The sequence below is a fragment of the Rhopilema esculentum genome, chromosome 16 (genome assembly GCF_057945365.1).
Source record: "Rhopilema esculentum isolate cy_ngs chromosome 16, ASM5794536v1, whole genome shotgun sequence".
Taxonomy (NCBI): domain Eukaryota; kingdom Metazoa; phylum Cnidaria; class Scyphozoa; order Rhizostomeae; family Rhizostomatidae; genus Rhopilema; species Rhopilema esculentum.
The window spans coordinates 14330994-14437297 of record NC_142830.1 but is presented as its reverse complement, the minus strand read 5'-3'; the positions used below and the strand labels follow the sequence as shown (position 1 = coordinate 14437297).

The 106304-nt window shown below is 36.0% G+C and overlaps 3 protein-coding genes and 2 long non-coding RNA genes across 10 annotated transcripts; 3 read left to right on the top strand and 2 right to left on the bottom strand.

Annotated features, from left to right (window-relative positions):
• The first annotated feature begins 3216 nt into the window (after positions 1-3216).
• Positions 3217-35282, top strand: LOC135682580 (serine/threonine-protein kinase Nek10). The gene is made up of 40 exons (XM_065197540.2): positions 3217-3336; positions 3540-3640; positions 4747-4807; positions 5365-5468; positions 6053-6113; positions 7474-7511; positions 8843-8927; positions 9247-9288; positions 9589-9667; positions 9819-9886; positions 10350-10429; positions 10820-10906; positions 11555-11644; positions 12467-12506; positions 12841-12932; positions 13384-13462; positions 13700-13742; positions 15718-15779; positions 16586-16672; positions 17119-17141; positions 17782-17823; positions 18980-19082; positions 19614-19742; positions 20187-20228; positions 20536-20631; positions 21194-21239; positions 21562-21786; positions 23724-23802; positions 24153-24282; positions 26136-26206; positions 26701-26743; positions 27131-27237; positions 27529-28074; positions 28366-28424; positions 29160-29266; positions 30599-30709; positions 31077-31170; positions 31608-31654; positions 32736-32794; positions 33720-35282. The coding sequence occupies exons 2-40, from the start codon at positions 3594-3596 to the stop codon at positions 33763-33765; spliced, it is 3450 nt and encodes a 1149-aa protein (XP_065053612.2). The 5' UTR covers positions 3217-3336; positions 3540-3593; the 3' UTR covers positions 33766-35282.
• LOC135682582 (RNA-binding motif, single-stranded-interacting protein 2) lies at positions 34822-65119 on the bottom strand. 3 transcript variants are annotated; one of them, XM_065197545.2, is made up of 21 exons: positions 64940-65119; positions 62677-62991; positions 56013-56084; positions 54399-54578; positions 52030-52244; positions 50047-50105; positions 49668-49759; positions 48785-48847; positions 48277-48371; positions 46719-46780; positions 45822-45887; positions 45691-45713; positions 45029-45069; positions 44658-44718; positions 44086-44124; positions 43893-43946; positions 43037-43147; positions 39919-40014; positions 38949-39091; positions 38384-38414; positions 34822-37657 (listed from the first exon to the last, which is right to left on the bottom strand). In XM_065197545.2, exons 1-20 carry the CDS (start codon positions 64940-64942, stop codon positions 38408-38410), a joined length of 1797 nt encoding a protein of 598 aa, XP_065053617.1. In that variant the 5' UTR covers positions 64943-65119; the 3' UTR covers positions 34822-37657; positions 38384-38407. The 3 variants fall into 3 exon arrangements, with proteins under 3 accessions (XP_065053617.1, XP_065053615.1, XP_065053616.1); XM_065197543.2 differs by lacking the exon at positions 64940-65119 and adding an exon at positions 63803-64004; XM_065197544.2 differs by lacking the exon at positions 64940-65119 and adding an exon at positions 63803-64004 and having other exon boundaries at positions 52030-52220.
• A 165-nt stretch (positions 65120-65284) lies between these two features.
• LOC135682586 (uncharacterized) lies at positions 65285-69130 on the top strand. Its single transcript, XR_010515709.2, has 3 exons — positions 65285-66088; positions 68223-68299; positions 68718-69130. It is a non-coding gene; the product is annotated as an uncharacterized LOC135682586 (long non-coding RNA).
• A 9487-nt stretch (positions 69131-78617) lies between these two features.
• LOC135682585 (uncharacterized) lies at positions 78618-100883 on the bottom strand. 4 transcript variants are annotated; one of them, XR_016144734.1, is made up of 5 exons: positions 94675-94806; positions 90479-91535; positions 88815-88977; positions 81405-81573; positions 78618-79108 (listed from the first exon to the last, which is right to left on the bottom strand). It is a non-coding gene; the product is annotated as an uncharacterized LOC135682585 (long non-coding RNA). The 4 variants fall into 4 exon arrangements; XR_016144733.1 differs by lacking the exon at positions 78618-79108 and having other exon boundaries at positions 79974-81573; XR_016144732.1 differs by lacking the exons at positions 78618-79108; positions 81405-81573; positions 94675-94806 and adding an exon at positions 100746-100883 and having other exon boundaries at positions 83078-88977; positions 90479-90700; positions 91483-91535.
• On the top strand, positions 94762-101665 carry LOC135682581 (chitooligosaccharidolytic beta-N-acetylglucosaminidase). Its single transcript, XM_065197542.2, has 4 exons — positions 94762-95032; positions 97804-97840; positions 98728-100306; positions 100846-101665. Exons 1-4 carry the CDS (start codon positions 94762-94764, stop codon positions 101047-101049), a joined length of 2091 nt encoding a protein of 696 aa, XP_065053614.2. The 3' UTR covers positions 101050-101665.
• Positions 101666-106304: the final 4639 nt, after the last annotated feature.

The following is a 106304-nucleotide window of genomic DNA, read 5'->3' as shown; positions in this document are numbered from 1 at the left end:
AACTTAACTAGAGAATAAATTTATAGAAGCATTTATAGGCAGCCAGTATTCACTAGCTACCCACTAGAAAGGATGATATTTCTTCACATTGTTAATTTAGAAAAACAATTGCAAGTTTCTGACCTGGGGCGCATTTTAAAGCCTTAACTAAGTCTTTTCTGACATAGTTTCCAGAAACTTCTTTAATGATCAGTTCTTCTAACTAAGATCTCGGACATTTTTCTTCGGACAACTATTACCATAAAAAAGGGATATAAATTGGGAGGATATAAAACAACAAGGTGACCTTTTCTCCTGTTATATCGAGATTTGAAACAATTGAAGTAGTTTGATGTGGATATTTTAATTAGATATTTTGCCAAAATAAATCCCAAATCGACAAGCTCTTGACGGTTTTTCTGGAATTCCCACATAGAGGATAATCTAAAAATATATTTTCATTAAGAAACTACTCATTTTATGCCAGCAAATGTACAAGGCAAGGCAATCTCTGGAAGGATTGGGGCAGAGCCCCCCTCCTGTCCTGATCGATCACTTCCTATGAGAATGGAAACCTCCTTTTATCTCTATCTTCATTATTATTCAGAACAAATTTACCAATATTAGCAGGCACGTAAATAATAGGGGGGCGTGGGGGGCGTAACGCCCCCCCAAAGTTTGGAAAATCCAGTTACAGTTGGAAAACTTAACGGTTGACTTGGAATTTTTTCTTAGGACCAAACTTGTGAATTTTATATTTTAAGAAGTTTTTTATTTTAAATGTAAAAATTCTAAACATTGAAATTCACAGGCTGAAGCTGACCCATCCACTAATCGTTTTCTATTGCGAAGACCATCTCTACTGGATCCAAATTGCACAATTGCCTCGTTTGCTTTTTTTCTGACGGGAGTTGAAACAAATTACAAACAGGCAAGGTGAATTTCCGGATAAGAAATTTGAGACTTTATAGTTTGGAATAATAATTCCTGTATTGATCAGAAAATATTAGAGTGGGAGTTTTTTAAGAAACTACGAGTAGTTAATTCAATAAAAGATTAATAATCTTTCAGTGCTAAAAATTCTCAACGCTTCTTATAAGAACGAGTTTATGCTAAACTCCCCCTGTTATTTGTTAACGTCCTTGACTCAAGCAAGAACAAAACTGCTGTAAAGCAAGAACACATTGCAAAACTGCAGTAGAAGTATTTGATCAAAGAAGAGTGTTTCATCTTTCGAATTAGGCATATGCACAAGTTTGTTCTCAAATCATCATTTCAATTGTAAAGAATGAAAAGGCATTTGGCCCTCTGAAAATTGTTAGTAGTTTTCTTCGATCAAGAACAAAAGTTAAAGGCTCAAGTTCTTGGTGCTTCTATATTGTGAAAAAATGTATTTTAGATAAAATTGATCAATTGATCTGAAAGAATACTACTAATCATTAAGTATATCTAATACTGGTTTTGCTTAAATGTTGCTTAAATCTTACTGTAAGTTTAAATGTCTGTTTCATGTTAATCAAAATTTAGAGATTTAGGCTTTTATGCTTTAGGCTAATTATTGAGTAAAGTTTTGGTAATTATAAAGAAAATAGAACTATGGTGTTCGGGCTATTTACAAATACAATTTGGTAGGTATAGTAGATTTACTGGTCAAATGAAAAATTTCTTACTTAGATTGGAATTTTCATCCTTCCACGCCCCCCCAAAATTAGCAACTTGTTTTCGTCCCTGAATATTAGATACATACAGTGCTTGTCAGTATGGCTGTAATTGACGAATTTTACAAAGTTTACGGAATAGGTGTTGATACCTGGGAAATGAGCCATTTTGTTGGATAAACTAACATTTGCAATTTCAGGAGAATGGTTCGGACAGGCGGGTCTGGTCAAGGAGATCTTAAGATTCATTTGTTTATCAAAAACTGTTCTCTCCATCTATGCACACCCTGCAGTATAATTGATACATCTTTGGTTTTGATTTATGTTTTGTATAGATCTTTTTACCTTCAATTTTATCCGTCAATAGCTGATGTTTTAAACTTTCTTGCTGCCCAAGTGTCTTAAAGACTCAAGTTGTCTTTTTCTAATTGTTTCTATCAATGTTATGTTTTGTTACTTTTTGCAAAATTTGAGGTAAAAGAGACAGGGAAAGGCAAGTAACAACATTCATGGATAATTTGAAGCTGCTGACCAATGAGACGCTGGAACTTTAATTCAAAAAGCTGATGACAGGGAAAACTGGAAGTCACTGATCGTCAATATCTGTGATCAGATACGCCATAACAATTTAAAGTGAAATAGATCTTTGCAATTAGAAAATTGGTTTTATACTTGTCAAATGTATTCCCCAAACTTATACCATATTGCATAAGTGAAGATGACATTAAGAACAGGGAATCGCAAACGTAGATTTCGTAAGAGTAGAAAAAGTTTTCCACATGTCCTGGATAATCTTTTGATAGTTTACTAACACTAATCTTTCAAGAAAGATTTTCTTTTATCTCTACGATGATTTACAAAAGAAGAGAGCCGCAGAAGACGTAGGGGTTTGGAGGCTGCAGCCCTTTAATTATGAGCGTCGCAAATGGGGGTATGGGTAGGGCACTGTACCCCCCAAAACTTTGTCTGCATTTGCCAGGTAAAAGAAGACTTTTTTCTCACCCTGTAGTGTAGTATAATTGTAACCATTTTGCAACAATTGTAACGTATTTGCATTCAAAGTATGGCACTCAAGTATGAATTTTGAAATAGAAAAATATGAAAGCAGCATATAAGATCATTTGTCTTATGACAACACCCTCAAAGAGTGAGCCACTCTTTTTGTTGGCAAAAATAATTTCTGTATCGCTAGGAAAATACACAGTGGGGGTCAGGGGGAGGCAAAGTTTGTCGCATTACAGGCTCTATTCTTGAAGTTCTTTCCGAATAAAATTCAGGCAACAGTCACACTAAGCCCCCGGCCCCCACCACCTTACCAAAGACCGAGATACAACTTTTTGTTTGGGGGCAGTCCTGATCAGCGTAACAAAACAATATTATACAAAACAAAAGTATTTCACTTATGCTACCTAAATTTTCTGGGGGGCCAAGGCCCCCAGTCCCCCAGATATCTCAGTCCCCAGATATCCCAGTCCCCAATACCATTTAGCATTGCGAAATGCGAGCAGAAGAAAGGCATTTCGTTCAGGAAGGTAACAGAAAAAAGCATTGGGTGTTGCTGCTGCTGCTATTTTGCTCAATCTGTCTCTCTGGTCCGCAAAATACACGCTCGATATGCAACCGGGCAACTGATTTCGCGTGGAAGAAGTAACCATTTGTAAACATGGCGATGTTCCTCTTTGTCTCTCATAATTTGCAGGTGATCACAAAGATTCATATCTCAGTAATCGTTAAATAGATCTTTGCTTCATTTTGCATCGGAATTTCTTGTTAGCTTCCATCGTTTTTGGTAAATGGTACCCATTTTTGGATAATCTCTTCTTCGATTGAAAAGCAAGTTCATTCAAACAAGTGAAATGTTCGTTGAACATCTTTGAAAGGATTTTTTCTGTCAAACTTCAGGTTTAAAATGGTGTTTGGTTCAAAGTTAGTGTCGAATAATGCTGTCAAGTAAACATGTCAAGAGAAGAAAGAAGTGATGCCAAGCGCAAGAATAGAGACAGGTAAAATTTGGTTAGTGTTTATTTTGAACCAATGCAACTGCAGCACCTCAACAGAATATTGAATACGACTGAAGGTATGGTACTGTATTGAATACAATGACAAAACATGTCACCTTTTGGGTAGGTGGATCCTGGATTACCATTATTCCCAATAAACGATGTAGATTGAGTTGCTTCCAATGAAGAGGATTCTTCAATATTTGCATTTTTTTTATTAATCTTTTGCAGCATGAGAAATTTTATTAAATGTTCTGCACTTCCTACTTCAAACTTATTCATTGATGCAATGATCAATCCTTTTTTGAATGAAATTCAGTCCTTTTTATTGTACCAAATAAGCATTGAAAATTGAGCTTTTTTATTGGTAGGGTCATGGTTTAAAATGATACTTTTTTGTCTCAATTATTTAGTTCCAGACAATGTTTTTCATTGTTTCCAAGCCCTTGATATATTTTGTGGCACCAATGCACTAATGTACCTCTCAGAAGCTGATCCTGTGTCAAACCATACATGCTTATTGGTTTCATATGAGTGACTTTTGCAAAGCGGTACACAAGTTCATTAGTGCCTATTTTGCAAATACTGAGAAAGTGTGTAAACTTGTAAGATCAGGGGAACTTAGATGTGTCCAAGGCCTACAAAAGAGCTTTGTTCAATAGTGTGCAGTTATGCTGATATATCTACCGATGGAAAAAATATTGTTGCCACTTTGACTCTATCAGAGCATTCAACTGCTAAAACCAGCTAAAAAACGCATGGAGTATCACAGAGTTTCATACTCATCAAGTATGCCACTGCATACCAGATCAATCTTCCTATTATTTAAAGTCCAAATAATCATCCAGTTTAAGCAAATGAATCATTGACTAGGTAGTCAACAAAAAATGTCTTTTTTAAGATTCTTTCCCTTAATGTCCAAAAGAAGCCCCCCTATTGAAATCATAAAAAAGGAGACAATTTGAATTTTTTGGAGATAATTCATGTTTTAAAGTCTTAGGCCCTTGCTATTCATGTTAATTTTCAGATTTGTGTATAGGCTAATAAATGTTTTATTGTAGAACACAACATCATTCATTAATTGACATCAAACTTATTAATTCTTCTAGGGAGTCCCATGAGTTGCAAAGGCTGCTATCCGTTCTTAGCACCCCACTACATAAACAACAGGTAATTCTTCTTATAACAAAGTGTTTGCTAATAACAGGTATTGCTGCTTTTGTGTTAAGAATTATTCTGATCTGAAAATCAGAGGAAACCCAATCAATCAAATAATGTTAATTTAGTTTTTAGTTTTTGGTACTGCAAAATTTGAAGGCGATAGAAAAAAAGGAAACATCACATACTGAAAAACTTTTTGTCTGACAATCTTCATAGTATAAAAATCAGATGCTGACCAAAAGTAAATTGCAAATATTCTGACGTTTATACTATGAAGAGAGTATGGAATTACTTCAGTATGCGATGTTCCTGCTATTGTGTGCCTTCTTTCATATTGGGACATCTAAATTTTTAAAGTGCCTTGTTGTTAAAAGTTTCTTCTTTTTTAATATCAGATTGCTAGTTTCAATTCAGGTGTAAATTTTAAAATATGTTGTCCTGAATTATGATAAAAAGGATTATTTTTCATTTTGTAGGTAATTAGTTGCAACTAATTGATAATTACCTTGATTGATAGTGATAGTGATAATTGATCTCGTGTAAACACATAGTTATTTATCTTCTAGTTACCGTCTTTGCCTAAGAAATTAGATGAAAAGGCACCAACTTCAAGCCCCAAATCCAAGACCAAAAGTGGAGACAAGGAAGTTGATTTGCTCCAGCACTTTTGGTATTGATGTTTATACATATATATCTTACAATTAATGAAGATGGGTTATTCATTCAATCACTCCATTTCTATTTGTACCTAAGACCTTGTTCATTCTGATATGTTCTCGAATGTGTCCCACAACCATCTTTTTTGCTGTAGATGTATGGCAGAAGCATTGCAATTTTTTAGATAGAGAACTAAATGGATAGATTTAGAAGCCCGATTCAGATTTCTTTGTTTTGTATTTCTGCTTGATTACTTGAAATTTTCTAGCCAAAAGAATTTCCTGATCATTAAGTTTGATAAATTGGGTTAATTGAAAATTATGATTTTATGAAATATCTGATGATTCTGTCAAACAGTCTCATTTGCTGTAAAACAAGTATATTAGATGTCACAATCCTGTTCCCATTTAAAAAGAACATAAATCCAAACCCTAATCATCTATAAATCTGTACACATATTTTATCAAAGCAAGGCTCTTAGCTATAGCCTTCATCAAATACAATTGGTTTATAAAAAGGTCTTGTTACATGTTTTCTAATTATCTTGTTTTTTGTCAAAGCCTGTTTCCTAACATATAATGGACAAATCCTTTTCAGTTCAAGGTTTAAAAATGAGAGAAACTTCAGCTCTGGTGTTCATGTACCCTTATTCAAACAGGTAATTGTGAAGCTAATGGTCTTTCTTTGATCCACTATTGCTAAAAAATGGAACATCTCAAAATTGCTAGTGACAAAGCAAATACCCTCGAGGACTAAGTCTGTCTAGAGACTAATGCAAAGAATACAGTTCATGTGTTTGGTATTTAGTATTTGGATATGAAAATACTACTATAATCATCATTGAAATACATTGCTGAGCATCTTTTCAGCTTTTGTCCGTCTTTGACAACAGGTCATTCACAACAAAAAATTAAGTCGCCAAACTTTGACAATGGAAAAGTTAAGATGGAACCTTTTATTTTCTTGATGATTAAGTATAGTTCTACGCGCGACCCTTCTGTTCAGGTTATTAACAATTTGATTTGACGAGGCTCGAAGAACATAGATCAGATGTCGGCGAGTCTCCTCTTATTTGATTTTCAACACATAAACAAGTTTTTGATTGGAGAGAGACGGATATAAGTATTAGGGGTACTTGACTTGCTGAAAGCCAAAAGCAGGACTGTTCATTGTATGATTCTAAATTCATTTAAAGAATTACTCCCGCCATTCCTGATATAAAGATCAATGTTGTAAAATTTCCTGTGCATAGTATTGGTTTGCTGCATTTCTAAAGCTAATCATACTTTTGGAATTTACAAATCATGCAATTATGACAAAGGGCAAAGTATGGCGAAAAATGTTTTGAAGAGCAGAAAGAAAGATTTTTGGGAAAAGACCCGATTAGATTTAGATTTGTTTACGTTAAGGAACAAGTATTGTGTCACGTGATGAATACATGCGTGCCACGATCCTGAAATGACTTTTCTTTGTGTTTTCAAATCTAAAGAAAATTCGTCATATTGTATTTCGCCATGTATATGGAAGCGTAATGACTGCAAAAGAACAAAAAATTCAGTGCATCTTGTGCCCATTGAGATACAGTGGAATCTTTTCTAAATTTTTCACATAAAATTTAGACTGCATATACACTCATATTTATATTAGAATCTGTCTATAAAAAGGCGACCCGATCGAAAAATCGAGTGCTATAGTACTACTTACTGATCACCCTCAAAGTTAAGAAACCACGGGAAAATCCTACTTTTAAAAGTTAGATTGAAATGATCCTTTTGGAAGATTAGGCACCTATTTCTTGTTTCATTGAGCTGATATACTTTATTGCTTCAAACATATGTTAGATTGACTTACGGGTCAGATTTGTCGACAATTTGTGGACATGAAATTGTCTTGTTTTCTATTGTGTTGTCACAAAGGTTTGAAGGAAGCAATCGCATTTGCCTTGCCAAAACTTTGTTACAAAAATTAATTGTTTTGTGAAAAACTCGACATGAACATTTTTACTTTTGTTCTTTAAGATATTCGAGAAAATTGTCAAGCAGAGGCTATGTAGCTTGTGAGTATCTTTTTTAGATTTCCATAATCCCTCGAATTGGCCCCCTCATATAAGCTCTCTTCTCTCGTTTAAGCCCCTTCTCTCGTATAAGTCCCCTTCTCTCGTATAAGCCCCCTTATTTCGTATAAGCCCCCCTTTCTCATAAAGCCTTAAACATTGAAGTAAAAATTGTTAATATCCCCCACCATAGAATTAGCCCCCGCCCTATCGTATTAATGCCTCTTTTTGCGTATTAATGTAACTGAAAGTTACACCATTGCACCCCGTGTTAATAAAACGTTCTGTGGTGAATGAAAAATGAAAAATCAAGGAGAAAGTGATAAAGATATCATCGAAGAAAATGAACACATCAACCTTTGAGATTAAATTATCTTATTTTGCTTTCATGCATGCTTTGGTTTGATGGAAAAGCTACAAAACAAGCTATTTGTATCGCAACATGGAGGTGATTTTTATAAGATCCCCTTCGTCACAAGCCTCCTTTGAATAACTCGAGGACTAATTTGAGGATTCAAGGTGTCTATATAACAATCACTTTAATGTTTTGCTGTGCTTACGTATATGCACTTTGCCCAATTAGCGGAATATAATGTATAGAACAGGACGAATTTAAGTTGCACTTTAGGTCTCTTACTTAATGCGATCATCTAGCAATTCCAACATTTTTTTAAGTATCTAGAACTGTATAACAGAACGGTCAACAGTAATCTTCATTTATCTACGGGCTCACATATTTTTAATGAATCAACTTTCATAGGCAAGGCATTTTTCTAGAAGAATCTTGAGTCACTTCTTGATAGTGACGACAAAAAAATTTCCTTGCAAGTCATAATTCAGAGTACAAATCTTGATTGTGGTATAGGGGTTTCAAATTATCAGTGTTTGATCTCGGGCTTGTCAGAAAGACAGGAGTCTGATTTTTCAGTTAATTTCTGTTTCCCATGGTTAGTTGCCATCACGATTAGTTATCGCTACCGTTAGATTTCAATATTTTAAAAATTTTTAAATTTATGCAAGACCTTCAAAAACCTGTCAATGGTACTTTTGCGATTTGTTATTGTCTTGGACAAAATTGTCGAGGTAAGGTTGTACTTTCGAAAATTAAAGATAATAATTGTAACAAAAATAGCCTTATCCCCCTACCATTCCCTCAAATCAATGTTGCAGTTGTAATCACAACATCAATTCAAGCAGCTTTAACAATAAATTGAGGTGCTGAGAGTGGGTTTTAAGGTTATAAATCTGAGGGAGACTTGCTTTTTATCCAGGGGAAGTCGTTGCGAACTGTCTGACAGTTTTCGTTTTTGCTGAAATGAAATTTTTTGTTTCAGAGAATGGAATAACCGAGCTTCAGAAGACAAGCTTCTGCGGATCCTATCATGTCTCCGGATATTTATCCGCGATCCGTCGTATCAGGTATCCTTTATATTTCAGAAATGAATATAACAATTCTTGTTGCTAAACTCTGAAAGTATTTTTCGTCCTCAGAGTATAAAAACATTAGATAACAATCAATCATGGAAGGAGCATTGGTCACAGAATCATTTTGAGCTAACTTTTTGACGACGCATCGCTACTGAAAGTTTTGTTACTTTGTAATTGTTGCAGTGATCGTGTTATTTTTGAAGCAATTAACAATTATGCAGTTTTTGAAATAAGTTATTTCCTTGTTGTTTGAGTTTGCTTTAGTTTTTAAATCACCTTTGTTGCTCATGGCGTTGTGAATCTGTTTCAGAAAGCGTTCATTGAGATGCAGGGTCTCAAGCATTTTACCCAGGTAACTTTTTTATATTAGGTAATGCTTTTAAGTACATGCTTTTTCTCGGGTCTTGTGTATTACAGTATTAATGTAGTATTCTTCTTCTGTAGTATACAAATATACTTGAAATGAATTGACATTTTAATGTAAGTCACTTGATAACCTTATATCATATATAATAACATTCAATTGATGAATCTCATAATTTATTCCCTTAGTTGACAATCATGAATCCTTTTCTGAATGAGCATTTTCATCGGCTGAATATACCAGTTTCTAATCCCTTTTCAACTGTGATCCAACTTTTGTTTTCTGCAGAAATTAAAAGCCACATCAGAACAATATCTTGAATATGGCGAAAGAGAATTCACTCTTGGAATCTTGAAAGAAATGACAAGTGAGTATGCAATTAAAAATAAACTGCCAAAGGATTATATGAAATAATTGTCAAACCTTTGAAATAAAAGCTTTGAGTGGCAGAGCATCCATTTTAACAATTGTGAATGGAGGACAACCTCATTTAAATCGTGTTTCTTCCATACGAACAGACATATGCCAGAAAATTGTCGCCGATTCTGACCACAGGGATTGGATCGTTGCATGCGGATTACATGAGGTACTTCATCTGTTTCTTTGTTATCTTGTCAATCATTTGTTCTTTGCTTCTTACAGGAAGTCGATGATTCATTTGTCGAAACGGATTAAAAGCCTTTGTTATTGTGTCCTTTATTTTCGTTGTCATCTTCATTTTAGCCTTCTTTGTTGTCGTCGTTATTGTTGTTGTATCGCTCGCCCTGGAAGTTTTGGTTGTCTTTGTTTACACGATCTTCATAGCTGTGCTTGTCTCCAACTTTGTGATTGTTGTCGCTAGTTTTGTCATAGCACGAAATCAGATTTAATTTTTCACATGCTATTAAAATTTTACATTTAGTATGAAATATGATATTTTGATATAAGAAGATTTATCTGTGTTTTTTGTCTTTTGGAAAACAATATTGATAACAGCTTGTTGTACTTGCTAAATTGTTGTAGTTTCAAATGCAACAATTTTATCCAATTGCCATTTTTCTTTTCAACAGGTTCTTATAATGCTGCTGTCTTGCACCGATGTTTCTATTCTGCATTCGACGTTGTACGCTCTCATTGGATTGGGACAAAGGTACTTGTTGTCATTCGTTACTTCTATACTTCAATACCAAATCACTGGAAGGCGATACTTTTTTCGGGATTATTTTTTCGGTTATCGTTTTTTGATAGCCTCTGCCTTCTTTTTATGGCCTAACCCAAACTTGTTGCGTGCATACTGAATGGAAGTAGGCACATTGAATAACAGCCGAGGACAAAAGTTTTGAATTGGATTGTGTGCTGAGAGTAATACTGTATCGGTATTATTGGCTGTGCTAATGGATCTCCCCTATTTGAAGTGCTTCTTCGGCGCCTAGTGGTATTTGAGTGCATCAGCCCTTGTCTTATTTTGATCTAATTGATGTAATTTTACTTGCTGTATTGTGTATCCGGAGTAAGCAAATTTTGCGATTTGATATTTTAGCGAACGCCCAAGAGCTGTTATTGGAGAGTTAAACTGTGTTGATGTTCTAATCAGGATAGTCCAGGACTATGACATCGTTACAAAACAGTAAGTGATATTTGATCTGATAATTTTTCGCATAGTCTCTGCAAATTTGTCATGTTTAGCTACAATCTCTACCGAAAGTCATTGGAATGCCCATTGCTTAAGTGTTTTGAAAGAACAAACTGTTTCTGGTAAAAATGCCAACATCCCACTCCTCTTCGCCAAAACAATATTGGATGTAGAGTTAAATTTGATTGGCATCTGAAATGGATCCGATCGAGCCTCTTAACACTGCACAAAACAACATTGTTCTGGTGAGTGGGATGCAGTTTAAAATATTCAAGCATTTGCTTTAATGTACCAAGACTTTTGACAGGCACTCCACCCTAAGTTGTTATAGTTTTGAATTTGGCTCTTCATGATTCTCTCAGAATTCAGAGATCAGAAGTTACTTTCTACAAGAGTTTGCTGATACTTAGGCTTCTGTAAATTGTATGATAATAGTAAGAATTTGGTTTCGTCAAGATTGTCTCTTCCAAGGATTTGAGATTGGATTAAGGGTCATGATTTTTCATCTTCTGCTCCTTAAATTAGATTGCTAGTGAAAAAGTCATATCATTGACATTTTCTGTAAATTGTGATTTTTAACGAGTTAACAAATTAGAAATTTAAATATCATATAAATCAATAAATGTTTTTTTTACAAAAAAGGCTGGCTATAAATCTGCTGAGAACATTATGTGCTGATGTGCATGTCAGAGAACAAGTAAAAGTATTCGATGGGGTTCCTGCACTTTTGAGGTATATAAATCTATCTTAGTTTTTCAAAGGTGAACTTGCGCTAGAATTTGCACTGCACTAGAATTTTTATCAATCTGACCCAATAACCCCGTTTACAAGCACCGCCCAAGTAACTGCACAGGGCTGTGTCAAAGTTAGCAAATTTCGAAAGGATGTAATGGGCAATGCGATATTTTTGTGGTTTGGCCATTTATTTTCGAAAATGGCGATGAGGGAAGTTTGAAAGAGCTACTAGCAATAATTGATGAATAACTTTATTGAGCATATCGTATTTCTTTACACGTATTTCTTTCTTTTTTTATTTTTTTGTATCTTTTTTAAATCTTATTTCCTTAAATTTGCCAGTTCAGAGCACATAGTGCTTCTCTCAATGGCACACGGGCTATGAAATGTGCAAATTTTCTACTCAAAACTCAAAATGGCCTAAATTTCGGTTAATTGCACATGCACCTGTATCCGGGGTAATAGAGTATGTACTGTTTTCAAAATCGTGTTTATTCAGTTAATTTCCAGATATCTGTGTGATAAACAAGGCAGTAGAGAGACCTGCTTTGCTGTATCTAAAAGTAATTGACCTAGTTTCTCCGTGTTTGTTACAACTCAATAATCAGGAAATTATTAAAACTCATTGAGACTCAAAGCCTTTGTTTTGCTGAACCCAGTCTTCTGAGGTTAATTGTTTAGGCAAGGAAAGTTATGGTAAAAACAATAAGAATGATTTATAAGTTTGAGTGTGAAATAAAAATTTTACCTATAAGGACACGAATCGTCTCCATTCTGTCAAATGCATTTTTAAAATTATATTTCTGCCTTTATTTGCAGTTTACTGGACTCTGAAAATATAAAGCTACTTCTAAACGTGGTATGATTCTCCTTTCCATTCATACTTTCTCAGCAACACACTTGCCATAAAACGTTCACTCTGCCACACTGAGATTTATTGAGAAACAATTTCAAAGTTATAAATGCTCTCGGTTCTTATAAAGGTCAAAGTTATGAATTACGATTATTTACAAGTTGCACATTTACAAATAAACAAAAACTAATTACCTAGAAAGCTAGCTTTTAAATCATTTCACGGGCTACGCTCGAAATGTCGTTACTTTAAATTTGCTTACTTTCTTCTTTCAAGTTATTTCTTCTTTGTTTAGAAATACTTTTATTTAGAAATCTTCTATTCAAATGTTTTATTCTAGGTATGGATTTTAGTGCAGCTGTCTACGGATCAAGATACTCGTGATGAAATTCGACATCTTGGAGGAATTCCATTGCTTCTCTCTCTATTGCAGTAAGTCGTTAGATCTTATGTATCGAAGTTTTAATTGACCAGTAAACTGACCAATAATTGAGGCTTTGAAGTGAAAACACATCTAGCTTGGTTGCCTGTGAACCTCTTTTTGTAGGGTACAGTCAAGGAAACTCTGATGCAAACCAGCATTTTTGGTTTGTCTTCGTTTCGGAAGCATGTTTACGTAAAATAAAATTAAAACTCTTACTTGAGCTTGTTAGTAAAATGACATTTCAAAGACACGATTCGGCCATGAAAAGTCGTTCATGCATTTTAGCAGGATCTTCTGCTAAAATTAATTGGCAAGTCCCCTGTTTGCTTTTTCTTACTTTTTCAGTTGAAATTTCTAGTAATTTTTATTGTTTTATTGAAACATGAAAGTCTTTCATTTTCGAGTTTTTTGCTTTTTTCTCATGTATTTTGTATTTTTCTTAACTTCAATGTCTTTAAGGGAAAAGAATTATGTGATGGACAGAAATACATCAAATCTTAAGAGTGCTGACTTGACGCGAACACCTGTTTTGCCTCTGGTACATTGAATTTCACTTTCTTTTGAAATTATATACCCCAATTAATAATGATTTTGTCTTAATTGTTTGTAAATTACTTTACATAATAACTGTCTCATTTCTTTTAGAAACAATTAATTACCTAGAAAGTTTCAAAAAAGGGAAGCGTTTGTTGATGTGAATTATCAATGGCTGAAGAATTACAGGAAACTGGAAATTCTCAAGTTTTGATCTTTTTTTATTCCTATTTTCTTCTAGACTGAAGATGCCTCTTTGGAACAGCGCTTGTTCTTAAAATCAGGTTTGGTTTAATACTTTGTACTAAGCAAGATTATTTGAAGCCCAGTTTGTCAGATTAATAACAGTACATTTGACCCATTATTGCTTGTCATCGTTATCATTATATCGTTGGCATAAAATTTCATAAGAACCAATTTATCTTCCAAAGTCTTAATTTCAAATGGAATTTCGGCGTTCTTTATAGGCCCATTATTTGCACCAATGATAATGTGTTAATGGGCAATTTTAATAGGTTTTTAAATCAAGGTTTAATGTTAATCTCCATCACGCCAAGCTTCCATGTTTTGCTAGTTTAATAGTGTTTCCAAGTATTTTAAACCTTTCCATTCGTTAAATCAAAGACTTTGGTAAAATGAAGGAGGACACCTCTTTCCATTCAATTTGACAGTCATTTATTAAAGTGTCGAGACGTTCATTTAATCTGTCCAAGTCAATTCGATCCATCATTTGCATGTCACAAACTAGCATTTTGTTTCCTTATCCTCTTGAAATTGTTAGATTATTTTCAATCTACAAAGTATTGTCTCGTTGGAAAATTTTGTTTCTCATATATTATTTCTGATTCCTTAAAATTTTTGGTTTTAAACCCGAAATAAATCAGAGCTTTTCGATTTGTTTAATACGATCTTAAAATTTTATTTGCATTGATTACTCAATGTTTATCCTCTCAAGAGATAAAAGATATTTTGTAAGAATTAATAATCCAGAACCAATATTTTTTTCTTTAGACTTGAATAGACTTGAAAAGTGTAAAAATGTTAATTGCTTTCCACCTTGCTGCTCCACTTATTTCTTCTTTTAAGACCTTGTTATCATCTTAGAGAAAGCACAAATTTTCCAAACAAATTTTGCTATTACTTTACGTTGCTTATACACGAACAATCTCCCCACCAAAACAAAACTAAAATACACAAGCATACGAAAAGTATATCAATGCAATTTAAAAAAACCAATGTGAAGATGATCTTCGAGGGAGTAGTGTTTTAGTTTAATTCAGCTCCTCAAATATACTTTGAGGTGTTTTAAATTGTTGCAATGTAGAGAGCTCCCTGGTGGTGGTAGGGTTGTCATTCCAAGCATTTAGTCCCAAATAGTGAACTCTTTTTTCGAGTGCTCAAGATTGTACATCGGAAATGAAATATCCACGCAGTTTCTTGTTCTACAACTTGAGCACCGATGTATATCCAAAAGGTTTAAGGGCAGATTTTATTCATCATCTTGTTTGGTGTTCCAAATACGAAGAGTTGCTCTCTGCACAAAGTGTTTGTCAAAGATTTTAATGAATTCAAATCATGATTGTGCTTATCCTCTGCTTAAAATATTTCAAGATTTCTGTAGAATTGTTAAATTCCGTTCTATAATTAGATATATCACGACTACTCGGTCAACTCAGTGAAAATTGAACGTGTTGCTATCGAAACACGCTTGAAAGTAGACAACAGGACTTGTGTATTTTGTATCTTGTAAGCAAAAGTCTTAAGAAAAAAAAAGAAAATCAAGAAAAATTTCAAGAGACAGTATATAATCTAAGATCTGTTCTTCCCATGCTTCTTGCTTTTTCTAGATAAAGCATGTCAGAATTGAGTGTTCGTCGAATATGATTAGAAAATTTTTACGAAAGAAAGGGATTATTATGTTTCCACGTATTTAGAAATACTTTCTATTTCCACATTTGACGACGGATATATATTAGTTATATCCTGTCGTGAGTTGCATGAGATAAACATCTAAGTCTTTCAGTAACTGAATCAAGGTCTGTGATGATAATGTATTTAGGGAATTGCGCATGCGCATCAACTGTCTTAACGAGGGTCGTTTAAGTCCTTTGAATTTCTACGGGTGGCTTTTCCAACAGAGTATGAATGAATCAGAAAGCATTTTGCCAGTGAATGCACAGACGAATCTAGTTAAATTTAATTGAAGTGAACTTCAAGTCGTCTTATTTGCTTTGATTCTCATCACCCTTCTTTTTTTAGCTGTTTGTGCAGCAATTACTGAACTGGTGCTGAACGACTCAAATGCACAACATATCGTTGCAGTAAGCGTCAAATTATACTAGCATATAACTAATATTGTTGCTCAAACGGTCTCTTTATTGATAATTTTACCACTATTTTGTTTATTTCATACAATAGAAGTTTTGGTCTTGAGTGATTTTGGCCCCTGGCTAATGTATGCTAGCTTTTAAATTATGCCCTGAATCTAAATCCCCATGTAATTGTGACAAGAATGGGACGAGCTGTGGTCGGTACCGACTTGAGCTGTGATGCAGACCTCTTTGAAAGGAATTCATCAGAGAGTTCTATTGCAGTCAAAAACATACATTTTTATTGTTTTTAGTCTTAGCAAAATGACATTTAACGGTTTGCATCACCCTAAGTATTATTTGTTCTTTCCTGCAATCTTATAAAATAATTTAATCTTTTATGATCCTTCTTGCAATTCAATTAATTAATTTGACAGTTGAAGTATGTATCCACATAAAAGAAACTGAATTTGGGATTGCATCCGAAATATTTGAGTTTCCTGTTTGTTTTATATAAAACAAGTTTGTTTTTCGTCCAGATCCCTAGTGCTTACCACTTTTTAAGATTTTCATAACATTGTCTTCCCGAGAAATTGCAAAAGAACTGTTGGTGTTCTTATGAAATTACTAAGAATTTTAAAAAACAATGGATTATTATTGAAAAGAGCTGTTCCAATTTTAAAAAGCATGCCACCCTTCTTTCTTAAGTGATATTCAGTTTTGTCTATGAGGCAAATATATTTTTACGCTTTATTCATTAAGTTTTTCTCGTTAAACAACCCAGCTTCTGTATTGAAAGTTTTTTTGGAAACTTTTAGGCAAACGGAGTCCATCTCTTGGGCAAAATGATCTTTCCGATTCACACAAAAACTGCCGAGGACTCCATAGCTGCTGCAAATTTGCAGGTGAGCTGGTAACCTAGTTTTATTTGAACATAAAATCTGATATAATAGACGAAAATCCCATCTATATTATGATTTAATGTGTATTCATCTATCGAAATCATTTCTTTGAGTATCCTCTGTCTAATTTTATCAGCCCTAGTGTCAACCAAAAATCTTGATTGTATAAAGTGGTTTTCAACCCATCAACTCGAAAGCATAATCTTTTCATTGGTTTTCTGTGGCTAATTTCTGAATATTTTTAATGTAAAATTTTTTTTTCAAATGACAGGCAATAAGTATTTCCAATAACATCGTGACCGGGAATTATTTCAATGTTTTGCCTTGTAAGTTGCTGATCCGAAATCTTGCTTGAACTGCAGGGTAAAGTTTTTCGAAATTATTCACTGTAAATAAAACATTTCCGTAATTTTAGTTAAGATTGTTTACATGATTTTATTTTCTTGCAGAAAAATGCCTTTCGAGCTTTGAGGTAAGTCCTAAGCATGGAATTCCGTCCCTAGAGGATTGAATTGCATTCAATCTGTATCAAAATTTTGATATTGAGATATTCTCAGTCAAATATCAAAATGCATGTGTTTTGGAATCAGTCATTTCCTGCCTTTTTCATAATCAAGCGTCGATTGTCTGTGTACTGTCTGCAAAATAAGATGAGGAAATAAATGAACAGTTTTCTTATGAAAAACAATTTTTCTTTGAATGAAAATCTGTTGATGTTGAAATAGATTGAATAATGTTGAGAATGTATTGGCAGATTCAAATTGAGATATGAATGTCGAGTGTAATTTGCTTGTTAAATGTGAAAATTTATTTTTTTATTACCCAAGCTTTCGGCATTAGGTTACAAACTAAAAGTGACGATGTAAAAAATGAATCCAAAAGTTGCATTGTTTATGTGACACTAATATTTAAACATGGGTTCCATGGAAATACACATATATATTTGAGGAGCACTGCAGTTGTTCCAGCGAATATTCAAGCTATTAAGGTGACATTAACATTTTCGCTCGATAAGCTGGGAATATGCATCTATTAGCGATTTTAGAAGTCATTGGAAATTTTGATGTTTGATGTCGTTGCATTTTAATTAAACACAAACATTTTATGTCTAGGTTTTTGTTCAGTATGGAGCGGAACAGACAGTTGTTCAAAAGGTACTGAAACATCTTTTAACCCCATTTTATTTTTTCAAACTCTGTCGATGACATTTCTTCATTTATGTCTTTGCCCCCTATTTCTTCATTTCAACCGATTATGAACTCGACGTTTCTTCTTATAATATGTTGCAATTTTTTTGAATTTTCTTAACTTGCAATGTCCATTTGAAAAAAACTAAACTGATGTTGCTCTTCTGGAAGACACTTTAATACACCAAATTCATCTTACAGCCTCGTTTTGAAAATGTCTTCAATTTTTTGGTACAAAATATTTGACCCCAGATTCGGATTGAAAGCAAGAATTTTAGTTTACTTGGAAGTTTTAATTATGTAATTGATAATATTGCTCCCGATATTGATTTTCATACCCAATTTACCAATTTATATATTTTGCAAGGGATTTGACCGTGATTGGCGAAAGGGGGCGGGGATAAAGTTTCCCCCGGAACGATTTTCAAGCTTCATTTCTCCGTAAAATTTAAAACACAGGCACAAATAGTTTGAACAATTGCATCTGGCCGAAAAGTATGGTGATAAAGTTTAAAATTTTTTCTGCTATCACTCGAATTTTAACCGCTGATTTACTATTTTGATCGGTTGTAGTTGACAGGATTCTTTAAATTCCTGGTTATTTAAGCTAAAAGGTTTTCTATTTCTATTCAGATTGCTTTTTCAAGTAAGTAAAATATTTTCCAAAAGACAATACACATCTGATCCACCAACAGTTAATCAGAATAATAATTTGATTTTATTCATCTGAAGAAATTGCAAACTTTCAAATCTGTTGCCTCCCAAGTGTATTCAGATTTTAGTTCTCTATCCTCTCAGAGGAATTGGTATGCGAGCGTGACCCTCATTTCGATCTCCCATGAGGCTGTCAGTAACGAAAACTTTATCTTTAGTGTTGGTTAACTGAGTACTCCGAGGTTTTTAGACGATAATCCAAGGAAATAAAAAAACTCAACATATCTGCTATTTCTAAAAGTTGGGTCCTTAGAGACATGCCTACTTAAGTATTTGAAAGATAATGATCCTATGTTTTGCCGTTGATAACTAAGAGAACTACCTAATTACAAAATGCTCTTTTCGAGGACATTTATATTTAACATTGAGTTTTTAGAAACTAAAATTACTCGTTCCTTTGTTATTCTAGACTGCTCCCACCAATTTTATTCGAGTCATTCATCGACGTAGGACACTACAAAAGAGATTTAGATGCATATACATCGATTGTAGAGAATTTCAACAGCCTACCCGTGAGTTCACTTCTGTGCTGGCTCACAATCTTTTCTGAAGACTCTTTGTCAATTTTCTTTATTTACAATACTTCATCTAAATGGTAAACATGTTTGATGTGATTTGTTTGTTGAATATTCGGGCATGAGTATAATATGTGTAACAAGATAATTAAGCGTGTATTAGAAAATTTGATCAATATTGTACAATTTCTCTTTCAATATTGAAAATAAATTGCCACTAGAACTTCAGATGAAGCAAAGATGAACTTGAGAAAAATAGACTTTATTGAAATTCGAGGTTTTTTCTCACTTTCAAGAGGATCTTTTTCTGCTTTAACAGATAGAATTACCCTTAAAGGGAGCCATAAATTATATAAATTGATTATAAATACTATGAAGAATAAACTAAATTTATCGAACTGACACTTGCAGGCTGACAATCATTTGCTAAATACTAGGAGTTTGAAGTTAAAATTTTGTTTCATTGATTTCGCCTTTCTCCATCATCATACTTTTCGGCTATGGTTACCATCAGAATTTATTTGCTAGGAATCAGATCTGGAAGAAGTGAGGGAGAAATTTGATGGTATCAATCAAAACAGAGCTGCGACCACTTTTATCAGACAGTATGCCGTTTTTGAGCATTTAGGAAGCGGTGCATTCGGAAGCGTTTATAAGGCAAGCTCTTTCATAACTTTGATTCAATTTTACTTGCTTTTTTTGAAATTCTTTTTAATAATATTTTTATACTACTTTTAGAGTTTATACTCTTGACCATTTCGTTGGTACAAGTTTTCTGGGAAAGTTCAGCCTGTTTTTAGTAATTTTATTTAATTTTCAGGTGTATTTTTTACATAAATCTATAGATGGTACTTTAATATGATTTTGATAATATTGCCACAAAAAATGTTCGTTATTGTATTTCATAAATCCTATTATCCAGTGGCCGGATGCTAGATTAGTAACATTAAAATGATTTAATATTCTATCAACATGGAAGTTGTTTATGATTTAAGATCATTTGGCAATGATAGCACCTACAGAATTATTTATTTATTTTTAAAACAATTTCGCATTTTAAGTATTTCTTTGTTACTGATATAGTTTTGTATCAATCTTTAGGTGAAGAAGCAAGGAAACCAAACCTTTCTTGCTCTAAAAGAGGTGATTTATTTTATTCATATTTTTCTCTACGATTTCTTGCAGATACTAGTTTTGTTTACATTTTATCTCAAAAAAATTTTTTTTTTAAAAATAAGTTGTCGTTCAATGTCAAAGCAAACCAATTTCGGTGCATTTTTTTATTTTAAATACTCTTGTACACAATTGACAACGCAAACATTAGGTGTTTAAAGAGTTAAATAAAGAACTGCCTTAGTTCTGATTTAGTCAATCAAGTACAAAGACTTTGATATTTTAGTTAAATTTTCTGCTGATTTTAGTCTTAAGGAAGTCTTTTTTTGCTTTTAAGATATCAACTGTCAGTCCAGCTTTTGGCAAAACAAACAAGGAACGCGAAAAGAGTGTAGGCGAAATTTTGAACGAATGTGTCATCGTAAAAGAGCAGGTAAATACATATCCGTTGGTCTGTTTTCTTGTAGCATTAACCTGAGAGATAAATATGAGGCCTTTGTGTATTTGATGCTTTCGCATGGTCTTCTAATCAACGATTGCAGTCGCAATGCATTGAATTTTTCAGGATACCTTTGTTCTTTTTCGATGTAAGTAGCGGTGGTAGCGCCACCCGCTAGGCCATGGGGAAATAAGAAATTTAGGCCATGCCATTGAAAGAAAATGTTTTTTTTCCAAAAGAAATGCTATTTTGTCAATATAGAAAGCTTTAACTAATTTTTTTTACGAAAAGGCAATTTCAAGATCATAAAATTACATCATAAAAGATACTTTAAAAAAATGTTAACCTCCCACCCCTCTTCCCCAACATTTTCTCTTCGACTTTAGACACGACTACTGGGGGATTGATGCACGCACAACCTAAAGTTAAATAGATCAAAGATATTTAAAATTTCACCTCGCCTGTTTGTATTGTTTGTTTTCCATACACAGTTTTTTTAGAAATTTTTGACTGTTAAATCGGTGCAGTGAAGTTTACATGTTTCTCTTTTGTCCAGCTAAGACATCCAAATGTTGTGAGATACTACAAAGCTTTCAAGGAAGGCAAGTTTACTGAATACATTTTTTTATTTTGAGCTTTTAGTATGGAATGTTGTGTTTTTTCCCACTGCGTGTTTTTACTTGATTAAGTTGAAATTTCGTCGGTATTCTGTGAATATCTGTGTCGGATGAATAAACTGTAATTGATGGCTTTCAATTCATAAAAATATTTTTAGCAGATTTTCAGGCTGAATGCGTTCTGGAAGAAAAAATTAAACTTTGTAAAATTTTGTAGAAAATTAGATATTTTTACCAGTATTTACTCAAGAAATATCTACAGTTGATGCTAAATTCAGCTACCTTATATCTTTTCATTTTCAAACAGATGACAAGTTGTACATAATTATGGAGTTGATCGACGGAGCTCCACTAGGGGAGCACTTCAATTCTTTGAAGGAAAAAGGAGAACGTTTCTCTGAAGATAGAATTTGGAATATATTCACTCAAATTGTTCTTGGTTTGCGCTACATCCACAAGGAAAAGCGTATCATTCACAGAGACCTTACTCCAAATAACATTATGCTTGGCGAAAGTGACAAAGTTACAATAAGTATGTCCTGTTTACTATCTATTACAAACATTTGTAGCTTGAAAAACTATTACCATAAGTCCTCGATAAAGCCCCATCTTAAAATAACCCCCCCATTCGAATATGCCCCTAACCAAAAATTTTTGCTGAAATAAGCCTGCAAAGTCGAATAAGCCCCCATAGGGGCTGTTTATCGATTTCAAGAAAAACAATTTATGTCGTTATTTTTATCACTTATCAAAGTTATCACTCAACTCATTGATCAATTTTACAAAACAAAGCTGGTTTCACTATTTTCAATTTCTTGTCCAATTTTATATACTATCGGAGTAAAACTTGTTCGGAGGAATTTGCGTTTATACTGTGCCGCACAAATTTTGTCCACTTTGCCCTCCCGTTTATACTGTGCCGGATAACTGCAGTCACATGACCTAAATCATGCACAGAACGCCCAAAATGCAGTCTTCCCTGGGTAACAAAATAGTAACAAAATTCCCGCCAACGTAAAAAGACTTCATTCTCTCTTCTGAATCATCTGCTTCTCTTTTCATTCATTTCATTTCATTTCATTTCATTTCAAATGTTTAAGGAGTGTAGCCCTCCAGCAATGCTGATTAGACCAAATCCAAAGATATTGTCAATACGAATTAGGCCTAGTTTGTTTTAATAGTTTGTTCTTGAAACAAAATGACACTGAACTAGCAACAAAAGTAGGGAAAGCTGATAAGGATGCCAATTTTACGTGGACTGGCAAGATACTGCACTTTTAACACGAGTATTCATCGACAACAAGGCAGCCAAAATTGCGAAAGGTCTTGATTGGGAGACAGTGAAAACTGAATTGGATGAAGTAGCCAATCGCTTGCGAGCAAGATACGATGTGGATAAAATTTATCCGGATAAAAGCGTTTACACTGTACCACATAGTTACCGCACTAATTTAATACACTTTCCTAGGTGAACTAATTTTGTTCGGGTAGTCACTCTCAAATTCGTGCGGATAACGCGGGTCTAGTGTAAACGCGACACCTATCTGAACTAATTTTGATGCGGATAAAACGAACTCCTTCTGTCTACACAATGGCGGCTTTTTCGTTTGTATGTAGATCGATTCCAAAACTGCTAGATGGAAGGACAATCAGACTCTGAAAATTATCTGTAGCATAACTTCATTATAGAGTTTTGCACAAATCTAAAAAATGTTGACCGATGGCAGAATCACTTGTTTCAACAGTGTTTCTAGACCTACAAGATCGAGGAGGCTGTTCTCTTTGAGGGGCAGTTTTGTTTCTTTATGTTGGAAGGAACATGTTGTTTTATCCTATCCCCCAATCTTTGGGTTGTGCGTCCTACGTAGCCAGAATCACACTGGCACGCAAATTTATTAACAACGGAACTTTTTTGATTGGTACATATACTATGGTAGGAACGCAATCCTTTTGAATAGGTGGAAGGGCTCTTCTAGTGCTGTCGACAATACAAGGATTGACAGCAAAGAAACATTTTGTTAGGGCTCGCCTTTTTCTTTAGGCACGCGGCACAGATGGTCAACTATACCGTTCTTGTGCTTGTGTTTGATTGGCCTACTTCGCCAAAAAACTCTTCACAGGCTCTTTCCAATTGTAATGTTGAAGGGGCTGTTTGAACATGAATAGCAAGGATGAGTTTTATTAAATGAGCAAAAAATGTGACAAATGCTTTAACAATATTGTTTGTAATGTTTCTGAAATGGTTTCATGAAATGAACAACAGCCATTGTTCTTATCTTTTTATCATTTATTCCCAGTACACGTTTCTGTATATTTTTGCTATTCCTTTGGGGATTTTTTAAATACGTGCGACCCCGACTGCATAATGAAAAGCACTGCCAATTGAAAGTTTGTCTTTCCTTTAAATTACCCCCGGCTGGTGGGGTAGTGTTTATTCTCAACTGTTATCGAAGTGTTTTAATTTTTCAGCTGATTTTGGATTGTCACGACAAAAACAGCCAGACACCAGCAAAATGACGTCCGTAGTTGGAACAATATTGTATTCCTGGTATGTTTTGGAATTTATCTTCCTGTTTCACGACACTTAGTTTACCGTACCCTTTACTGAATGATTTCATAGTGAGACCTCCAATCAAGAATCCAAAACGAGACCAGGGGTACTGCCATTTATAGAGAGCTGTCCGTTGCGTTGATGCAATCCAAGGGGATGAAGTTCTAGACATAGGGACAGCCCCGGGGTATCATTTTCTTTTGAAGCAGAAACATTTTAAGTTAGATGTTGTTTTATCGATTACCAAAGTTCCAAAGTTCATACCAATTTACTTGATGCTTTTTTCTGTGCAAACTTACAATTGAAATAATCTGCTAGAAAATCAAATATGATATTATCTGTTGCAGCCCAGAGATCATCCAGAACCATCCTTATGGTGAGAAGGCTGACATCTGGGCCGTGGGGTGTATTTTGTACCAAATGTCAACTCTCCAACCACCCTTCTTCTCCTCAAATATGCTCACATTGGCAACAAAGGTATTTATGGAATTTTTTTTCTTTATTTGACCCTAGTTCAAATTTTAAATGCTATTTCCAGTAACATATTATTTGCCTTTTCTAGCATAACCATGCAGCATGGGTAATGGGTAGATTTTAATTTATGAGTTTTGGGTCTCGTACAATGGAGCCGGGAAGGGTAGGCAAGGGGACTGGGCAGTCGCCTCACTAATGTTTACAAATAGTATCCTCGTAGTTCGTCTAAATTTGACGAGAACTGACGCAATCAGTAGCGGCGCCACGGGGGGGGGGGGGACTGGGGGGACACGTCCCCCCCAGTTCTCAGCAGAATCGATTTTGTATTTCGTCTAAAATCGATGAGAAAATGTTGGGGGAGGGGTAATATTTTGACACCGTACTTTTTGTGATGTAATCCTATGATTTTCAAACTGCTAATTTTCAAACAAAAGTTTGTCATAGACGTTCCCTTTGGATGAAATTGGCGTTCCCTGTTGGTAAAAGGGCGTTTTCTGGTGGTTAAAAAGGCGTGGCTTAAATTTTTTTGGTTTGACCCCCCCAGAGCTTAGTGGCTGGCGCCGCCATTGGACGCAATCATTGGGCGCCATGATTGTTATGTCTAATTAACCAGATATCTCAAGGCCATTCTATATTGAAAAGCTGGTCAAACGTTCCACTCACATTTCATCAAAAAGATGGAACTAATATGTTACTATAGATAAGAAATGATGCTAGTATAATTTTGCTATCTTAAAGTTATTTTCTACCTTGTGCATTGAATCCCCCCCAAAAAAGGTATTCCGGTGCCATTGGTCAAGTACCATTTAGTCTTGTGACAAAAATGGATTCCAGAGGTTGCACGCAACGGGCGTCCTATTTATGTATTGCAATCCAGGAATTCTGTAAAGGAGACTTGCTGGCGATCGAGGAGCTGTGGTTAACCAAGTTTAGTCAAGAATTTTTTTAATGCTCAAATCGTGACTTACTGCTTAAAATGCTCCCCTTTCATTTAGATGAATAGCGCCGTAGCAAACATAGAATAGTTTATTTGCTAACTGTATTATCATAGGATATAGTTTGCCTGTCAAAAATGACAGAGGTTTTTCTTTTCAAAAAAGGTTTTTCTTAAAGGTTTAAAGGTTGTGTAACTAAGCCATCACCAAAATGAAACAAAGTTCATTGTAAACCATTCTCCATTCAAACCATACGGAAGATTAATAACACTTAGTCGCATCTTCTGAATGCATTCCTGAAACATCGAGGATATTCATCAGCCTCGAGTTAAGTCTTTTGAAAAACTGTAGCAATTTCAAATTGTGATGTAACAATGAGTAAATTTGAAATACATTCATGTCTGTCTTGGCTATAATCATAAAACCTTTGCAATCATTTGATAAGTTTGTATCACTTAAAATTTAAAAGTCTAACGAAATCAAACAAGACAAGTTGAGAGGAGCTTTTTAGCAATTGTCTATGATATTGTAAACTTTTAATTTGATCTCGCTAATTTGTCAAGGACGTTAACCTTTTAGTTAAATAAATGATTGGGTTTTAAGAGGCCTTCATCTTTAGATTTAAAAGCCTTTAAAAAGCCAGTAGTGAAAATTATCTAGAAATTCTTCATAATCAAACTTCTCTAACATTTCCAATCTCGATTTGAAGTTTGGCATTTCACTGAATATTTGCCAACAGCCAATTTGGAAAGTGCCTGTCTGTGAAATGAAATGTAAATTTTGAAAGAAACTCAAAATCAAGGAAGCTCAGAATTGCTTGTTCGCTATATATGTGCTGTGTTGGAATCAGCGAAATAGGCCAACTGCTTCAGATTATCTTTTATGAATATTTTATTATTGCTAATTTGGTTTTATTTGCAGATTGTTAATGCTGAATATGACCCATTGCCGGATGATTTTTATTCAGAAAAGGTTGAGAAAACTATAAAAAGGTAACATAAAGTCTTACTTCAGCTTGGTTTAAAGAAAACAAATCTATGCATGCCATCTAGCGAGAATAAAGACTTTTCTAGCCTCTGAAAATTTCTTCTTGTCTACCCAATTTATCTCAGCAAGACATGCATTTTCAATGAACATAAAAACAAACGTAAATTTTTCGCGCTCGGATTTGCATTCATAAATCAAAACAGTTCTCATGACCACTTTTGTCTTTTTTTCTTCTCTCCTTATTTGCCTCTTATTTCTGTATCTTTTGTACGGATTGGTCAAAACAAGGAACCAATCAAATACGCAGTTCTCCCTTTCACTTAACATTTCATTCGCATCCGGATATATGTTTCTTCTTATCTTCTTCGGACATTGCCAGACCTTTATATTCTGAGAATTGTCGGACGAAGGTACCCTAGTGTACTACTCTAGTGTTCTATGTTTTCGGTTCTCCGTGCTATCCTCAATTGTTCACATTATGTGCCTCATTCTCTTGCAGCTGCTTAACTGCAGAACCAGAAAGAAGACCTGACATTACTGGGGTAAGAAATCTAGATTCTTTTACCTTAATTCAACCATAAATTTGCAAATGATCAAATCAACACTTGGCATTTTATCTTCCGCCTTACGCACACTCCAATGACTACACATTTAATATCAGAAGCGCGTTGATTAAAAAGGTTTTGACTGCTAGAGAAGAGATAGTTTTCAGCAAGCGAAAAAAATTTATAAATAAAGTTCTCTAAGTTTTTCTCTGCAATTTCATTTCAATTTCAAACTTAGATAATTTCAAATAGGGCAATTTTGAGTATGTCGAAACATTTTCCTACATATTGCCGAAATCCTTAGGGTTTCAAGATTGATATTATTCAAAGCTTTAAATTGCTTTAATTGTTCCCTAAATTTTTAAAGATATACGATTTATCCAGGTTGCGGGTATAATAAGTGACGTATTAATTGGCCTTGTTGACAAATTGAAGCTTCATACCACTACACTGGAGAAGAAGCTGGAAAAGGAAAGAAAACGAACACAACGGTACGGGCATTTCTTTGAAAAACAGAAACTTTTAATTATTTGTTTTGGTTTTGAAATTGGTTTTTTATTTGATTTTTATGATGTATATTTTCAGTGTAATAACAATGTAACACATGATCACAGTTCACATGTAATGATGGTTAAGAATTATTTAGACTTTCCGTGTCATGAGCAGTAACTTTGTGTATCGTTGTTTCCCATCAAATTTCCGTTTTTGTCAAGGGTGAAATTTTTGTAGTTTTTATTCTTCACTTACTTATTTGGAAATTAGAAGGCAATTTTCTGTTTTAGGCACTACTTTGAAGCGCATCGTAACATGCAGAACTTCCACCGGTTGTTCCTGGCACAGCAAGAAATGACAGACAAAATGTCGTCTTTATCTTCAAACAGTGGCGGCCCGGCTTCGCTGAATTCAAGCAAACAGGACAGCGACTTCGATAATGATGAACTGGATGAAAAATACTTTAAATTGTTTCCAGTCGAACCAAACTCGAAATCATCGGCAATAGATGCGAGGTTTGGGTCAGAAATTCTGGGAAGTAGCGAGACGGACCAGAGAAATCCCGAGGGGGAATGGGCTAAACCGGGGGGCGGAAAATTTGGGTCACTTCGTCGGAATTCTAGAGAACTGAGCCCGTTACCGATAAGGAAAAAGACGGGGGATATTTTGAATAAAGATGACTGTTTAGAGAAAGATGACGTTTTTGTGAAACCAAAGCCTCCTGGTGCTGGAAGAAAGGTAGCAAGGCGACTGTTGCCGCTTGATCACGGCCAGAGGCTGCAAGGAGACGACAAGAAGAATGCTGGTGCCGAGTCAGTGAAGCGAACACAGAGCTGGTAATGCCTAAACTCTATTACCGCGCGTACCGTATTTACTCGAGTGAGCGCCGCCGCCGTACGAGCGCCGCAGTTCTCATGCAAATCTCAAATTTTAAATGCGCAAGTTTTTTTTCCCTTCGGAAAGCTGTATGAAGTATCTTTATAACGTGTAAACAACCATTAGCGTATTGTATTTATTTTGCGAGTTCTTAAGGCGATTATCTAAGTTTATAAATTGTTTACATTAACATACACACGCACACCTAAAGGTCGCCTTGATTTCAGTTTGTTTAATTTTATTCTTTGCAGCTCATCAATTGAATCGCATCAGAGATTGGGAGGCGCTGCAAACAGTTTGTGGAGACCAAGTTTGTCCATTTGATATTCTAAGCTCTGATTAACTGTGTTAAATGACCTTATCTTTGCTAGTAATCACAGGGATTTTTCGTATTTGCTTGCACTGGTATCATGGTGAAAATCAACCCAACAAGGTCAACTTGTAAACGGATATTTTGAATCCGCAAATTTTTCTAGGCTCGTGTCCATACGCATTCGAAGAATAGGCCCTTGCATCTTCGACTTTTTGAATTCGCTCTCTCGTCTAGAAGTTTTTTAACTTACTAAAAATGAGAAAAGTTTTTTTTGATGTGGACCCTCGTATTCGAATGAATTTAATCCGATGACGTAAAATTGAGTAGTATACTTGACTACGCATGCTCTAAATGAAATATTCAGAAAGAAGATGTGAAACTACAGTGAAGTTGGGTGCGTTTGGATGGCCGAATTCGATTTGACAACCCAATGCATGGAGGCAAAATGATTTAAATCTACAAAGACGTTTGCGAGTTCAAAAATTTCCGTATACTTGTGTGGATGGGGCCTAACTTAGTTTTCTGTGTGTCGATTTCAAGTTCGACAAACCCATATGCATGCATACTTTCATTTCCTTATGTAAGAGTTTTGGATACGTCATACTTTTGAGGAAGATGGAAGAGGTAACAAGTCTTATGGGAAGACACTGGGCTATGAAACCTTAATGAAAAAAAGCTTATAACTTGGTATCAAATTTGCTACGACTAGCTGATTGTTAATTTCTTTTGTAGATTCTGCCACTGCTACACTCAGCATTTCTCCACGGAAAGTTCGTCAAATAAACGACCCTATTTTACAGTTTTTAAATCAATTGCACAAAATCGTATACATCACACAGGTAACTTAATATTTCCATAGTTTTGCCATTATTTACGTATGTTAAACATTTTTTACAAATATTGTATAGTTCTGTTGTATCTTCTTTTGCTATATTCGAATTTACAGTCTCAGTCTTCTCATTTCATAATGAGCTTTTATGAAATATCTTTCATAGAACTCTACATTGCCAACAAGCTCATCTAGTAAAGGCAGTCTGGCAAAAAGGGGTTTCCAGACACAGATCTCAAAATACATCATTCAGTTCTTCTTGAGCAGAGTTCAACAATGTTGATTTTTTGATTCAATGCCGAATTTTGTATTGTTGATTTTCTCACGGGCATCATCGGTTTTTATCTTGCATTTTATTCAAATGGTTCAGATAACTGACCGGTAACAAAAGAAAGCCACATTAAAACACACTTAGTTTAAATCTTTTTTGGCTTGTATGGTTCAACTGCTCATAAACAATCCACTTGAAATAAATGTAATTGTGGAAATACCAAAGATTACATTCATTTGAGCCTTGCAAATATTGCTGGTATTTTAGAAGTGCCACGTGGGTCACTTATTCCTCTAAGATGACGTAGAATCAAAATAAATATTCGATAGAATTAAAGATCTGAGCAGAGATTTTTTTGTACAAAAATCGTTCATTTGCGTCGTAAATCTTGCAACCTATTTATGCTTTATCACATAAAAGTGGAAATTGTTTAACTTCTTCTGTAAATAGTTTTTAATTCTGTATAGAAGTGATATCATTTTGTTCTTTATTTCGGTTATCTCTTTTTCATGGGAAAAATATGAAGGTTTTTTTTCAATATCTAACATACCGCTCACTGCAAATTGGTTGCCTGTGGGGACATGTTCCTTTCCCACGCTTTTGATTAGATGTTATCTCAAGTAAACGCTTAAGTTTGAAATATAAAAATTGTTTTCAAGCTCATGAGATAACGTGAGTTACCGGGAGTTTCATGAGATAATTGTTTTCACACGCGTTTCCATTTTGAGATAATTTCTGATCCATCTCAGAGCATAGGGATACCTTTAAACTCATAGTGAAATCCAAGCTTTAGAGGTGCTCTCTGTGACTTTGACTTTAACTTACCAGCTCAATGAAGAGCCTTTTAATAACTCAACTTCAATTCTTTAGTGTTTATATTGCAGATATATTTGACCATTCTTTCTTTCAAGTTCGGTATTTCATTGTCACTGATATTTCACAGATAGTATCGAGTTGAATAACTAAGGCCAGTTTTTTGCCATCAACCAAGCTTTTTCTTGCATTATCCTCTTGTACTCTTTTTTTTCTCCTTTTCTTCTTAAAGAAATCACGCTTATATTTTCATTTCAGCTTCCACCACCACTGACACCAAATCCGCAGAGAAGAGTTATAGAGCAATTTAAAAGGTCACTTTTTTCGCCTCAGAGCAACTCGACCGACTTGAAAAATGAAATCAAGAAAGTGAGCTCTTTTTCCATCTTAGCGCTAATTTAATGCTATTTTTTTATTATTATGAAAAATCCAGGAGCCAGTTTGTGCACGTTTGTGCACTAGAGCCAAGACTAGTGTATCTGCTTCTTGACATTGGGAGCCGAGGCTTGTTAGTATGAATACACTACGTGAGAATTGAAGCCGAGGCTGGTAATTATGCTACCTGATAATTGAAGCCGAGGCTGGTATATATGCTACGTGAGAATTGAAGCCGAGGCTAGTATATATGCTACGTGGGAACTGTAACCGAGGCTTGTACATTTTGCTTTGTAATATCGTTGTAATTACATACATTTTTTTGGTATGATGCCATCCTTCTTTGATTTTATTTTCCTAGATTTTGGAAGGCTCTAAGGAGCTGCTGGATCTAGATCTTGTTCCTGGCTTGAAAGAAATAACGCGATCAGCATCTACACTGGATGCCTCCTCAGGTATGTATCAAGGTATATAGTGAACAATCTATCAAATGAGTATTTAAAGGAGATGTCAATTTTAAACTGGAAGAAAGGAGACTAGCCTTGGCATTATCGTTCTGATTGTAACCGTTTTCTATCAACAAAAATAGCAAAATATTTTCTTCTTTTAAAGTCGAAACTTACACGTTAATTTGACTTGGCCCTATCGTTTTTAGGTGTTGGATTTCGTAACTTCATTAGCAACAAAACAGACTTCTACTACCCAGGGCCTCAAACCATCTTTTACCTTGTATATTTTACCTTTTCAATTTCCAGTTCCTATTCAACATATCATCTTTCGGCGTGATGGTATAAACCTACTACCAGGAAACGATATTTATCACTATAAGTTCCATGTTTTTCTTTAATCTATTTTTGCTTTATCTCAGTTGATTTTCATTTGCTTTTTGCAGATTCAGAGGTTTTTAACGAAGGTGGAATCTCTTATGAGCATTTACAAGTAAGGGAAACTCACTTTGTGTCTACCTTCGCCTCTACTTTATATTCACATCACATAATATTGCTGCTTTTATTGTGATATCAGATTTTGCTTCATCTAACTAAAAAGATTTCGTTTACAAGAGCCGGAAGCTTTCTTCAAGAACATTTCCTTTTACTCAGGTCAACCTCTTTTCAATTTTGTTGAGAAAGAAGCAGTTTGAAGCAAAATTTCTATATTAAACTTAGAAAATTATTATGCATATGGTTTTTTTATTCAAGCTAGAGTGAAACGTTTTTGAGTGAGCTACGAGTAGGCAATGTTGCATTTGTAATTAATAATGTTTGCACAGATATTTTGGGAAACAGATGTAAATTCAATTCTTCTCCTGCAACTGTAGTATTCAATTCTGTAATGACGTGGCATCTTAAGTACTCTATTAAATATTTTTCTTATCTCTTTGAAATCGCAAAAATCTCTTCATTAAATTAATTAAATTACCAGTCTATATCGATAAGAGTATTGCGTACGCTAGTCAGAACATTTTTGACATTTGAATCATTTTTTGATATTATACTTTTGTTTCAGAAATGAAAATATCATTATTCAACTTAATTTATATCAATTTTGACGTCTCTGAAAATTGTGTTAAAATATTTGTCCTAATTTGTTGTTCTTTGCTCTTTGAAACGTTTTAATTAGAAGATTAGAGTATCCTTTACTTCTTTATGGTTGAAATTACAAGAATCTTTTACACTTTACACCGTATTACGAGCGTGATGTTTGATATATTATGTCTAGCCTTTGGAATTGCACAAAATTAAAACGATCTTCGTTCGAAAATCAAGTAAAGACAATTGGACAATTGGGGCTTACCGAGGGGAGTGGGAAAAAGGTTTCTGATGGGATTAACGCTACCTAGATTTTTCCAAAATTTTGTAACTGTTTTAAGCCGTTTCTTTGACTTTTTGCTTTCTCCCTTGATCGTTACGTTGTTTTTCACGAAATCCTCAATTATTGTATTAACGAATCCCTGCGTTTGAAGATGTTAAACCAGGGAATATAGTTTCTTTATATTAACAAGTTCTTTATTTATTTCAAGTCGCTGATTGAAGGAGTACTTCTGGAGTCCGGATATTATGAGATACCACAGAATTCAAGGTAAGCATGCGCCCGTGAAATTCCAAGGCAACTTTTCTTTGGTCAGAAGATCGAGGCACCACAACTATAGCCTTTGATCGTTGCCTTTTCTAACTTTTTTATCGTTGCATTGGGGTTTGGCGCAGGCTGCCAGTCTGAAAAACATGGTAGATACAAGATGTAAGTGCATTATGATTGGGTTTTTAAATGATTTCACTTGAGTTGTTTTCACGAAGAGAAATATGTTTTCCATAGCCACTTGTTTGTAAACCCAAGCGCAAACCCTGTGTGAAACAAACTGCATCAATATTTGTTGATAAATTACAATTGAATTAAAGTTCTAGGTGAATATCTACTATAGGGCATCATTTAGATAGGATTCCGATAATAATTTACAAAACATTAAGAATAGATTTCAAATATGCCAGTTGATGGCCATTCTACAATTTGGCTGTGTATCGTGTCTCGAGTTGCGTTTCGCTTTTCCCAAAGCGTGGCAAATGAGAAAAAAAGCTCTCTCTTCTTGTACACTCTTTTTTTTATAAGAACCAGTAAATTTGAGTTCAGGCTGATTGTTTTTAATTTTTTCAAAAATCTGAGGCTAGATTGCTCTTAATTTGTTCTTAAATTAAGAGGGTGTAAGCAGTGCGATTTCTAGCTTTTCGTTTTGGGGAGGTGTTCAGGCCTCTTTTGCCAACAAAGTGCGTAGAGACAAACTTAATTTGCCGCCATGTTTTAATATTCACCGAAAAAGCACCCACACATAGCTAAAAATCCTCGTTTCTGAGATAAAACGTTGCTCAAAATTTCATTTTACAGTAGCTCAGCCTCAGCTTGTTCTTAATTTGTTCTTAAATTTTGACCCATTTTGAGGCTCGTGTTCTTATAAAATTGTTCTTATAAAAGAAAAAGAGTGTATGTCATTTGAACTTTCTTTCTACTGCAGGTCGCTCCAGCAAGCTCCACTTGGCCCAATTGACATTGCCAGGTAACGGGCGTGGTATGAACCGCTCCATACCAGCCTCTGCTGCCATTCCAATGCAAGCACTGCCGATTTAACGATGCCTCTCCAAGCACGCGGCCGAGCCTCTATAGAATCACAGCTAAAGCATTTATGGAATTACTGGATGGCAGGCACTAGCTACAGCAGGGGGAATGTATTTTATCGGAAACATTTACCTCAATTCGCAAAATATTTCTTGAAGTAGAGTCAACAATGACATTTTTCATTTCTGATATATCCTTTGCTATCATACAAACGTGAAAAATATCTTAAAACTTGTTGCTTGTTGCTGTTAAAACTTGTCTGTTGGACCCTAAGACCTGTGATTACGACTGATAAACATACTTTTTCGCCTTGCATTGAGAAAGATCCCTTCAATTTTGCACGATGAAGATATTTAAGCTGCATTCTACTTTTTAGTTTTTTTATTGAAATTCTAAATCTGTAAGATATCTATTTCTGTAAGAGGTTACGCATGAATTTAAGGCTTAAAAATTTGCTATGAATGTAATATCTGAAACTCTTAGAGACACCGTGATTGAAAATGCAATTTAAATTTTTCTTCGTGACAAATATTTGCTTTTCTATTTTGATTTCTTCTGCCACGCCAAAAATCGCAGTTATTTGCGTCTATCGTCGTTTGAATTTGGATGGTTCTTCTTTAGGTGAATTTTCAGATGCTCATTCTCAGCTCTGTTTAACTAAGCTAGAAACTAGAAATGTGATTATGTTTAAATTAAGTTATATTGTATTTATGAAAATTAATTGATGTAGGATTTATGGGCAAACAAACTTGATTGATTGTGGATACTGAAAAATATGATCAATTGCAAAATTTGATAAAACGAAGTTGGACCCTTTTAGACTATTTTAGAAATAATCAGATGAAAAATTTCCCTTGCTAGGATATTTCCGTAGGATGAAAGACCATTCACCTTGCCTACTGTTAGCTAACAATTGTTTAGTTCCTTAGTAAGCAGGCGAGTTTCCGTGGACAAACAACAGATGACTTTAAAGTGGAAAAGACAGAGAAACAAAACGACAATTTCCAAAAAACAATCTAATAATAATCTACTAAAATCGATAAAGCTATCGCTACTTAAAATACACAAAAATCAAAAGAAACAAACAAATGCACCGGACACAAATAAGCAAATTTCCTAAAACCTAGCTAAAGACTACTTCTATGAAACAAAAAAGGTAAATTGGCTGAAAACAGAAAACTCCTTTGAAATTGGCACCTATAGGCTATCTCCCTGTGATGAATTTGCATTTGCCATCTACAAATCTTATGAAATAATTTCAAAAAATCAAAGCAGTGTATGCTGCGTTGCTATATGGTACAAGGTGATCAAAATGAGACGTTAAAAAAATTATTCTGTAACCGGGAAAAAACTGCGATGAATAATGTTATACTTTCTCAAGCAACTGAATAATAAATTAAGAACTTTTTTCCAGGAAAAGTTCTGGTTGATTAAACTATTTTCCAGACAAACAAATCTCAACGGAGAGTGGGGTGGGTTACCTAAAAGCCAAACGTTTCCTGGCAAAAACAATACAGGAAATCTAACATAAGGTATTCGGATGGAACTTTCTTAGAAATGTTAAGGACAAGTTGCTCTGCTATAATTTCATGGGTTAGAAATAATGTTTCAGGCAGTAAATTATTTCTTGGCTGGTTACAACTTAAGCATAAAATGCAAATTCATTTTAAGATTTTGAAAAAAAATATCGAGAAAAGTAATATGTTGTGGAGCATAACATTCTAAGCCCAACATGGGCAAAAACCTTTGTAGTTTAAGCCATCTTCACTTTTAAAAGTTCATCCTCTACCAGGATACATTAAACGGGAAGGTACTATTCAAGTTATTGTTTCTAAATAGTATATTTGCAGTTGAAAAGCAACTTTTAAAATATCACCTTTTGACAAAGATTGAAGATAATTGGTGTGTTGGATGACCTCTTAATGTGAATTGGCTTTTGGTAGAAAACATCGAGCGCGCAGAACAATCTGCTCAAATTATAATTAACAGGCAAGAATTTTAAATACTATTGCTGTATATGTGTATCAGAGAAAAAGCAAGAAACTTTCATTCGGTGATATTTAGGAAACTGCTGTTTTTTAAAACCCAATCCATTGATAATATTTGGCAATCTGCATACGGCAAAACAATATTCTATTGTGTCGAAAGCTACTTGCTTTTTCCCCCTAGGAGCACCAAGTCCACCAGAAGAATGGATCTGCTTCTATACTGGAAAGGTTTCTAGAACTGCTGGCTTGTAGAGCCGTTTTATGGATTGATTTTAGATACCCCAAATCCTCCCTAGAATGGTTGTAATATTTGTTTGAGAAAAACGATTCATCTTATGAAAGACTTGATGCCCAATTATATCCATGCTTTTATTTAAGGCACATGTGTGTTATTGTGATGGGCGGCGTTAGCTTACTATAAAAATATAATTTTGATAGCTGTTCATCAGTTTTGATAGCTGTAAGAAATTACGCCAGCGTTGTAAAGTGAGCAATGCTTGGAAAATCTGGTCTTTGAAACAGTTGTTTAACCAAAATCTTTAGTTTGTAGCATGAAAGCAAATTTGAGCCACATCCAAAAACATACATGTGCTGTGTGAATATCCATTGAAAGGGCTGCATCATAAAAACGATTTTTTGTTAAAAATAAACTAACAAGTCGTGAGTCAGTTCCTTAAAAGAACTACCAAATTTTCCCATATACAACTGGTCTTGACAGATAAATAAACGCTGCAAATCTATATACTTCGTCACAAACAGTTGAAATTGCATTGGTTTTATAAATAGGCCGTCCAATTTATAGGCCATCCAACTTATAGGCCAAAACCACATACAGAAACAGTGCTTAGGGTTGATATTAACAGGAGAAATTATGGTTTAGTCAATGAAATCCACCGTTACATACTCTACCAGGTTTACTCATAGTAAGTAAATTCGGTATTCCATGCAATACTTAAACTTTGAGGACTTCACAGGATTTCAGGGCTATAAAACTATACAAGGAAAATGCATATAAGGACATGATTAACAAAAACCCTGACAGGACATTAGCAGAGAGAATGATAAATAACGTGGATTGGAAAAAACAAAAATGAAGGAAATCATATGATGATTTGTTACCAAATCTCACTGAACTTTGTGTTATTCAAAGATAAAGCTATACGTAAAAAGCTTTAGACAAGTAAAAATAAGTCTCCAATTTCTGAATAAAAGTCAACAGAAAAAAAATTTTATAATCTAATCTAACGAAGTAGTCTTGGTTTTACCCTAAAAAGCTGCAAATTCTTATTAAAAGAAAAAGCTAAGCTAAAAACAAAAAGAACATATCTATTTAAAAAATGTCAATAAACATTACCAATGTCCAAGCTAAAACAGGTCATCTTAGTTAGAGAAACTATCGAAAAAACAAATTACCATTAAACTGACGAAATAATCAACTAATTTCTTTAGTCTGAAGAAATCAAGTAGGAATTCAGATGGAACATTTTACTGCTTTAAACGGCATTATTTCAACAACATTTTGCCGAACATAATAAAAACATTTGTCTACAATTCTAAGTACAATTTTCGACAATTACTTCAAATACTAACGTTTAAAATCAAATGAATTTATTCTCAAATCAACATGCAAAAATATTTCGAAGTTAAAATTTGACCGCTTTGTTAAACCGAATGGATTTTAAAAACATCTTGTCTGCTATCTACTTCCGAAAAGATAGTTTTCTTTGAAAATCCACTCAATAGATTTTTAGTTTTAAAAACATTTCTCTTTCACTAGATTTCCATACCCTTGTGATCATAGGAATCCATGCATTTAGCACAAAGAACAAAACATGAACTTCACCCATCACTGAAATTAAGAGAACAAATGTCACTATCAGGCTATCGTTTAAAGATAACATAACATGATAAAAAAGCCGATTTTCGACTCGAAAAGAGAGGTAGCGATTGGCTTCCATCAAATGATATCATTCAATACGTTTTAGGAATCAGGAGTTTCATAAAAAGTATGCCAAAAAGTGATTCGGAGTAGCATTTTGTTGCCTGTCTCAACTGGATGATATGCTGACCCTAATCTGATCAAAAATTCCACAGCACATGACTAGTTGCTAATTCCATACTTGATACCTTCGAATTGCATTGTATTGTATCTTTTTCTACCTAGCATCCGAAATTAGTTTTTAGGAAACTGAGAAGTTTGTGCTTATCGAGCAGTGTCCTGGCCCTTCCTCTCGATGTGACCACACCTCGTGATTCCTGGAAATACAGAGAGCTGGCGACTCTTCTCACTCTGGTTGAACGTTTGGTCAGGCCAGGGCTCTTGGGTTTGTAGTCAGCGCCTCTAACAACTGAGTCATCTTCGCATTCAATTAGCGCACCCCCACCCCCCCCCCCCCCCCCCCGCCCTCCATTGAGTGTCCCGGGCAAATTATTGAAGATTGCAATAATTAAAATTGTAATTACATTTATTGCAGAAAACCCTTTAAGACAACAAACAGTTCAATGAACTTCAGGTGTAAGTCAATTAAGTTGCTTCATTAAAGTTCGTTTGAAAACAAGAAACGTAAAATCTTACCCTTTAAAAAACACATTCAAATTCTTATTTCCTGAAATGAGAATTGAGAGTCTCAAGACACTGTATGCGGCAAGGCAGGTAGGGCCTAACTGATATCAAACAGAGACATAGTTATATTATTTTATTCAAAAAGCTTGTTTAGAAAAACTTAGTCAACGTCTAAGACTCTGATAGAAGGAATAGATCAAAATTTTCAATGACAAGGGAAAGCCAAGCAAAATTTTCAAAGCAAAAAGTAAAAATCATTAGGAGATTTCTGCGTCAAAGCGATAGCATATTGCTGTCCAAACATCATAACATTATGATTTTGTTAGGGTTCCTTAAGTATAGACCATAAGAGGCCTAAGTGCTATTTTTGCCCTGAATTTTTAAAATAAAACACTTTCAGAAAATGTTGCCTTCTTGCATCAAATAATTTATGACTTTCCCCTGAAAGTGAAGGACAAGGGCAAGCATCATTTTTAAATCTCAGTCAACCCCTTATTAAATATCAAATACTTCCATGCTGATATCACAAATAAGTCTGAGAGAGAAGTCGCTTTGATAGAATGAATTGAATTGCTACCTTGCATACGCTGCATAGACCACGCGATGTTGGTCATCGACGATAGCCTCGCCTGGATGCTGTAATTGTTGAGATGACCCTGCGTGCATACGAGACACGGAGGCATCATGGGACTCAGGACTGCCTACTATGAAATGAGACTCCTGAAACAAAAGCGTTGTATTATAAACACTGTTTGGTTAACCGGGGAAATACTTTTAAACATACTATGGCAATAAACACTGCTTTAATTAAGTATAAAATAGACTCAAAAAATGAATTTCGTTACAGTGTAAACAATGTCTCAAAGTTTTGGTGTAAAGTCAGGAAAAAAGCGAGATCAGAGGGAAAAAAGCGACAAAAATCGGTGGAGAAAATTTGAATGTTTGAGTTGGAGAGACAATTTTTGTACATTGATTAATTTTTCACAAAATTTCGGTTGTCAGTCCAAACAGATTAAACTTGGGAGTCCAATGAGAATTCGGGAGTCCCAGTGCAAAAGGAAAGTTCACCACAATACGACAACAAAGAGGAAAGCTGATTGCAACTCGGAGAAGAGTAGTGGCAAAACTGCCTTGAAATCTGCAAAAGTTTCTGAGACTCGATAGTCGTAAATGTTTTCAATATAGAGCTTAAGCATTTTCTTAAATTATCTTTAATAGACATCGTTGCATTTGAACGCAAATGTTTTTTTGCATGGATTGGGAAATTTCGCCCAGAACTCACATGAAGTTGGGCAAATATTTTTGAAAACCAGATCTGTTTTCAATCAGCATTTTAGAAAGCAAATAATGAAATTCAAAATCTGCGAGAATTCATCATATTTGAACAAAAATCACACTTCTGGCGAATTTCGAGTCTGTTTATATTCCTTAATTTATTCTTGAACTTTAGCAGTTTAGAGCTGCATTTTTTTTAAAAACTTCATTCTTATATAAAGCTATGTACCTGCATTAGAATCAGGAGAATGAAAATAAACAAAACTGTTTACCTCGACTTGTCCATGATGCGAAGGAGCCTGGGGTTGGGAGACATGCCACGAACTCTGAGGAGCGTACCCCGCGACGGTTGGAACCGCAGTCAAGTACTACAAAAGAAGGTATGCTTCGTCAGGATATGTATTTGCAGTCAGCAATCATGAAGAAAGTTGGATGAGTAGTATTGGGGGGAGAGACCGGGGGAGAGGGATTAGGGTGGTCTAACGGGTTAGCATGAAAGAATGGGAATCAGAATTCGGCGAACCAGCTTCCATGGCCAATTCATCACACATGCAAATATGTCATATGACACAGGTATGTGATTTCTCTGTGACTGTAAGGATCAGGTGACTTGAGATAAGCTCAGGAGAATCTTAGAAATACGTCTAAACACATAGATTAGATTAATCATACACTCTTTAAAGCAATCAAACAGTCGAATTCCTGAATTTCATTTGATATGGTCTTTGGTCATGTTAGATAGCAGAGGGTCGGGTAGAATGGGACCCTGCGGAGCAGCAGCCTTGATGCAAGCAGTAATTGCTTTTCAAAAGGTTGATCATGCAGAATACTTGTGTATGTAAGCATAGATTGGTTGCTTTTATCGATCTTAAGGTTCTTTATATGCAGGAAAGCAATCAATTGAAACGAAATTGCTTGACAGCATTTAGTAGTTAGATGGAATTTGTTAATCAACTGTCGTTACTTCATCGCGAAATCTTGCAAAAATGGACATTCAGTATTTGAAAAATGTAATATATGCTGAACATGGTTCTAATTCGGAACATAATCCCAGGGATCTTCGTTCCATTGCTTTGCTGAATCTCCTTAATGACAATGAAATCTACTCCAGCTATTCGTGTTATTTCATATAGGGCCACATGATGGCGCGTTTATCTAATATCCGAAATGGAATTAGATAACTAAAAATTATTGAAAGCAACGTATGACAATTGCGGTCTGGATCAGGAAAGACAAAGCCAGCCAATGAAATGTGCGAGAGCCAGTCTAGATTACGAAAGTATTTTTCTTTATCGAAATATACTTCGCAGCTTCAGGAGGCGACAATTTTGATCGTCTTGGAGGAAAAATTGGCTAGTCTAGATAAAAAAGGGGGCAAGAATGGGGTTTCTCAAGACCGGTTTCGCCCTCATGGTACAAGTTCGGCGAAAGCAACTCAACGAATCAGTGAATGGGTGAACGTGGCCAGTCGCTCAGTTGAATACTAAATTGAGCTACTAGACGAACGTTCATGTAGCGAAGAAGGAAGTAGCGCGCATGCTTATAAATGCGTTTGCTCAGTCGCGCGACAAGAGGGAATCAAGTGGAAATCCGGCTTGACAACGAGATTCTACAAGGCGCAGTCCAGGGTTGACTCTGTGGATAAACACAAATTACCATTGATGAAGGTTGTACAGAACGGCTAACAGAAAAATATAAAATGAGACTGAACGCATTTGGGAGGCTTTTTTGGAGTTAAATGTTATTACCGATCTTCTTAGCCAAGAAAAAATACTATTTAAGCAGAAAACAATAACTTGGCGATATGATTGAAAATTGCCGACAATGGGGCCCCTACCCCCTCATACTTCAGTGGTGGACTTTAGCACCCCTACCGCATCTGACCTAACATATGTCCATCCCTAAATCCCTCAATTCGGATATCTTGGAAAGCATATTACAAAAACCAATACGCTTTAAGGTAGTTAGCAGATCTGAAATGCTTTTTGGGCCTTATTCTGCGACAAAAATAGAGTTAGCAAGTGTGACGTCACAAAAACTATTTTTAGAATTTTCGAATTTTGACCACATAACATGAAAGAACACTATAAAATACTCCCATATATGCAATATCCGTTAAATTTGTCAAAAATTGGGTTAGCTATGGACAATAGAAGATTTTAAATTCGCCAACGGATTACTGCTAGTATGGCTCGAGACCAAATTACAGGTTTGATGGGGCCAGACCTTGTGCTCATCTGGTCATATCTCAGCCAATTCGTAATACCTTTAACTGATTTTGCAGATTTAGAGGTATTTCATAATGCTCTTTCAGGTTATGAGGAAAAAATTCAAAAATTCTAAAAATAGATTTTTGTGACGTCATCACTTGACAACTCTATTGGCTATGAATCTTCGTGACCGGATAAACTCTTTTTAATTATTAGTCTTTGTAAGGCCTTTGTGTATTTGACATAATTGCACAACCCTTTGGTCGCATCAATTCAAATTATGACAATATCAGGGCGTGGGTTTTTAAAGAGCAACACTTTCTTCAATCTGCTGTCCCTCAATTGAGTAAAACCATTCATGTTAATTTGGGTTTCCATTCATTCTTACAATTCGTTCTGTATTGTTGCTACAAGCAAATTGAGAACGTTCAAAACCTGCCAGAAAATGGTTGAAAAAAACGAGTGAGATATCGCGTGACTCGAGTCAAAAGCAGCTTGATTGCGTGACCTAAACTGAGTTTTCTCAAGCACTGTAGAGTAAAGTAAAGGTTAAGCTAAGTCAGTCGCTCTGTGATTATGCGATGCATCGTAAACAAAGCCACGGAGACAGCATAATTCTGCTGCTTGCGCTGAACATGAATGGCAACCATTTAAAATTGATGGGGTGTACACAGATCAGTAGTAATGCTACAAAACAGTTTAATACTTTGTAATCAAAGGGCATGACAACAAAGAGGTCAAAAAGAAAATATCTGTCACATGCTACCTGAAAGGGAAAATCTCAAATAAAAGGCAGCTGCCAAGAGGCCTGTCAATGTTACCAACATCTTTTCAAAGAAACTTAAGTCCTAATTACTTTTCCACCACGAGACACTCGTTTTTTACAGCCTAATTACCAATTGTACCTTTACAACACGACCAACAATACACTCAAGTGCTAGTCGACCGTCCGGCAAACATTTTTCATTTCAATTCATTAACAGTCAACCAACTTGACAGCAAAATCGAACAAAAAATCATTGATTCTAGTTCAGATTCTTACAGGTTCAATTAATTAAAAGGAAGCAAAACATTTAGAAACAATGAACTGTCTTATGCACCTTTATCCCGTATATCAAGTTGAGTGGCATGCGACTGCATTAGATACCAGAAAACGAAAAGCAAACAGAAAAACACTCACCCCTCCGCTAGGTAATTGCATCTGGGCCATCTGGCTGGTTAAATGAGGCATTACATTTTGTTGGAAATGAGTTATGGCCGGAGGATCAACAGAAGTTGGGCTCATTGGTACCTGAAAGATGGGATGTAAACAAATACTTTAAGCAACAATAAATGCAGGAATCTTTAACAAAGTTCCAGTTGCTTGTGTCATACAAATGCCGCTCTACTGAATAGGTTATGGGACACTTGTTTGGCTTCTGAATCAGCTTGAATTTTAGGAATCAGTTTTACTGTTCGCCATTTGATAAAGCAACGAATTTCTTTATGAGCTAAATACAAAATAATTTACTTTAATTTGGTAAGTCTAGGACATAAAGTTTACCAAATTAAGATGCGCTTGCACTTTTTACCGCTCTAAGAAAAAGACTCTTAGCAAATGGCTTTGAGCAAATTTCTTTTAGCAAATGGCCCTTAGCAAATGGCTCTTATACAATGACGTAAAAGGGAATAAACGCGATAAAAATGATTGGATAAATACGAATGAATGAATCAAGTAAAATCAATTAATTGCCCGTTGGTTATCTGAGCTGAGCAAATTGCTAGCTACGGACCTAATCTAGAGTGATGTTATGATCAAGCCAGTTTACTTGGCCCTCTTCAAAACCAATAAATCTCAAGAGATTATTAATAGTCTTTTGAGATACTTCATGTCTCCCATGGGATTAATGTAATTCAAAAGCTAAGTGCTTGGATATAACTTGTGTTTGTAATCAAGGTCTGTTTGGAGGCCTGTTTGGCTAAAGGATCAGTTTTAAAGTCGGGAAGCATCAACTTCAGCAAACAATCAAAAGACAAAATAAAAGAGGACAACTCACGGCAACAGCATAAGGCTGCGATTGGACCCAGCCAACACCGCCTGTCACTGGTTGCTAAAAACAAACAGGGGAAATGCATGAAATAAACGCAATCGGCATTGTGTACATGTAAAGGGAGATGTCAAAACATTTAACAAGGCCATGTTAAATACAACTCGCAAATGAAATTTAAAAACCATCATATTATAATTACCTGATAATGGCTTCCACTTGATCCTTGAGTATATGAAATCTAAAAGGCAAAATGGGAAGAATTGAGACATTATAAATAATTGCTGTGTTTATTTGTATTTAGTTGGAAAAGGCACGCCCGGAATGTGGAAGTTCACGTCGGGAGAAGCCAATGGGAGAAGCTCACACATGGTTGCTGTGAATAGCTTAAACCGGGGTTAGGATATTAATTCGAATTCAGAAGTTTAGTACTGCCGACATTTTGTATTAAGGGTGTGTGTATGATACTATGTAATGAAAATGTTCCATGTGAAACATTTTTCAACCTAGCAAGGCATTACAAAAAGATGGGGGATTGATTTTCATGTAGTTTTTTAGTTAAAGAGTTTTAGAACTTGTCCAGAAAATTCCAAATAGGTCGTTTTCTCATTTAAACTTGACGAACGTGCTTGAAAACATTTGAATTCTAAGTGAGAAAAATACTACTTTTTAAGAAATCACAGTCTATAGGGAAAATTTTTAAAGGGAAAATTGGCAAGGTCTGAAAAGTTAGGAAAATCCATAAAAATTCGGCATAATGGAGAAGTCACATACCATTCCTTGGCCTGGCATCACAGCGGTCACTCTCGTATTCCCAGGGGTACTGATTGGACTTCTGTGAACAAAATCAATCAACTGCTTAGTTTTAAACGTGAAAGGGATTTGGTTTACCGAAATCTACGTAAAATTCTAACGGTTGTCGTTATTCTCAGGCATTGAAAAGTGATACCTATCAAAAAAATGACAATTTAGATTGATGTAAGCTGTTTAATATTATGTTTTCAAGGTAGTGCACCAAGGGAAGGTTAATACCCTTGAGATTCGTGGAACCGGAATATGCAAGGCTTTCATGGCATTGAATGTTATTAGGCTGGCATTCTTAAGCAAGGATAATGCATCTGCGAGTATACTGAAAAGTTACTTACGTAGAATGTGTCACATCATAAGTGGTCAAGTAGCCACCGGCCTAAGAAAAGGGAAAGGCAAGATTAGCAAAGGCCAAACACACAAAATCATTGCAGACTAATTTCCAGTACAAGCAGAAGCTTTATACGGCAAAGAAACAGCAAGAGACAGGCAAACCATCATACGATATTCCGTTTTCTGTCGATAAACATTGGATATTTAGAATAAAATACTTTCTTAAATCAAGAAAACTGGCTAAACTCACAGCACTTTTACACAAGATCGATAATTGTTGGTCCAGTCAGGTTTTATGTCAATTACTTATACGCTAATCTCAATAAAATTTCAGATGTTAAGTGAAATTTATAAATTTGATTGGTTCAACTTTAAGAATGAAAAGCATATTTAAAATTGAAACTCCGTAAAGCAGAGCGGACAAAATAGTATCGAAAAAAATCATCTGAAATATATTCATATGCCTTGTTATAAATAAAACAAATAAAAAATATATGTGATAACCGGGATATTCATTAAAGTTAGGGCTTAAATTTTAAAGCAATGAATTCCGAAACTAACATTAAATAAATGAAAAGTGCATGAGAATAAAAAAAAATATTTGAATGTTTAAAAAAATGGTGGTTATAATGCTTTAACAAAAATTAATGTTTTTCCACAAATTTACCTCATTATCCCGCCAGACTTTCTCTACAAAAGATGAATTAAAACTATGTTACAAATGAGAAACACCAAAAAGATTTTTCGATAACAAAACAATCGGGAATAATACGAAAAGAAATTTAGTCCATTAAATACCTTGATGTTGCGGCCTTTTCTTTGGACCACCATCTGCAAATTTTACCAACAATGGTTCTGTGCTTCCTAACAAATTGATAATCAAAGAGAATTAGCTTCCATTTACAAAAATATGAACCAAATAAAAAAATTGGTCAATTTATGACAACAGGATAACTATCATTTCATTAAAAAAACAGCCTCGTGTGCAAGAATTTTGATGAAATTTGTCAAAATGAAAAACAAAAGGTTGACATGCTTAATATCAGGAAGCGTATCCAAAGGCTTCTTGTTTTCACTTCTTCAGGCTTCACTCTGATATTGTTTTTCTCACACTGACTCTGTTTATTGTTTATCTCACAGATCTATCCGCACCCATCTGCAGGTTTATAACTCTCTTATTCTCTGCAAATCTGAAGTTTAGGATCTTAATCTAAAATTATTTACATTTAGATTTCCAAATAACTAAAATCCCATTATTGGTGTAGACTTCGCAAATCAAAATAACTTGCAGTGAAACTACATTCGCAAAGAGTTGAATTACCAAAAATAAAAATAAAATTAAATGATTTAAACGCACATAACACTTCGGCACGGCTAAAAGGCATTGACAAACTGTCTTAGCTCATCAAGTTCACAATTACAAACAAGGTTACTTGCATCCGCTTAAAAAAACATTAAAAGTATCCTTTTCGGAAATAATTAATTCATTATTCACGAAAGGTATTCTCTTCGAGAAAACAATGAGTATTGATGTAATTCTGTGCTCTTGGACCATAGACTTCGCCGTCTTTTCTCTAATTCCTAGTGGGAGCGAAGTATTATATTCTTTCGATAGCGTATCTAAGATCAACCCAGATTAATCATGTAAAATGCAACACACGCCAATATTCGAACATCTTTAAGATAAGACCCTACCTTGCAAACTCTGTCCGCATAATTTAGCGATTATGTTTTCGCAAATTTCTTGGCTTTCCATCCTGTAAATAAAAGGAAAATAGAATAAATGTTTGCGAATTTTGTCAGGACGACGAGTTCGCAACAACAAAGCATTTTTACTTTTATAGTTAATTAAAAAATTATATTCATGTACCGCAAATCCTCGAATAAACCGCCCAAACGCCCGAATAAGCCACCCCCTCTCGAATAAGCCCCCACCTAAAAAGTCATTTTTGCAAATAAGCCCCCCCCCTCGAATAAGCCCCCATGGGCGCTTATTCGAGGTAAGCATAATTGCAGAATAATATCTTATTTCAAGAAAGCCCCCACAGGACAATAGCTTTACAGTATCACTTCCTTCGACTGGAGACCAAAAAGCAAATAAGCGACTTTTGTGATGATAAAAAATTACAATATTTGTTAGATCTTCACGTAGCACTTTATAACTCTTTTAATGATCTCAGTTGCTGTAACTAGAAGCTCAAAATGCTCATGTTATGTTTTGTCCATTCAATTGGTCAACAAGAATTTCCGTAATTTTCTTGCTCTTTGCCATGGCTCTCGCACTTTGAAATAAGCCCCCTTCGAATAGGCCCCCCTCGAATAAGCCCCCACTCAAAATTCATTTTTGCAAATAGCCCCCCCCCCCGGATTTACGATATCTTATTTGCCATTTTTTTAAAATCACGAAAGAAAGGCCCAGAAAGTGTACTCGAGGCTCGCCACCCAGGTGATTCTCTTTTTGTAATTACATAAGAGCATAGCGTGATTGGATAGAACATTCGGAATGCAACCACAAGATAACGAGCTAGACAGTGGCAATAATTTGATACAGACCAGCCAATTAAAATAGCTCCTGATCACTAGGGTTCCCACAGAAACGATACTTTAGTTGCTAGCTAACAAGTGACGTGTGACATTGCAAGGAAACCTTATGTCAACTTAAATAATTGGCAAATTTTAAAATAAAAGGTAAACTTTGTAATGTTTATAATCGCAGTTGTCATAAAAATTCAGAAAATGACAATAAAGCTGTCCCGCAAACACGGCTGGGTGTGACATCATGTGACAAGTTTTAATAGTTTCAAATGATTGTTCATATACAATCTTTAATTAAAATCCAAACTGAATCCTAAATGCGTCCAGGTAGTTAAATAGTACTCAAATAAAGCCACATTATCCACCTTTTATGGTTTAGACTTCAAAAAGCAAAAGCCCTGCAAAGTACTTTCACAGCCAAGTTATTTTTAGCTTAAGAGTCTCAGCCTTACTTACACCGATACTTTAAGTCAGGGGTCTGGAAGTCAGGCTAATAGCTTAACCAACTGGAAAATAACCAGCAGAAAACTAGTTAATCGAAAGAGCGTCGACTGTCGCACAAGAAACGTAGGGGTTAGCGATGCGGAGTCAAGGGAGGTACGCCCATTTTCTAAAAAGGCGCACATTGTTTTACTGGGTATAAGAGCACTTGGCTCCAGTTCCAGCCTGGCGTTACTTTCTTTACCAGTCTTTACCACGGAAATCTTTATCTACTCACCTAGCAAACCCAACACCTTTACTGTAACCATTTCCATCTTTCAATATCCTGGTCGATATTACACGGCCATACATCGATAGCATTTGCTGTAATTGCTACACAGAAAAATTATATGATTTAGTCCCAACTTAGTCATTCAAACCTGATCGTTAAAAACCATCGAATGCAAGGTTTAGAAAAGGGAAATGTCGCCGAGGCGCACTGTGAAATTTCTTTCAAATTTTCTTCGTATACAATTAAACATAAATAGCTGTTTCATAAGGTTTGTATACGCTTGGTACGCTGGTTATTATTTCCAAAGCTTGTTTATCATTGCATGGACCACTAACGCTTACAAAACCTAGGTTTGCTAGATCAGCCAATAAAGGCAACGAGTTTGTGGTATTTTGTGCCCCTGTGTAATTTTAACATTGAAAATAATATATTCGTTGATGCAAGTTTACGATACAAATGTTATGACATTTCTTCATGTTAAATAAATGAGAAAAAAGTAATGAATTCAACTTACACTTTCATCAATATTCTTTGGTAAATTTGAGAGGTATAAATTTGTAGGGTCTTGCTCTTGTTGCTAAAAAATGAGTTTAAACAAATTTCACACTTGCATTGTTCGTATTTTTTCTCTAAGACGATATCATAAACGCAAATCTTACAAATGTTTCGTCAAGAAAGCAAGATAGATTTACTATCCTCAGATTGAATCGAATAACTATCATCAGATTTACTATCATCAAAATGAATTAAAAAAAACAGGGAAAAAACATGAACAGAGTGTTTCCTAATAACACGTCTCAACGAGAATACTTGCAAGAAGGTAGCTACTTGAGTGATTAACTTGTGGTAAGAAATAAGCTGACCAAGCAAGGCACTCCTATGCTACCAAGGCGTACACATGTGGGTTTTTTGCGGATAACCATTTTGTTCCAAAGTGTATTAAATTAGGTACAATGCGTTTAGTGTAATTGGCAAGAAATTTTGAGACTAGAACTCTGGACTACTATAGTTTCTAATATTGTCTAGGAGGAGATCTTTACAAACCAAGAAGTTGCTGGACTCAAACATTTTGCACAACGAAAGATAAGCAGCAGAATACAACAACAGCAACAGACACAACATCAACAACAACAACAACAACAGAAACAATATGTTTAAAAGTCCTTGCTGATTCACATATTTGTGACCCAAAACAAACTACATCCAGCTGACTAAATGCACATTCTCGGTACAGTGAAGGTAGTCACTTACGACAGACATTTTTTGCTGATTTGCACAAATATGTTCCCTTCTCTCGTTGCAAAAACCCCAAATTACAACCAATCTCAGAAAAACGATCTGTTAATTCTCTATGAAATTACGAGACTGGAAGTTAAGCGGATCAACTACTCACTCACCCTCGCCATTTGGGCTTGGATTCCTTTACTCTGAAGTGCAGCTACAGCCCGCTGAGCTGAAATCGGGCTATCAAAATCAACAAAACCATAACCTGAAATAAAAATAGAGTTGGAAACATTTGGAAATGAAAGATGAAAACTTGGGGTATTGGGCTTTTAAACGATTCAATCACATTATACAAAAAGACAAGATGGAATTGCACACACAGAGAGGAAAGAAATTGAAAGATAACAAGGCTGGTAGTAGTTGCTGGAAGATACATACATGGTTTACCGTCGAAGTACCAACTGTCCCATGTACCATAACATGTACCTCTTTAACGGTAGGCAACCTCTATCTATTTCAATCATTGCTTCAAATTTTCAGAATTTTTCTTACCTTTACATTTATTTGTATCTTTATCTAAAATTGCCTTGGTGGAAATTATAGCACCGTATCTAGAAAAGATGAAAAACCATTAAAATAATATAGCAAGGAAAATGAAACGCTGTGAGCTAAGCATGGCCAAGCATGGCAGAAATAACATAGTGCAGGGATACCGGAGAGGAGGGCGCGGGGTTCAACCGCCCTTGTTGCCTTGTGATAGGAGGGGCAAGGGGGGACAAAGAGGGATAACCACCTCGGATTTGCTACGAGGTAGGGATAACCACCTCGGATTTGCTACGAGGCAGGGATAACCACCTTGGATTTGTTACGAGGCAGGGATAACCACTTCGGATTTACTACGAGGCAGGGATAACCACCTTGGATTTGCTACGAGGTAGGGATAACCACCATAGATTTGCTACGAGGCAGGGATAACCACTATAGATTTGCTACGAGGCAGGGATAACCACCTTGGATTTACTACGAGGCAGGGATAACCACCTTGGATCTACTACGAGGCAGGGATAACCACATTGGATCTACTACGAGGCAGGGATAACCACTTTAGATTTACTACGAGGCAGGGATAACCACCTTGGATTTACTACGAGGCAGGGATAACCACCATAGATTTGCTACGAGGCAGGGATAACCACCATAGATTTGCTACGAGGCAGGGATAACCACCTTGGATTTGCTACGAGGCAGGGATAACCACTTTGGATTTACTACGAGGCAGGGATAACCACATTGGATTTGCTACGAGGCAGGGATAACCACCTTGGATCTACTACGAGGCAGGGATAACCACCTTGGATTTACTACGAGGCAGGGATAACCACCTTGGATTTACTAAGAGGCAGGGATAACCACCTTGGATCTACTACGAGGCAGAGATAACCACATTGGATCTACTACGAGGCAGGGATAACCACATTGGATTTACTAAGAGGCAGGGATAACCACCTTGGATCTACTACGAGGCAGGGATAACCACATTGGATTTACGTTTAGATAACGACAATAAAGTAACAATGTTAAATTGAACTGGGCGGGGACACAGTTGATGAAGACAGCGTCATACTGGCGTTAATCACATGCTAGCAAAAATAGAGCAGAAGAAATTGTGCCAGGTGCTTCTATGTATCTGTTTTAGAGAAAAACCGGGGTTTGGCAGAGATAAAGCGCTATTTTTGTGATCTTTAAATAACTTGGGAAGCATTTCACAAATTGCTCGGTTTAATTGATCTAAACGATGGTGAAAAAGCTCACTTTAAGTTAAAAAAAGTACACTTTTTCGCACCTAAATAAGAAAAACCAATGCATTAAATAACCATGAAAGAGTTTGCGAACAAAGGCGCTTTAAAGAAACAATAAACAATAATTGAAGAATGAATGAATGAATGAATGAATGAAGAAAACCAATCGAAGCCGGTAAGCAAACATGATAGTATGAACTTAAAAAAGTAAATTGAAAATGATAGGTTTTGGCAAAAAATTCAAAACTTTAGATGATTTAGCTGCCAAAAAAGGAAGTATAAACCTTAGATGTGATATTTATTGATCTATTGCTTTACTTTATGAAAGTTTGAAATGCATCAACAATACCACTGTTTTTCTATTCTATTACAGTTTGTTCGTTTTTATCATTTTGAAAATCACCTCTGTTGCCAAAAGCCTTGAACACTTTTGCCAAATTTGAGTACAGGAACAGACTAAAAATAGGGCGTTTAAATCAACGGCGATTTGAGAGACAAAATTTATTGAATGAAAGAATTTGGGGTTATCTTCATGCTTGACATGGTATTCATCTTCACTGATAAAATTCATTCGTGTTATATAACTGTCTGAAATATTTCGCGACTTTTTGTACCAGTCATAGGTTCGGCCTTACTTTAGAGATTATATTAAAAAAAGACAATAGAAGCAACCAATGGAGATTACAAAAAAAAAGAATCAAATCTTAACCAAAATTGTAAAAGTATGAGTACTCACATTCTACACATATTCACAAGGTCATCGTCAGTAGTTGAAGATGGCAAACCTCGTATGTACAAATTAGTTTTGCTTAGTTTTTCACCGGGCTGCGGGGACTGCATGCTGGAATAGCTTGAAGACGAATGCGAAGGAGGAGAAACCATCTGGCTATCAGCGCCTCTAGAACTATTTCCCATTGGTACATACGTCTGCAAGCGATGGAAATTGGACGTCTTAGAAAAGGAAAATTTCAGCACAAAGTTAAACCCTTTCGTAGATACTTAAATTTGACTGTCAAAATGCGGTTACATCTGATGAATACAACACAAACTCATTTAACGGTTTCCTACCAATACTTTATTAACTCATTGTGATTTCCACTTTATATTTTTATTTAACAATTAAACTCGGGCTTTTTCATCAAAATAATTAATTAAGATTCGATTACAGCAAATACAGTATTTCATTTCACCCATGGTTCGAAGAGAATTTTTACGGTTGCCGCATTGTTTACCCATATGATGGGAATTTTAGAAGGAGAATTGGCTTTTAGAATAACAACCACAAGTACAGTGCAAATCATTCATATTCATCGGAGAGACGCTAAAAGAAGTTATAATTTGCGAGAAAGACCGACTGAAAGACAGAACTGTCAAATACCAAGCCACTATAAACAGTGCCTTTTAACTAGGGGACGATTGCCCCGCCAACCCCTTTTACTTTCCATTGTTTCAAACAATAGTATATTGTCCTCCTCTTTATATAAACAAAGGCTTGCCCCGCAGCTAACTTCCCTTGTATAACTTGCAATGTTATTTGGCTTGTTGATTCTTTGGAATTCCATTAACCATCATCCGAAAAACTGTTATTCGTAATTTTATACGCCTAGATTTGTGCAAAATGACACTGATAATGTAGTTTGTCAATATTGATCTGCTCAAACTAATGGTCCCAAAGCTCTGAAATCTGAATTTGATATGATATGATCGCCTTGATTGAATGAACCCGTTCAGACATAGAACGTAGCATTCCTGGTGTTATGGCTTTTATCGTTTCGGTTTCGTTGTTTCTTTGAGAGTGAATCGTTATAAATTATTCAATTTGGATAAAGATAAAAACAACGACGGAATCCGGAAGACATTTGATATTAAAAGTGCGGTCGAAATAAGTTTTCTGTACTTTGTATCAACGCGAACATCACCAAGAATCGATTAAGTTGTACCTTATAACATCGCTTTGTTCGTTCCATTGCGTTAGTCCGCAAAGTACATTCGTCACATTTTGAGTTAAATTAACACTGGGACTTTTAGGTTTTGGGGCCGTAGAAATTCGCTATCGCGTTTTTAGTTTCGTTGTTGAATGGTGGAGAAAGATTTGCGCAATGCCTAGAAAATTTGGAACATCTGGTGACCATGCAAAAATTATAAGGTGACAATTGTAAGGTGTAGGGTGACAATCGTTACCAAATTCGTATAACAAAATGTTCTATTTCAAGAAACTTTGGCTTTTTATGTTTCAAACAGCCAGCAAATCACTGTTCTTCATCGGCAACTGCATGTGTTTACATCAGGCACCGCGCAGTCATTGGGCTGGTAGGGGTTATTGCCCCCCACTTTTGGCAATAATAGGTTAGAAACTTTATGGAAAGGTTAGCCCAACACAACTTTGGCTAATTTACTCTAACGAATCCTAAGTAGTAGCAGATCTTCTTGACTATAAACTCTTTTTGTTCATTTTCAAGCTTTTTAGAAGGGGCGTTTCCCGGCTTTCTAGAGGGCGTGGCCCCAAAACTATTCGGTCACTCTCTTTTTACCTCACCCAGTACCTCAACCCCCCCCCCCCCACAGTGCCTGGTTAATACAATTCCCCCCCTTACACACAGTGCCTGGTTAATACAAGAGTTCTTGCAGAAAAAACTGAAGGAACTTAAAAAAGAGACCAGTATCCAGATCATAGAGGAAGGCCTGTTGATTGATTGACCAAAAAACTCTGATGAGGCTATTGAGGCCGGAAATTGCGAGGCACTTGTGGTTTCCGCAAAACACCATACTAACCAAAGAACGATGTGCTAAAAGGTGCGCAGAAACTAAATAATTCTTGCTAGCTTTCTAACGAAGGGATTTTATGGAGATAAAAACGGGATCATACGGTCTTCAATCGTTTTCAACCCACCCTTAACCTCTCCTTCTGAATATCAAACTTTCTCATCGAAAACAAACGCAGGGTACTCACTATGAGAGGCGTTAGGGGTAAAATCTCCCTTGGAAAAAAGCTTCATTTCGAAAACGAGGGAATTTTTGCCTTCTTAGGCTACTTCCTCGGGTAGATAGCTAGCTACGGCTTGAGCAGAAGGGCTTTATCACATACGGCAAATAATTGACACTTACCGGGGTATAAGGTGAAATTAAAGCCAGTGGAGCAGGCATTCTTCCCTGGGTCGGATAATGATATCCACCAAACTGGGCCCAACTCTGCGGAACATTTGATGGTGGCCAAACTATAGGTGTCTGAATTAAGCTAGTCCGCATTGTCCTTCCATATGGATTTTTTGGGGAAGTACTTCTAGTCTGGAAAAAAGTTTAGATAGTACATTAAATAGTAACAAAAATACATCCTGTCAGAAATAAAATGGAGCTGCTGGTATACCGCCATTTCTGTCTCGGCCTTTGCAATTCTTTTAGTCATTATTTTGTTCAGTTTATTAAGTACTAATTTTATATGTAATTGAAGATTATTCAAACATTATTCATAACGACATCCTTCGCAAATGATACAATAACATAATGACATAACGAATCAGTTTCTCAAGTATATATCCTGTTCTGACACAGCCAGAAAACATCCCACGAATAAGAAGTTTCAATGGTGGGTCTCCAAATTTGAAGTTCAATTAGATTCATGGAAGCGAGGAATTCGATCAAATCTGCTAAACATCTAAACGCTACGATCAATAATGGTTCATTTGAAAAAGTACAATGGCCGTGTTGGTAGAACAAGTTCTTTGACACACCGACCTGGGAAAAACCATTGAGAAACGGCCACAACCACAAAATAAAAATCAACTGATGTCCATTTTAAGAATTCATTGAATGTCTTGCTCTTTGTTTTGAGGCAAAAAAATGCTTTCAAAGTAGCTAGAAAAGACTTTGAGCCGAGATATGCATTCCGGAAATATGGCCCTTCTATCCAGATCGATTTAATATTTCTAATTCTCTGGTAGACCACTTTGGATTATGAAAAACGAAGAATGTTTCACATCCCGTGTGCAATTTGTTGATTAAAATTTACGAATTCTCTAACAAGCAGCCATTTTTACTTTATGCCTGTACAAATAACCAAGAAATGTTTTTCGCATTTTTAGGTCTCAAAACTAAAATCAAATGGGATACTTTAATTAGGAGCCAGGAAATAATCTCGGTTATCCAATACTGTCAAAATGACAAACTGCCATGGAACGAAAATGGATGAAATACAGGCATATTTTGAAAATGTGTAATTGCAGTTTGAAAATGAGTTAGGACAACTGAGAAATAATCCATTTGAAGAATTACAAAACATCGGACTCCGAAGACAGCTTTTGTGAAAATGAGAAATCCCAGAGGATACAAGCTTCAATCCCTTAACGAGAAAGTAGGGTACCATTGGGAATCGGAACAGATGACAGAAGATAAAATAATAAATAGATAAAGCAAATAGATATACCTGCAGACATTATCTTAATTTCTTAACAATTCAGGGTCCTTTGCTCTTAAAAATTTGTTTTCTTTGACCGTGTCCCTCCCCCTAAACCCCCGAAAACCATCACTGGCACACAACAAACTGATGCTTTTCCTGCCTACTTTACTGGAGAAATGTCCTGTCCTTCCATTGAAGAGAAAGGGGCCACAGATTTTGAAAATTATTTCGCTTGCCAATCTTTTCAAAAAGTTATCAAAAAGTCATCGTTTATTCGAGAGAAATGACAGAGGAAAAATTTGCTGGAAAAGGTTTGAAATACTCACTTGTCTCCGATCATCTGACCTTTTTTCACGATGAATAACTTTCTTCGGTTGCTGTTGATGTGAACTTTGTTTCTAAAAAAGAAATTATTTGGTCGTCATAATCAATGTTTGTACGACTTGTGTTTACCACGGCGGATTTCAACATGTAAATATTACTGATTGAGTGTACCCCTATTAAGTAACAGACAAACATCTGGATTCCAGAAGGCGATGAAAAATTCCAGAGCAGGTCATTTTGAATCAATGACCTAAACAACAGAATAATAGAGTACAAAAGAATTTTTTGGTAGTTGTCAGTGGCGTCGCGTGACCATTCTCGCTGGGAGGGTGTAAGAGATGCAAAACCATATTTTACCGACAGAAATTCTTTTGTTACATTAATATTTTGTTAAATTTATTGCAACATGTACACACCCACCCCCAATCCCCCCCTCCCCCCCCCACGCACGCTACGCCTCTGGTAGTTGTCATTTAATATTGGAAAAAATCGAGCGCGAAACTTGAAACCCCTATCAGTACTTTGATGTCCAATTTACTGAGTGTCTATTTGTCTCATTTGATGTTTTATTGATCTTTGAAAACGAATGTTAAAAAGCATTTTTCCAAACAGAAAAATAAAAACGGGAAGAAACTTTGTTTTTTAAAAGGAAAAATCGAGCAATTTAATGTTAGCAGGTAAAATTTGAGTAACATCCTAATTCAGTGTCAAAATCAATGGCTTTTAAATTTCAAAGATAAGCATGTCAGACTTAAGTAGCAATCTCGATCACAGCAAAGATGATGCCACGATATCAATAATCTGTTTTATCCCTTATATTATAACTTTGAATGACTTAGACCCAGACTCCTTATCCAACGCTCACTTCTTAATAAACTCGGGCCCAGATCCCAAGCAGCAATCGGAAAAAAGCAGGTGCAAAAACGTATTCTGAATTAAAAAGAGGGAGCAACCCTTCACCGAGCAATAACGATATTAAATTTGAGCATTTTGGCTTACCATAGATGAATAATCGATTTAGGTTTGCTAAATTGGGAAGAATCCGGGCTTTGAAATAGCTCGTGTTGTCGAATATTTGTGAATTAAAGAACGCAACTTGACAAACCGTTTGCATTTTACAACGGTGCAACTTGACAAACCACAATGAACTTTCGTATGTGAAGTCTCTACAAATACTTTGAGGACATATTTCACTGGTAATTAAAATTGCCTACATAATTAAATATGATGAACGTAAAGAAGATCCTATAACGCTTGATCTCCGCATGTTCACTCTCATCTACTTTGGGCAGAATTAAGGAAGTGGAGAAATGAGGAACAACACATCCACATTCATGACAAACCATCATGTGATTCTGTTAAACCGGCTTATCAATTATTTCTTACCATATTGGCGACCTTTATTGTTTCGCAAGGTTAGTAAAGTCATTCCTTGCGAAGCTTCTCTGGCCAGCTACATATCAAAGAAATTCTTTTAACTATGGATAAAATGCCTAGAATTCGAAGGCCGAATAGAAAACTGCTTCTCCAGGCCACAACAAAAGAAGTTACGGTGCATATTTAGGGCAGGACCTTTGACTTTGGCACGACCGCAGTGAGAGTCAGACAAGATAGCGACACAAAGATGTGGCAAAAGGAAGGTTAGAATTATCCAAGGTTCGTGACAAGAATTCAACTCTTATTGAGTGCTGGCATTTAACTAAAGCGAGGCTACAGAAGCATATGAACCACTACATACGAGGTTCCGTACCAAACTCAAGAACTGTTGCTCTTAGCAGCTAGTGAAAATTACAAATGCATTTTGACTAGGCCATTGAAAGGGAAGCATTTGAAGTTTACTACGTTCAGAACTGCGCTTGCCATTCAAAGGATGGCAACCAGATAGTGTGTCGTTGAAAAGCACCAAGATCATAGATAGATGAACTTTAGGCCCTGGGTTTATTAAAATTCCAACTTTCTGTCTTGATGCACGCTTTCTTCTAACAGAAAAGATTTTCCCCTGAGCACCCTAGACATCTTATTCTAACCATGCCCCTCAAATGACACCATCTGAAACAATAACGAGCAAATGCAATAAAATGACAAATTTCATTTGCCCAGCTCTTCTCCAGGAGCTGAGAAGTTAGAGACGATAACTTTTTTGCTTGGGAAATCCAAACCTTTGCAGTGAAATCTAATCTGACTACATTATCAACTAACAGTACAGGCCAGTGTAGAACGAAGAAAACTGATACCGGTGAACGGTTTGGTGGTTGGTAAGTTTATTCCCGGGTCGTAATATGGTTTATGGACAACTGTAAACTGAGCAGTTGTTTATGAAACGAAACCATGCTACAACCGTGTGCATATCCAATATCTTTCAATCAACAAGATGGTGATACGCAGACACGCGGGAATCAACGATATGACATGCAGACCCTCGGGCAGTGATGCTGTGTAATGTTCGTGTGGTTCAACCATCTTTCAAAGAATTTAAACAAGTTGCAAAACAAAGAATCCCAAACCAATAATTTGCTGAAAAGATCAGCCGAAGGAACCTAGTGGCAACAACAATCAAAATTTCTTTTTCCGTAATAATGTAAATCATGTTTTGTGATAGGCATAATAGGGGGATGGGTTTCAATCGGCCATCACTAACAGAAAGATGAAATGCAAAAATTACCAACATCTTTTCTAAAATTTTGGCAGGAATTAAAAGTTTATTATGCTTCACCCATCTCAAAGTGTTTTCACGCTACTGCAGTTCACGAAGCTATTGAAGAGAATCATAAAAAGCAGTATTCCAACAAAGGAGGCTTGTGGAATACAACACATAGCAAGAAACGTCAGCTAAAGAGAGGAGTTTTCTGTCGACGGGGGAATTTGCATTGTACACTGAAACTAAGCACAAAAGGGGTTACCAACAAGATCAGGCACGTCACTTCAATAAACCATTTTCGGTTCTTCTTATTGCTCTGTCGTGGTCAGGTCGGTCACGCCCAAAACTTTATGGTATCGACTGGTGGTCTGGAAGCGAATTCCAAATTCTGCTTGTGCAGTAAGGCAGTCCATGATACCTTGTATTGAATACTAATGACTGTTGTGTACACTGCATATGTTGTAGTCAAAGGTGGTGGTTGGCAAAATTGATGTGTATCCAATTGTTGAAGAACATGCGAATAAAGATGAGCACCGGCATTTTGAATACTGCAAGTTTGATGCCTTGACTGATAAACTGAGCGAAACCAAGGATGTGTATTCTAGTATCAACATATCAACAAGACTTGTTTTGAAACTGTACAGTGCAGGCAGTAGTCATTGCCAGTAGAGAAAATTGAAATTGAAAAGTTAGGCGGACAGTGTAAAATGAAGCGACTACAAAAGTGTTGGTCTCAATTTCGTACAAAAATATGCGGTGTTCAGCCTCCACCAAATTAAACATTTACCAAGATTAATGGGAATGAAATTCTTAAGCAAATTCTGCAGAAAGAAAGGCTGGCAAAACTATTTGAAATACGCAAAAGTCAACCACAACACAGTTTAAAAAACATTTTCAACAGAGCCAGGACTTGATACCAGTTACAAGGAAATATAAAATTTATTTTTACAATTTCGCAAGAAATAAATCAGAAAAACGCAATGTCGAAAGCACCATCAATTATAAACCAACAGAAAAATTCTTGAACATGGCATCCAAGATGTTAGTAGCCATGGCTATTTCGCTGAAAAATATTATCAAAAAGCTTGTTTATCTGCGTTTATAAAGAACTAAGAAAAGGTCTTAGTATTAACTAAAGAGTCTAAACATTTTGGGGCCTGTTTTTCGAATGTTTTTCAAGTATACACAGTTGTATCATTTGGTTTGATAAAAATAGGTTTGATATAATACCCTATTGTTTTAAGTAGCAAGTCAGTTTTTTGACAATTCTATCAATTGATGCACAAATTTCCCATCTAGTTTCTAGTAAAAGATCAAAAAAGTAGTTTTGAGTAGCGCCAGCACTTCTATGTTATCGTGTAGTCTTTAGTAAACAACAAAAACAATGTAAACAGAAATAATCTCAAACAAAGCTTTGGTAACGGATGCTTTTAAGCTGGATACAACATTGCAAATATTTGAGCAAAAACATGCTCGATGTGGATGCAGTAAGGAATGAAATAAGCTACACACAGAAGCACAGGCCTGCATTGTTGCAAAGATCATGTTGTGGTTATGCATTCGCCATGTCACAAAAGAACTGCCTTTCTTCCACAAACCTCAAATTACCTCCTTCTTTATGGAACATGAATCACAGCATGTTCTTTAACAAGAACGATCATGCAAAGAATGAGAATTGAACAAACCGGTCCAAAAAAATACTAGCTGGTTTTTCTAATGGTGGCACGCAAGGGCATTCTCAACAGGTCATACCATACTTCAGAGGGTACTAATGATCCTTACAGACGGGAAAGTCCATCTGATGGATTATGGGTCAGAGTTGGGGGTACACTCTTTCTTTTATAAGAACCAGTAAATTTAAGTTCAGGCTGACTGTTCTTAATTTTTTCGAAAATCTGAGGCTAGATTGCTCTTAATTTGTTCTGAATTAATAGGGTGTAAGCAGTGCGAGTGCTAGCTTTTTCGCTCTGTACAGGCCTCATTTGCCAACGAAGTGAGTGAGACAGCCTTAATTTGCTGACAAATTTGAATATTCACCGAAAAAGCACCCACACATCGCTAAAAATCCTCGATTTGAGAAAAACGTTGTTCAAAATTGCAATTTGCAGAAGCTCAGCCTCAGCTTGTTCTTAATTTGTTCTAACTTAATGAGTGTATACATCATTAATGAACTTTATTATGATACTTGGTTACTACAGATCATTAGAAATCAACGTTCTTCTCTTTGACCTTCACTGCCATCATAAAGGTCTTCTCTCAAACGAACGAGAAACCTGAGCAGATAGGCGATGCAAGTTAACTAAAATGTGCTTACAAATGGGTTCATTTCAAACAGTCATTAGGATTTCAATTAGCTCCCACTCCCTGGAAAAGAGCATCTTAAAACAAATTAAAATACATGAATTTTTCTTACAGATTTTACACTGTTTCTTGTCGATATGCTGATAATAAATATCTTGTTTACTTGCAATTTATAATATTCAAACACCGTTTATTTTGAAAAACTTTGACCCTTAATCAAATAGGGATTTTGCACTGAGAGGAGTAAGGGGGATGAAACGCAGAGGATGTCCAGTGTTTTTATGTAAAAAAAGTCCAATGTTTCGATGCCACAGCAAAGAACTTTAGTTAAAATTTCAAATACTACATAGGAGCTTGGGCTGAAAAGTATAAAGCTCTATTTAAAGTGTCTTCCTAAAATCTGTTGATGGATTAAATAAATGCTATGTTTAGAGTTAGATTTATGAAGCTTATATTAAAATCAATTTAATGTTATGAATTAATTAAGGCTCAGAGTCAATTAATGATCAGTCTCCAGGATGTAAGACTATCTAACCTAGAATTCCGTACTAGGTATAAACCATGTCGTTAAGTCATCCAACACTGTGCTGTTGGTTTGAAATCCAACTTCCTTAGGTAACAAGCATCCGGTATGGTTCATCCATTTTGCCAATTTGTGCAAAAAGAGCCACACCTTTCAAAACAGTGAAAAGACATATGGACTTCTGCAGGGAAATAAAATCGGTTCGAGAAGGCGTCTTTGGCCTAACCAGTAATGCTAGGTTGGTGTGTGGGGACATAGAGGAACTGAACCCTTGAAAAGAAAATACTGTCTATTTGGGCAATAAATATTGTCTCTGTAAACACTCGGGTATCCTTGTTTTCCTTTCATACTAATACATCCCTGCCAGTGTAGTTAACTGGGAGCAAGCGAAGTTCAGGTGCAAAGCAGTTAACATTTAATATTGACAATGCCGGAAAATGTGGTGCGTGTTTTACACTTGAGTTACTTAAAACGCTTGCTTGAACATACTGAGGGTGTGGCTGGGATTAGGGGGTTCTGAGTGGCGAGGAAGTGCAATTAAATCGGGCGAAGGGTAAAGTTTTTAAGGAGATTTTGATAGGGGTGCGCATTACCTTAAAAAACTGTATATGTTCAAAGCAAAAGATTATATGAATTGGGTAATTATAAGACCTGACATTTTGGAAAAGGCAATTTCTATTGCAGTGACTTAGAGAAACGGCTTAGAGCATAAGAGCACACATAGTTGGAGTCGAATTTTCCAAGTTAAAGTTGAATTGATACCAAAGCCACTGTCAAAGTTGTCTTTATCAACTGAGTACGGTTAATGCAAAAGGCCTTTTCAAAGATGAAGGGCTAAATATTAAATCTTGTAGACTTTCCTAACAAATGTTCCTTTTGGGATTTGGCTGCCGCATATTAAAATTGCGATTCAATTACCGAGGAGCCGTGCGGGCCTCACGGTGGCTGTTGCTTGCTTCAATTTGTCGACGGATTAATCCTGTCTTGTTTACATGTTGAAAAACCTCGCATAAAAGAAGGAAACGGGACATGACATTCAAGCACTGTCAACACTGCCGGTTTTCATTTCTCCAGGTCGGCCACACACCCCCCTAAGAGGAATTTCACGAGGCTGCTAAACAAAGATCTACTGTTACAAATAACAAATGGACAGCCAGGCTAACAGTTCCAGCTCAAACATAAAATTAATTTGCGAGGAAAATACCTTTCTGTTTTCATAATCTGCATCTCCTATGTCGTCACTCTCAACTTCAAGGTCATGAACGGGACTATCTTGTCCATTTGCCACCCTACCGTCAACTTCTATTGATTGACTGCTGCTCATACTTTCCTCTTCGATGACCAGGACTGGAGACGTAGCTTTGCCGGTGCTCAAAATGATGTTCTTATCAGCGTCCTTGTCTGTCCCATTGACTGAAATGCTTTTCGAGTTCAAGTGTGGCAACGGGCTTTTCGTTTTTATGTTATCGAGTGTCTTTTTATCGTCCACTTTCCTATCACCATCACTTCTTTCGCTCACCTACGGAGGCCAATTTGAGAACTGCAGGAAATTGGACACAGGCAAAGAGACAGCACAAGTCTGTGTAGCATTATTAACAGACAATTTTGAAGCTGGCCACAACAAAGCCCTAGTATTTTGAGGCTTTTTTACCTAAATTAATGGCCAAAAGGCTGCATGCCAGATTTATCATTTGTACAAAGCATATGTTGGAATACTCCTTGCAAGTTAGGGGAGCGGGTTTTCTTCCCTTCCGTGCTTGGGATCAGGCGATACGGTGTATTTACAAAGGTCGATTGCGGTTAAAACAAATATTTTATTCCAGCTGCTCACTGGCTTTTCAAAGGCGCCTGAGCTGTGAGCAACTACCAAAATGAAAAATAAAAGCTCAAATAGAGGGTATCTAGCTAGAATCTTCGTCGCAAGCTAGAAGCAAGTGATTTAGAAAGTTGTATGCTGGTCCTGAATTAATGCCATTAATCTTGTTACTGCGTAAAAGCAGAGTGACGACCGTAGAGATAGGACGACTCACGCGAAGCCGAGGGCGACGGCTCACAATCTAGGATTGATTCTTTTGAATGAACTTACAATTCATGAATAATACACGAACATCAACGGTGGCAGGTTATCATTTGTAAGCACTTATTCATGAAATCGTACAAAATCCTGATCAAAAGAAACAGGAAACTTTCACATTTTGACAGGCCGTTCATTTAAAAACATTAAAAAACACAACTGTTTAGACAGTGAACTGAATTTAACGGTCTTGCCCTCCCAGGGGGCTGATTAACCCTATTATCGTAACGAAACAAGGCATGCAATTAATACAAACCATTTGATTTCCTTCTGAGATGCCTTTATCACGCATGTAAACAATGTTTCTTGACTTGAGATGTGCAGAGAGCGCCTGAGTTATACCGGCATTTCCTAGAGATCGACTTGTGTGTGTACTGTGTAGTTACGCCAAAAAGACTCGAGTTGTAATTGTAGAAAGGGCTTAATTTCTGAGAATACCATGCATACCAAGGCGAAACATTGCGGCTTTCTATTGGATTCTATTGATTGTTCTCAACACACGTTGCGTGATAAAAACACTCGAAATGACATGGCTTTGACCAATCAGCGTTGAGCAACAAGCTTCTTGTCCAAAAGACAATAGGAGATCAGCGGGGCGCTTTAAACATATTTTATCACTTTTGATGTACCTTTTGTGAACGGAAATGTGACCACAAAGCGAAGCAGTGCATGGATTGTTATTCAACTATCTCGAAAATTTGTAAAGAGCTTAGTATTCTAATCCTGACCTGCTATGCTAGTATATTTACTTGAGGCCAACAGGACCTGTCCTAACGTTTGTCGTCTATTTACAACTACACGAACTTAGATCCCTGCGTAAGGCAACACCCAACTTGCTAAAGTTGGCACGCTAAACAAGAAAGTCCTTAGATTTTCGACGTTTCTTTCACTTCGGTCGCTTTGAACAACAAGGGTATATCTGAGGACATTGTTTGCTTAAGAACTGCTATGAATGGGCTACATGCTCAGCCTGACCAGCCGGCCTACCGAGCTCATTTTGAATACCATGTACCTGTTAATGGCCTTTCAAACCTTGCGATTCAAACTTCACTCAATAAGTTTACGCCATGTAATTAAATGTACGCCAAACGCATTCCTAACGCAGATCACTATAAAAGGCCTCGAGACTTGCTTGTATTGCGGGGCTGCCTTTGAAGATGTCGTGCATTTGGGTAACAATAATAAACCCTGGAAGAAATGGATATATCGGCTGCAGCGTTGATTGTGCGCCGGCGAAATTCTGAATGGGCGATCAAGAGGTGATTGAATCTTGAGGAGCGTGCCTTGTAAACAAACCGTGATGGCCTCCACGAAATCTGGCAGTGCGTGAAGTGGCTACCTGAGTACACAACAGGGCTTCAACCCAGAGCATGAAAATGGAAAGGTAACTTACCATAAGGAAAGCCGAGCTTCGCTCAAAAGCTAGCAGTCACTAATGCCTTGAATATGGATGTCAGGCAATCGTCCTAATTCTGGACAACTCTCCTGACTGAAACTGGGCGGTTACCAGGACGCCAATCTCGGGTGTCTCTTGTCAGATGTGGCTCTTCGCTGAGGCTTGCACTTTGAAAGCGAGTAAAGACCCGACCAAAGAAACCAACAGTCATTCATCGAATACCGTGCCCTTTGTTCCCCTAAACCAAATCACATAACCAGTTCATATTTTATTCATAAGCATTGTTTCTTGAAACTCTATGCTCTCATGCTATGTTCAGATATGATTCTCAATTCACCATGCTCGGCGGCACGCAAGCATTATACAAAATTTGCCCCCATATTTTGCGAATATAATCACTTAAAAGGCAAAACCATCATCACACGGGCTTAAACTTGAAATTTCCATCCGAATGAATATTTATCATATTTCAAAAAAGCCAAAAATTACTTTCGTCGTCAAAACCCTTTATTTTTTTTAAGATACACTCTCATGTGAACGGTTGTACGAAGATAAAAGCCTCAAAATTGGTAAAAAATAAAGAGAAAATTTAGAACAAGCTAAGGCTAAGGTTCGTTAAAATATAAGAAATTTGTTATTATGTATAGATCTCTCACAACATGATAAAGATCATGCAGAGGTTGCTAAAGAAACAATACATGCACTTTTATAATACCCTCCTAATGTTTTTTTTTCAGTAACATATTGTTTCGTGTCAAAATCCCTCCAATTTTTATCAATTTAATATCCAAAATAATTAAAGAACAATTTAGGAACACTCTATCTACAAAGTCAAGTTGCGTCGTTGGCGTTGTTATTTCTTTCCACCAACTGATAAAAATTATTTCCTTTGTCAAAAACAATTGCCTTTTGTAAGCGACAAATTGGTGTTTGTATCTTCACACATTTTCCATAGAAAACCACCCGTTACATGCAATCTAAATTCTGATGTTACGAAACACGCTTTATAAGGATGTTTGTCAAAAAAATTGCAAACGAAACTCCTGATCAACAGAAGTGTTTGTTGCAAATAAAAACTCTACCTCTGTTTAATTGACTTCAAGCTGAATGCAAAAGAGAAGCAACAACACAACAAGAACAGAATGGGTATTCACTTTAAAGATAAACATTTTTATAGTGTTCTGTAAGCATTGTCAAATTTCCTCATTTTTGCTTCAGGCCTACAGATAGTGCAATCAGCGTAAATGAAAACTCAATTTTGGCCTTGGTTTCAGAGCGTAAAGTGGGGAATAGGCGGCCTCCTCTCTTCTCGCCTCCTCCGCACTCTCCCGCAACGCCCTACCGCACATTTGACGCTCTGGAACCCAAAGTTACCCAACCTGTGCTTCCCTTTGACCAAAAACTATATATGGGTAGTTCACTTGCTATCTTTGGTCAAGCATCCTCTTGTGTAACATTCTTATATCAAACTTCATCATAAGGTCTACCTACTACATCTTTAGCTGGCACAACAAAACATAGGACCGTCCCAAGCTTTTACCTTTTTAACAAATGACTTGCAGCACTCTATTGTCAGTAATAGGCCAACCGCTCAGAAAGTACCATAGCTTGCTTTGTAATTTTTTTCATACTTAGCTTGCTTAGAAATTAAAGTTAAGATTTTTCTTACTAAATACAACGCTTCAATTTATTTATTCTGACTTGATAGAACTTGAAATTGGATGTGTTGATTATCAGGGATGTGTTGATTAAATTTCATGAGTAATGAAGGCTGAAATAAAAGTTAGATTTGCTAATAGTTGAAATATACCATTTTTTAGAAAAGAGAGAGGAGAACTTGATAATCAACTCAAGCGATTCAGTAAGCCACTACATTAATTTTTTGTGACCCTCCTTTATAAGCAAAAGGGCTTCATTTACAGGACACCACCGAAAAATAACAAATTCATTTATACGTTTCACCTTTTCATCTAACACTAGAAAATTGGCATTCAGGTTAACACTAAAATATATAAAACATTGACCTTTAAATAATTGACTTATTAACCTTTCTCGTTCGATTTCAAGTAGACAAGCACGCACTGGAATTTTAGTTTTCGGGATGGTGCCTTGCGATGGTTACAAAATAAACTCTTTTTTTGATCGTAACGACAACTTTTTAGAAACACAAGCCTCGAAATCATTCAAAAATTAAGAATAAATTAGAGCAAGCCGAGGCTGAAGTACAAATTGCTTGGTAAGGTAAGTTGAAATATGGGGAGAAAAATAGGTATGTGAAGAAGTAGAAATGGACAAAATATCGAAGGATGGCTAAAAAGAGACACCAACATCCGTTGGTAAAGAAAATAAGGTCAGTCAATACCCTGGGGACCAGAGCCTCATGAATCCAGGGATAAAGTAGACGGCTGCGCTGGCACAAAGTTTTCAGTGACTAGTTTCAAACCATATTTCTGAGAATAATTAATGGAGACTCTGGCACCCAGGGCAGTCAGTCAATTGCAAGCCTACAGCTGTTATCTAGCCTGAATATGGTCTTCTGAAGGAGAATATGGTCTGCGACGCAGGCTAGCTATTATCTGGCCGGATCAAATTGAACCCAAATAAAGTCATTTTGCTGACGAATGATGTCTTCTCAAAATTGAAAAATATGTTCCAACAAAGACATATCTCAATTTAAATTATGTTTTTGTAAGCAAAGCCTGAGACCCTCCCGTCCAGCGGCGTTGGTAACCAGCCACCTGGCTCAACACACCCCACCCCCATTACAGGACGAAAGTTACTGAGTTGCAGATTCCCCTTGGACTTCAAAACTTGCTATTGTGCTCTTAACCAATTTACTTTCAACAGGGTTGAACAAGCTACTACTACATCAACAGATCAGATAGAAGAGCCTGGTGTTCGATTGAACACAATTGAGAAAAAAATGTAATTTGAGAGTAGACCTAACATTTTAGCATAAAGTATTAAAAATTACATCAAGGTGAACAATGGTGTTTCTAAATCTCCTTGAATAGTCCGTAATTGTAGGCAAAATCTTCAATAATAAAAATAAATGAAGCTTATAATGATAAAAATAGAAATAAAAATGAGGCTTATTGTGTCTGTCTAAGGAACCCACTACATTCAACAGTGAATTATAAAAAGATAAAACTGGAATCGTACCAAGCAAGGAAAAAAATTGTCAAATATTTGCCAAGAAGAGATAGGAAATGGAGATAATCAAAGTTTTTGAAGTGACTCCCAATGAGAAGTATTGTTTTACATTTTGTTTTTTTGGTAGTGATAAATCTTGATGCAAAGGAGCAAACGGAGAGACGTGAATGTAATGATGGATAATGGATCGCTTGGCAGAGGGAGGTAAATGCAAGAACTTCTTTGTTTTATCTTGGTAATAGCAGTTATGTTTCACAGTATAAAGACAATGAATTCTTGATAGAATTTTCTGTTATCTGTTAAAGCTTTACCGGAATATTTACCGGAAAGCTTCACCAAAAACTTTTTTTAGTACGGTGTTTCTGGGTGGTACTAGAACAACAAGCAATTCTAGACTTGCTTAAATTATGAATTAGTCAAGGCTGGCAACCATACCGTCGCCAATCTGAATGGAATGGTGACCTGTTGTTTTCACGTGCACACAGCTGCGCCCAAGTGCAACAGCTGCCTCAGGGGAGGAGGGCTTTCCATACCAAATTCGGTAGAAACCTCAGCTTACCTCTTATCTTAGATTGAGGAATTTATTGAGATCTTTTATTTTCTCTTTTGTATTTTGTTTTAGTCAATTACCCCTGCCTCCGAGCCAGGAACACAGAAAGAAGACCAGTAAGGGACCAATAGTTCCATCTTTCAGGATGCAAATGTGTTTTCCGGAATGAAGAAAATACTTTGAAGAAGAACTACAAACTTTATCTTGTTCCTACTCAGTGCTACGTCCTTGCTGAAATCCCATCTCCATTAACTAAAAAAGTTTCGTCGTGACAAAATTTCGACAAATATTTTGACCAAATTTTCTTTGACCAAGTTTTCTTTGACCAAATTCAAAATGGGACGAAATTTGGTTACGACCAAATTTTTTGCATTTATTATTTTTGATAATTCCCATTGAAAGCCTATTATATGAGGCCAGAAATCAAATTTATGTTTTCTTTCAATCTAGTCAATGCCAACTTGGTCATTATCTTCATTTATATCGAATTCATCGTCGGCATCGTCATCATCATTGTCAGTTCTTGGAGTAACTTCGTTTTTACCATCGTTCGATAAAAAGCAAACCGTTGTACCAGTTTGCAAAAATAAATGAATTTTCAATAGGAAATGGAGGATTGCTCTAGCAAAATTTGTTCAAAAGATTGCATTATTCAGGGACTGGAAGCATCAAAATTCGAAAATTCGGTTTGAAATGCTGCCTTTGCAATTTTACAGTTTAAAATACTGCCTTTGTGTGACCAAGATTTATTCAAGGGCGTTTCCTACACGTAAAATTGGCGCTCCCTCTTAAAAAGGGCTCAACCACCCTCCTCTACTCACCCCCCCCCCAATTCATGCCCCCCCCCAACATAGTCTATTTGCTGGCACCGTGGCATGAAGATAGTGCATCTAAACATTTCCATTAAACTGCAAAGCAGCACGATGTTATTGAGTCATACCGCCTCTGCCCTGCTTTACCCGGCCAATTCCATTCATTCTCTCGACCTATGCAGATCATTTTGCACACGTTCCAAACCGTAAAACTCCGTCCGTTATCCGCAAAATTCCTTACTGTACTGTTCACCCTGCGGGTCATTGTGAATAACTTAATTTTGGTCGAGTCAGCTCTATTCTCTGCAACTGGCAAAAGGACTTCAGTCGGGCAGCGAATGGAAACATTCTAAGAATGCAAATGTAATTAAAAAGGCAGCCTTGTCACGGCAAAAACAGTTTTGAAATTTGAGCTTCCCGCAACATCTTTTAGATCACAAAGAGTGGAATTTCAATCTTCTCTATCAGGTTTTTGCTACAAACCTTGGGTCACTGCCACTTGAGGCCGTAACCGTAATGGGTCCTTTTACATGTTTTAGACTACGATTCGTATTTTTATTTTTTTTAAATTACAGATTCATTTACCAGTGAACAGTTACAATGTGCAACTACTTTATAAACCATAGTGATAAGTTAGAATATTAATCAGTCCTTTTCCTTCCCCCCCCCCCCCCCTCCCCTCTGTACATCGTGAATGAACTTGCCTCAGCATACGTTTAGACCTGAAAACCTGAAATCAATCTCATTCAAACCCTCCACGACTTTAACCCTCCTCTAGTCCTGCAGACAAACTAGAGATCTTTCCTGTTGTTACACGCGCTTAAATTTACAAAGCGCGTAACAACCCGCGTTAGGTCACTTGCATTGTGGAGGGTTTCAATTTAGCCGTGAAACCGCGTTTCATACACTCTAGATCTTTTAAGTTGACAAGATTTAGCCATGGAACCGATAAGTTATTGGAGGCTCTAAGCATATCTGAAAGAAGAGGCTTCCCTTCGAACGAAGCGAGCAGAAAACTTTTTGCAAGCACACCCTTTAGATCAGCTTAAAATACATTTCAGAACATTTCTTGTAGTGTTTTTTTGAACCGTTTAAAACATTTTACCATTTTTAAGGCATGCTTTTATTACGATTGATTAATTCCAGTCTTAAAATGGAATTCATTACTTTATGAGGCACTATGGACCTCGATTATTCCTTGAGAAATTAAGCAATAAAAGGATTAATCCCATTATTGTTTTCTTCTATCTTTTTACCTTTATTTTTTGTTTTTATAAAAACACATTTTTGCAAAAAAGTGGGGGGCTTAAGCCCCCTAGCCCCAATCTGGCGCCGCCCATGTTTTCACAATCTTAAAATAAATTTCAAAATCCTAAAATACTTAATGTATGTTAAACTAAAATACAAAATGGCTAAATGTATTTCCAAATCCTGAAATATGTTTCAAAATCTCGAATTAAAAAAATGCGCGCGAAAATGATCACTCCGCCTGTTCGCCAGTACAAAATGATCATCCGCCTGTTCGCCAGTACAAAATGGCGCATGCGTTTTGTCCAGCTCGTGGTTAAAAAGTAAGAGATGGGGACCGATTTTGTATGCATTGCGGTAAGATGATCGAGGAAGTAAAGGAGCCAGCTAATCGGTCAGCTACAGCTTCCCTTGCGTTATTCATGGCTGAAAAAACTGAAGAAAGGGTGTCCCGTTTCGAAAGAAAAAGAAGGAACGATGATCCTGCAAATGCAGACAGGACTCTCTGTTCCGCAGATGTGTCGCACAAACTGTACAAAAATGAGTTTCATCTGTTGTATTATGGCGGCAATTGAAACAAAACATGATGCAAATGACAGTGGATGTGTCCGAACTAGAGTTGAAGTACAACTAGAGTTGAAGTACAGGAACACTCTAGGTTTTAGAATCTGGATTACGATTTCAAAATATATATCGAGATTGGGAAATACATTTCAGGATTTTTATTTCAATATTACGATTTCAAAATATATTTCGAGATTGTGAAATATCTTAGGAACATGTATTTCGATTTAAAAAAATCAGGATTGCAAAATATACTTTGCGATTTGGAAATATTGTTTGCGATTTTATAATATTTTTTGCGATTTTGAAATACTTTTGGCGATTTCAAAGAAATTTTTGCGATTTTTAATTAGATTTTGGTTTGGCCCCTATCGGCCACCATGCATTCCACGCTTAGGAATTATATTTTTTACGAAACTTCATAGCCAGGTTATTTCGTTTTTGAGTCACACATATTAGGAGTACGAAATTATAGCGTCAAAGCAGAAACCTGTTTAAACACTTAAATCAAAGATTATTAAGAATTCAGAGTCAGAAAAAAATAATGTCACCAGTTTAGAATTTAAATTTTACAGTTGTATGGTCAAACGGCACAGACAGAAAATTTAGGGCTGGTTTTCATATGGTATAATTCGTCGGTGATTGTTTTTTTTACGTAAAGTTTAAAATTAAGCTTCTATTCTTTTATTCCTGATGAAGAGTTATGCTTGAAACGTTGTCTCAATTATTCATTTCTTGTATAAAATCGTTATTTCTTTTAGCAAATTTTTTTACATTTTCTGTAACCATTGCAGAAGATCGCAAATAACCAGTTTTCATATGATGTATTTCATATGCGATCATTGCAGACAGTGTTTGCGATGATCACCAATGAAGCACCACATGAAAATCAGCCTTAAATTGGAGGGAACTTAACTTCTACTTCTCTAGTTGTTGTACAATTGCTATCTATACCTTTCTTTATCGACATCAATTCCGTCCTTCTAGTAAAGATGATATTTAATTTCGTTCCATAACCACAATTTCGTTTCTTGAGATTTTTTATAATATTGAGCTTGGTTTGTTTTCAATTTTAATTTACTTTATATTTTGTTTCAAATTTGAATAAAACTCTATTTGCTTTTTCTGCAAATTGATGTTGCATTAAAAATCTAGTAGGAAATATTTTTCTCTATACGTTTTATTTCCATGGCAATAAGCATGACAATAAAACATGCATATTTTCATTGTCAATCTTTACCTGCGCATCATGTACACTTATACTAATAAGAACAAATAATTATTCTTCAACGCCGAAAATAATATGCAACTCTAAATTTTCCTTAAAAAACCCTGGACAGGAAGCTCCATTTTGTTGCAAGTCTGAGGCAAGTTTGAAAGTTGCGTTGTTGCTGCTAATTGTGCGCTGGGATTTACATTATTGAAATAACGTTATGCTTTAGAGAAACATTAAGAGCTAAAATGGAAAAATTACTTTTCCTAAGTTTTAGCAAAGTATGAAGCAGGTACCTTTCTTACTAAGGATCAAATTCATTTGCTTATACTTGTTGAGATGGGACTCGTGCTTCAAGAATTCTTTGGGTCTTCAACCCTTACACTCTAATTAGAATTTACACATTGCTATTAATTACAGAAAACTTATTCATTTTAAAAAACAACTACGAGTTTCTGTTCTTCAATAAATTGAAAACTGAACCCTTATTCAAACTTATTTTGAAGAAAATCTGTTTCTAAGTTGTAAGATAGCACAAGAAACAAAATGCACTAGAAATATGATGTTCACGAGGCCGAGAGAACTTTGTTTGTAATTATCCGACGGGTGTGAATAATTTTTTTTCTTCAATTTTTTAATGGGATTCACGCTTGCACTCGATGGGTATTTCACTTTTGCAAATAGCGTACGAGATTTTGCCTAAAACAAAAGGATTTCCGGGGATTTTCGAATAAAACAATGGGATTTTCACAAAAGGTGTACGGGATGCACATGAATATTTTTCGATAAACCATACAAAGCAATTAAATATTATTTCATTCCTCTCAATTTTACACAAAACAAATTATTTTGAAAACCTTCCTTATGAAAAGACAGGCGAGATTTTCATCGAATGAATTTGCTGGTACACTAATAAGCTTAGTACTAATTCATTTTATGGCATAAATAGTTGTTTGTCTATGATTGTGTTAAACAAATTAAATTAAAGTTCAGAAGCAATATCAAAGTTATCAATTAAAAAATCAATCGATATTTCTTGCTTCTCGGATTACAAAAAAGAATTTTGTTAACGAACGCAAAAGCCAGAAAACATCGAGCACAAGTGCGCTGTTTACAACAATGCTCAATTTACTTGCCACCATAAATGATGAAACATAATCAAAATAGTTTTTCTTAGTCAACCCTCAATGAGAACTATGGATGCGGAAATGGCTTACGAGCAGAGCTTATTCTAAGCTGGATTTAGGCCCTTTTTTGGAGATGAAATTCAAAATGCGGAGCTGGATATGAAATTATGTGGAGTTGGAAAATACAAAGAGAAGTTTTTTGTTATTTAATTATTTCTTTTGTCACACTTCGTTGCAATAAAATAGTTCGATTGTACTGATGCTGGAAAAGTTTCGGATTGCGAATGTGATACAAATGCAATACATCTAGGATACAAACAGCAGATTATGACGTAATTTTAACCAACACCCAGGGCTGCCAATTGGGGGCAGAGGGAGCAAATTGCATCAGGACTTCGAGGTCTAGAGGGCCTCATAAAAAATGAACTCCATTTTGAGAATGGAGTTAACCAAACGTAACAAAAATATGCCTAAAAATTGTAAAAAATTTTAAGCAGTTACAAGAAAATGACTGCAAGAAACATCCTGAAATGCATTTTTAAGCTAATTTAAAGGTTGAAGCTGCACAAAGTTTTTGTTCGCTTCGCTCGCAGAGGCCATCCAACACATGTAACAAGTTGATCTACTACAATTAAAATATTCAGTGGATTGGTTTGCATTTGCTGTGACAGAAACCTGGCTTTAAAGGGTGAATGGCGCCAAGAGATGATATGATGATTTCTGGACCTGGAAATTTTCCTTATAATAAGCTCTGCTTACGAGTTCCTTGCAAGCTGACTTTTAAAAGCAACGAAAAGAGGACTTAATTGCTAGAAGAGTTGTTTAGTGATCTATAAATAAAAATTTGTTGTTTTAGGAACATTGTTGAAAATTTCTCTCACAAACCCAATCTTGTTCTGCTTTTTGAAGAAGATTTTTCAAGATTAAGGTAATGTCTAAAGGGATAATGGGCAATTTTATTGACTATAGGAATTTACACAGTTCCAAGAGAAAGAATCAAAACGAAATGGCACTCGGCTCAGATAACTAGCAAGTTCAAAAAGGTTGACAAAAACTGCCATATGTGGATGTCGAAAAGTCTTCTATAATTAGATGTCATTACATTACCCTTCCACATCATATCACATTAAAAGTCAACCTCAAAGCAATTTTGTAGAACTTAGCTTGGAGGGGGGGGGGGGGGGTGTTGTCACATGGGCACATGAGTATCAATCAAAAGTGTCACAGAGGCGTGAGGGACAAAGTCTTTCTCCCCTAGTTAGAATATTTCTTCCCTCTTCTCTCAAACCTATGGTGCCCATTCATCAGAGTGATTTATCTACGAAGCCACCTCTACGTGCTGCCCAAAACAAATCAGAATCAGCATTTAAAAGTTAGTATATTCATTTAAAAGTTATTCAAAAGTTAGCGGACTTTTGTATTCAAGTGTTGAAATAAGCTTAAAGGGGCGTGGACAGCCAGTAGCCTTTGCGAGCGTAAGCTGGGAAGGCGGCCATTTTCGTGGTCCATGAAAATGGTGGAAAGCTGTTAGCACAAGCTGCGCGCAAAATGAAACCAAATAGAAGCCGTCAAAAGCGATCTGAAGCGCTAAATTGATTCGAGAAATTTCCCATCGAATTCTCCTCGCCATTTTTGTCTTGTCTTGCACACAGTTAAAAAAACAAAACAAATGCGAGCGCGAAAAGCATGCTGGTTGCACAGGCCCCTTTAAACTACAATGAAAAACTATATATCCTGTTTCTATGACAAATCGCCAATCTTCACCAAAAAGACAATAACCGTCAATAAAGAGATTCAAAAGAAAAACATCAAGGAGACTTTTGAACTTTAACTTACCTTTATCTTCAACGCCATCTCTGTCACGAATAAGAATTGAGGCATTAATCCAATTTTATTCTTCTGCCACCTCTCTTGTTCTATTTATGACTCTTCTCGGTTTCGAGAATTGATTTGTCTATTCTGTATCTAAAATAGTACGAAGGATGGATAACTTGCAATGAAATTGCAACTAAATCCAGAAACACAACTCTTAAGAATTTTGTGTTTGTTTACAAAGAATGTTTTCATTGTAAGCTTGTTGTTTAAAGGAAAGTTATTGTTTGAGTATTTTCTGTCACTGCAAATAATGCTTTTTTCAAGGTATCTAGTCCAAGATGGCCTCTAACCTAATTACAACAATAGCCTGAATTTGAATAACAGTTACAATATTTTGTTACGTGTAAATACAAGCATAATACAATAATACAATTCCCAACAAAAAACGAAATAATATTTACCAGCATAAATTATTTACAGACGAAAATAAAAATATTCGTTTAAACAAAATATTAAGTTGAATATTATTTTTCTTCTTGTATCAAAGCATTTTGATACAAATTCGGCAACCGAATTATGATACTTCGAGTCTTCTTGACTCAATATTTAGATAAATTGATTCCAAATTTTTAACTGTTTTAAAATAGTAGGTGCTACAAGATTAAGTTTGTTCAAAAGGTAGAATCTTCTATCAAAAAACTCTGGGCATACCATCTAGAAATAACATTCATCACCTAGAAACTGTCAACCTGGCATTAATCTATTACAATAAGAAAGATGAAGCAAAACCTACTTTTTGATAAATGTAGATTAGCCTGGTACAGCAAAATAACGTGTTGCCTTGGCTTTTGTCTGATTGAGTTTTCAATTCTATCTTGTTTAAAGGCAGTGTGTCAGTACATAACATGCTTAAACGGGAGTGCAGCTTTGCCTCATATCAATCAACGAGGTACAAGCAACTTGGTCTAAACCAATCAAATATCAAAATAGAAGAAAATACGAGAAAATATAAAAGGTGGAGCTACAGCTGCAATCTTTGAAAAAAGTTTAACATGTATCTTTCTTAACCTTACTGGTTAAGATGTATAGATCTTTCGCTCTTTGTATCATATTGTTCTTGACTTTTATTAAGTTTAATAGCAATATGTTTCAGTAGATTTACATAATGAATAATTTAGTGCTAAAAAGTACTAAAAATTTTGAAGGTTTTGAATTTATGAATCAAGTGAAGCTATAAGGAAGTAGAAATTGAAATATTTCATGCGATTTCGTTTCAGAAAAACGTCTGTGCGGAGGAATAGTAGACAAATGAAAAAAAGAGATAAAACGACTTTCGTATCTTATCTTCCTAGGTTTCAGTGACAGTTCTATCTTTTTTATATAAACTTGAAAAAAAGCTGCGAAAATATAACGCTTTGTTCATTATGACTGTCTCGTCGCTATCCTTAGCATCGGCTAGAAGGCTGAAAAGATATCTCAAGAATATCATTAAAACTCAGAAATCGTTTATAAACATTAAGCCGTATTAATAAAGGCACATATCAATAGGCCAGATAAATTCTGCAGGCGCGTCAAAAGAAATCTTTGCACAAGAGAAAAAAAGATTGAAAGCCTCCAAATGCGATCAATACATCCAAATTGTTTGGTTTTACAGCGAGACAGACAAACGATAAGATGGTAATGTTTGAATCTTTCATTTTTAAAATATCATTTCATCATCATCTTTACAGGCAAAAATCATTATTTACTTATCAGAAAGATGGAGCTATAGCATTAAACGTGCTTAAAACCTACTGGCTCTACTTGCCTCATACATTGCTTTGTACAAAATGGACCCTTTCCTCATACATGAATAATTTCCTCTTTTCTTTACTATTTATGATTCTCTGTTTGGTTCATTTCAGTAGTTCTGCGTAATAAGTTATGTCCTCAATTGTCTTATGTAAGACCAAGATGTTCAATTTCAGTTTACAAACAGAATGGTGGCAGGAACAGATCCTTGAGTAAAGCATATACTCGAAAGACAGATAGATCTCGACCATAACTAAAGTAATTTCGATTGCTTCTAAGCATATATTATTTGTTGTTGATTGCAACATTTAGAAGTGGCCTAGCAATGAATTCTATACGCTCTTTAAGGGTAGAGTTTAATTGTGGGTTTCACAGAAAGGCCTAGATAAGAAACGTCACAAAACATATAGTTCAAATTGATTTACGTTTAAGTCACAAAAGAAACTCATTTTCGGATCAGTCTGTTAAGTTTCTTATAAAAGGAATCAATTTTGTAAAAAGTCTAATGAGTTTCTTATAATATGAGAAAATAACCAGACCAGCTGAAAAGCAATTACAGTTGTATGTTTTGCAAGGAAGGTTCTCTTTCTGGAAAAATACCTCTTACATTTACTTTATTTTACAAACTACAATCTAAATAAGCACATAAAATACTCTGGCTCACCAGCTCCTTATTTTTGGCACATAAACCTGAAAAGTAAGCTTCCAATTGAGTTTTTTAGGTGCAGGTTTTTTATTGTAACATCAAAATGCCAGGTTGCAGACACTCTCACGCTGCAGTTAGAAAAAGAGAAGAACAGTCAGCAGCCATGCCCTGTGAAAATCCACACAAAGCAATCGACTTATCGATAACTTTGCTTTTAAAGCAGCGCTAATGAAGATCTTTAATTAACCAAAAACCAGGTCACCCGTCAAACCATCTAAAAGATGTTCACGGAAAGCATTTGTCGTCGAGAAAGCAATTGCACACTAAACATGTTTTCGCACAGTTCTGGAGCCTTTCATGCAGGTATAAGCTCTTTAAATCTAATCAAATAGTAATTAACGGAGTATCGCTTTTGCTAAATGGACTAGTACGTGAATTGAAAACAAGGAGTTGCCTGGAATTTGATTTCCTCAGAGGAAATAGAATAGAGCCATTTTGATTCTAAAGCGCAATATAAAGAAGTAAAAAGGTGTCCAGTACTGTAGGATGGATAAATGTATTGACATAAGACGGATAAATTTATTGTTTTAGATCTATATGAAAAAAGAGATAACTCACTAAAAAACAAAGAATTTTATAATTTTTAAAAGGGAACGACCCCCAAAGCATAATATTAGCTAAAGCCCTAGCTAGAGACCTAGCTACAGCCCTGGGGGTCCACAATAGCAAAGTAAAGGGCATACAGTTTGCCCCCCGTTCCTTCTTTCACCTATAAATCTCATTGGTTAATTTATTCCGAAGAAAACATCTGTTATGTTTATTTGCATAAGTTTTTAATTATGCAAAACAGCAAATCAAATAGTATATGAAATACAAATCAAATAGTATTTGCTTATGCAACACAGCATATCATGAACCTAATCTTTTTTGCTCATGAAATGTAGCTTGATACCTTAATTGATACCAACGGTTTTAATTGATACCTCAAAAGTTAGATTTTATCTTAGTTTGCAATGCATTTTTAAGAAAAAGGCGATAGGTACTTCCAAAAGCCAGCATGATAATAAACTTTTGCTTTGTTTGTAACTTTTCTAGTATAAATTTCGAATTATCAGCGATACTTGTAAAGATGACTACAATAAACTTAACAAATTGCAAAGCACCAAACCTGACTATAATTCACATGCCGCTCGCTACCACCGCAATGTCCAAAGTGGAACATCCATTTCGGGCCTCTTATATATGTTCTATGAAAGTCAAAATGTCACCCGTTATCAGTTGTAGAATCATAACTGATATGAATGATTTTGACTGGAAATTCTGATAATTGTTGCCTTTTGTTATGCTTTGAAAAGCACATGGTTCCTGCGGGTGAATGGATCTAAAGGTTGAAAGATTTAGCGCCATCAATTCAAATCGAGAGAGTCATGACAAATTGTCTGAATTCTAGAAGATGATTTTTGATAATCTTTTGCCCCAGGAAAATTTCTCAGCAAACAGTTCGTTGGTATCTTACTTTCAATCTAGATGATAAGTTGAAAATAAGGCTTCTTTTTTATTTATCACTTATTTATAGAAAAATTGAACTATTACATTTATACATGAGAAAATAAAAGAATAATTCGAAATAATTTATAACCAAAGGTTACCACTAACATCAAAGAAACAAATTTTCTTAATAGCCAAAGTTAAAAATTTAGCACTAAAATTTAATACAATGCTATTTCATGACTGAGTTTGAATTTTTCTCATATAATCTTTAAAAGCAGAGAGTTAAAACACATATTGTTGAAGGGCAGATTGATAAAGAAGCTGAAATTGTTTGACAAACAAATAAATATTCCCAGTAAATAAACAGAGTATTGTCTTCAGGAGGTTTTTGCCATTTTACTGGGATATGAATAGCAATGATTTGCCTGATCAAGTCAATCTAAAAAGCTCTGTTGCTTATGATATCAGAGATTTAACAAGCTATAACAGAATTCTTTCTCAAAAACCAAAAGTATGAAAAAATAATCGAAAATGGATGTTGCGCACGAGAATATTGATCATAATTTGAAATCAACTGAATTATCATATGATAAAAAATAGATAAACTTCATTCGACACAAAAGGTTTTTTGAACGGATGGATATAATGGATTTAGTTGATTGGCTGTTGGTAAGCTCGATTGAAATAATTATCTAAGTATTTGAGAAGCTTTAGTCAAACATCCGAAATCCTAATTAATTTGTCGAGATAAACCTTTCTTAAACGTTTAAGAGCAAAATTAAAATCCAGATTGTGTTATTAAAGATAATAAAATTTCAGATATTATAACGATACGCACATGTCCATGAAAGACATAAACTAGTTTCTGTCTTCTTTAATTCATATCTTACTTATGTTTTTGTTGTTCTTTTTAAAACTGTTAAAATAAAACTTTAATTATAATTTATAAACTAACTTCAGAAAACTATGTTTCTTTTCTAACTTGTTATTTTTGTTTACGTACAGTCTCAAAAATGGAGGCAACACAATTTTATTTTGAATTCATAATAAAATTCCACAGGAAGAAAAGAGCCAATTGTATTAACGGCGTTAAATTATGAAGTCGCATTAACCGTTGGGCTGAAGATCCACTTTTTTAAAGATGAAAACTTTTTGGACATCTTTTTTTAATCATTTTTGAAAAAGAGTATAAAAAAAGAACATACTGAATTTTACTAATTTATTTAGCTATATTTTTTCAATTGTCTATTCAGTAGATACCTTTCTGTTTAATTGCAATGTCTGCATTTTGGATGTGTAAACATGGCCTGCTGGAAATACTTGACACAAAGAAGATGCATATTTCTGTTCAGGAAGTTAAATTCTCTTAATCAATACAACAGCTTCTTGTTATTCACATCAATGTGCACTTTGAACCAAAGGTCATCCTTTCTTTCTTTCCTCGACGTCTGTCACTAGCATTTTAGCATGATTCCGCCCCTCCCAAATTTTTCTTGAAAATTAATAATCAATTATTTTCTGAGAATCGTTGAATTGTCTGTTCTGAGCGGTATATTAATTTGATAAATTATAGTCTGGGAGATGCATTTTAAGTCATTATAGAAGGCTGAAATTCAAAAATTTTCTTCTGCGTCAGACCCAACCATGGTGGGTCCTCCTATGTCACTAAACTTGGTTCTCAGCCCTCCCAGGTTCATTTTCGTGGCGCCGTCTCTCTGTTCTGTCACAAAGACACATTCATCTGAATGTGTCCAGATTGAGATTAGCGAGGTAGCCCATTTTGCAATAACAACCCAATAAATTATTGGAAATTATCAATGAAAAATTTTTTTATTTCTTAGCTGTAACAGTCATCGAAAATAAACAAATTTATTGGAAGTCAATTAAGATACACACACATTGAGTAGAAACGAATAAAGAAATTAATGGTCAACAAAATTAGAACACGTTATCACAATGGTTAAAGCTTTGGCATGTCATCATATCAGATTAGTTATCACTACATGTCACAAAAAGAATTTTTAAATGCTAAAGTGTTTGAAATTACATCACCTTAGCTAATGCCATTCAAGGTTGGTACTGTTGCACAAGGTAGTGACGTAACTGACACAGAAGCTTCAATGTGGCCACAGGAAACCTTTCTGTAATCGCCGTAGGAGAAAACGCGCTTTACATCTTATTGCATGCGAAGAAAACTTCAAAGTGCACAGAAACTGTCTTTCTAGAACGAAGTACAATTAACACCATCTTTATACTCAGGCGCGCAACTACGGGGGGGGGGGGTCCTGGGGGTCCAGACCCCTGCCCTTTTTCTCAAAAGGGGAAAAGTGCCCTTTTTCCTGGAAAATTGCTTGAATATTTTAACTATTACGCTAAAATGGTTGGTCATACAGTAAATGACACACTCCGGAGATGTAATGGACCTCGCAGGAATACAGATAAATGATTTAGTCAAACTTTCACGCACTTGTTGGGTCGAACGTCATCATGTTGCAGTAATAGAGTCTATCTTCAAGCCCCAACTCTACAGCGTGTTTTATGATGCGCTACGCACTGGCTTTGAAGAAGAATGGTTCTGGGACTCAAAAACCAAAATAAAGGCACAAGATTTTGAACGGGATAGAGCCTCTACGACCTCTGGTAAAAAGTTACAAGAATAAAAACCAAGACATTTTTCAAGCCTGTCACATAGTTGACAGGGTCATAGAAGACCTTTGCATGAAACGAGCGAATGCAGAGAAATATTTTCGGACTGGTATTAGCAAGCAGTAAATATGGCACAAAAAGTTGATGTTCAGCTGTTCCGTTCCTTGTCAGTATTACAAATCAGCTGAAGGCAAGACTTGGAGACAGAAACCAGCTGAAGGCAAGGCTCGTGGAACTGTTCAACCTCCTCCAATCTGTAGTGCGAAGCAAAGAATTCAATAATAATATTTTACAGCGCAAAATGTCTTCGGATATGGAAGATGATGGGTTGCTATTCAAAAGTGAGCTGGCGCTGGGAAAAGGAGATGACAGCAGGGTCGCCGAGAGGGGGACAAAGGGGCAAATTGCCCTAGGGCCTCGAGGTCTAGGGAGCCTCACAAAGCAATGAATTCCGTTTTTAAATGGAATTTATTAAAAGTAACAAAATTACAATTAAAAAGTAAAACATCTTAAACGAATTAGTGAATTTAAGCTATTTGCAAGGGTGTGGTGGCAAAATTTTTGCTCGCTTCGCTCGCAAGAGGCATTGTTTTTTCCATTTCCCCCCTCCTTCGGGCCTCCTAAACTTCATCACACCTCACCACAAAATAAACCGTACTCCACAACTTTTCTCTATTGATCAGTTTCCCTTGTCTGGCGTACAATTTTTACAGATTTACTAACTGCTCATATTTTCGGTGTACCTAAACAAATGCCCCGGTGGACCTTTAATGAAGTTTAATTAGTGCCCTTTTTGTGTCTTGGACCCCTGCCCTCTGAAATTTCTGGTTGCGCGCCTGATACTGAATCCTAGCATACTGAATCCTAGATAACGGAATGTGGCAAAAAAAGAAAGTTCTAAAGCTATTAAATAACTTCATATTTAATTTTAGAGGTTAAAAGCTATTTAAACTTTGCTTTCAAATGAGTCAAAACCTTTGCTGATATAAAATTTTAACCTGATTTTGCGCCAGTCAAAAGTAACAGATTTTGTGATAAAGTTAAAGGCTATTTCGCCCTTTAAAACTATGTTAAGGCAACAATTATTGAGTCTTCAACCACTGAAATGATTTATTCTTTAGCATCTTTTGCACAGCACACTAGTGAACAAATCACAACTGACAGGTTGAGGATTTTAGTATTCTTTATCAGTAAAATACAATACTAATTATGGAAGGAAGATGATTACACTGACAACATGTTGGATTCCAGTAAAATACTGGCGTAAGTCTGTGTCTTGTGTGGCCACCAGTGGTAGATACCCATGTTGTCTGAACAAGCAAAGGGATATCCTAGCAAAGGGAAAAATAAAATCACCACCACCGAAGTTTTGAGTGTTGGTGTTGTGAAATAACTCTTTTCACTGAATGAATTGGTATACTTAAGACTGCTAACTCATCACATTTGGAACATATAGTTTCCATTACAGTTTTACTGACAAAATTCTATTGAATAAAGTTTTTTTCGAAGTGAAAATATGCATGGCTTTGAGCATCGGCCAACTTGAAACCAAGCTTTGCCATAGTTGCCGAGCCCTTATTTGGTTTCTTCACTTTTCTAGGTATTTTAGCTTGTCTAGGTGCCTTGCAACCAAATAAAAGCGGTAGAATGTTAAAAAAGTTTATTTTTTATTAAAGTGTCCAAAAAAATTTGAATATCGAAATCCTAGGAGTGCCAAGACAATTTGAGTGCTGAGATAATTCTGAATTTTCTTGTAGACTGAACGGGTTTCACTAGCTAACGATGAATATAGAAGAACCAGCAACAATTTTTGGAGCGACGATGAATAAGCTTTGCAACATTTAACCAACACTGGCACCACCACGGGAGATTGGGGAGAAATCCCATTACTGGTCAGTAGCTTCCATTTTGAAGATCGTCAAAATCCTAATAGGAAATGTTGGGGGAATAGTATTATTTGGCAAAGTACTTCGTGTTTTCATCCCATGGTTCGTGCGAACACTGCATTCCCTACCAGACGTTTCCTGCTGGTAAAATTGCCTTCCCCCTGAAGACTTATTGTGCCATGCACATCTTTATTTTGCCACCTGTTCGAAAACTGACCAGTTTCCTTTCTACTGATGGCTACCAGCGCAGCAAAATCAATTCGAATGTATTTCAGATTCGCATGTATGAATGATTTTTGTGTTGAATGCAGCTTGGAAAAAGCATGCAGACCACAGAACCACATAAACCTTCTAATGATGCAAGTCGAATGCTTGAAATAACGAAATTCCCATCCTGACGCAAATCGAGTGCGGTCTTATAACGGTCAATTCATTGAGGATGAAAAGGTGGGTCGAATTCAATTTGGGAAGGTTACTGAAAGAAAGTACAAATTTTTGCCACAGGCAAGAAAACATGCTATCACAATAGAAGGCTGATTGAAAAACTCAGATAGATAAAAACTCAAAACGAAGAAGAAATTTGAACGTGATTTTTATTCTGAATTAATTTTTAAAATTTCGGCAATTTCAAACATCAACGTTCTTATAAAATTTATTATTTGAAAAAGTGTTCGATACACAAAAAAGGGAAAATATGCTCTTCTCCGCGTTTTGTAGAATATGGACGAATAATGATGCTTGAAATATAGAGATAAGTTCTTTGTTTTGCTGAGGATTCGGAAAATTTGCTGGCGACTAAAGCTTACTTACTGCATTCGAAAAGAAGGGACTCTTTATCGAAGAAAAAACAGTGCAAACCTAATGTAGCGTGAAAATAGATTAGAAAGTGATGTGGTGTGCTAAAAGCGTTGATAAAGAAGATTGGCAGAAATGTAAATGTTTTAGACAAAGTCACTAACTTTGCGGGTGGCAAAAAGCAAATATGTCTTATAAAGACTTTCACTAAATTCTGCTTCAACATTCTCATCACTTCAACACTTTGCTTTTACACTTTCTCTACTTACTTAAACGCCTTGATTTAACTCTATCTTCCATTCATTGAGCCATCTTACTCATCGGGAGAAATTTAAACTTCGTTTGGGTGCGTTTGTTGTATTACCCGAAACGTAGGCAAAGACAGACAAGGCAACGCTGTTAAAAGCAGTTGTTTACACGGGAATATCACGAATATCACGATAGAGTAAACACATTATAGGTCGGAGCTAGTTCGCTCAATTGATCAACAAACTCCTGACATGTTTTGTATTTTCCATTTTGTGGGCGAAGTACCGTGCATTCGTGTAATTATGACCAAATGTCGAAGTACCGTGCTCAAAGCACCTCAAACTGGAGAATTCATTAGCCTCATTTCCTATCCGTACCAATTTGAGATCGATCCCATAAATTTCGCGCGTTTACACGAGACGGGATCAATCCCGAACTGGATCGATCCCAAACTGGAACACTCTCCAAAGTAACTCTAATAAATACGGATAGTGGATCGATCCCGAGCGTTCCCGTGTAAACGGCAGGCGGATTCGTACCAGTTTGGGATAGATCCCGGCCTGAATCGATCAAGACCTACCAAGTCACACGCATTTTGCGTGAGACACACGCAATTCTGTCCTTTCTCACTCTCACACGCATCAAAGCAGAATTCTCGTGCATTTTGCAACAAACTTATTGGTTTCTATAGATTTTTCAATTTTATTCCAAATCCTAGCAAAATCCCTCTTTCCTAACAAGGCATGTTAACACGATAACAGCGACTAGATAACCAGAGGACTAGATAACAGCAAATCCTTTCAGGTTAAGTGATGCTACATTTATTGGCAAGCCTATACAAATAGCAGGTTAGTTTTTTTGCGACTAGGACCCATTGTGAATTGATTGGAAATGTGAAGCATAAAATCCCTTAAGTTAGAGTTTAAATTTAGAAGATTGCAATCTGAGTTGTCAGAGAGGAGGCTTTTTTCTCGAGAATGATATTTGGGGTTGCAGTTACACTACGATGCTCCGCTTGCTTGTACGCCTGCATTCCTTTCTCTGCATTCCTGGTCCACAGTGCTGTGCACTTTTGCAATTATTTGCCCAGCGCAAGCGCACCAGATTAAACTGTTTCATGATTATCTACTGTTATAAATTCTTTCTCAAGAAAAACTGAGTAGAATGGCGAAAAACAAAGCCCCTCAACTGCTGTGCGGTCCCTGCTGAAAAAGGCGTTTCCGAAGAACTAGAGGGCGTCGTAAAAGGAAATTTTCTGGGGCTACACCCTCGGGCCCTACAATTGGTTATGTGGCAGTCAGGATTCGTTCTGGACCAAACATTTTCTCCTCCTTTTAAAAAATCTCACTCATTTTCAAAACCGAAACTTGACAGGTCTGTCGATCCCGTGTAAACAGGTTCTTTATTCTCTCTTCTGTTCTCTGTTCCTTTCTCGTTACCAGATCGCATTATTATTGACTTAATCTTATCGTTTGAACTTAATCTTATCTTGCCAATAATTCTTGCACCAGTTCTTTTAGGCTTTATCAGCTTAGCACCAAAAGTGAATTCAAGCGACTGGCAGGCGCTTTAAATTATCTATACAAATTATCAAAACGGCATGGAGTTGATAATTGCTTTTTCCAATAAACCGTTTTGACTTTTAATAGTTGATAATTGCTTTTTCCAATAACCCGCAGGGCCACCTGCAAACCTTTTGACTTTTAGAAAGCGAGGCGCAGGGTTGCCAGATGGCCTGGGGACGATTATGCCAAAAATATTTCAAATTCAAATTTTGTCAAATTCAAATTTCGGCATGATGACATCGTGATTAAATTTTGCGCATGCGTAGGAAAAGAAATTTGTTCTGTAAATATTGGTATAATAAAACAACAAACAATAATGTTAACCAATAACAACAGTAATAGAGATGGTAACCGATATATTTCACAAATGACAAAGTGGCAAGTCACGTGATTTTAGCTGGATTATAGCATTACATGACTAATAACATATTGTCAAGTCAATACAGGTTACTTAGAGTCGGACGACAGGGCAACCAACATGGCTGAGAAACAGATAACACATTCAATTTGAAAAGAACGGGAAAGCAATGGCAACAACTCTGAAAACATTTGGTTTTCATTTAAAAAATCATTTTTAATTCAAATTTTTGATTCAATACAGCAGCCCCAAACAGAGCAGCCGTAACTCAAATGGGACTCGACAATTCGTCTATACATTTTATTGAAAACGTCAGATGGAAGATATTTCTTAGAATATTTAATAAGTCCAAGGGATCAATTTGTCTTGGTTTTGACAGCATCGATTTGTTTGTCCCATTTTAGTTGACTATCTATCTGAACACCAAAATACTTCGTATTGGTAATTATTTCAGTTTCCTAACCCTTTATTGAAAAAGATGGTAGAGCATCAGACTGGCCTTCGATTCTACAGATATTTTGACCAGAACCTATAATTATAATAAGTGACTGTGTTTTCACAACGTTCAGCGAAAGTTTGTTTGCATGCAGCCAATCCTGTAGCTCCAAAAGATCTAAGTTTAGGTCGATCTGTCGGTCATCAATGCTTTTTAAGGAGAGAGAAATAGCCATCAAAAGTGAAAAACAGAACAAAAAACAGGGGTATCTGAATGCAGCTGCAGGCTTTACCTTATGATAGACCATTCTGCATGCACCTATGGCACAAAACGACATAGTACGCCGAATTTCTGTTAATAAGATCGTGTTCTTCCACTTTCTTATTACAGTCGTGGTAGTATTGTGTCATAACACATTACAATATGACATTTTCAACGTTATTAACAACATTGCAGCATCGGTTAAATTGCCTAAAATATGGAAGCAACTTTCAAGAATTTACTGTTCTGTACCTCAACTTCTTCTTTCATTAGCTCCTTTCATTCTTTCATTTACTTTCATCGAGTCATCCAACATCAAGCACTTTATGTAGACAGGGAATTTAGCATCACCATCTAGCAACCTGACTAACTTAAGTTTTTAAAGTTTAAATCATAAGAGTAAAGGTCACTGATTATTTTAAGCCTTGGGAACATTCTGGCAAATGAGCGAAAGTTACGTTTTCGGAAGCATGAAAAATGCACGGTCAGCAATATTTCGAATTTCGAACTATTCAAATTTAATGATACTATCAGAAAGATCTTGCAAAACTGAGCAAAAGTTATAAAAGAGCAATCTGATCTGGCCTATAGGCAAAAAGTTTTCGCTGTTGAAACTTTTCGTTTTGTCAAACAACTTGCTGTCTCTGAAGTTTTATTATAGTACAGACGCATAGCAGTAGAACTGTGCATGTTACGATAATAGCATGAAGTTTGATACAAGTGCACAATCCGGTATGCTGAGTAAGATTAAATACACATCAAGCTTCAAAAATGCCCCCAAAAGCTATTTTTAAACTGGGGTACTGGTACCCAGTCCTCTTTTAGGCATAAGACAATAACTTTGCAAGTTTACAAAACTGAACCTTTTTTCTGGCGTTATTTGACTTGCTGAATAAAATGAGATGCACAAACAGCTTTAAAAATTCTACAAAATCAATTTTTAGACTACTGTACTTGTACCCAGTCCTAGATTGGATCTTGCACCATAAATTTGTAACTATACAAGTTATACTCGTATAACTTGTATTCGGTATTTGTATAACTCGGAATACATAAACTTTCTACATGTTGTCTCCAATTAAGTCAAGTTGTTTATCAGCATTGACATTTCCTGTTGCAATGTTCTGTCTTTCAAATATTTCAGCAGATCATTTTCATATGAGCAATGATTTTGTTTTTATGAAAATATCTTGGCTTTATACTGTCACTGTTTGATAAAAACGAAGGAAATTGAAAACTAGGACAGCCTCTATCCCAAATACGTACATTAGAAAACTGTTCAATTGCCGTCTTCTTATCGATTCCCTTCTTCTCAATTCTTTCGTCAGTTCGCGTGAGAACCAGCAAAGACATTTGTTAACGTAAAAATATTGCCACAGTCTTCCACTTCAGCTACACCAAAATTAGCAATCTTTTCATATTCCTGTTCCTGAGGTAAAAATGTGGGAGCATTTTGACTTTTGATGATAAAATATATGAGCAAATGAAAACCAAGACAACCTCTATCTACATAAATTGGAAAATGTTTCAATTCACCAGTCTTTTTAGGCATAAAAGGTAACAACTTAAAAACCAACGTGTGAATAAAAGTGTAAAATCCAAAAATTTATAGGGCTTTGATTTGGCATGTCCGTTTCTCGTGGGCGCCCCTCGCAATCCTGCCTCCAGGATCACGGTTGCAAAATAAATATATAGGTAATAAGAATGAAAATTTAATAATCAGTGGATGTCGTACCTTAGTTGTAACTGTGTCTCTAAGTGTAATATTCATGTATTGCTAAAGTTAAAGGCGCACGATGCTTCAAGAAGGGGCTTTGTGTTAATGGCCTAATTTAGATTGGAACAATTGATCCTTGAGGTTAGGCCTTCTAGTAAGAGGTAGAACCGGTTTGGTGCTATTTTGTTGGAGACAAGCATCGGCTGAAATCAAGTGCCAATGTTTAGTAAGGATGGAACCTATATTCATAGTTTTGATGTCGAATGGGACAACAAAAGGTAGAACTTGTGGTTTTGGTGGAGAGGGTTCTACGTTGAGGTAGTGCTGGCCCCCTGTCTTGGTGCCCTGAGGGGTGGTTTCATTGTTGGTCGGGTTTCCTGGGAAGAGGAGCTCGTTTTGGGTGACATATGTCAGTTGATTAAATTCGGTGGTGATACTCTGAGATTCATAACCTCTTATGATTAGGCTTTTTCGAAGTGTTTTGAGGTGTTTATGGAGTTCATTGTTGTCTATAATCAAACGTCTGAAGCGAAGTGCTTGGCTGTAAATAACACTTTTTTTACATGAGAGTGGGTGGAAGGATTTGGCATGTAACAGGGTGCATACATTAGTAGGCTCCACAAAAAAGTGCTTTCCAAAAGTCCACCGTTATTATTAAGATAATTTAAGGTGTCAAGGAAATTGATTTTTTCTCTAGATTGTTGCGCTGCAAATTTGATCGTGCTGTGCACGCTATTGGTACGAACAAGGAATTTAGTGAGGGAAGCTTCATTATATTGCCATATCATGAAAATATCATCGATATATCGTTTTACAGAGTAGAGGTTTCTTCCCCTCGGGGGCTATGGAAAGGATGTTTTGTTCAATAACAGACATAAAAATGTTTGCAAAGTTTGGGGCAAAAGGGGTACCCATGGCATGTGTCTGTAAATATGGCTGTCCATTGAAGGAGAAATAATTTCCTTTTAGTACAAACTCAAACATTTGTTGTAGGTGTGTGGCTGGTAGAGGTAGTCCAGTGGCATAAAAATCAATTAACGCCATTATGTTATGTAAAATGCCCTCATCCTGTGGTATATTGGTAAAGAGGAATTTAACGTCCAGGGTACAAAGAATGATGCCTGGTGGAAAATTCTGTCTCTCTCTAAATTTAATTTGGAGAAAATGATTGGTGTAATTGACGTTTAGAAAACCAACTTCTCAACATTCTTACCTCTCTCTCAGGGGTGGGTGGCTCTTGTCTTGAGGGTACCCTCCCTGATTCTCTTCACCGTGTATTATCGCTGGAGCACTTAACGTCCAGATGTAGTATCAAGGACGGATACAGAAAAATTTGAGTAAGGTGCTGTAGCCGTCTTTGAAAATTTCTCTTAGAAAATTTATCTGACAGTGACAACATGCCTTTAGCGCGCCACAAAACTTTCTTCGTGCAATCCTGGAAAAGAAAAAAATAGGCATTACTTAGAAATGGTGTCGAGAACATAAAAGAACTCAAAATTTGGTTTTTAGCACTTGTTATCTTGTAAATAATGTTTTTGTTTGGCTGTATAAATCCCAACTTTATGGCAACTGTAAAAGGTTGGCAAAAATAGACGCCTATTCGAGTGAACTTTAGGCAAAGCAATTTGGTAAAATTGTTTGCTTATTCCATTTCATTTTACAATATCTATTCCGGACATGTTTCATTTATGTATATAATATGAAGCTGAAAACAAATTAAGATCTTGAAAAGCTGGAAGAACTAGCACAAGATATGAAGAAATGGAAAGAACTTGTTAACGGGATTTATACAGTCGTTAAAGCAGGGAAGAACTTAAGTAATTATGGTTTTCAATGTAAAATAGATTTTATATAAATGAGATGTATTTCAAACAAAAATGTTGAAACAAAAATGAAACTGAAACACAAAATTAAAAGAGAAACAGAATAAAATGACTATTTTACAACATGGTATGGTATATAAAATGAAATTTAAGAAAAAGAAAAGAAAATGGAATTGAAGCTTCATATTCGCCAGAAGCTGTTTTTGAAAATTTTCACGGATGATGCCAATTTGGCCTTCCTTTCGAGACATTTCTTTAAGCTGTGGAAAGCATTCCGCTCCTCGGGGCTTTGTCAGATTGTATTAGATCTTTTTAAGATCTTTGTACACTTGAAATTGTGCAGTGCTTCAGTCCTCCTATTTCAGCTTCATCAAAAATTACAATCTTTTCTTACGTATTCTCTTCCTTGTGATCTCTGGATTTTGATTCCATGTTTTATGTGGCTTACTAAAAGTAGAATAAAACAAACGATGGTCATGTGAAAAACCTGAGAATGAAATACAATATAATAAATATAATAGAATAAAAACAGGAGAAAAGGAAACGTAAGAATGTAAAACATATAAATATTTGTATGGACGTAACCATAAACACAAATAGGTATACGGCACAAAACGTTACTTCTCTCTTTTTTCATTAAACAGCGATTCGGCAAGGTTCCAGCCTAAACTCTTTCTGAATCTTTTATTATCATAGTATATCTCCAATTCTTAAGTCATTTGATGTCTGGGGTACGAATGATTGGCTAAAATTGGACACTTATAACTTACTGACGCAATCGAAACTGAACTGGGTTATTATTCTTTAAATTGATTAAGAAATATAAACATTTCCAATATCGCGCACGTTTAAGTAATTTAGATAACGGAGGATGTGCTAGAAAGGCATTCCAAATGCTAATGGTCGATGCTGTTGCGGGGATTAACAACAGCTTCTTCTCTCTCTATTCTATTAAATCTAAGACTACTCGGCATTTTTAATCAACAATACTCAACAGTCTAATTATGCAGGAATCAGAAAAAAACTAAAACCTTTGTGCCTTAAAACAGGATATAAGTTTATCTTCTTATTATAAAAGTATATTATATACGAAGCAACTTTGGAAAAATACATGCCAGTGCATAGAATTCACAAATAGAAATTGGAAGGTATACAAGACACCCTAAGATCTGGAGGTCTTTGTGTCTTTTGCAAATCAAGCAGTATACTTATTGCAGTGGATGAAATCATTTTTCTTTTAATGTGTCCAGCATTCTATCAGTATTTTCTAATTTCCTTTTGACTTATTGAATAGATTAGATATTTTAGATCAATTTGATGAGTTTTACAGATAAAAAAGCTGTTTGATCTAAAATGATTTAAGTGTAAAAATTTGATGCTTGAATATTTTGTCTTAAATTAGTTTCTAAAACAGCAAATAATATTTCATCTTAAAGCAATAGTAATACCTTTTTTGTTTGGTTAAATTTTAATGGTATTTTGGTACTTAAATTAAATCAGAGCAAAGCAGAGCAGATCAGAGCTGCAGAGCAGAGAAGATGTATAAAAAAAATATAGACATTTTTTGGTTGGTGACATTAGGGGAAGGCTTAGGAGCCGATAACAAAACCCTAACAATGGAAACTAATATGGAAGGAGTTTGGAAGCTAGGGAGATAAGATAGGAAGAGCATAAAGATGGGGTTTTTTTCTTTTAATAATTTAAAATTTTAAACTACAACAAAGCTACTCAAATACATGCCACTCACAATAGGAAAGGACACAAGGTCACCTAGTCTCCAATATGAGTGACATTTACAATTTTCAATTACATCTAAATATAAACACAGTAAAGGGAGAGAGGTAAAAGAAACTAAATCAGGAAAAGTAAGGTACCTCTAGAAAAATTTAAACACATTTTTTACATAATTTATATGTTTCAGAGGAAAAAATTGCATAGTCTTTGATACCATCTTCTGTCATACATAGACTCCCATCCAAGTTCCTCATATATTTTTTGCCTGCTGGTCCCTTTCCAGGCACCTGTGACAGCCAGAGCTGCCATATACTGAGCTTGCTCGATGGGTTAAGATGGGTTAAGATGGGTTATAAGAGCCTGGGAAGCAAAAAGAGGGTAGAGCATTCAAAAGTTTACAAGATTACACAATCTGGAGAGGAAGTGACAGAGTTTTTGAATTTGGCAAAGAGACTTGGACAGGGTGAGCGATACACTGGAGCAAAACAGCCAGGAAATCTCACAGGTTAGGTATTTTTAGTTAATTTTGCATTGTTGGCACCTAAATTACAAAGCTAAACTAAATCAAAGTGCTCCAAATTTAAAAAAAAAATGGCTGACTGGGCATTCTTTTATTACTCTGAATTATGTTTATGTTTATGAAATTTAAGTTTTTTCAAGCAAGATGAATTTTCACTGCCTGTTTCAATGATTGTAAAATGTATTTCTATGATTGACCGGTGTTGAATTTTGACACATTATTTCAATAAAGTACAACATCAAAGTTCAAAGTCTAGATGGTATTCCTTAATTCTTATGAAGCCAGAGTCCATGCTCTGTTTGTTGATCCTTTTAATCAAAATGCATGGCTTGAACCCTTCCCATTATAACATTCTAGGGAAAACCTTTGGTGCCAAAGATATATTATTAAAATTCAGCAGAGATACACAAACTCTGCCATTCCTGGTGCAATTCAAATATTAAAATTAGATTATTGGATTATTTTGGCAAGTGAGGTTTTGAATAAAAATGTATAGATTGAGAGTAAAAAGAAGATATTAGCAGTTTTGATCAATTTTACTGATGAAAAGGCCAAGGGATTGAGAAACCAACAGACACATCAAAAGGAATGTAGAAATTATTCATTTGTTAGGTTTGGTGATTGGGTTGAATTTTCTTGGTTGTTGTATGACCAGATAATTTCCAAACTGCAAGAATTCCTATCATAGCCTTTTCCAAGGGAAATAAGCTGTGAGGGCAAACCTTTGTTTATATTAAGAGGAGGACTGGGGCTGCAGGGAGCAATTGTCTCCCACCCCTACTTAGAATGTTAAAAGGACCTGATTCCTATACTTCTTTGTAGAGTTTATTCAAAAAAATGTTAGAATTTAATCTTTGGAGCAGGTTTACCTGCAGAAAGGCTTTGGATTATAGGTAACATAACAGAAGAAAGTGGTCATCTGGATCGATATGGATGAGGCCTAAAATAATATATAATTTTTAATGAACTTTTGAATAACAATAAAGCAACATTGTTTGTTTTTCTGCCAAAGAACATAGGATAATTGTTGAGGCATGTTTTGAATGAGAAGAGGGGACCATAGAAACTATAAATAGAATCAATAGAACTACTTTTGTTGGACAATGGGTATCACGCATTGAGGAATATGAACTTGACAGGTATGCTTCTATACAAACGTTTGCACAGCGGCCTCATTCTACCTCAGCGTTGTAGCACGATGGGCGTTGAAACGCTGCCATTTGAAATAGAAAAAAATGTTTGGAGCTACAACTCCGTTTCATCTTGCTCAGATAAGGGATTTGCAAAACGATGAACAAAGAAAGAAAAAATTGTTATTGATAACAAACAAACCGAAGTGATCTGTTCGAGTTCTAGAACTGCACATGCTTCCCGCAAATACGTTGGGTGACTGTATTTGTTTCCAGGCCAGGTGTCAAAATGGCAGCTGCAAGGAGGAGGAAAGGAAGCGGAAGTAAAAATCCCTCAATCGTATCGAGTTCCAAGGACGACGTTGTTGTGGCAGAAGATGAGCTGAGCGCCATTAATGCAATGGCTTACCATATACACAGTCGCAGCAGTATTTGCAAAAGAACGACAATAATCATAATTTGCTCAGTATGTTTTGGTCTGGCGTTAACATTCGGTATCCTATATGGGTTTGCTGCTACTTCGATGTCAACCGGCCTAAGCGCCAGCCAGCTAAGCGGAGGTAACGTACAATGCCTACCAAAAGTTCTGGAACACTGACATCAATTTCCAAGGTCAAAATAAATCATCCCCTCTCCCCTACAGAACAATGTTGGTTTACTATCAAACGGGTTAGGATTTTAGGAAGCACTTTCTTTTGCGCTTCTTTTATGATATTTCTCTAAATCATCAACATTGTTTTAGGGGGAAGGGGCGGAAGTAGTAATTTTTTTTCATGAAAGGAATGAAAGATATCAAATGCAGCGTAAATTACTGGGTGTTCCAAGTACTTTTGGCAGGCATTGTTAAACTTGCAGGATAAAGTAAGGTTATAACGAGATATGCTTAATTATCATGGCTAATTAATTACTCAGGGCCTTTGAAGCATGCTAACAACAATCCCGGACAAAATTATTGAGACAAAGTGCAATTTCTGCAATTTTCTACTTTATGTCGCCCCTATTAATTCGAATCCCCCCTTTTCCCCCGAATCAATGTTGGATTTGTAGTTCTTTATCATTTCTCCTTCAAAATCATGCATTCATCTTTGAATTTGGGGAGGGGGAAGTTATTTTTTAAAGGAAAGTGAAAATATAAACTTTCCTTGAAAAGTCTCAACGATTTTTGTCCGGGATTGTAGGGGGCGATTGCCCCAGCAACCCTGATTATCTTCTTTTGTTAAAGACAATAGATCTTTCCACGAATAAGGTTTCTCTGCGGTTGTCCCCCCGTAACGTCAATTTGTTCTCGTAAAATCAGGCACAGTCTTTCACAAGCACTGTCCTCGCAAACATATCAAATAATTATCAATAGTCCAAATCATCACACGCGATCCATAAATAACAATACGTATCCTACAAAAATCATAGTTCATGTCGACAAGATCTTTTACAAGCATCTTGCCACATTAATAAATCGTTGAGAAACTAAACTTACATAACATCAAATCTTAACCTTATCGCTCTTAACCATAACTCCAATTAACTCTGTAAAATAACACGCCCGAAATATAACGTAAACAGGAACTTATTGAAATACTACATAGTAACGTATTTACATAATAATAGTGAATACTAAAGATATTATCCCAAAACTAATTAGATAAATCGAATAATGATACTAAAATCCAAAAAGAATAACTAATGAATCTAAAGGTGCAATTAGAAACAAGTGGAATAAAAAACAATCGATCGTGCGAAAATTGACGCGAATTTTCAATGCCAGCAAAACATTTTTTACCAAAAAACATTCAAAATAAGCACAGGAGAAAACAAAAAGTAGCAAAAAATGTTTTCACGTGGGATTAGCCTTTTGCTTTTCTCGTTTATTTAGTAGGGATGTTGTGGCAAGACATCTCGCCCATGCAAAGCAGAAAATGTGAATATTAGCAGAAAGCTCCTAAAATCAGACGCAAATCTGACTTTTCCGTTGAACTTTGGAAGCAATGAAACCTTTGGTAAACAATTTATTGGATGGAAGGTGTTGCATATGGAAGAAAGATGAAACATACATTGAACGGAGAATTCGACTACAAAAATATGAAAGTTTATACATCAATGACCCTCCACCAGATTCTGGTGCTATTGTTCGGTTAATTAACGAGTTAACCATAAGCAAGAAGGCAGAAAGTAACAACAAATCATATAGATGAAATTTACACAAATGATAAGGGCCATGTTGCCGCTCGCAGTGGTTCAAAAGAAAAGAAAAAGGTGGAAGAAAACAGGAGCAATCTGCCCGGACTGCAAAATACATAGGCTTTGAGCCAAAATCGAGTTACAATACTTGTTTACCTCTTAGCCACACGATGCGTTTGATGAAATAAAGTCGAAACAAGGCGAAGTGGGGGCTGATTTTCAAAAAGTTAAAAATGTAAAAGTTGTAGAGGAGACATTGTTTCACAGGGAAGAAAATGAAAATCATGAGAAAGTTTGAGATTTTCATGTCAGTGCAGATTCTTCGGATGGTAAAATGAGGTCAGCAAGACAGCGAATAAGGCAACCTGTAAACGTATTTCTTCCCCGTCATTTAAGTATGCACAAATTCTGTGATAGCCAGTTCAAATGAAATTTTTCTACTTTAAGCAGAGCACGTAATCCAGAATGAATTCAAATTTGTGTAGTTAAATGGTGGTTGGTAGCTTTTTTAATCAATGTAAGCAAAAGTACTAGAAGTACAACCTTCTTCATATTTCGTTCCATTGTGTGGCGATAACGATCACGTGACATTTAAAGAGTTTCAAAGGTGCTTAGAGGGTTAGGGTAATGGTCCTGTCTGTTGGAGCTATTTCGGATTTAAATAAAACTGGATTCAGGCAGCAGCTATGAGCTTTGCTGAATTTGTTACCCACAATTCGTATTACATGTTAACGATTCAACATATTATATGTACAACATATTAACCAATATCCTCTCATTTTTATACTCTTGTGTCCTATCTCTGAAAATAAAAGAAGAAAGAAACAGGATGAAATTTTCTGAAATATTCATAAGTCATTATTCCAAAGAATAAGTTTCATTATTTACATGGAACTGTTAAATAACAATTTTTTGTTTTATCTGGCTTTGTTTTGTTATATTTATCAACCACAGGTCCTACATCATTTCGCGTCTTAGAAGTTAGCCAGCCCCCAATGAAGTGTCCATAAACTTAGTTATGCCTCAAAAAACATAATCATATTATAAAATATTTGGGAAGGTATGGCATTGTTGCATAGCAACACAAATGTAGCTATCTTTCTATTGTTCTGCCATCTCAGTACAGGCCTAATCAAGACCTTTTTCATTTTTGTAGGTGATTTGACAAAGGTTTGCTGCAGAGGACGTCAAAAGTAAGATTGCGAATTGTTTAAATATCTAATATTTGTTCGTGGGTTGAATTTTTCGGCTTGTGGCTAAAAGAAATATGTTTTATCCCGTTAGTTAATAGGACCGCGTATCAATATCCAATTCGAGCGCCTGATTTCTAGGGGTATTTTACCATTAAATATTTTTTTAAAATAAAGGAGAAAATGTTATCAAAAACAAATTTGTAGACATTTTAAACAACATTGTCTAGTGGAAACTATTTTTCTGTTGTTACATCGTCCCTTTGTACCTATAAGCTAAGTTCTTTGCCATGAAGCTGTTTCAGTTAGAATAAGAATAGGAAAAATCACCAAGACTCGTTACATGATTTTACCAGTGTGGGGTGATTATACCTGGTGAAAATATAACTAGCGCAATGTTAAGTCTTCTTCAATTGCTTAAAACACATTTTTTATTTGCCCCTGTTCTCCCCGTACATCACATAACCCAATCCTTAATTGTATCCATTTTCCTAGAAAAAACATCTACCTAAACCACCATTGATCTAGAATCATTTGTATCGTCTCCTTCAAACAGTTTTCTTTGCGTTGAGAGATCTCATATCAAATTTTTCTAACGATGACAACCTTCCCATCCTCGCCCTTGCTTACTTCCACGTTCGTATACATGCATTCACAGGTCCCTTTTTTTCAATAAAATGGGCAAAGTTTATTTTCTTATACCCTGAGTCCGAGTAATTAAGGTTAAAAAGAACTGTGCTCAATACGATCTGTTCAACTTATGCATTTTACCACAATCTTGTGTTTTTCTTTCTATCTTTTAATAAATTGATGCCTCTGCTCCTAATATTAATCTGCATTAAATAACACTGCATTTTGTTTAAGATCAGCCATAGTACATTTCCTTTCAGAACTTTTTCGCCATGGTCCTATTCCTGTGAGAATAATCAGTGTGTCAAGAGACCTGGACTTCCGCAAACAAGAAGCCAATTGCTCAGTTCGTGCAAACTAACTTGCGGTAATTCCGGTGGGATTTGGCCCAAACCCCGTGGCACGACCCGCATTGCAAACACAACGGTGCCCATTATACCAAGCAAAATCAAACTGAACCAAGTATCTTGCACTGGTGGCAGCTGTGGGATCGATGTCACGACGATGGTTAAACAGGCATTTTCTCTCTTTTTTAATTTAACAGTCGACTCGTGCTTTACCCCATCCACCGAAGTTGATGTGTCGATATGTCAGAAAGAGCCACAAACAAACAGCGTTGAAATAAAAATCACTCTCAAAGCTCAGGACATTAAGCTCACACTTTCCACTTCAGAGGCTTATAACCTTACTATCAATACTTCTGGGGGGCTTGTCACTGTTAATATCGCTGCTGACACTTTTTACGGCGCCCGCCACGCTTTAGAGACAGTGAGTCAGCTGATCAGTTACGATATGCTAAGCGATTCACTTCAAATTGTTTCCAGTGTCGATATCAAAGACAGTCCTGCCTTTCCATATAGAGGAGTTATGTTGGACACGAGTCGAAACTTTTTCTCTGTCAAAAGCATTCTCAAATTATTAGATGCCATGTCGTACAATAAACTGAACACTTTCCACTGGCACATAACTGACACGCACAGTTTTCCTATTGTTATTGAAAAGCTTCCAAACATGTCGTATTACGGTGCATATTCAGAGCGTGAAAGGTACACTGTAGAAGATGTTAAAAAGATAGTCAGTCACGCAGCAGTGCGCGGGATTCGTGTTGTACCCGAGTTCGATCAGCCCGCGCACGCTGGTAACGGCTGGCAATGGGGGGAGGATGCTGGTTTTGGAAAGATGGCATTTTGCGTTAACCAACGGCCATGGACGTCATATTGCGTGGAACCCCCGTGTGGCCAGCTAAACCCCCTTAACGACAAACTTTATGACGTCCTTGGTACAATTTATGATGATTATATCCAGAGGTTCAAACCAGATATTTTTCACTTTGGAGGCGATGAGGTAAATGTTAATTGCTGGAATACGTCGAAAGAAATAGTGGACTGGATGCAAAAGCAGGGGAAAAATAGAACTGAGAAGGACTTCTTAGATTTGTGGAGCAATTTTTTGGTGAAAGCGACAAATGCATTCAACTCAAAGACGAAGGAAGAAATACCGTTGGTTGTCTGGTCAAGCAAAATGACCGAGGAAGCACACCTGACAAAGTACTTGAACAACCGCACATACATTGTACACTTGTGGAACGTTGCCACTGACAAATCGATACCAAATATCCTGAATAATGGCTTCAGAGTAATATTAAGCAACTATGACCACACCTATCTGGACTGTGGGTTTGGTTCATGGGTTGCTAATGGCAACAACTGGTGCTCGCCCTACAAGCAGTGGCAGCTCCAATATAATCTGAATCCAAAAGCGTTTGTGGCCTATTTCAATTTGACGCAAGAAAAAGTAAACCTTATCTTAGGTGGGGAGACAAACATGTGGTCAGAACAGGTATTATGATGTATTTCTGTCCATTATATTTTATCCTTCATTATTATTTCATATGTTCCTACACAAATCATTGCTGCTCCTTTCGCAGCTAGACTAAAATTATCGTTAATTAATCAAGGAAAAATCAAGAGGTTGGGAGCCTTTTAGGTTGTCACATTTGAGGAGCTAATATAAGATAGAAAAAGAATGATTTTGGACGCCCTTAAAATTGCTGCAATGCAAGATAACAGTTGTCCCATTAATTATGTTTTCGGTTGGTATACCATGCTTCTCTAAGTTGCCACTCCAAATTTCACGCTTAATGCGATTATCGGGCAACATTGTATTTAGTGTAGGTAATAGCACAATACAAATGGGGTATTAAAACTGTGCCATTGTCGTGAACTGAATAAAGATACAATTTCATACAAGAAGTTGCAGTATTTGCTGCTAAGTTTACCTTGGATTATGCTTTTGTTCATTGTGAAATCGTCCTGCAACTAGAAACCGTCACCATCACGTGTCATGAATCGTCACATTTGTTTGTCTGTTAACTTCAGGTTGACGAAAATTCATTGGAAATGAAGGTTTGGCCTCGATCAGCGGCCCTTGCGGAGCGAATGTGGACCAACCCAACAGAGGACTGGAGAGCTGCGGAGCAACGATTGATGCATCACAGGCAACTTCTTGTCGACAGAGGAATCCAAGCGGATGCTCTGAAGCCATTGTGGTGCTACCAGAACTCAGGCAGATGCATTGCATAAAGCAGGGCCTAAAATCAATCGGACAGTGTTTAGATCTGTTATATTGTTTGATGAAAGCATCGAGAACAGAGCAAAGTTTTGTGGGAAAATCATTTGTAGTACGAGGGCAATGGTAACACTTAAGTTTTGGAAAATATTTGGAAAAAGGTGAGTTAAAAGACACCTCACTACTGAGAAAAAACCTTTCCATTTTCAATAGCGTTTTTGTAAAGCCGTTTTTTCTTTTAATACTTGTTTTCATCCAGAAAAAAGCTTCTGTTAACAAAACTAATTCATTTACAACGAATTAAGAGATTTCTAGAACAAAGCAGTTCCAATTTTGCTCTGTTTTCACAAATTAGTTATATATCTTCCTGATAGAGTATCTATATTTTTCGACACTTTTCAAATGACGAAATTCCCTCTTGTTTGGTCTGGCACCGAACTGGACATCATTAAAAACATTTTGTTCATTCACATTTTATATTTACAAAGAGAAACTCTAGCCATTGTAAATAAATTTTGTTCACATATAGCGTGTATTGAAGCAATGCTTATGTCGTTTGTTGAAATTACTGTTGCTTAGGTAGACATCTAGCTTTGTAAGTCAGAGTCTGTCAGAATGGCCTAAAGTTGATTTGAAATTCTCTCCTCTCTCTTTAACGTCTCTAACTTTAATATCAGTTTTAAAATATAATCCAGTTTTTCCATGCCTGTTTCGACAATTCTTACGTCTTTTGGGAGATCGTTGTGTATTCTAACTCTTTGCATTCACGTAATTTTTTGTCTGCAACAGCCTATTTAAGCCATTGCAATCTCTTTTTGGTTGAGACAAATATCCTTTACGTAGAACTAATATAATATATTTCCTAGAGGGCAGTCATAGTCCCACGCCCAATTCGTGGTTCGGTTTGATTATGTCGCACTAAGCAGTGGAAGATAGAAGGGAAGTGATTTGACTATTATGATTTTTCAAGAGGGGGTTGATTATTCAATACACTTCATAGAGGGTAAAGACAGAGTTATTAACCACAAAAATTCAAAAGCACTGCAGACGGAGGGGTCCCTTTCTGTGCTATACCAGAATCTGCAGAGACACAAGTTTAGGCTCGTACAGCTCGACTTAGAAAGAACAGTAATCCCCCTTTGTGGTCTGGAAAAGTAATTACTCATGATTCGAGAGAGGGATGATATAACGAATCACATGATATTAGATGTGTTCGTTCCGGCTCCATGGTTATCCAAGCAAAGCAAAGACTGTTTTTCTTGTTTCTCTTCTTGCTGAACCTAAACGCCACTGTAACAAGGTAGAAGAATCCGTTTTGCACACATTCAGTATTTAGGCTTGGCCTTTTGTGAATTTTGCGTAAGTTTGATTTTTGTTTTTTCGCTGTGTGCATGTTTTGTTAAGTGACTCCGCAAGGACATTTTCAGGTGATAGAGTATTGCGTTCCTTTGAGTACATAACGAGTATTCAACTAGCACGCTCCTAAGAGCAGCTGATTTTCTCGACTGACCAAATGTCATATTCAGATTGAAAAATTCTACAATATGTAACAACAAGTTCACTCGTACATATATTTCTTCACTCGTATATAAAGCTGCGCAGTACCAAAACCAACACCTGTTTTTCCTTTCTCTATTTTCAGAATGAATTCGTTCTCATGCATACGTTTTTCAAGCTTCATAATTACATTTGTGAGTATTGTGGTCAAGGTTGCAGCATCCTTATCAGCACAGTAAATAAACGTACCATCAGCACATTTGACAACGTTTGACTCAATAACATCAGTTATATAACGAAAGAATATGACGAAGTGCAAAGGAGCAAGGATTGAGCCCTGAGGGACATCTTACTTTACTTTGAGCTTCAGATAGTAAGTTGTTGTGATTCACCTGTGCAAAGTAATTAAACAAGGAATCTTCAAACCAGGTAAGTTCTCTGCCGTCAATTATAGGAGCTTCGTCATCAATTTAGAATGGCTAATGGTGTCAGGTCTTGCATGGTCCACAAACACAGCCCAGATCATCTAACAGCAGCTTTGCAGTTTGCAGCAGTTTGGTCGTCATTATCAACAGAAGTTACTTTCGCCCAGCAACTTGAAAAATTAAAACTACGATGACAGCTATGTAATTTGGAGACAATTTTGTTGAATTCCCTAGCAGCATTCAATTAATCATTTAAAAAAGAAATTTGAGTTTTGATCATCTCAATTTTATGCAAGTCGAATCATCTTAGAATCTCAACAGTTTGAGCGTTTTTTAATTCTAAACTAAACCAAAATTTTCTAATTTATTGACAACAAGAGAGTTAGAAACCCATCATTTTGAATTAAGAAACGCAAGGAATTATATATTTGGCATGCTGAATGACTGCTTTCTGCAAAACAGAAGGCTGTGGCACTTTTGTGTCGTGAATATGGGTGTACCCTTAAGCCATTTTTTCTCAAGGCTCTTCTAGCTCTGGCACAACTGGACTTAACAGTGACCTAAAAAATTCGAAGGAAATGCCATAAATTACACTTAACAATCTCATGGGTAGCTGGCACGTCTTGATATAAATTTCTTTGGCTAAATTTCATGGGAATATTCCCATCAATAAATCTTGAAAGAAAGAACAAAACAAACAGAAAGAGGAAGGATTTGATGGGCCTTTCCACACTAAGATCGAGAAAAGATTGCTTTGATGCGCATTCAAAGGTATACCACATGCAAGTGAAAAGTTTAAGCTGTGAAGTCAAGCCGAAAACCGCTGAGTAAGACCTCCATTTTCTGTTTTATTCCTGCTAAATAAAAGGTAGACAAAACCCAATATGCATAAAACACAGGACAACAAAACCTAAACCATAGAGCGAATCTTTTTCTTCGGTGCAGTTCATTTTATCTCAACGCTTTACAAAACGATCCTTAGATAGAATCAACCAGAATATATCAGAAACCACTCCTTTTCTTGATAATAAATAAGATTTGAAAAATGGATAATCTTAAAAGAAACAGCTTCCGGAAAGCTTCGGGAAACTCATGACAATGGTTTAAATATACTGACCAACAAACGTTTTCTTCCGCCGTTTTTTAAGTGTTCCATTCAGCCTCGTATGACTTTAAGGACCTCGGGTGGGTCATGGTAACTGTTGTTTCTCTATTGTATCTGAATTATATTTGTTAGCTCAATGACTAGCTACAGTAGAATTCGAATTCATTTCCTTCTCAACTAGCTCCTAACGTCCCCAAGGTTTCAATAATTTATCTAACTAGAAAACAAACCAGTTGGAAAAATACCGTTCGGTTTATCTGATAGCTCCAAGTTTAGCAAAGGCAGTTTTTAGAGTAGCCAAGCTGTGCAAAAAGTGCAGAAACCACTTAAGTTGCACAAAGCGATTCGGCGTCATGTTCAACCGTAGATATTTAGGCCAGTGGAAACATCTGGTAACAAAATTTGCAAGCATTCTTCGCTTCTCGATGGTTCTCGGTAAATAATGAAACATAACTGAAGATGTGAGAAGTGAGAGGTGAACCAATGTTACAACGATGCCACTGTTACCTTCTTGTCCTGCAGATTTCACCATGGCCTAATCTCCTTTTCCTTCCAAGATTAAAAGGAATCGTGCTGTAATGCAGGTGACGTTAGAAGTCTTAAATGCATCATCTCTGATATTTGAAAAACATATCTCTAATTGATTTCCATCCTATTTCATTTTCGCAATAATTTGTCAGGAGGGGCTTCCTGGGTGCCAATTAACTTATCTTGGCTATCAACCTATACGATTTTTCACTTTTTATAGATGTCATCCGATCTCACAATATTTTGAGAGAAATATTGGCGCAGCATTTAACTTCCAGTCGCTCAAAGTATAAGACTGACCTCAATTTGTATACGTAAGTCCCATGATTACCCAAGGATCATGGGCCTAATATCGAGCCCATACAGTATTACTAGGCTTGGATGATAGTAAGCAACACCCCCTCTTCCCTTCAAAAGAGACTATTGCTTGCCTTCAGTTAGTGGAGGGCACCTTTGAACAAAGCAGAGAACCTCAGAGAGACACTTAACAGGAAATGCCAGAGAAGTCCATTAGGCTTAAGTTTCAAGATTGTCTTTACTAAAGATTACATGCATAAAAATAGGTGATCAATTGCCCTGATTGACAAGTCCACCTAAAACATTGTCTCTTGCCTATTTATAATACAACAAGCAAAATAATTCTTGCAACAATAAATGATATAAACTACCGACAATTATACCAATTACAAAAAGGTTCCTACAGAGTTCCTTTTTTCTAAAAATGTTTGGCTAACACGTTAAATCTCTTAAAAACACCCTTGTTCTTCGTTAGATGATCGGAAAACTCGGTAGCTGGACGGTAAAACACCCTTAGGGTTGGCAAAATAGGACCAAAATCAACTAAATCTATATCATATTTCAAAAATGATACTTTCATGATGCTACAATTTCCAAACTTTTCAAAATCTTCAAACTCAAATCTAAAAGGAGGTTTAATCGGAGGAATAACCTTTATCAATGCTGGGCTAAGGCACTACATTTTTAGAACTTTAATAACTTGGCACGCTAAAAGACTTGCTGTATGATATTTTGCTTTATAATTCTACGTATCCAGTTAGAGGGAAATTCGTGCAATCGTGCTATCTATCTTTTGAGTTAGCAAGTTCTTTCTCTTGGTAAAAATCCTGGTATTGTGAGTATTGTAGTCTTTGAGCCCTAAGGACAGACTCGTACTTTTTTTCAACACGGCTTATGGATATTGCAGTAAGGTACACACCTTCAACAGCCCCCATCTCTATTGGAAGGACACTACATCGAGAACCAGTGTCTTACATCATTAGGCGGGAAGATAGCTCAGTGCTTAGGGTCGCGGACTGAAGACCCGAGGGTCTGGAGCTCGAGTTCCTGACGTAGCCAAACTCGCCCCCAGAGTGAGAGAAGTGGCCAGTTCTTTGCAATTTCAGGCGTAGGAATCACGAGGGCAGGGTACATCGAGAGAAGAGACCAGGACACTTCTCGATAATCAGAGCTTTTTAGTTCCCCAAAAACTATCCTTCGATGCTAGGTAGAGACAAAAAATTCGTACGTTGTAAAGGCTGCAATTTTGATACACAGCTTCAAGTTTTTTATGCAACACAAGAGCTAGAGATAAGTAACGAAAACTTTTTAGCACTTGAAATTCTGCTAATTAATTAAAGTATGAATAGTTTTAAAGTATGAAAGTATGAAGAGTTACAACTTGAAAAAATATCATAGAGGTACATTTAGACGTTTT

Excerpts from the sequence above, each read along its gene's own strand:
- LOC135682580 (XM_065197540.2), top strand. The coding sequence starts at position 3,594 with ATGTCAAGAGAAGAAAGAAGTGATGCCAAGCGCAAGAATAGAGACAG. Across the intron at positions 13,463-13,699 it reads GAACACCTGTTTTGCCTCTG|ACTGAAGATGCCTCTTTGGA; the intron begins GTACATTGAATT and ends ATTTTCTTCTAG. Across the intron at positions 30,710-31,076 it reads TGAAAAATGAAATCAAGAAA|ATTTTGGAAGGCTCTAAGGA; the intron begins GTGAGCTCTTTT and ends TTATTTTCCTAG.
- LOC135682582 (XM_065197543.2), bottom strand. The coding sequence starts at position 63,838 with ATGCGTGATAAAGGCATCTCAGAAGGAAATCAAATG. Across the intron at positions 48,372-48,784 it reads CAAAGAATATTGATGAAAGT|CAATTACAGCAAATGCTATC; the intron begins GTAAGTTGAATT and ends TTTTCTGTGTAG. Across the intron at positions 45,888-46,718 it reads ATGCGGACAGAGTTTGCAAG|GAAGCACAGAACCATTGTTG; the intron begins GTAGGGTCTTAT and ends TCAATTTGTTAG.
- LOC135682581 (XM_065197542.2), top strand. The coding sequence starts at position 94,762 with ATGGCAGCTGCAAGGAGGAGGAAAGGAAGCGGAAGTAAAAATCCCTCA. Across the intron at positions 97,841-98,727 it reads TGCTGCAGAGGACGTCAAAA|AACTTTTTCGCCATGGTCCT; the intron begins GTAAGATTGCGA and ends ATTTCCTTTCAG. Across the intron at positions 100,307-100,845 it reads CAAACATGTGGTCAGAACAG|GTTGACGAAAATTCATTGGA; the intron begins GTATTATGATGT and ends TGTTAACTTCAG.